The sequence below is a fragment of the Lytechinus variegatus genome, chromosome 2, assembly GCF_018143015.1.
Source record: "Lytechinus variegatus isolate NC3 chromosome 2, Lvar_3.0, whole genome shotgun sequence".
NCBI lineage: Eukaryota > Metazoa > Echinodermata > Echinoidea > Temnopleuroida > Toxopneustidae > Lytechinus > Lytechinus variegatus.
Window position 1 is genome coordinate 6,363,435 of NC_054741.1, and position 144,179 is coordinate 6,507,613.

Sequence of the window (144,179 nt, forward strand, 5' to 3'; positions counted from 1 at the left end):
GTATGAAAACTGGTTGTGCAATAACTAAATTGCATATTCTGCATGAAAGAAAATTAATATTTTATTTTGGGTAAAATATTCTTGAAAAGATATAAATTTACATGCTTTTTATTATATAGTTGAGGTAGACTCAGTAGTCAGCACTCAGCATTTACTAATTGGGAGTGCACTGCCTACTTAGATCTGTAAGTGTTTTGATATATTATATAATCTTTTGTCATTCGCTTGAAATCCATTCAAAACAGTGAGTTATCTTGTCAATCCTAATCAACAAACATTGGCTCTTCGGCTCTTGCAACAATCATATAAAGTATCAAAAGGTTATGTATCTTATAATCTTGCTCAAATTTTATATACTCCAAATAGATTTTCAAAAGAAACAGAATGCGTGTAAACGGTGTATATAAAAAGAATATAAGATACTAAAGATAAATATACTGTACAAAATATACTTTATTGTCAGTGTCTTTATGAATATGAAAACAATGCTCTTAAGTTCGCATCATTTTGGACGATAAGTTCTTATCTCTCTCTTTCATACAATACTAGTGAAACATGAATTCCAAGGTCCCATGTATCTTGTATACATCAACTATTTCAAGATGTAACAATAAATGTAAATTATGATAGCAATGCAGTTTAGGCCTGAGTAAATCCACGTAATAGTTTCAGTGGAATTCGTTTAAAAGAAATAAAACGTGATTTCCCACTGTAGGTTGGAAACGAAAAGGTGTCGTATCAACTGTATATAGCTGTCTTTTACGCATTACTACATGAAACAAAAATATAGGAACGATATAAACCATAGAGTTATTTCAGTTATTTGAGTATTTGACGATTCGTCAAAAAATAAAAAAACGCATCCGAAACTTTTACCATTAAAATAAAAGTTTCATTTATTCTTTTACATATTGCACACTAAGAAATAAAGGTTCAAAATTGAACCCCGAAAGGTTCATGCAAAATCAGCACCCTGTAACCACCCTGCGGTTGGGTTCATTTTTGCACCCTGCGGATTCAAAACTGCACCCCTAAATTTCAAATTGTATCCCTAGGGGTGCAAAAATGAACCCCAACCGCAGGGTTCGGTTTTTTAACCCAAATCAGGGGTTCAATTTTTTAACCCATAGGGTGCTGATTTTGCATCAACCTTTCGGGGTACAATTCTGAACATTTATTTCTTAATGTGTGCAAGTAAACTTCAAGATTTCTGTAAATAATATCTATCAATATATCCATCAGTGTTGTAGTCAAGGCTAAAACCTCCAAAGCCAAGGCTTTAATACCGAAGACCAAGGCTTCAATCCCCAAGGCTAAGGCCTAAAAACCTCAAGGCCAAGGCATTTCAAACTTTCAATATATGGAACAATGAGCCAACAACAAGGCGGCAGTTCGAATATCAGTTCGGCGCCCCTAAAATGTAGGTGGATCATCAATTTGCCCCCCCCCCCCGTTCGAACATCAATTCGGCCCCCAGTTCGAACATCATGTTGGCATCCCTTCGAACTCAATTTGCCGTCCTTAGTTCGAATATCATTTCGCCCCCCCCCCTAGCTCGAGTATCAATTTTGCGCCCCTAGTTTGAACATCAATTCGGCGCCCCCTAGTTTGGGTATCAATTTGGCGCCCCCTACCTCGAACATCGATTCGGCCCCCTCTCCCTAGTTCGAGTATCAATTTGGCGCCCCCACTTCGAACATCATTTCGGCGCCCTCCTAGTTCGAATATCAGTTCGGCGCCCCATACATGTAGGTCGATCATCAATTTGCCCCCCCCCGGTCGAACATCAATTCGGCCCCCAGTTCGAACATCATTTTGGCATTCCTTCGAACTCAATGTGCCTTCCCTAGTTCGAATATCATTTCGCCCCCCTAGCTCGAGTATCAATTTTGCGCCCCCTAGTTCGAATATCAATTCGGTGCCCCTACATGTAGGTCCAACATCAATTTGGCGCCCCTAGTTCGAATATCAATTCGGCGCCCCTACATGTAGTTCGATCATCATTTGCCCCCCCCCCCCCCGTTCGAACTTCAATTCGGCCCCCAGTTCGAACATCATTTTGGCATCCCTTCGAACATCATTTCGGCGCCCTCCTAGTTCGAATATCGATTCAGCGCCCCTACATGTTGGTCCAACATCAATTTGGCGCCCCTAGTTCGAATACCATTTCGCCCCCCCCCCTAGCTCCAGTATCCATTTGGCACCACCTAGTTCCAACATCAATTTGGCGCCCCTACGTTGAACATCGATTCGGCCCCCCTCCCTAGTTCGAGTATCAATTTGGCGCCCCCACTTCGAACATCATTTCGGCGCCCTCCTAGTTCGAATATCAGTTCGGCGCCCCTACATGTTGGTCGATCATCAATTTGCCTCCCCCCCGTTCGAATATCAGTTCGGCCCCCAGTTCGAACATCAATTTGGCATTCCTTCGAACTCAATGTGCCTTCCCTAGTTCGAATATCATTTCGCACCCCTAGCTCGAGTATCAATTTTGCGCCCCCTAGTTTGAACATCAATTCGGCGTCCCCTAGTTGAGTATCAATTTGGCGCCCCCCTACCTCGAACATCGATTCGGCCCCCCTCCCTAGTTCGAGTATCAATTTGGCGCCCCCACTTCGAACATCATTTCGGCGCCCTCCTAGTTCGAATATCAATTCGGCGCCCCTACATGTAGGTCCAACATCAATTTGACGCCCATAGTTGAATATTAATTTGGCGCCCCTACATGTAGGTCGATCATCAATTCGCCCCCCCCCCCGTTCGAACATAAATTCGCCCCCCCCCCCCCAGTTCGAACATCATTTTGGCATCCCTTCGAACTCGATTTGCCTTCCCTATTTCGAATATCATCCCCCCTAGCTCGAGTTCCAATTTTGCGCCCCCCTAGTTCGAATATCGATTCGGCGCCCCTACATGTAGGGCCAACATCAATTTGGCGCCCCTAGTTCGAATATCAATTCGGCGCCCCTACATGTAGGTCGATCATCATTTCGCCCCCCGTTCTAACTTCAGTTCGGCCCCCAGTTCGAACATCATTTTGGCATCCCTTCGAACTCAATTTGCCTTCCCTAGTTCGAAAATAATCCCCCTCCTTTTCCCCTCTTCCTCTCTCTTTTCACCCTCTTTCTCTTTTTTTTCTCCCTCCCCTCCCTTTTCTTCTCTTCCTTCCCTCTCTTCCTCTTTTTTCTCTTTCTTTCCCCTCTTCTTTTCCCCTTTTTTCTTCTTTTCTTTCCCCTCTTCTTTTTCTTTTTTTTCTTTCCCCTCTCCTTTTTTTCTTTCCTCCCTCTTCCTCTCTTTCCTTTTCTTTCCCCTCTCCCTCTTTCCCCCCTCTTCCCCTCCCTTTTCTTCTCTTCCTTTCCCCTTTTCTTCTCTTCCTTTCCCCTTTTCTTCCCCCTTCTCTCTCCTTTTTCCTCTTCTTTCTTCCCTCTTCCTCTCTTTCCTTTTTTCTCCTTTTCCTCTCTCTTCCCCCCTCTTCCTCTTTTTCTTCTCCCGCCCCTCCCTTTTTCTTCTCTTCCTTCCCCCTCTTCCTATTTTTTCTTTTTCTTTCCCCTCTTTTTTTTCTTTTTTCTTTCCCTTCTTCTTTTCTTTCCCCTCTCTTTTTTCTTCTCTTCTTTCCTCCCTCTCCCTTTCTTTTCTTCTCTTCCTCCTTTTCTTTCCTCTTTTTCCTCTCTCTTTTTCTTCTCTTCCTTTCCCTCTCTCTCTCTCTTTTTTTTAGCCGAAGGGGGGGGGCCAAGGCCCCCTCGGCCCCCCTATGGATCCGCGCCTGCGTCAGGGATCAGTTGGCGATCGGCCCCTAACATTTAAGTTGATAACCCATTTTTTTTTTTACTTATCATTTTTTTCCCTGTGTCCATCAGAAAATTTCAGGTGGGCCCCAAATTTTTTGGCTTCCGCCGCCAATGGTGACTAGTCAGGAGGGCAGTCTGCCCCCCCCGTAGGTATACGCTAATGCTTGTGGGCATATTCTTTAATCTCTGTGGAAGCGGGACAATACTCGGCCAGTACCTCATAAGTAATTTGTTTCTGAGGACATTGTTCAAATAAATAACTTTAAACTATAGCAATATATCGTTTTTTATGTTCCATACCTTTACAATTTAAACATTTTAGGAGACTATTAAAAGCATTAATTAACATATAATTTTGAAATTATATGTGTGAGATTTTATACAGAATTTTCATGCTGCGCATCATCTTTGAATATTTTTTTTTTAATTATTATTCAAATTCTTTCCTTTCTAACTCTTCTAATCATTGTCATGTATCTCCACCAGGAAGTATTACTCAGGGTTAACAAGAATGGCGGTATTTTTTTCTCTCATTTTGGGGTTTTCCTTTTCCGTGTTTTGAAGTTTCATATTGTACTATGCAAGTGCATGGTCGTGTCCTATATAGTCTTTATTCCTGATAATCAAAAATCCCTGGTCATACAACCATCTGCTTTCTTCATTCTCATGATTGATATGACTATACTACGATGAAAAATCAACGGTGTTATCCTTACGTGCTCGATCTGTTAATAAATATGTATTTCTTTTTAATATTCTTTTGAAGTTCTATGGGAAAGTTGTGACTAGTAGTTTCGGTCGCTTAATAATTGTATGCAAATGAGTTGACTGCATGCACCCATGCACTCACTCCACTCACTAATTTTTACATGATATATGATTTATTTTCTCCTCATTGTCATGTGGAATAAAAATAAGAAGAAGAAAACTTGGTGGTGGGAGAAAAAAAATACTCTAAGGAAATTAAAGGAAGACATATTCAATCAATAGCTGGCAAGGAATTGAGAATAACATGCATGTAGACTATACATGTAACTTAAAACTTTTAGAAAAGTAGTGATGCTAGATGCATTTTAGAAATGTAGTGATGATAGATGCATTATAGGCGATGGAAGCCCCACACCTCAAATCTAGGGGGGGGACGGGACCCCCGCCCCCCCTAGATTTGAGGTGTGGGGATCGATGGCCGGTCCCCCTAAGTTTTTTGTTGATAACCTTTTTTTTGGCTTGTCACATTTTTCCAGTGTCCATCCAAAAATTTTAGGTGGACCCCCCCCCCCATTCCGCCGCCAATGATTTATACCTTTATCCTGGCCTTCATGCGCTTTACACAGAGCCCGTATGGCCATGGACCGTGACCGTATCATAAACGGCGCGCTGGCGATCTTTGCATTCGTTATACCGGTAATTGATTGCGGTCGCTATGTGTATTGTGCATGTGCGCGTTTCGTTTCTAGGATGGCTGTGAAATATTACGTCGAATTGCCAAAGGCCGTAGACAATTAAGGATTATTTTCACAATTCACCGAGTATTCTCATGCAGGCTGAGCCTCCCGGTTGGCGTCCTTAGTTAAGCTGGTATGTCTCTACATGTTACCCGATGAAGAAGTTAAATGTTTGGTTTTATGATCGTTTTTATTTGGAGTGAAACTAATTAATGTTCTTCTCTATTTAACGTTGAACACAGTCATGACAGTGGTGCATGACATCACATTTAAGGTGGACATTTCCCATTACCAGTGCGTGCGATTTCTTCTGCACGCAAGTAAATGGTTCATTGCCCTGTGTGTGTTTGTATTGTAATTTGGTTTTGGGGCATATTTGCACCAGTCAAATTAAACTTAAGTGGATTTCACTTTAATTTCACAAAAGATTTAAGTAGGCCTAGAGCTTAACATGGCCAAGGTGTGACATGTTAAGGTTTTAACTGCAATATTTTTTGTTCTAAAATCTAAAATTTCTTTTTACAAAATGAATATTACGGTACGGTAGCCAATTAAATTGTCTTGTCTTGTCTTGGGTTATTTCGGCATATGCAGACTTGCTGTACTCCGCCAACTTTACTGATGTGTGTGAGATCACCAAGTAAGCAGGTCACTTGCTAGACAGGAATAACCGTTGTTGTTGTTTCTGGGGATTTATTCAACAATTTCTACATTTTACTGTAGGGCCTAATCCCCATTCACCGACGGTAAAGTGTCTGTGTGGGCTCGCATTTTTTATAACACCCACACTTTTGTCAATTCAGAGTCCAACTTTGGTGTAATATACTAATATTACACATCGAAGTTACACTCTAAGGATATATCGTATAAACTACAAACTGAAAATATTTAATTATTCAAAATTAAAATATTTAGGGGGCCTAATTATTCAAAATTAACGATATAGATGAAAATGCATGGAAATTATACTTTACCGATGTTTAATTGGGTAGAACACAGCAAAAACGATCCAAATGGCAGCCAAACTATGAAATATTCACAAACGAACGGAGAGGGCTTCAACAATTTACGAATGTGATATCGATATTGCAATTCACCAGCACACCTACAAGGCAATATATGAATACAATAATATGATACGATACACTACACGAAGACAAACGATACTAGTTATAATCGCAATATATCGAGACATTTATTAAGTTAATAACGATAATGACGTCATTCAAGATGGCAACTTGCAAGAAAAACCGTCAGGTCAGGTGAAAATGTCTTAAATGACAGGTTTCTCAATCATCCAGTGGATTTTTTTTCAATAACTCCGGTCCAAGGTATGCAATTACTTAAGTTATTTATATTTCCCTGATGATGGAAACCATGAAACTGTAAATTTCGCTCAAAAAAACAGTTTTAAATCGCGATCTATAAAACGCTAGTTCACTATACGTTGTCTGTAGCCACGGGCCCCTAAGCTCTTCAGTCTATGTATGGTGAGTGGAGCCAATGTAGTTCAGCAGAACAACCAAAATACAGAGACTGAAGCTTTTGGTCTAGTTACTCGGTTTTTGAGTGAGTTTGGATTTGAAAGAGTCCAATGAGGATGAGGTTATCAATGTTGTGTTGAGAAAAATGTCATGAAAAGACGAAAGAGACTTGCCCGACGTTTATGCCGCCATCTTGTTTTCTATTGTTCTTCACCCACGATACGGACACTATCAGAATTTTTATGACAAACATACAGGATCAGGTTCTCCTATCATTCGCCGTCATGTTTGTATGGTACGAACGTGATTGGCTGGTGCATTCGTATGCTCAAAATGGGGGCGATCGATCGAAAAAGAACAGAGCTACTAGGTCTCACGCATTATGCATGAGACTCAAGCATTTTTTATTCTTGTTCATCCCCTCAAATTTCTATCTCACGCAACTTGTTCATCCCCTCAAATCTCTGTCTCATGCAATCTTGAGTCCAATGAGGTTATCAATGTTGTGTCGATGTTTAACTCGTTCCAATCTTTGGTAGTTCGAGGGAAGAAGCTGTATTTATGAGCGTCCCTTTTGACTAGCTGATGCTGGAACTTGATACTATTTCCTCTAGTCTGCCGGGTAGTTTGCTGGATGAAGTTTTTGGGGTTGATGGCAACAAGACCTTTGATTATTTGGAACCTTAGGCTCAGTCTACTGTATTTCCGTCTGTCTTCCAATGAGTCCCATTCTAAGGCCCGTAACATGGTAGTGACACTTCTGGTTCATCTGTAGTTCCCCGTACAGAAACGAGCTGCCTTTCTCTGAATTGCTTCTATCTTCTGGGTATCCTTCTTGTAATGGGGATCCCATGCAGGGGAGGCGTATTCCAGGATTGGTCTCACCAACGTTTGGTAGGAAAGTTGTTTTATTTCCTTGGGAGCAGACCAAAAATTCCTTCTCAGGAAACCGAGTACTCTGGAAGCTTTGGAGCAGACTTTGTTGATCTGGGCGTCCCAGCGCATCCTGTTATCCATTTCAACACCAAGGTAAGAGCATGTAGACACTTGTAGTTTTTGGCCACAGAAGGTGTAATCTCTTTCTGTAGGAATCTGTACTGCCTTGGATGGTATTTTCATGATGACACATTTGGCTGGATTGAAGGACATGGCCCATTTATTCTGCCACTCTTCTAGTTTTGACAGATCGTCTTGGAGGATTTGAAAGTCATTATAATTTGTGCCAGAAGTGTAAATGACACAATCATCGGCAAACAGCCTTGTCGTTGACAGGAGGCCATCAGGTAGATCATTGATGTACATAAGAAATCTAGTGGGCCGGTTACTGTGCCCTGGGGCAATCCTGAGAGCACTGACAACTCCTCGGAGGGAGATCCAATGACCAAGACTGTTTGGGAGCGTCCTGTGAGGAATTGTCTTTCCCACTTTAGGAGCGATCCAATCATGCCATATGATTGGAGTTTTCTCAGTAGTCGTTCGTGTGGGACCTTATCGAACACTTTGGCAAAATCTAGGAAAGCTACATGTACAGACTTTCCTTTCTCGAGAGCATTTGTTATGTCATGGATAGTAAGTACTAATTGGGTGGTAGCAGAACGTTGGCAATCTTTGTTAAATATATTTGTCTATTCTTAATTGCATTGTTCATTTCCAAATTCCATCTCATTAATTCATAAAATCTTGAAATGTATCCCATGTAAATAGATGTTTCACGGCCGAGATCCACGAGATTAGACCACCCCTGCCCTAGCCAGGAGGCTTCTAGATAGTAAAAATCATTTATTAACGTAAGGTTACTCTCAACGAAGCCAAGTCTTCCTCTCTATTCATTTGTGTTTACCACCAAAAAACCTGAAACTTTCGCCCCCAAGATTTCTACAACTTCATTTCCGACATTTCTACATTGTGCCTATGGATTTTATTTTATAAACAAGAATTCAAAAAAAAAATGAGAAAAATGTCATGAAAAGACGGAAGAGACTTGCCCGATGTTTATGCCGCCATCTTGTTTTCTATTGTTCTTCACCCACGATACGGACATTATCAGAATTTTTATGACAAACATACAGGATCAAGTTCTCCTATCATTCGCCGTCATGTTTGTATGGTACGAACGTGATTGGCTGGTGCATTCGTACGCTCAAAATGGGGGCGATCAATCAAAAAAGAACAGAGCTACTAAGTCTCACGCATTATGCATGAGACTCAAGCATTTTGGATTCTTGTTCATCCCCTCAAATCTCTCTCACACGCAACTTGTTCATCCCCTCAAATCTCTGTCTCATGCAATCTTGAAATGATTCAACACAGGTACGCTTGCTATGTTTGTCACGACTACCGAACTACAAGCAGCATTTCTGCTATGCTTCGACAACTACAGTGGCAAACCCTTCAAGAGCGTAGGGCCCAAGCCAAGACTCTACTAATGTATCGCATCATTAATAATCTTGTAGATGTCCAGCAACAACTGAAACACTCATCATTTAAATCCCGAGGTCATTCTCAAAAACTCATGATTCCATTTGCAAATACGGAATGTTACAAAAATTCCTACTTTCCTGCCACTGCCAGGTTATGGAATTCCCTACCTCAGAACGTCGTAGACAGCACCTCAGCAAATTTATTCAAGAGGTGCAACATGTCAGACTATGTTAGTCTGCATTTGTATGTAAATATGTAAATATTATATATATATGTTTGCTTTTTTACCACAACTTCAACGGTGGATTCTCAGCAGTCAGCATTCAAATCAACAATACAGTACGACAATACACCACAGGTGGTACAGTATGTACTTATATAGGAAGAAGAACTATCACAGCCTATCCCCATATACATTGTACACAATGTCTGTGATCTCACTCAGATTCATAGAAAATTTCACGCATAGCTGGTCTTTGAACTTGGCATCTCTGGAAGAACCTGATCCTGAATGTACCTTTACACATTCTATGACTAATTAGAATAGGCCTACTTGCTCATACATGTACTTTTGGAGGATATATTAAAACTGTTTCAAAAAGATTAAGTGAAGAAAACATTTTTTTTAATCCAATGTGGGGTGGGAAGTGAGGCATGCTTGCACTGTTGAGAAAATCAAGGTCTATGGCCTTGGGGAAGTTATCCAGCTCAAAATGAGGGATCAACTGCTGCCAAAGAATCATAGACTATAATTTGAAGGGGGTTCACAACAGAAATTAAGCATATTCTCATAAAACGGTACGCATCACATACATGAACTCTTTGATAAGCAGCTCCCTCATCCCTGTTTTTTTTTCTCTCTGATAGCTGACATCTGTAGTTCCCTAAAACCTGTATTTTACACAATGTAGCCAATTCTTTATACCCCCATTTCGAGGTGAGGTACACCACACCCCCACCCTACCCACTGCTGGCATATATGAGATCTATGAAAAGTCCTGCCTTTAGCAAATGACAGCCCATTTTTTTTTCTAGTTACATTGTAGACCTATATGATGTTATATTTCTTATTATATAACTCCATTGCAGCTAAAACAATTACATGATAAAGGTGAGAATATCAACCCAGCAGTGAGCAGCCTTTGAGCATCTTTACACCACCATGGGTTGTGGATCCTCCCAGAGCCTGCCCCTGGCACAGAACTACGAGGTCTCCTCTGTCTGGGATGCTGTATCAAGGACAGTGGAAGCCAAACGTTCCGGAGCTGACAAACTCATCGTCAGGCGATCGGGATGGAAGACAATACGCATCTTTGTTTCCTCGACCTTCAGGGACTTTCATGCAGAGAGAGAACTCTTCATCAAAGAGGTATAGTGTGTAGAAAAACATATATGTCATTGAGATATTGTATGTGTACCCCCCCCCCTTTGTTGGTGGTGTAAACCTATTGAGTGTGTCTTAAATACAAGTATATGTCCTGCCTTTAATAGAGTCATCCTTGTACATGTATTGTAGTTGCATATAGAAATTTTTTTCAATTTTTTCTTCAAAAGTTACATGCGCAAATCTGGTGATCTGTAAATGAAAAATTCAGTCATGTCGTACAATCACTACTTCCTTGGTATTCATTAAAATATCAAAAGAATTATAGAATACTGGAACTTTTGTCAGTATGTCAGTGGTGGAAGTAGGAAACATGTGAACATACATGTATCACTAATAAGCTCATAATCTCCTTTTTAACATCTAGATAATTCAAAGGATGAAATTACCTTTTTAGATGCATAAATGGGCCATAAACAATTTAGATAGTGTACTGCTTTGCACATGTTTGGTAAAAGTTGAATCCGCAAAAACCTCTTAATTTATTTAAAATATGTATAAAAAAACACTCTTTTTGATTTTTTTTTTGTAATCACAGGTATTTCCTGAGCTGAGGATATGGTGTGAGAAGAGAAGGCTCTACCTTGTAGATTGTGATTTGAGATGGGTATGTATGGTACTCTTAAAAAAAAGGTTTTCTTAAGTGTCAAATGATTTTCAAATTAATTAGTTTTTTTTCATTTTTATCTTTTTTTAATATTTGTGTGCACTTTGCTTTATTTCAATTCATTCCTTAAAGATAAATGTCAGTTGTGGTAATGGGATTCAAAATGAGTTTTTGAAGAGTCCAATAAAATAACCACCCAAGTATCTGTATGCACAAGTAAAGAAAAATGCCCAAGGATTATGTAATATATGGAGTATTTATTGAGAAAATAGCCAAATAAGCATGGCATTTGAGGCTGATGTTCGGTCTTCTTTTCAATAAATAATAGTTCAGTATCCCACAGTATGCTATATTTTTTGGAAATTTCCAGTGTGATTGTTTTAATTCAATAAGTTTTTTACATAAGTTTTATGTCAAGATTTCACAGAGTTCAGTTTATGTACATGTAACTGTACCATATTCAGATTTTTGATGATATACAAACCATTATTTATTTCAAAAACTCTCATGAAGTCATTATTTGTTGCAAGTAGCTTAAAGGTCCTGTCACCTACCTACGTATGAATCCTTGATGCTTTATGATGACAATTTTCTTTCTCTCTCTCCCTTTCCATAGGGTGTCCCTAAAGATACCACATCAGAAGAAACTCTACGGACCTGCCTTAGTGAAATCGACCGCTGCTACCAAGATAACATCATGCCTTTCTTTCTTAATCTCACAAGGTATTTGTTATGTTGCTTACTTTTCGTCACACCTTGTACAAGTTTGTTAGCTAGATTCCATGTAGATGTGTGGTGTTATAATGTTTTTATGAAGCATATCTTTGTGTGTAGTTCTGTACGTGTCTTTAACTTTCTTATAATAAATATAGTTTGGTTCTTGATTTTTTCATAAGAAGATAAGTACTCCATTACTCTCTTTCGAAATTTTATTGTAATCTTTTCAAATGTATTTAGTATTCTCCTTTTCTTCTGAATAAAAATAGGATGATGTAACAAATGATAAAAATTTCAGTGTTTCACAAAATATTTTATAGCACATTATCCACATTACATAATTTAACATGTAAGGAAGGATATTTTTCATGATAGTGCTTTATGTACATGTACAGAGTCAATGATAGTCAATGAAAACTTTAAAATAAAGTCTACTCTGACATCAAATTTACATGTAATCTGTTTAAACAGAAAAAAAGGAGGGGCTTCATTCATTATCACCACAATTTCAGTTTGGTTTTCATGAATAGACAACTGAAATATTAACTTGAACTGAGATTTATCCAGTCAGTCTCTTTCATTGCCTTCATTGATGTGTATATGTACATGTACATATGTAGGTCTACTTTCTAATTTACTCCTTTACAATGACAGTGTGTGTTTTGTATTTTCTTTTGTCTTTTTGTCTCTTCCTCTGTCTTCTCTCTTCTCTCTTCTTATTCGATTTTTCAGTCCTGAACAGTTAACGAAGCTGATCCCCTACTTATCTCAGATTCCTGATGATTCTGGGTACGAATTCACTTCTAAATCATTGCGTTACTTCATCTTTAAGCAATAAAGTTATAGCACTATGTAACTTTTGGGCAATTGCATAAAATAGGCGACAATATACCCTATACATGTATGTCTAACCCCTATTTTTTCTCCATTTTGATTTCACTTCATGAAGTGCTCTGGCCGTGATAATTTGAGAGCATTTTAACCTATTATAACCAGAAAATTTGGGAAAATTATTTTAGGAAGGTCACCCATGTATGGGGTTAGGCGTATATGCTTTTTATGGAATTGCCCATCTTTTCATTTATGCATGCACCCTCTTTAGTCCTTTTCATCTGCATCACTCATCATTGTTTCGATTCATATTTCTCAACTATATGTTTTAATATAAAGTGGAAATAAATGCATAAGCATGCGTTTGATTCCATTTCTTTTTTCAAAAATAGAAAATGCATGCAATATTGATTAGTTTGTTTAAAGGCCAAGTCCACCCCAGAAAAATTTTGATTTGAATCAATAGAGAAAAATCAGACAAGCACAATGCTGAAAATTTCATCAAAATCGGATGTAAGATAAGAAAGTTATGACATTTCAAAGTTTCGCTTATTTTCAACAAAATAGTCATATGACCGAGCCAGTTACATCCAAATGAGAGAGTCGATGATGTCACTCACTCACTATTTCTTTTGTTTTTTATTGTTTGAATTATACAATATTTCAATTTTTACGAATTTGACGATTAGGACCTCCTTGCCTGAAGCACAAAATGTTAAAATAATGGAATTCCATGTGTTCAGGGAGGAATGAAACTTCATTTCACATGACAATGATGAGAAAATAAAAATATTTCATATTTCATATAATAAATTACAAAAGAAATAGTGAGTGAGTGATTTCATCAACTCTCTCATGTGGATGTAACTGGCTCGTTCATATAACTATTTTGTTGAAAATAAGCGAAACTTTAAAATGCCATAACTTTCTTATTTTACATCCGATTTTGATGAAATTTTCAGTGTTATGCTTGTTGAATTTTTCTCTTTTTATTCAAATCAAGTTTTTGTTGGGGTGGACTTGTCCTTTAACAATAAGGATGTGTTGTTACCCTGTATTGACCTAATTTGGTCTGTATCTATAGACCTCCATGCATCATATTGAATTCATTGTTTAGAAGAGTCATTGGTTGCATTTTTGTGATTATCAGTAATTAGTCAAGGCCTACCCCATGTTCAAATTTTTATGGTCACCAATCTTCACCAGAATCTGCTCAGAGTGACTGTTTCTTTTCCCTAAAAATCAAGCCAGTCATCAAGTTGGTCATTCTTACGCTGACTAGGTTAGTAGGAGTTTAAACACAAAAAAATAAATTGGCATTCTAGAAGAATACTTACTACATTGCAATTACTTTCTGAAGGCAAGATTAAGAAAAGTGTTTAAGCACAAGCATAGGGTTATGACCATTATGTATAGGAAATACACCAATGGCTAAGGCCTGATCTTTTGCTTTGCTAGCGATTAATTGCAAGCTACTGTATATGCATCTGACCTATTGTGTGGGTAGTGCTGTTAAACCTTAATCAATCATTCAATATATTTTGATTTTCATCAGTAATAATTAATGTAAAAAACATCCTTTCAAAAACTTGGTTTAAAACAAACAAGCTCTGCAAGACCAACTCTACCCAAGTTTGGTGTAAATGGGTTCATTAGTAGTCTATGAAAGTTGTGATTAAACCTGGTTGTAGATTTTTACCCTATTGATAAGTTTTAAATCTTATTTGTTTTATGCTCTGATATATCAGAATGCTTATCAGAGCATCATGTAAATGCATACTGCTGCTGCTACTGTGTACTTGACTGTATTCATAGGCTATTCCATGTATTACAGACATTTACACACTTTTGCTCTTGAAAAGGCCACCCTGTTTTTATTTGGATCTCATATGATTCATTCAGTCATGCACCATTACACCTTTGATTATAAATCATGAAAGGTTCAGTCCATTTCAATACAGCATGTGGTATGTATGGAACATTATGTTTTATTATGGACATTACTTACATGTCAAATTAGTGTCATATATGGATCCATGTCAACGTCATCAGGGGTGGTGGGGGGGTCCAAGAAAACTACCCCCATTGTGTATTTAATCTGACGGCAATGAAACATAAAAATAGATAAGCTTTAGCTTTGTCAAACATTGCAGGCCTTTATACCATTGAATTAAAAAAAAAAGCATTTGACATTGGTACAGTGTATTTCTTGTCCAAAGCTCCCATTTAATGTGAGTATGCATGATCTTATGATACTTCGGACCAGAGCTACATGTAGTAGAGCAGGCTTGTAAATAGTTATTGTACATAGATCTATATGTATTTATACCCAGTGTTATTGGTTGAATTGGTTGCAGTCTGTCAAAGCTATAGGGTTGAAGGGTTTCTCAAATTGCAAAATTAATTGTGAGTCTGCTACATAACATATAGTAACATAATGGTATGCCAGCTTAAAATACCTTAACCAAGAGTATGCCAACATGTTAATATATGTTGTATAGATCATCTTCTGCTTTTTCCTAACATTGCCATGGCAGCTCGAGCTAAAGGGCTCCACGTAATAATAATTACAACGTGCCTCGGAATAGAATATTTCTAGATAGATAGCACTGTATAAATGCCTATTATTATTATTATGGTTCTAAAAGATGACTTATTTTCAGGCCATGATTTACATGTATATGTGTGTAGAATAGTAAATACAGGAAATTTCCAAAAAAATGGTTATTGGTAAAAGATAAAGTTTAAAGACACTGAAAAGAAACCAAATAATGGTTGCTGAGACTAGCTTGCATACATGTACATCTCTACTCAAACCTACTCCTTCTGCCTGACATCCACTGCAGGTTTGGGTGGGTCTCAGATTTTATTTCCTCACTTAATCCTCCTCAGTCAATGATCATGGATTACTTCAACTTGATTCAAATGATTTGTTTTTTTCAGAAAGAGAAAAGAAAGGTTATTATTCATTGGAAAATGTAGAACAATATATAAAAAAGTAACTATACAACTCTGTATACTCGGGACATTTTTTTTAAGCACCTTGTAAATTTTGGGCTGCTTTTTTTCTCAACGTAATCTCACTTGCATACTTTTATTGCAAATATTTCCATTTATCAAAGACAAAAGTGATGTAGAATGCAGCATAGCACCTTGAGAGCTTCATTCCTGAATTAAGCAGTTTTGGATCTTTCTTCTAAGATTTACATCCGAATTCCAATTTTCTGCATGAAAACAATTGATTAGACCAATTTCTAGATTACTTTGTGGGGGATGTATTGTGCAGAGTTTCAGTGCGCTGACAAGGATAACAACCAAGATGGGGGGGGGGGGGGGGGTGGGGGGACTATATAGGATTAACCAACTAAGATCAATTTTCTGAACCTGATTTATATTTATTATTGAATGCTTGCCTGCCTGCATGAGATGATTAGAAACAGTAACATATAGTCTTAAGCCCCTTTCACAACTGATGGTGTGACTGCCTACAACCATTGCGATTCTGTGCAACATATATTGTGACCAAATGATAGCAAACCATCACATAAGCATTTGTGAAAGCCCTATAGGGAGAACGATTGTATTTCTTTATACATATACAATACAATAAAAGCGGCCACCTGTCTATAGTGAAAACTTGTATGTTGTGGCCACCAAGCATGTCTCCCATTTCAAATGATTATGTGTTTAATATACAACCTATAAAGGCTACCCGTCTGTAGTGGGCATTTTTACCTTTTCTCTTTGATGGCCTCAATAGGCAGGTTTGACTGTTTATCATTTATCCTTTTTTACAGACTTGATAGTGATTCTTTGTCTTGGAAAATATTGAATCTCACATGTCATGTCATTTTTTACTGGGATATACATATCATGCATGTTTGCCGTCCTACCCTATTCTTTATGATCGATGATGAATAAGCTGCAAAAATCAGTGCGATGTGAAATGTGGTGGCTAGACAGAGTTATTCTCTGTCATTCTACTTTCAAATTTATTGACGCAAACTGGTTCAATTTATTTTTGGTTGTTTCCCAAATACCTGTAGCATGTAGGGGAGTAGATGTTGAAATAGGATATGACATCACATTTGTGGTGAAAGTATTCAATCAGTGGGCTAACCAATTGTATTGAACCATTAGGTTTTGTGGTAAGGACTTATTAATATTGTTGTGTATAACTGTAACATATTGTAGAAATCATGTGATCACAATTTTAGTCTTACATTTTGCATCATTTGTTATGATTATACAAACCGAACATAGATATTTTTATGCAAAACATATATATTCTAATATTTGGCATGCATAGCATAGCATGTTTCCTGCATATAATTTTTCAGTTTGTAATTAGTCATCTAGAGCACAATAAACGTTACAATCTATCCAGATATCTAGTTTTTTTTCTAAGCAACAATATTACACTGTTACAGGTGTGCTTATCTTTATTGGTGATTTTCAGTGTAATTACTATGTAAGTATTTCAACTTAATTTTTCATAATATCACAAATTCAGGTTTATGTGAATGTACCAGGCCTACATGTAGTCCATTCATGAATTAAAGTAACCTTGATTTCAAAAGACCTTTTCTCATGAAATTTTTTGCTACAAATATGCACATGACTTCACTTAATAATAAACTTTGAATTGATGTATCTTGTTGTAGTGAGCGATGTGGGTGGATCCCAAATCAGATGGAGGTACCGGAGTCAGTGATGCAGGAATACAGATGGATTATGGGATTGTCAGTCACTGAGATGGAGATAATGCATGCAGCCTATAGGAAAACAAATCCTAACTGTGAGTAACACCTGGCAGACTGATAAGCACAAATTATCTAGTGTGGTTTAGAATCTGTTGTCTGAAAACAATAGGAATGTTACCAGGAACTTAAAATAATTGCAAATCTATTTACAATCCCTTAATCAATTATTATATTGCAATTACTTGCAAATTTCAATGATTTTTTATCTGCTTCTTGTAACAGGGTGGGTTAACTGATTTACTACGGATAAAATTGATCTGACAAATGTAAAATTGCAACAGAAACTTGCAATCAATACCCAATATTTTCATGCAGCATCCCCTGCGGTTTATACAGATCTTCTTGCATTAATTACATTTTATTATTTAGGGTGTACATTACTATAAGGAAGTGTCTAATAATGTATCACTGTGTGCTATTTTCTGTGGTTATAGCATTTATAACCTCATCATTTTGAGTAATTATTTAATTAATATGTTAATTAATAAGCCCACTGTTTATGTTGAATTATGAAATTTTCTTCTTTTCCAGAATACAAAATTTGATTATTCTTTTTACATTTTGCAGAGGAAACTGACAAATCAAAAATATTTTGTGTTTTCTCGAATGGATGAAAATTTATAGCTCTGTAAATGTTTTGGTTGTCTTGTTTATATTGGCAAAGTCTGCCATGTAAATCAAAACTGTTTCATTCAATCTGAATGCAGCTACAGATAGCAAGCTGTGATAACTAAGTGGCAGATAAAACATGGCCAAAATATTTCTAAAGCTGTAGTTTAAAACATTCTTTTATGTTCGCTTTTTCTTTTCCGACAGCCATATTCTTCATCAGAGAATCTTCATTTTTGGAATCACTCCCAGAGAAATTCAAGAAAGACTTTGTTGATGTCAACCCAATTGCTCCTGAGAAACTGAATATGCTTAAACAGATGCTGAGAGAGAGATTTGGGGTAAGAGTTGACCAGGTTCTTCACCAAAGATGAATTTGATTTGAATGGAAAAAGTACTATGACAGGGCCTTCAAATATAGAGATTAAAGCATATGTAACCATCACCATGTGTATTGTCAAGAAATAGCAAAGAATTACCATTTTATACTTAAATTTTTGGGGTTGATCATCATGTTTATTTGCGTATCAAATTCTTTAGGAGGCACATTTCAATCTACTTCATCTCCAGGATCAACTGGTTTTGTCGAAGAAAACCAAAATTCTGACAAAGTAAAACCTTCCTGTATTACATTCAAGCAAAATCTGCAGAAAATGTCAAATTTACAGTATTTGGAATTTTAAATTCAAAATAGTGATGGAACTGTATACAAACTGCTCGTTTTCATTTTTTGAAATGAAATCTATTATTCTGCAGTCTGTCAGGTGTAGACAGGGAGTTCCATCTGGGATACCTTCATTGTCTTGAAATTCGAAAGAAGACGGGTATCCGACCTATTAATTGAAATAAAAAAAGGTCCTCATCAGATGGGAAAGAATTTTTGTGACCATGCAGCCTTTATGACAATAATCAAATCATGATAGAATTGTGATGTAGTCGGCATTGGATAAGAAATCATAGGGCCATAGGGGTTTAACAAAATAAGGGCTTTGATGAATAAAGATGCTATTTGTTACTGCAAGAGGTCATATTATGATAGTGATATTAGTCTAATTATTTTAACGTTTAATGTTAATGTAAATTTGTTTTGTTTTTATAGACAAATCAGGTGCACTTCTATGAATGTCAGTATAATGGTATCGGTGATGATGGACAGGTTGAGCTTTGTGGAATGGAATCACTTAGAGATAAGGTGAGTAAGAGAAATTAGAATAGAATTTAATTAAATTCATTATTTGTCAGTGCAGATAAACAGATATTTGTAGTAATTGGTTCATCAGCATTTATAGTATAAAATCTACATCATACAGGTATATAAATCATCTGTTGTAAATCCAAATCTCATGGCATATCTTCAGACATGTCTCTTGTGTACATATGGTTGAATTTTTTTCCCCCTTTTTTATTTTTCAATGGAAATTATTACACACCATTGGACAACTAAATTTAACCCAAAATTAATCAAGCAAACCAGTTAGAATGAAAAATAACCACCCATTTGTGAATTTCATCTCCCATTGACTTTTTACACAAAGTATAAAAATGAGCCGTTTTCGGCATAATAGTGTCTCTAAAACGTCACATGGTGTCACGATGCTAAACATTTTTGTCACTGATTTAGTTTTAAAAGTTACTTGTGGGAGACTTTAAATCAAGAGTCATAAAATTTTGCAGCGTTATCTCTTCGTGCATTTCAAAAAGAGGGAAAGCATGGGGGGTATCATGGCCCCCATTCCTTTTAGGGTTACATTCCGACTGCGCAGTCGAAGGTCCATCCAGTTTCTTCATGTTTTAGTGGCGTCTAACTAAATATCCATCAGAAAATCCTCTAACAAATCTACTTGAACAATGTTGTGGCTGCCATAGGTGAATGAGGCATATTTTTATTATGCATACTTTGTGGCAGGTGTTTGAGTTCTTCACCGAGCGCATTTCTGAGCAGTATCCGCTGGACGATCGTCCATTGGACCCTTACCAGCAGGCCAAGGAGGCCCACGAGTCCTTCATGAAGAACAGGTGCGGTTGTGTTCTCGGAAGGACAGCCATTCTGGAGCAGATCAAGGACTATGTGGTGACAACGTCATCCAATGCACCCCTGCTTCTCCTCGGCGGCCCGGGTACCGGGAAGTCCTCTATCATGGCCAAGGTTGCTGAGGTGTCGGTGACCAAAGCAGCAACCAGAGAGATCCCAGGGTAGGCATCATGCAGGAGAAGTAGTGCTATCAATTCTTTTTTTTTGTCCTTGTGTAGGGACTGCTGATGCAATAATGACTGCTCTGTTCAAGCTGTTACAAGCTGTTAAAATATTTACCTGTATTGACTGATGGCAAAATTTGAAGCCTATACCCTGTTATCATCGTCATTCTGTAGCTTATTCAGTTATGTATCATGTCATTCTATAAGAATAAATAGTTGTAAGTAATGTAATATTTCATTATTTTATTATGTGTCTGTAATTATTCTCATGTAATTTTCTTTTTCATTTTGTATTTGTATGCGCTTTGAAACTTTTTGTAAAAAGTGCTATATATCAATTTGTTCTAATTGCCGTTTGGTGTACACTTGGCCTGATACCTACTGTATGTTGGCAAATTCTCATTTCGTCTAATGCCCATGTGGTCTAATTGTCATTCTACTAATTATTTTTACTTTGTTAAGCATTTGGTTCATAAACATTTAACCGTATAGACTAAGTGGTGTTAGACCAATTTGATATTAGATGAAATGTGCTTAGCCCAAAATATGAATAAAATGAAATGTTAAATAGACTTAGTGACATACAGACAAAAAGATTATTAGACCTATGTGTAGGAAAGTGGGATATGACCATCGTGGATGTGGGCCATATGGGCAGTGGTTGGGGCCCAAACATTATTTTAACCTTTTTGATTTTTTTTTCTTCTCAGGTCTCCAGATATTGGATGGCATGTGTTCTATCACTTTGTTGGAGCTGTCCCTGGATCACCCAACCTGGAAATGGCTCTCAAGAGATTACTAAGAGAGATAGGAGCAGTAAAGGTAAGGCTCATATTCTCAAAATAGGTTCCTTTCGTACCATGGTACAAAAACATGGACAATGCAGATTTCTCATATTATCACACTTCCATTAGGCGACCTTTGCCAAAAGCACCCACTTATAATTGGACTTTTCTAAGTGTACGCGATGAAATAAGTGCAGCATATTTTTAGATAATGGTATTGTACCATGGTACGATTGAAACCTCTCAAGAGTGCCTGCGGCACTATATGCGATCTGACTAAAACACTATGTGATCCGACTGCAACCCTTATTTTCAATAAACTGTACTTTGCTTTCCTCATGATAGTTAAAAGAATTGTCTTATTTTGGATTTCATGATAATAATCATATACTAAACTTGAAATTTTGATTCTCTGCAAGCCTTTTAGTTGATGTAAAGTCCAGATCAGCTTCAATCATAGCTAATGCTAAGATCGATATGACAGCACTACAAGTTTGAATTGATTTTGCTGTTATTCTTACAAGGATGCTGATAATTGTTTGGAATTTCAATATCATTCATATCACTATTTAGAACTTTGATCTTAATGGTTTTACAGGTTGGAATGTTCATATCAGTGTAATAGTACGATTTAAAAAAAAATGGCTTTCAAATGGGTTGCAAATGGATCGCATAGTGTTTGCCATTCATGATAAATTTCTGATCTCACAATGGCAGAATAATGAATTGAAAATGTACATTGCCAAAAGTTCATCTTATTCGTTTATACTTTCAGTTGATGTAAAGTAAAGGATGTACATCTTTAGTTGGGGTTATTCACCTTTCTCTGCAGGCATATAGAGATCCTGTTGATATTGTTGCACCTTGAGTTCATTGAGTGAACGTGATAGTAAATGTCTTGTAAACCCCCAAATTTTTATGACAAACTTGGATATAATGATTAACAAATATAAAAAATCAGATATTATTTAGAATTTAATGGGTCAAGGTCAAATGTCATTGATACTTTGTTTATTAGTTTGAAAATGCTTTATCACATTAGATAAAGCTTTTGAGATGATTTATATCACAAATAATATGACATGAATAACAATTTTCTCAGTCAAGGAGGTCATCAAACTCCGTATTTCATGATCAGTTGAATGTTTTTCCCCTCATTAGTGAAAATTTTTGTCATCTTAGTTTTAAAAACCAGCACTGCTACTGTATTGAATCGTGTAATGCAGGCGAGACTGCCGAGGCATTTCACTTGTTACAAAAAACGCCAATGAATTCCCTTTGAAGTTAGTTCTTTTTCTCTCTATATGATCCAGGAGAGTCAGATGCCCAAGGATTTAGAAGAGACTTGTCAGGTTACCTATGCAGCTTTATCTAATCCTAATACCAGACCTGTCATCATCATCATTGATGCCCTTAATCAGGTATGTTACATCATTCTTAAAGGACCAATCATGCTTGTATATCTTTTAGGTCCACTTGGGTCAAATGGGGGGAAATCACACTATGAATTAAAAAAAGAACTTTCCTGTATTTTTTTTCTGACAACTATTAAGATATATCAAAGGGGGCACTCTGATGCAAGTGGGATTGCTGGGGGCATTCCACTTGATTCTGAGTTATCCCTCTTTTGTGTAGTTCTGTAGTATGGGGAGGGGAGGGGGTGTTTTATCACTTTGTTCCAAGTTATCCCCCCTTTTACATGTATGTGGTTCTGTAGCATGGGGTGGGGGGGCATATCACTTGATTCTGAATTATCCCTCTTGTATTTGGTTCCTTAGCATAATGGGGAGATATTCCGCTTGGTTCTAAGTTATCCCTCTTTTTTTATGCTGTTGATGTAAGGGGAGGGGGGCAGTCAACTGAATTCTGCATTATCCCTCTTTTATGTTTTTTGTAGCATGGGGTGGGGGCTTCCATTTGTCTCTGAGTTGTACTCCTTTTCATGTTATGTAGCATTAAGGCGAAGGGGCAATCAACTTATTTCTCCATTATCCATCTTTTATGTGTATCTTTATCATTAGGTGGAGAGGGTCATTTCACTTGGTTCTGAGTTATCCGTCTTTATATGTGGCATGAGGGAGGGGGCTTTCCTCTAGTCTCTGAGTTCTCATTCTTTTCATGGTTCTTGCGCAGAGGGGAATTCTGTTTTTTTTTTCTGATTTATCCCTCTTTTTATGGTTCTGTATCATGTTTTTCTGTTTGTTCAGTTTGATGAGAGCAAGGAATCTACTGTCCTGACATGGCTTCCAAACAAGCTAGCACCTCAGATCCGTTGTATCTTCTCTATGATTGACCAGACGCCTCAGCATCAAACGTTAGAACTCAGATCCAATGCACCCCTATCCATCTTTGTCACACCACTTGATATGGAATCTAGAGAGGTGAGTCAAAACACATCTTGATTTGTTTTTTTACTTTACCCTCTTGGATTTCCCTTTTTTTTAACTGAATATGAAAACTGTAATTAAGTGCACCATTCAGTCTTATACAAAGATGTTATTGAATGATCATGAAATGGGATAATGATGGTGAAAATGGGATGATGATGATGATGATGACGATGATGATGATGGTGGTGGTGATGATGTTGATGTTGTTGATGATATGTATAAAGAATATCAATTTTTATCCCTTTAAAAGGCCATTGTGAGGGAGACACTCGGAAACTACAACAAGAAACTTGACGAGGAACAGATGGCTGACCTTTTGGGCAAGGAGTCTTCCCAGAATCCTCTGTGGTTGTCCGTAGCCTGTGAAGAACTGAGAGTCTTTGGGCTCTTCTCCAAAGTTACAGACAAGATCAACAAGCTGGCAGATGGTCTTCTCAAGTAAGTCATCATTATAATCAATGGGATGAAGTTTTTTCTTGGCTTTGAGAGTTGTAGAATCCAGGTCAGAATCATCTCTCACGTTTATAAAGGGATTTTCATCTATGAGTGTGTTCTAAGTCATATCAGAGCTGCCAAGCAGTACGGATTTTCCGTATATAGTATTGAAAAATGAGAAGAATACTGGTGGTTTCATGCAAAATACTGATTTCTCAAGTTTCATTTTTATGTGTTGTCTTTGAAAATACTGATTTCCTCGCCAATATACTGATTTTCAGCTTTAAAAATACTGAAAGGTTCTTGTTTAGGTTGGCAGCTCTGTCATATGTATATCTGGATTCATCACTAATGCTGCTGATGTCTGTTCAGAACTCAATATATATGACTTTATGGGCATTTACTCTTACGTTCACATGTATGTCTCACAAATTGTTACTTATTTTGTTTATAGTACATGTATAATCAATTTGTTGTTCATCATTTTTGTAGCTCACCCAATTGTAAATTTTCATTACTTTTGATTTGAAAATGTCTTATGTGGATTTTAAATATATATTAAAGGTCAAGTCCACCTCAGAAAAATGTTGATTTGAATCAATAGAGAAAAATCAGACAAGCACAATGCTGAAAATTTCATCAAAATCGGATGTAAAATAAGAAAGTTATGACATTTCAAAGTTTCGCTTAATTTTCAACAAAATAGTTATATGAACGAGCCAGTTACATCCAAATGAGAGAGTCGATGATGTCACTCACTATTTCTTTTGTTTTTCATTGTTTGAATTATACAATATTTCAATTTTTACGAATTTGATGAATAGGACCTCCATGCCTGAAGCACAAAATGATAAAATAATGGAATTTCACGTGTTCAGGGAGGAATGAAACTTCATTTCACATGACAATGACGAGAAAATAACAATATTTCATATTTCATATAATAAAATACAAAAGAAATAGTGAGTGAGTGATGTCATCAGTTCCCTCATTTGCATACCGACCGACATGTGCATATCACTGTTTTGTGAAATGAAGCGAAACTTTAAAATGCCATAACTTTCTTATTTTACATCCGATTTTGATGAAATTTTCAGTGTTATGCTTGTTGAATTTTTCTCTTTTTATTCAAATCAAGTTTTTGTTGGGGTGGACTTGTCCTTTAAAGGATATTTCTGTATTGTTACAATTAGAGATTAATGTTTGGTAAATTATGTGTATTCTAGTGTTCCTGTATATTGTTTATCATAGATGTGTCTTAAGCCTTATATATGCACATGAATGCCAAGGAGCATTGACTCATTGTGTAATGCTATGGACCCACCTTAGGATTGAAAAATTAAGTGTAATTACATGAGGAGAAGTAGGCGACCACATTAAAATTTGCTAAGCTAATTTGGTTCATAGCTTGAAGAAAACGCTAGAAACAGTTGCCCTAAAATATTGTATTTATTTTTGTCATTAGCCTTCTGGCCCAGGTTTTTGACCGTTTTGAAGAAGAGAACGGAGGTGAACTGCTGGTTGCTACCTTGTGCTTATTGGAGTGTTCTAACACTGGACTACTAGAAACAGAACTCTTGACCATCCTTGGTGATGAAGACAATCTGATGCCCAAGTCAAGCTGGTTTGATTCTGGAGCGGGAGGAGAGAAGAAAGGTGAATATGAATGATTATAACCCTGACAATGATGACCATGATGATATCGATGATGACCACTAGGACTGTAATGATGACCAAATTGACATGATTCAGAATTGGCTATTTTGTGATAATTTGTGAACCGTTTGAAGGGTCAACTTCAATTCGGTCCAAGTGTGTATGTAGGATTTGACAGTGATTTGAGTAATTTTTGGAGTAAAAACGTTCAAGGTCTTAGAGGTCATTCTATATCTGAAAATATATCTTTCCGCAATAACCAAAGAACCTTTTATCGACCAACTTCAAACTTGGCTCATATGTGCGACAATGATCTAATTTTAGAAGTTTTTAGTTATCAGTGAAGTAATCATTTAAAGGTTTGTGATCCCCTGATTCAGAGAGTGCTGTTGGACATACGTATGTGCTGCGGACTGTATCAGCTGCCACTTACACCAATGCTATACAACGCGTACATGCAGATGCCATGTTTCGAAAGCCCAAGCTCTGGGGATTCCCAGTTCATGCACTCTTAAGCTGCTCTTTGAAGACCTTTGCAGTTTGGCTCTCCCTTCTTGTGCTGTGTGAACTAACATCAGCATATATTTTGGCCAATATTGATGTAGCCACAAGTAGGGTAGTATACGTTCTTAGCTTAAATATACTTTGATTAATCTTCTCTGACTTTTGTCTTCATTTCTTTTCAAATAGATTCTAGAGAAAAGAAAGAGAAGGACATTGGTCCTTTGTCAGCTCACAAGTGGGCCAGAGTCTTCCGTGCTCTCAAACCTTTCCTCAGGCCTTTTGGAGAGAGCGGTGAGGGGCGTCTTGACTTCTATCATCGATCACTCAGCAAAGCTGTTAGGAAAAAGTAAGGCTCTTGATCAAGTATTGATTTGGTGTGACTTGGGGCCTGTAACTCGAAGCTTAGCATTGATTGTACAGCATTTTTCTATGATTGATTGCATTGACTACAATGTACAATCGTGAAAATCAAGCGTAAGATTAATCACTAACCTTTGAGTTATGGGACACGGGAAGCTAAACACAAAGCCTAGTGATTGATCGTACTGTTGATTTATACCTGCGATTGCACACAGTGATCAGTGTAATCAATTATAAAGACCCATCCTACAATTAAGTGTTAGTGCTGTGTGTTTTGGAGCACAGGGTCCCGTCACATAATGCATCAGTCTGATTTCAACTTATAATCAAGGACAATCATAGAAAACATCCCTGTTATAAATCACTAAGCTCTCTGTTACAGGAGCCCTATCCATGGTAACATGCCAAATTCATCTTTAATTTTTATCAAATCTTGTGATATCTTTGGTCTATCTACTATAGTAGTGTGTTTGGGAGCACAGGTTCCTGTCACATAATGCTTTAGTGATCGAGCATGGGGCTGGTTTGGACATATGATCATGGATTATAATCAAGGCAATCAATGATAGAAAGCCTCCCTGTTATCGCTAAACGCTCTATTACAGAGCCCTTGTCCATTATAAGATGCCAAATTCATCTTTAGATTTAATAGAATTATGTGATATGTATTTGGACTACCTACATTTACATGTAGTTTAGTAGCATACCATGAGTTGGACTTATGTTACAGCAGAGTCAGCTGTTTCTAGTTTGGACCTATATGATCACAACTAACTGTACATGCATTGTATGGATAGATTGTGGTATAGATACAATTGGGGTAATTTATGTGATGGTGGTTTTGGAGATCACAAGCCAATGTCAAAGGTTATTTGAGGTCATTAGTTTACCTGCAAGAGTCTTTCTTTGATAAATTTTTCCAGTTGCTTGGATAACATCAAACTTGAGTAGCACATTCATGTTATGGTGCCTTCCGCAGTCATATTCCTAAGTTTTAGATCTGATTTGTCCCTTTAGCTTAGTATGCCCAGGTATGTTACATCTTCTGTGTAGTTATTGCAATCATGGAATTTTGTTTGTTTGTTTAGATACTTGAAGCTTGGAAACGGGGAAGATGATCAGAAGAAATACACCTGGTGGCACACAAAACTGGCTAATTTCTTTGAGAGAGTTACATCTGTGGAGAGGAAATGTGAGGTATGGAATCTGTTGTGTATTGAATGCTTAAAATGGATATATCAGAATTGTCAATAATACATATTCCTCCGCTGGAACGAAAAGTATAATCTTTCTTATCTAGTGTATAGTTGGGAATATCTGCAAGATTTGCATGGAACTCTATCCCTAACTATATTGATTATCTAAAAATTTGACGGAGGAATACATTTCTGTTGTGTATAGTCGAGAATCTATTTTTTCCCTAGTTTATCCCATCCTTTTTATACCCCTTTATCTGATTTGAATCTTGTTTATAGGAATATCCTTTCCATCTGAGTGTGATTAAAGATGAGAGACGTCTCGCAACATTCTTGTCTGAATGGCAAGTCTTTGATGAGTTCTTCATAAGTGAGTTCAGTACAGATCTCTTGGCATACTGGAGGAAGGTAGGTTGAATATAATAGATGAGACTTGTCATATCAATGCAACTATAAATGTAAACTTCTGGTTGGATTATATTTTGAAATAGAAGTGATGACATATATGCTTTTGATATTGCAAAGATTGGTACACTAATATCAATTTCATATTTGTAATGTTATTTTTAAATGTCAGTCGTGATGGATGAAATAGTTATGATTTCGTGAAGAACATAAATTCTGTAATTATGATGAATAGATAATTAAACAAGATGGGTCTTGTAAATACTGCGAACCCTACCAATTTGCTTATTCATGCCACATTAATATGTTATTGTATGGGTAAGTGTATAAGCACTGAAAATATTTCATCCTTTCTTTGGTTTTTTTCATTTTTTTTCCATACATTGTTCTGAAACTTGTAGGCTGGTGGCCCAGAGAAAATGGAGGAATGTTACAGGAAAGCACTGGAAGACCTCAACAACAACCCAGACATGGACAGGGAAGAAGTTGCTATTCGTTATGAGAAGGTTGCAAGGGTCCTGTAAGTAACTTTGGTCTTCGGTATCATCAGGGGAGCGTTTCATGAAAGGACTTGTCGGACGTTTTACCGACAAGTCCTGTTTTATCCGATAGTTACTATAGTAACAGTGCTTCTCAACCAATCAGGGGCCCGTTGCAGAAACAGTTGCAATCAATCGCAACTCTAAAATTCATGCGCAACTTGATTTTCAACAGCGCGCATTTGGGACTTGTGATTGATTTTTTTACTTGCGTTTAAACGCAACTCTTTCTGCAACGGACCCCTGAATCCAGGAAAGTTGTCAGATCTAACAACATGTCGGGCAAAAATATTGATGAAACACCCCCAGGACTCTATTGGTTAAAAGTTACAATCATGGTAGCTTCCATGGTAACACTGCTCAACAGCCAGCCATAATCAAGGATTCCATGGGAGTTACCATTTGATCTCAAAGTTACCATAATGGTTATGTTTATGCAGTGGGGTCCTGCACATTAATCTAGTGGAAATTTTAAACAGGGGGCATCTTTTTCAAAAGGAGCTCTTAATGAAGTTCTTATACCAACAACCATTGTTAGTTATTGAAATGTTACTATCTAATTTGTTGAACACAACTTTGGAAGTAATATCCTTACAATACATGAAACACCACTAGGTTTGATTTACTTTGAGACCCATTCTGCTATGGTAGTAGACATGGTCACTGTGTTGAGTCTCCTGGTTCCATGACATTTGCTCCGCTGCAAATTCCACAAGTCAATGGAATGACCAAATGAATCCCTGGATTTAACACTATACCCTATCCTAAACCTAAGTAACCCTAATCCTAATATGAAACCCTTTTGCAACTCCAACTCTAATTGTATACTGTAGACAAAATAAAACCAGGAGTGATTGTCTCCAGAGCAAATGTTGTGTCACCAGTCTCCATAACCCCTGCTGTAAGAGGGGAGGGGGACAAGGGCAGAAGGGGACAGGTGTTTTCGCAAGCCCAATTTTTTTTATACTGAAATGGAAAACTTTCAGACGGTCCAAATCTTTGCAAAATTAGGAAATAATGATGATACCAACATGCTTATATAGTGCATATCTCTGCCAAATCTGTGCCTATGTGCATTCATAATGTAGATTTTGGTCAGCCAAAACATACATGTATTTTCTTTTTGTATATTTTGTTAGTTTGTTTATGCATTCCACATCATAAAAATGACAGTGTATGACAGAAAAAATGCATGAATATATTGTTTTATATATATAGATAGATATTGTATATATATATGTATTAAAATTTTTCTTTCAAATGCATGAAAATAACTCCTGTTTTATAAGAACCATTGACATAAATTCCATCATCATTGCTTGTTCCTTGATTCATTCATGAACACATTTCTTTGTTTTATGTTTGAATAACAGAATGCAGGCCAGTCAGCTGAAGACGGGTTACTCAATCTTGGAGACAGCCATGCAGATGGAAATGGATGAACTTGGGGCCAGGGAGGAGAGAATGCTGGTTCTCTATGATCTGGTTGCCAGCTGGAACAATGAGGTAAACACTGGTCGTCTTTTTTATTTGATTATATTGCAAGATGACTTTAAAGTGAATGTGAGCTAACCAACACTGTTTAAGGTCTCTCTTTGACTGTTTGTTTTAAATAGGTACTGTTCAGAATACTGCATTATGGGTTAGGAAGCGAGTCAAATTCAGTATAATGTACATGTATTTGAAGACTTGTTTTTCAAGGCTTCAGTATTCCCTATTAGCATAAATTCATAGGATTTATTGCAATCAAATGAAAATAACCAAGGATAGACAATTCCAAGACTGACAGTTTTTAGGGCATGTTATGACTTTCTTTTTGATTCCTTACAACTTTGGAATTTTTATGCATCTACCAAACTTATTTTTTGTTAACATCATGTTTTCCCCATCGTCCTTGTGCTCTTCCTATTTTCCTAATATTCAAATTCCTTTCCGTTAAAACCCTGTTATTACATCTTCATTCAATGTCTAATTATCATTTCATTTTAAACAGTTATTCTCTTTCTCAATTTTGACCGACTAATATAATTTGATTATTTTGTTTCTCGTTTCTTTGAACAGCTACTAACACTGCACGACTTCATTACAACAAAAATGTTTCCCAACCTCCGTCCATCGATCTCTTACCGGCGCAAGTCCCTTGCTATCAGTAAGAAGTTTGTTGACAGGGATGAGTCCTTTAAGGTAAGGAAACTTTACAAGATGATGCCAAATTGCAGACACTGAACTGAATTCAGACTCTTGCAATTTTTTTTTGTTCTGTAGCGTGATTTGTCTGGCCTTCCAGAGGTAAAGGCAAGACTAAGACCGCCAGTTGGCATATCGTCAATGGGTTGTTAAAACCTTGCACCTCAAAATCAAATTTTTCGGCCAAGTCTACCCGAGAAAATGTTAAATTAAAGGACAAGTCCACCCCAACAAAAACTTGATTTGAATAAAAAGAGAAAAATTCAACAAGCATAACACTGAAAATTTCATTAAAATCGGATGTAAAATAAGAAAGTTATGACATTTTAAATTTTCGCTTCATTTCACAAAACAGTTATATGCACATCTCGGTCGGTATGCAAATGAGGGAAGTGATGACATCACTCACTCACTATTTCTTTTGTATTTTTATATTTTATTATATGAAATATGAAATAATTTGATTTTCTCATCATTGTCATGTAAAATTAAGTTTCATTCCTCCCTGAACATGAGGAATTCCATTATTTTAACATTTTGTGCTTCAGGCAAGGAGGTCCTAATCATCAAATTCGTAAAAATTGAAATATTGTATAATTCAAACAATAAAAAACAAAAGAAATAGTGAGTGAGTGACATCGACTCTCTCATTTGGATGTAACTGGCTCGTTCATATAACTATTTTGTTAAAAATAAGCGAAACTTTGAAATGTCATAACTTTCTTATTTTACATCCGATTTTGATGAAATTTTCAGCATAGTGCTTGTCTGATTTTTCTCTATTCTTTCAAATCAACACTTTTCTGAGGTGGACTTGACCTTTAAATGCATCAATAGAGAAAAGTCAAACAAGCATGACGCTTAAGTTTCATCAAAATTGGATGTGAAATTAGAAAGATATGACATTTAAACTTTTCACTTATTATTCACAAAACAGTTTTATACACAACTCAGTGACATTCAAATGAAAGCCAATGATGTCCCTCACGCAATACTTCAATTGTGTTTTGTTGTTTGAATTATACAATATTTCAATTTCTAAAGATTTAGCAATAAGTATCAACTTGACTGAACCAGAAGAGAAAATTGAATAATTTATTTTTCTTAAGCCAGGCTGACACTTGCACGACTTTTGGCCACGATTTTGTCGTGGCAAGTCATGCCATTTTGGGGCACGAACTTGGAGGCTCCCGCACTGTTTACGACTTGTTCACGCATAGTTCAGGACAAGTTCACGACGAGTTCACGAATGCGTGCCCGTCAGTGTCCACATTGACACGAACTGGCACGACTAGTTCACGCATAGTTTACGCACTTCCCGCATTTGCACGACGAGTAGCGCAATCCGGAAGGTGTCGTGCTGAACTATTCGTGAACACGACGTGAGCTGTTCGTGAACTATTAGTGACAGTCGTGGCATGGCGCGCACTGCCACGAACTGGCACGCATCCTCCCAACGAGTTCACAATGAGTTCACGAACAGATTGCGCATAGTTCACGACCCAGTCGCTAAATTTTGTCGTGACCAAAGTTTTGAGCATTTCAAAATTCTCATCCCAACATGTCACGCAGTCACGACGTGTTTACGCACACTTCACGCCAGTTCACGACTAATTTGCGCACTGGCACGACTGGAGTCGTGCCAATGCGTGACACTAAATCTTGCAAGTGTCAGGCTGGCTATATAATGAAATACAAAAGAAATAGTGAGTTGGTGATATCATCAGTCCCTAAATTTGCATACAGACCAAGATGTACCTATAATTCAACATGACATAACTTTCTCATTTTACATCCAATTTTCATGAAATTTTAAGTATTTTTCCTGTGATGTTTGTGGAAAATTCTCACTTTTTATTCTTTTAGGGGTTGAACTTGTCCTTTAAAAAATTAGGACGGCTCAGAAAAGATCAAGTTTAGCGTGACATAAGTAGCATACGTCTATTTCCAGAAAGATTTCTCCACAGGAATTAGGAGATTGTTTTCAGATGATATAAGGTTGCCACCATCAAAATATCTCTAAAAATACAGATTTATTTAGTTTCCATCAAACTATTAACACCCCAGTGAATATATGACTGCCATCCATCAAAAAATGTAAAATATTATAGTTGTGGGACAATGAGCAAGTATGGGTTATTCATGAATTGGGTTAGCATTGGGTGCGAAGGTGGTATGGGAAATTGCATGTGAGGGTCCAAGGTTATTTGATGCCAAAAGTCTATCAGCCAAATTTTCTTGTGACTAATAACTCTTTAACAATGGTCGTAGATGTTGTAGGAATACCTTTATGTCATGATGATGCTTGAGATCATATGCCAATGTCAAAGGTCATAGGAGATCATATATTTAATTTATGTGTATTGGCATGAGACTTTAAATGTACACTGATTTTGAAATTTGAATGAATGAAATACCTATCCCAAATCTAGATATAGTATAAATCATGACATTTAATATTTCTGCCCCTACAAAAAAAATGTACCCTCCTGATTTTTGTTTACAGTTCAAACGTGCATTCTCACTGATGAAACTGGCATTTAACCTGAAGACATGGTATGTGTTGAGAGGAGACAATGAAATGTCTGCTACTGAAGCTATGGACCTGGGCTTTGCAAGTCTTAAGGAAGCCAAACAGCTTTTCACGGAGGTAGGTGTGGATGTAAAAGATGGATTATTATTGAGATGAAAGATGATGGTGATTGGTTGATGAGAGGTAGTAATCTAACCATATGTTTTATGTTGATGATTTTCACAGAGCTGTCAGTTCATAGAATTTTTTGCTATTCAGTAAGATTTTTAAAGGGAAAGTGACACTATAGTGACACTAAATAGGACTTCTGCTTGAAAATAGGATAAAGAGCAATAAAGACTAGAATTTTTTCTCCTCTAAAGTTTTCAGATCTGTTATCATGATAGATTGATGATGATGTTGATGTTGAATTTGATGATCATGACGATGATCGAGATAATGATGTTGACGGTGGTATTGATGGTGATGATGATAGTGATGATGATATTATTGTTGGTGATTTTGATGATGGTTAGACACTACCATGATGGCCATGAAAAAAATCCATTGCAATAACTGATATCTTGGTGAAAGTGTCAGTAGTAGTAGTGGAAGTGATGGTAGTGGTGGAAGTGGTGGTGGTGGTGGTGGTGTTGGTGAAGATGTGCATATACACCTAAATTGGAATACGGTAAAGGGTGTATCAATAGTTGCAATATCATTGGAAACTTTCAATGTGTATGGCCCAATTGATTTTATACTAACTTGGTGTCTTACATGCACCTGAGATAATCAGATATACCGCCATACACATGTTATGGCTGTTGTTGCTACATTGGTCAAAGCAAAGCAAAATTAAATTAAGCACCATGATCAAATATTTTTTTGTTATAGATAATCATGTATGTAACGTGCAGAGAAAACAAACTTTTTATGCATGCCTAAATAAATTTGCAAGCTTCCAGTCCCTCTAAGTATCTCTCTAATACTATTTATGATAATTTCTGAATTGAAAACATTGTATTATTGTGGTTTATTTTGTAGCTGAATGACAAGGGACATTTGGCTGAATGTTTGATGAATGAATCCCTTCTGGTTGGTGAAACAAAGCAAGTGGATGCATTAGAGGTAAATCAATGCTTTTATCAGAAAAAGGTCTTTGATCTTTAAAAAAAAAAGACTTTCATCAAACCCTATAACCAGTTATTATACATATTGAATCCTTTGTTTAACACTATGTGACCTGTGCTATTATTCAAATTAAATTGCTCTTTTATTTAGCTCACTTGGGCTATTTTTTAATTGTATTGCCCAGCAGGGAGTGGCCCATGCAGTATCCCATTAGGAACTCATTTCTTGATGAGTGAATTATTTCTTCGAAGAATCAGCAACCTATTTTTAAATTGTGAACACTGTTGAATTCAATCGGTAAAAGCAAAGATGATCACTAATACTTGAAAAATTTCAGCAGAAAACACAATTCATGTCGAAATTTTAGGTGAAATAACATTTTTTAGTGATTTTTGGTTCGATGTGCAGGTGCATTACTTTTTCTAACTTTTAAACGACATACCCACAAGTTGCAAATTTGTTCAAAGATGCATAAGAGTCCTAAGGAAAATGTCAACATTGTGGCAAGAGCTCATTGTGTTACAAATTGATTTGCCATTTACCCCCCCCCCCCCCCCCCCCTTAATAAGTCTGCAGGCACAGGCAGAGGACACCTGAAGAAAACTTTGAACGTAACGTGGGTCTTGTCACAAGCAAGACTAGCACAAATACAACTGGCTATTTCAATTTGTGTGCAAGTCACTGCAGGGGGTAAGACTGCATATTCAGACCACTTTCATCAAGTGAAGGGTTTGCAAAGCACAGTATATCTTTGTAGGTATTAGGTTTGAATAATTATAGAATGTGATTCCTTCATAATGTCATTTTCAAGAAGGCTGAGGAGTAGTGAATTTGTTGACACAAGATGCAAAAGACTCATAAAAAATAAGTAAATCTGACATGGTGAGCTCTCCGTGCATTTGGTCTTGAATAATAAGGGAACGTCATTCCTTGATATTGCCAGATTTTCAAGAAGGCTGAGGAGTTGTGCCTTGAGGCTTATGGAGAGATGAGCGTCCTATCAAGTCGACTCTTCACCAACATGGCAATCCTACTTGAAGAGATGGGTCTCAAGGATGAAGCATATGATTACTTCGTCAGGAGCAGGGAAATCAAAATAGCTGTAAGTTCTTATTTAAAAAAAATAAGAATATCTGGGAGAGCAATTCATGAAACATTACGGTAGTAATTTTCACTGACTGTTGTTATAAGCTGCTGCAAATCCTTGCATGTGATTGACTGAGAGGGAAAAAATCACTTGACAAAATTTTTCATGTAATGCTCCCCACAGTGCTTGATAACTGTGTTAGCTTATGAGCATGGTTTGGATTTGTGGTGAATTAGAGACATTTAAACATTAATATTTATTGACCAATAATATCCGACCTACCTCCACTTATGCTAAAGATACGTATGGTTGCTATCTGCGTCTTGATGGGGGGGGGCACTGTGCCTAGCTAATCCAAAGAAATGTAATGGAAATAGTGAGTGTGTGACATCATCAGTTCCTTTTGGGATGTGTTGTGAAAATAAGCAAGGTTTGGCAATTTCCTGGAAAATTAGGTATTACCCATCCAGGTGGGAAATACTGGGATAAACTTTTAAATTCTGGGAAGTACTGAAGATGGACAGGGCGTAATGTTTGGGCTCTGAAGGAAAACCCGGCTTGAACCCGGACTGGAAAGTTTAGCATAATTATTTTCTGGGTCCTGGATCAGCTCAGAACTCGGAGCCATCGCACAATTGCACACTGCTCCTGTGCCTAGCATTAGTAATTCAGCGAAGTCTGGCCTCACTCGATGCATGCTAGCTATACTGTCTATATCTACCCTGCGATCTCTGGTGCTAGTGCATTTTCACATCTGGTGATATTAAACTAATTTTGCCTTAGTCTGAATTAACCAATCCTTAGAGCCTTATTGAGCACCAGAAGTGACTTTATTTTGGCTTCGTTCTTGACGTCATTTTTAGAATTGACAGTCAGACGCCTTTACTCAGCTCCACCATAGATATGGGCTGAAGTTATTGACTTAGAGTACTGCCAGCCTGCTACCATTATTTTGGTCGCTTACTTAGTCCATATTTATATTATTATGGTAAAGGTGAATTCTGAGAATTCAAATAACGCCGTTGAGACCAAAGCCAAATACAGCTGTTTTGGATGTTGGATGTAGCTGAAATCCAGGTTAAGGATCAATTATGTTTGATATTTCAGAATGAATCTGAGCTAAATAAATAAAATAAATCTGAGGCTTTGCCCCTGGGGAAATCCCCACAACTCACCAGTCTCTAAGTTCCAGCCCGGCCCAACTCCCAACATTAACAGGAAGGTACAGAAAAATGCTAGAATATGCTTGAGAACACTTTGGCAATACCTAATAATATTTAAGAAGTATGTTATGTAGTGTTTCCCTGTACTTCCAACGTAGGCAGTATTTACGGGTATTTACCACAAATATTTTCCAATCCTGCCAACCCTGAAAATACAACAAAACTGTCTTTCTCATACTACATCAGATTTTAATGAAATTTTCAGTGCTATGCTTGTGTCACTTTTCTCCATTTAATCAACTCAAGTATTTGTTGGGTTGGATTTGATCTTGACTTTGATTCCTTGTTGTGTTTATCATTAGGTGTTTGGTGCTGAGCATCCTCAGACTCAGCGACTGGATAGAGTACTGGCAGAGGACGATTATGCTGCTATTGCAAGACGCAGACAGACCATAGACGAGAACTATTAGATATACCAGTGAGGTCATTCTCAGTCCTTACAGTTCGTGACTCAACTCTCTATCGACCATTAGCCTTACACCCATGCAAGAATGATCACAGATAGATAGAGGTACACCTTGCATCTGCATTCAATAGCGCCCGATTGAAATATAGTCAGTTTCAAGGGGAAAGTTCACCCGATGATAAGTTGATTTTGATACAGAAATACGATGGTGAAGATTTTTCTGAAAATCTGTCAAAGAATAACAGAGTTTGATTTTGTGACGCTACAGTCGATTGCTTCTCCATGTTTCATGTGATATGAATTCTCCAAAATACAATTTTCTCAATAAATTGAATGTAGTTTTCTTTGTCCAGTGGATGTATCATCAAACACAACTATTTTCCCTTCTATAAGAAAGATATTTTTATTGATAGGTTAAAGGATTGGAATTCATCAAATTTATGATATATGATATAATGGGGAACTTCTTGCATATTCAAAACTTCAAAAATCCATGATTCTCTACTTCAAAAATCCATGATTCTCTCATTCTCTGATGGATATTCATCAATCCTTGACCAAATAATTTCCTATATTTCTGTTTTTATTGAAACCAACAGCATCATCTGCTTGAAATCCCCATTTAGCCATCCATGTATTTCATTGTCTTGACAATATGTAAAAGACACAGTGCAAGATTCCAAGGCTACATGCAGGTCAAAAGATAGATGGCATAATTGATTTTAATATTTTATATTCAAACGATTGACCGAGCAGTACATCAAACATCATTTGAGCTTTTCACTCATGTTGGGTATTGTTAGTGGAAAGAGGTGTTATTACTGCTGCACAATTTACAGGAGACGCATTGATTATCTTGGATGGGAGGGAATCGGATTAGGGTATTAACAATTATGACCTTCTTAATTTTATCAGGGATAATGTAAAGATTGAATGGATGCACTATCCAGACACCTGTGATGTTTGAAATATTGTGTTAATATCAGAATTCTATGTCGTTGAATTGAAGTTTGATGTTTTTCATTATATACTGGATGTCTTAAGCGTAAGTGGAGACTAAATGTGAAAGAATTGATTTTGTTCTGATTTTGTCCATTCTGTAGATTCAGTTCAAAGTAACAATGTTAGGTTTGAATTGATCTTTTAATTTGTGGAACAAATCCATTAAAAAATTGCAATGTGTTAAACTCTTATTGGTAATTTAGCAATCTTTCAGCGGTCTTTCGATAAACTTTCAAAGGTCTTCGTAGTCTTTCAATGATCTTTTGGCAGTCTCTCAAGATTTTTGCGGAGATCACTGCAAGACTCATGAGAGATCGTTGAAAGATCACTGAAAGACCAGGCAAAGTCCATGGAAAGAATTCTGAAAGATCACTGTTGCATAAAAGATCTCTGAAAGACCATTGCTATAGGACTAGTCTAAGACCAGTAAGACAAGAAATATCCATCAGTCTTTCAGAGTTCTTTGAGGGGTCTTTCTGAGCCATTCCACAGAGATGACAGATTTCAGTGATTTTGAAGACCGCTGTAAGACCTCACCAATTTTCTTAAGTCTTTCAGTGGTCTTTCAATGGTCTCCGTTCTGTGGAATGGGGGCCTTATGAAATTCTCTCAACATATACCTTATTGAGCTACCTATTATCCAGCCCTTTTTTCATTGTGGGATTTTTTTTATTAAGTTATTCAAAGTCATTTGATTAGGCAATAAAGCCATATAGAATATTTCTAATTTTAGTCAAATTGAATTGGTATAACCTGCTCATACACAGATAATGACTAGTACTTGTTTTCTTTTCCTATGCATGCCGTAGCTCTTTCATAAACATGCATGTAAATAACAATAGATTTTTATGAGACTAACACTTTATAGACCATGTTCTGTGTTTTTGTATGTCCAAGAGTGCAAGTATTTTAATATTTCTTATGATTTAAGTATGATTGTGATTTTTTTTTAATAATTTCTGTAACTTTGTGTGAACATAATTTATAAATTTTAATGACATCTTTTTTTCTGTATTATTCACTTCTGTAGAAATGTCACAGTAATCATATCATTGTATATTTTTTGTAGAAAATCTATTTATGTTTTGTAATCAGCATAAAGTTTAGAAACATCTTTTCACTGTCATTTAATCCTAACAGGAGGGGGTGAATCATGCAACAATAACTGCATTTTGACAATGAAGAAAATAGAATGGCAGATATATATATATATATATGCATACATTGTATTTTGTAAAGGAAGAATATCTTGATATACTACAGGGGTGTGAGTGGTCAGTTGGTCACAAATAAAATAATCTGAAAAAGAGCTGGAGTATTGAAATAAAATCTGAAATAGAAACAGCTCTCATACTTTTTGTAAAGAGAAAAGCCAAAAATAAGCTTAAATTAAGGTGAAAATCAAAACAAAAAAAGCAAAAATCTGAACTCTCACACCCCTGATACTAGTAAACACATTCGACTTCGATGATATATGTACATACTTTATTTTCAATATTGTTGGGACTGTATATTTGTGTTTGTGTAACTAGTAAAAAAAAAGATCCAAAGAAAGCAAGTTCATCGCAATACAGCCTGATAAAAAGAAAACCTTGATTTGTATATAAGTCAAAGGGATTGTGCATATACAAGAGAGACACAGGTTGAAAGATTTTGTATAAGGATCAAAGCATTAGAAAGATGATTGGCTGTAATACATGCACATGTACAGTTCATGTACGAAAGTATTTTGTATCCAGTTACATCAAACAAGTAAAAATGTAGACTACAAAATAAACATGTATTTTTCATTGGACTAATCAGGCTTCTGGAAAATGCACATGCATATACTCAATAAATTTATAGTACAAAGGAAATACATGTAATATATGTGTGTTCTTTGTTTCTTCAGACTGTGCAAGAGTAATGCATACTACTATGGTTTAAGCCCAGCGGACGCTACACAACTTGACACTTTTTTTTTTTAAACAAATCACATTTAGCGATCTATATGAAAGTTCCAAGAAGTGAGATTGTTTTATTTGAAATTCAGCATAATGCTAGGATTACTAAAATCAGAATTTTGCTTTGCTGCAAGCCTTTTGGTTGCAGTAAGGTATAAATCTGCAGAGTGGCTGCCGATGACATCATTTCGATTTGGAATTTAATTTGCTTTTATTCCTACAGGGAAGCTTAAGAACATGAAGATGCGTTGTGCTTATAAGTATAATGATTCCACAGTTTTGTACACAGAAAATCTCGATGATCCTTTTTTATTGATTTTTTTTTTTAATTTGCAGAAGAAAATTGCCCTGATGGTTATTCAGTGCTCAAATGGATGGAAACCTTCAACTCTTCACTATATTTTTTGTGATTTCCTTTCTGACATAGGAATTACCCACACATAAGGAAATTGACATTAAAATACAAAATATACAACAAATATCACTGATGTTAGAAACCTACAAATACAAAAATATTTGGAAAATTCTCACAATTCATGAATCAAAACTATCATTCTTTTGCAATTATCCAGTACTCTTTTGAACAGTAAATCATCTGGATGTGTACACTGCTGGACCAATTGGTATGAATGCAGCGGGTGAGAGAGGGTGCGGTGATATCTAGTCATGGGTGCCATGAATTATTAATTATAGGGGATAAATTTTTTCCTAAGGAAAATGAAAGAATACAAAGAAAGTCATTAATTGCATTTCAAATCAGAGTGATACAGCATTGATGTATCTAGCCTTTGATTTTAATAGTCAAATTTTCGGACTTATTTTCTTCATTTTTTCTCACTGATTTATGCAATATTACCAACTGTACTTTGAGCACTATATAAAGTATTCCCTCATTTGTGAGTTGTTTAACTGATTTTTTTTATTCTCTTAGAACTACATGGTTTACAAAACAAAAAGAATTTAGAAATTGTGTCCACATTAATTTCACAAATTTCTTTTATTTCAAATCACATTTTCATAGAAAAAGTTATATATACATGTACACAGAGTTTACATATTTCATTTACAAACAGTACTGTTGTTTAAACAAGCTTGAGTGTGAGTGAAGTATAAGCTGGCATAACTGTAAATAATTAAACTCATGAGAAAGTATGACGTCTTTGCCTGAAAAAAAAAATCATTTTTTTTACATTAATACGTAGGAAAAGTGATCTTATTGATAGTCTTGAATACCTGAATTATTGACTTAAGATATTCATGTAATCAAAATCACAATCAAATGCTCTCGGCAGTCTTAAGCCCTTTAACATGAAGCTTCATGATTGATCATGATCCTGTTTCTTACAATTGATCATACACAATAATAAATGCAATCAATCATAGAAATCAGCCCTATAATCAATGTCTAAGCTTTATGTTGCAAGGTCTTATGATATAATGCATGTCAGATTTTACTAGGCATTTTTCCTGGTATTTCTGTTTCCATGGTTATAATATCATGTTTTCAGGGAGAAAACTGTTGAAATAAAATGGAGTTATTCAAAGTGATAGAATAGAAATGTCTAACATTATAAGTATTAAATAGCTAAAGCCTGTACGTAGCTTTGGTAATATCCCAAAATGGGTCTACCATTACTAGGCCAGGGGTTCCGTTGCAGAAAGAGTTGCGTTAAAACGCAAGTCAAAAAATCAATCGCAAGTCCAAAATGCGCGCTGTTGATTGGTTGAAAATCAAGTTGCGCATGATATATAGAGTTGCAATTAAACGCAACTCTAAATATCATATCAGGAGACATTGTGGTGAAATCTTTTCACAAGACTTATCACGCAAAGTGACAAGCTAGGGTCTGGGAGAGCCCCCACCACCTGCCTAGTTGGGTTTAAATCAATAGATCTAAACACATTACTTCAAATTTTGATTTTTTTTTTGTTATAAAAAATATATCACACCTGAGTAATAGATTACAAAAGCTGAGTCTTTGAGGAAATCTTGGTTAGGAACAATTTACATAAATACTATTATAAGAAAATATGTAGACTATATGAAAAACACTGCGATAAAACCTATCCATTAGCTGAAATATAAAGAATTGTTAATGTTATTCTAATTTAATGGAAAATAGAGGGATACATGGGTATGATCTAGCAAGATTTAAGACAACTTTGATAATATACTGATTAAGATCAAATGATAATGAAATTTGTAAAAAGGAAGCAAAAGGTCATTTTGTATTCAGGTGTAAATTAGCTGAATGAAAACCTTCCTGATGGTGGATCAAAGAACATTTCCCTACTAACATGAATGCTACTGCCTCCTGCCATGCTGGTTTTCATGACATCATTATTCAGGCCAAATAATGTTGTTTCTATAAACAGTGCATCAATAAAAAATCAAAAGTGAATCTGGCAACAGGGAATGGCATGGTTGTATAAACATTACAAGAGTTAGCTGGAAAATGCATGATTGACAATTCTTAAATGAGAATTTCATCTGATTATTTATGTGACAATACGACATATGTACATGTGATGCCAGGCATCATTCAGAGAATTATAATATATACATTAAATTCATGATTGCACAATTTTGTTATTACAGTAGATTAGCTCACCAAATAAAATCACTCCACAACTGGAAAATTACTGTAAAATGGCACTTATTCAATGGCAATTTTTCATGGGCATTTCCATCTTTTGATCTAGGCCTTTTAATAATACAAAAATATCTGATATTCATTTTCCTCTTTATGTCAGAATGATGAAATTCTCCTTTTATATAGTGCTTAGCACATTGGAGCAATGTCTCTTAGCAATTCATAGATATATCATCACCTTTGGTCAGGGGATACCGGCTTGCCCGAATAAAGGTCAATATAATTGGCCTGAATCCTAACATTTAGAACCAGGAAAACAATGCATCTGGGGTAAATTCCTGAATAGTTACCAAATTTCACCAAATTTACAAAATTTTAGCTGTGGATATGTTTCATCATACTTCTCTAAGACATCAAATGAAAAATAACATGATAAAACGCAAAATGGGTGATTTCATGTTCAGTGTTGACCTTTTGGTGTTGGTGTTAGGTCAATTTTGACACGATTATAACACCAAATACAAAATGAAGATGGTCCCGAAAAGTCACTAGTTGTTGAGGTGTCAATGTGATCTGGGCTACGTAACACAAAGGTTTGCGATGAATCGCAAATATGAAAGAACCGCACTGATTGGTCCCTGGTCAGTATTTAAACCTAATGCGCCTTTAACAATGATATTGATTGGTCAGTTCATTTAGCGATTGATCGCTAATCTTTGTGTTACGGAGCCCTGGATTAGTTTTAAAAACTCTGAATAAGTTTTGGAGCTAGGGGAAGCTACCAGTGTGTATTTTCATGACATCGCACCAGGGGAGTATAAAGAATATTGTTTGAAACCAGCTAACATGGAGATGAATCCTTGCGATATCACATATCTGTAACCTATATACCAAGTCTACTTATAAAGGTTGGTTATTCAGGAACTGCGTGATCATATGGTATGCCTCAGCAGGCTTCCACATCGGGACCAAGTGACCTGACCCCTTCACCGTGGCAACCGTCACATTCAAGAACTCATGGGCGAATCCAGCCACCTGCGTGCCAACCTTCCAGGGACGTCTGGACGTCTTTTCGGCTTGGTGGAGGTCCTTCACGAACCACTGCGCACCGAGGAAGTTGCAGACGATATCCGCATCGCCGTTGTAAAAGAGTCCCCTGTACTTGGTGAGCATTGATTCAATCAGCGGCTTGACAGACTGATATTGCATTGTGTAGTTACCACCGACAGCATCACTGTGGGGGATATAACCAAATAATACACATCATTGGAGGCATTAGTAAGAATTATTCACAGTTACTCGGTGAGTGTAATTATTCTAATGCCTTGACATTATATACCCACATAACGTGCCATATCTTGAAAAAGGTTTGCTTTTACATGTTTTGGGGGACAGGTATGATATTTACTTTTTAATAGAAGTGGCCCCCTGGAATTATATTTTTATGTGGATCCAAGTGATTTGATAAAGCATTTTCATCTCAAAACCAATGAAAGGGCAATAGAACTAGTCATTATTATAATTAGTCAGTAGGTAGACTGAATAATAATAATAAATACTACAGGGTATTTGTATAGCGTTCTTGTTAGGTTCTCAAGGCACTCCTTTATTACCTTGGCTAGGCTAGTCTACTGATTCCAGCGCTCACAGCTTTTTTATGAAATACTTTCTGCCGGTATCCATCTACCTCACCTAGGTTGAGTGCAGCACAATGTGGATTAATTTCTTGTTGAAGAAAATTCCGCCATGGCCATGATTCAAACCCATGACCCTCTGATTCAAAGTCTGGAGATTGATCCACTGGACCAAAACGCTCCACACACCACACATGAATGCCTGATCTCATGACAGATTTTAGCAAAACATTTTTTTAAGGATACATATTTATACCATTTTATATCAATGATAATGGCCATGTATTGAGAAATAAATTTGAAGTTTAACCCTATCTAGGCCGGGGTAGTTTTGGAGTTCATATGGCCGAGAGGGGGGGGGAACTCTGTATCATGAAACGCCCCCCCATCCTGTTCATCATCAAGATAATCCTCTTCATGACTTACCTACAGACCTCCCAGGGCTGTACAGACGCAGGTATATGGAGAGCTAGCCTGACATCAGCCCGACCAAGATAAGTTGTAACAGCAGTAGTATCACTGCATTCAGGATCTCCTACTTTAGATGTCATGAAACCATGAGATGCATAGAGCGTTGACCTCAAAGAGGAATTGGTCTGTGGCTGCATCAATACACAAGCAAACCATGAAAGAAAGATTTCAGTAACAGTAATGATAACAAAATGAATTCAAACTTACTCAAACGTGAAGACAACCAGATGTTTGAGAGTATGTCTACATGTAAAAGCTATTGTACAGACTGAAGGCAGAAGCACTTTTATAGCACAGACAAAAGTTTTACTGAAAGGGAGCGGTGCTGAAATATCCTGGCATAGTTAAAGATTATTTGTTGAGTTGCATGCAAACTGGGCTTTGCCCATGCTTCTTATTGACCCATCGTGTAATGCTGTCATGAAATTGGGCCAGAGTGCTCCTGTTTGGAAAGATTTATTTAATGCTAATACAAACCAGCACCCACCTCAGGCCTTAAAACTACTAGTACCCAAATCTGGCCAGGTTACCCATAATGCAACATTCTGAATAGTGTATTCTTCACATGTAGGTCCACTGGAATAACAACACTTTCTTCACTATCAAATAAATAACTCATACCACAATTATTATATTGCTAAGTATGAAAACAAGTATTTAATTCTCTTCATTATTTATTGTTTTAAGACTAGATATATTTTACATGTATAACACACAGTCAATGGGAACCACAGTCAATGCTGGTCAGTTCGCTCTTGCTTTAAAAGTTCCTTGCACAAGAAGCACTGTTTCCTGTTAATCAATGAAAGCTAATTTTATTGTTTGATGTGGGCTATTTCATTTAAGGGGTATTGATCTCTCAGATATATAACAACAAAAAAATGTACAAAAAAAAATACCTTGTGAGAACTACTCACTTTTTCAAAATGCTTTGGATGTGGAGTCTTGTAATGGATTCCCAGTGAAGACCAAAGATCAAATTGATATCTTTTGGTTTGAGTAGGGATCCCTCCAGTACAGTCCTGATATATGTTGTAGGTGTTGATACCGCTTCTATATATGAATGATTCTGCTATATCACACTGAATTCAAAACATAGTAAGAGAAGCATAAAATAATGAATGAAAACTCCCTGAAGGTTGTTTTGCAATTATTATTTTACTGCATTATTAAAAAAGCAATACTCAACTATACCTAAAAATACCGAATTAGGTTACATTTTTTTAATAGAATATACACCCCATTTTTGGTTAATAGTCACAAAACAATAAATCATTGCATTTCAATAATCAATTCTGATTTGAGAAAACAATTTCCTATGATTACAAATACTAAAGATGCACAGGCTTGATAATTGAAACAAGTGGAATGCCTCTGGCAGTCTCATCTGCATTACACTATTCAACGTGGCAGCAGTGCTGACATTGAAAACAACTACATGTACAATGAATGATTTTTTTTTTGAAAGAGAGAACAGACACACATTTGATTTGTTCACCTCAGATGGCCTTTCACAAATTCCTAGTGGCCCGAAATTACATTTGTCCATTTGCTGTTACCTGATAGCCATAATATGAAACTCTGTGGAATAGAGAATTACAAATGAATCTGACTTCAGATATATTGCATCTTATGGCAGCGATAACAGAGGGTGCTTCCAACGAAGAATAAAAACACTTCCAAAGGCTTATGCAATGAGCCAGGTGCTTTGCTATGTCAATCAAGATATTACCTTTTTGTTAGGTATACTTGAGCCCCCAGTTAGAAATTACCATAAAAAACAGCATCCAAACTGATTTGGTCTATACTTGCAAAATAACCTTGAAAGTTCATTGATCCTAATGACCTTTGACCTTGATGGTGATGACGACGACGATGATGATGATTGATGAAGACAATGATGACGGTAATGATAATAAGGACAATAAATAAATAGTTTTCAAACTCAGTTTATACTTACAGCATCTTTGCATTGCTGGTCCGTAGGCTGGAAGAACTGACAAACGCCATTCTTACAGCAATATGTCTGAAGATCATTCCAAACGCTAAAACAAACACACATAAAAGTCATTTTTGAAATGTTTAAACACGTAACAATGGAATGCAAATATAACTACTTAAATATAGCCAAAAAAGGTTAATAAGAGTTGTATCCAGCAAAGTCGTGACCTAACAACAATCAAGCAATTCAATTTAAACAATATATTTGATATTTTTAGCAAATATGTGAAGATTGATAAAAACATATTGTTCATGTCTAAGAATATGAATCTATACATGTATAAGGTTTTAAGGATTATGTGATTATCTCATCATCTATGATACCATCATTTGCATCATCATTATCATTACTATTATTATCACCATCACCAACATTATCATCAGTCCCACAACCACCACTCCAACCACTATCATCATCAATCATCATCATTATTACCCCCTCATCATTTTTATACTTTCATAACTTACTCCTGATCAAATAGTGCATGATAGTAGCCAAAGTAGATGGCAGAATCATAATTGCTTGTTACGTTTAGTAGACCATTCCCAATGGCAAAACCCTGAAATACAAACAAAATAAAAAAATATACATCTGTCTCCATTAAGAAATACAACATATAAGGGTCATGGATCTGGAGGAGACTGTCGCCGTCAGAAAAGCAACGCCCCTACTCTCACTCTCCTATGCAGGTGACACACAAAAAAACAAGATCTAGATCTCAAATTTAATTGATGCGTTTCCTTTTATAATCTTCATAGCCAGAGTTGGGACATAGATACTTCCATGGCCCTCCCCTCCCCCTTTCTCCTCCTCCCTTCTCAGATGAAGAAATTCCCTATTCTGAACTAACCTCCAATTTAATTGATGTGTTTCCTTTCATAATCTTCAAAGCTAGAGTTGGGATGTAAATACCTCCATAGCTCTCGCCCGTAAGGTAAAAGGTGTTATTGAGGTATTCTGGAAACTTGACAAAAAAATTCTGAAGAGCTTGGAAGTTGTCTTCTGCCACCTAAATACACAAAAGTCATGAATATGATAAAAATCGGTTAAAAAAAATAAATGTAAAATCTCAAAGGGATTATGTGTGACTATGATAGTATCTACCAGTTATTCAACTATGAATTCACATTTCTGACCTCTGGTCAGTGTTGAAATGCAAATAAATTTCAATAAAGGAGTGGAACAGTCTCAAAACTCTTATGAAATCATTGCAATGATAACCGAATGAAATGAGGCATCTTAAATGAGAGCCTAGCAGACCCTTACGCACAGTCTTTACATAATACTAAATGAAACAAAAATATTGAGCTTTTTATCAGCTCTTTATGTTCTCATCTTCATAAGGGCCTCAAGACATTTCGAGATTTCTTATTGATGACCTTTCATAACTATCTGCCTCCTGTGACGTCACTGTAACGTTGTAATCAATTCCGGAATCATGACGTAAGATTGGGTCCTTTCTAGCTAATTACAAGAATCTACCTTGGTTTTACAGTATTTCATTTTAATTTGTTTCTACATACCATTTCCTGTCAATCTATCCCAAATTAAGCCAAAATTATCTTCAATGTGTATCGACTTTAACTAAGCCATTGCTATATAGCGAAAACAGGTGGCATTCTCATACAGTTAAAAAATAGATAGCATCCACACTTTAACTATTTTTTTATCCACACTACAGAATTGTAGGTTTTCCCCTCTTATTATTAATTATTCATGACAAAGAATCTTTTTTTAAATCCATGGGACATACATAAATTATACTGTTTTTTTTTTTTGCAAAATCGTTTTTCTAAATTTTTAAATGCAGAATCAAAGTATGTATAAACACATTGAATAGGTAGGCTATGTCTAAGTCTTGTTGTCAATAAGTATCTTCTTTCAAAATTTTAATTGTCTACGTTTATAGGATATTAACCCCCATTATGCTAAAGCAGGAAAAATTTGGGATATCTCACTTACTAGTAACACAAGATCTGGTCACATTCGTACATATGGACAGTTATCACCATGACATATGATATTAAAAGGTTGTCTATTGAAAAGACCAATAAGTGGAATAGGCTTTATAAACAGGTGGTCTGCGTGACCAGGTTCTTGCCTTGATATTCTACAAAGGAGACAATGGCCCGAATTCACAAAGGTGGTTTCGTTTGAAACCATGGTTTTTAGAAACCGTGGGTTTTAGAAACCATGGTTTTTGAAAAACCATGGTTTCTAAAATTTGGTATTCACAAACGATGGTTTCTAAAACCCACGGTTTCAACAGTGGTCTCAAATGAAACCATGGTTTCAACAGTGGACTCAAATGAAACCATGGTTTAAACCATGGGTTTTACCTAAAAACCAGGGATTTCCCCTTTTTAGCGCGTACTGAGCATGCTCAGTTTCATTGAAAACTTACATTCTACAGCTAGCACTGGCATAAGTGGCAATACGGTCTGATTCTTCAATTACTCCAACTTGTTTTCGTTGAAATATAAAAAATGAAAAAGGTGTAATTTTATGGCGCTTCTAACTACTAGTATCTTGTGATTCCCAGTATTGGCTGCATGCTGTACTGTATTTGGTGATCGACTCGGCCCCGGGACCCCGCTCAAGCCTCAACAACTGACTTAATTTTGTGATCATAATTTATTTTCTTCACTTTTGTCGCAGAAGATAGACTCTCTTGTATTCCCTTCACTCAATTTCTTCATAGAAAGAGTAAAACTTAGTGTAGATGCCTGATTTGTTGAGGTTTGTCAACTTTCTCTCTGATCGTGAGTAGTGAAAAACGGATTAAAGATTCGGTGCTTTTCATCGCAATATTAGTAGCTCGGCCCCCGTAGCTGCCGGGCGCTTCAGACCCGAAGATATCCCCAATGAAAGTGTGCATGTACAGTCAAAGGGCCGAGCTTGGCTGAGTTTAGTTTACTCCAACGATGTTGTAGGACTAAGCCTGTTAATTCATCAATCAAAGAAGAATGTCTATTGTTGCTCTCCTTCAGACAAAATTAGATGAAGCTTTACATCGTAGGATCTGCCCTTCTACTTTTTTAAAATAAATATATTTATTTTCCATGGTGTGTAGCTTGGTTCTAAGTGGTCATAGGCTTCAATTTCTTGACTTGTAGATGTTCGATTCATCATTCAGGCTAAAATTGCATGTATAGTACACATGCACAGGTGCTGCAGGGGGGGGGGGTGTCGGGCGTTTTCTGCCCCGGCCCCAAAAATGTATTAAGGGAAAATATACATGGGGGGCCAGCTGGGGAGGATATAATCCCGGCCCCAAAATGTTCAAAAGCATGGCTCTACGCAGCAGTTGCCCCCCCCCCCCCACTGGAATTTTTGACAATTTAATTTTACTGAAAACTTTTATATCCACTGAAAATGTGCATGAAACTTTCAGTTTCTCTTTCAAAAATGCAAATTTGGTTAAGTATACAGTGTTTACTATGTAATTATTCAACTTCATATGGCAAATAATAAAACCCACTTCACAGAGGGATATTATATTTCAAAACAAGTATTTTTACTGTTGAATTCTATCTTGTGTATATGCATTTCCCTGAGATGAATGGAGATATGAGAAAAATGGAGATGTTGAGAGGGATGGAAATGAGAGGAATAGAGTTGATGAGGGTGATGGAGATAATGGGAGGAATGAAGGTGATGAGGGTGATGGAGATGAGGGATGGAGGGAAACTGAGGATGGAGATGAAAGGATAGAGTGATGGAGATGGTGAGACGAGGGATGGAGATGATAAGGGAGATGATTAGAGGAGAGATGTAGATGAGAGGGATAGATATAAATAAGAGGAGTGATGAAGATGAAAGGGGGATGATCATTACTATCATCAACATTACCATCATCAAAACTAACATCACCATTGCCATCATCTTTATTGTCATCAACCTCATTATCATCACCACCAACATCATCACCACCATTACATGTATAACGACCACCACACTTGTCACCATCAGCAGCACCATCATCATCCTCATCACCACCAAAGTCATCTTGATCATCTTCATGATTATTTCGTCCAAATCAGAAAAAAGGCAAAAGACTACTCTTTTATCATTTCTGTATATCTTTAATTTGCATGAAACCATCTTGCACCTTGGAAAATCACACCAGGAAATTACATAAAAATATAACACGCTGAAAATCTAATAATCAATTGGCATTATAAAAGCATTGCAAAATTAGAAACATTTGTGAAATAATAAGGTCTAAATTTTGATATATTGCCACATCATTCTTGTATTACAATACAATAATGGCCCAAATGAATAATTATTATTGTTAATTATTAGCTGGTATTTTTCTGGTTGCCTGAGTCGAGCTCTACTTGTTTGGCTACCTGGTTTCCCAAACTAGGCCATCAGGTTATCCTTTGGGGTCAATGGAAATTATATTTTTTTTCCAAGAAAATGCATTAATTGCCCTTTTAATTTGTTTCATTCATGCTCCCTAAATGTGCATGTGCCAGGCCAAGCTAGTGTTTTCCTGTTTGCCAGAGTTGAGCTCTACTCATAAGGCTACCTGGTTGCCCTAGCTAGGCTGTTGCCCTGGGGATACTTGAAAAGAATACATTTCAACAAAAAACAAGGTGAACCACCAGTCTCGCCTGATATCACAATCAAACTGAAGTGTATGCTATATGATCTTTTGACCTTATTTATCCTCTTGGACATGCATATGGTATTTAATCCCCAATGGTTATCTGTACAAAGTGTAAACACAACTGATGCAAAAACAAAGAGCAATTAGAATCGATGACCCCCATGGACACATACGCGTATTTTGGGGCATGCAATAAACTTTCTGTGAGCTATCAAAGTTTTAATCTTAAGCATTTGAAATAGACAATTTAAATTATGTGAGAATATTTCACATGAAAAAGTAAATGAGGAATTTGCATTTGATGCGTCCTGATTAAATAGCGTTTTTTTTTAATGAAAAAATAATTGAAGATACATGTAGTCTGAAAGAAACTAAATCTGATAAAAGTTCATTTCAAATACTTGTATTCATGTGAAATTCTTAGTAATAATGTGCTCTTTTAACCCTACATGTAAAACCCCGGGGGGGGGGGGGGGGCATAGAACTAGGGTGGGGGTAGGGTGAATTAACCCCCTCCCTCAACATATTCCACAACTATTCCACTGTGCGAAATTTTACGACCATTCTACTCGCCGACTTTTTACTTTGAAGTCATGCACATCTTTTGAGATCAAATTTACGATGCATGGGCATGCTGTTGGAAAATTACTCAACTTTACATAAGTGCATGTCAGACCCAAAATTGCTCCAAAACGTGATTTTGTGTACAAAGTCAATGTTGAATTTTCTCATCTTCTTCATATGGACATGATTATTTTTACTTTCACAGGTGAAATTACTTGATTTCAGCATAATTATGCTTCAAAAAACTTTCCTGCCATAATTTTGGCAAAAATTATATAAAAAATAATGCTTGATTTTTTTACAGAATTCACAATTATGAGAAAACTCTTCATCGAATTGAGTATAGGTTGCCACAATGGCTTTTTACAAAAGTTTCAGGGAGAAATCAAACCATATCTCACCTGTACTTTATACACATTATGAGGGGAAAAAATCATGATACTAGTATATTACAAAAAGAAACACTGAGTGGAGAACGTCACTTTGTCACTCATTTGCATACTGACCAGGATGTCTGTTTTGTGAAAATAAGCGAAACTTCAAAATGTCAACACTTTCTCATTTTACATCAAATTTTGATGAAATGTTTAGTGTTATGCTCATTGGACTTTTCTGTATTATATCAAAGAAACTTTTTGTTGGGGTGGACTTGCCCTTCAGGAAAGTACAAGGCTTGTTTCCCTCCAGGAATTCTTGTATAGACATGGGTCCCATCGATCACTCACACAGTTGTTGTTGGGTAGTCTCAATCTCATCTCTGGTTGTTGAAGTTCTCACAAAACCTCTTTTTTCTTGCTATGGCTTGCGAAACATCTTTGATCACTCACAAACAGATAATTGCAACACTGATGCCTCATCACCACGTATTCCCTGAAATTATCCTGTAAATGAAGATATATTGCCAGAAGTTGCATCTTACTCTGCGTTTTTATTTTTATTTTTTTAAGATGACAAAGAGAAAACAAAATGTAACTATTCTATTGTCTTTACATTGTAAGATTTGAAAAAAAAGACTGGTTCCCATATGGAATCCTTTAAAAATTACTTTACTGGTCTAAAGGCTAAACCTATCCGTATCCCATAAACATTTGTGTGACAAACATACATTGAGCATAGCCGATGCAATACTTTTTTCAAATAACCAAGATCATGATGCAACCTCTCATATTTTTTTCTTTAATGTAAATTAGGGATTTTGGAAGAATCTGTCCACAATGGATGACAAAACATATAATTCTAATTTACATTTCTGATTGTATTATCATATGCACAGTTCATTGTAAATTAAAAACAGGCAGTTGCCAAAATTTATTATCACTTTTTACATTGAGTCTTCCTTCTTACAAGAATATCACTAATACTTGCATACACTAGGCTTGTCTTGAGATGTTATTGTCATATAACTTTCTTATTAAAAAAAATACTTACACCATACAAAAGCAGAATTGTCAATACTTGCAGAAAGGTAGTCTATCACTAGGCCCTTTGTCCCTCTTCAGGCTCAGATCATCTTCAAGCATGTTGATGAGGTAGTGTGTGGTCTCTTTTAAAAAGTTTCCTCCTGTCAACGACTCCTCATTGCAGTTCTTGTTGGCATATTCCTATTGAGTTAGAGTGAGAAGCAAAAGAAAATATTTAAACATTGAAAAAAAAAATGTATTCTTAACTACCTTTACTGCGTACTGTCAAAATTAATAGGCCTACCTTTTAAATCTGCATATATTTGGTCAAATTACTTTTTTTTGCCCACAACCTAATCAGATTGCCATTCTCATAAAGTTAAATTTAAATTGATCAACTGGATCTACAAATATTTGACATTTAGGCATTATACTCTATGACCATGTGACACGGAATTTAGATCAATTCAGTCACTGTCAGATGTGTACATCAACCAAGATTGAAATTGATCAAAATAAGTGGTTCTTTATCATGACAACAAATTTTATGATAAAAAAGTTTTAGACGGTGACAAAGAAAAAAATTAGAAAATAGACAAAAGTCCACATAGAAACGACAACAAAAATGAACATACCTCTCTTACAATCCTCCTTTAATAGTCTCTCAGGACAGCCTGTGCATGTTGTAAGATGTTTTCATCCATTCAAAAATTTACTGCGGAAATAAACAAAGTACAGATAGATCTACATTAAATTAAGCTTTAAATCTAATGGACATGAAACATAATTCAACATCTCTTCAAACCTGCCAGATTTCCAACCAAAATGTAAATTCTTATTATCATTTGGGGTGATTTGTTAAAATAATCCATTCAATTAATTGTTCTACAGAACGGTGCTTCATAACGTAGCTCATCGTATTGTAGCTACATCATGTAAACAAAGCGAGTCAAGCCTATTGTATTACGCAGTGCGCAGCAAGGGATGGGAAGATTTTGTAAAAAAAATGGCCACCAGATCGATCTGATTATTTAGGCCCTATAAGAATATTTATTCCTTTTATTATATAAGGTGTAAAAAAGGTATAAAACTTAAATTTAGTGTATTTAACCAATTTGCAGTGATGTGGATATTGAAGGGGATTCCATCAATTGTTTACCAGCTTCGACACACACTGACATAGCCCTAGGGCCTACCCAAGGCTAACCCAGGGAGCGCCGGCCCGCGTAGCGGTCCGGCGCCCAGGAGCTCATGTACATGTATTGACCCATACTCACAGGACAAGGGTAGATTATGGTCAAAATATCTAGCAAGATAAATTATGAAAACAGAAATTATGCACTTACCACGATTATATGGATGAAGGTCTAACGAGTGGCAGTTTTCCTGACATCTGGGCACAGACTGGAACCTCAAAAAACGAAAAGTTCTCTCCTTCTACCCCCGTTTCGATCGGCCATTTTGTTACAATTCATAACAAAAATGGCCGAACGAGACGGGGGTGGTAGGAGAAAACTTTTCGTTTTTTGAGGTTCCAGTCTGTGCCCAGATGTCGGAAAAACTGCCACTTGTTAGACCATCATCCATATAATCATGGTAAGTGCATAATTTCTGTTTTCATAATTTATCTTGCTAGATATTTTGACCATAATCTACCCTTGTCCCGTGAGTATGGTCAATTACACGGTAAGTTCCCTGGGTTAACCCAAGGCCTAGACTAGCGTGTCTCACTTGGGCTACGGCTTCATGACAAAAAAATTAAAACAAATATCAGTCCTCGAGCGCGAGGCTAGATCTAGGCCTACTACATTTCTCAAGTTCTCAGGATCTGAATAAGTGAATGTTGAAAAATAATTTTTGTGATCACTGGACTACTTGGAGACAGGATCTAAGGTAGACAGTGTTTTCCCATTCACTAAAGTTAACTGACCCAAAATATTTTTTATGCTGCTAGTTTAGTTATTATATTTTCTGCAATTTTGTGCAGTTACTTTAATTAGACTACTAAGATAAGGTACAAATTAATTAAGAACAAAATTTTCTTGAATTTTGCACATTTGTGGTTGAAAGTCTGACTACTTTGGCGGCCGGCTTTGTCATGTTATCGCTATGCAGCAAGATAATATAACAATGCCTTCTCCTGAGCTGAGCGAGTCGGTGGGACAGCTCTTCGTTATATTTTGACAGGACACAAAACTTCACGCGTGGGACTGGAAAATAACTTGCGTGCGATAATGCTTTTTCCATCCCAAGAACACCGTTCCGCTCTTAACTTTGCATGCATTTACAGCATTAATTATAATATTTCTTCACAAAAAAATACATGCAGACATAGAAAAAAATATTCATTGTCACTATAAAATGGTAAATTACTTACGATGTTCTCACAGCTCGGCAAATACCGATATTAAGCGCTTCGCTCCTCTTCATTTCGTGCAAAGTTAGTGAGTGAGTTATTGTCGTCTATGCACTTGCTCAGCAATGTACCGAAATACTGATCTGTGATTGGTCAATGTGCCTAAAAACCATGGTTTTCCTAAAACCCACGGTTTGAAACCACCTAAAACAGTTGACTCAAAATCATGCCGAAAACCCACGGTTGAAACCACGGTTTCATCTGAAACCACCTTTGTGAATACCAAAATCAGCAAAACCCATGGTTGAAACCATGGTTTCTGCAGAAACCACCTTTGTGAATTCGGGCCAAAAAGGTTAAGGTCTTTATGGCCACATTACCCTGTCTTACAAAGAGTTGTGATTGATTCAAAGTGTCATAAAAATATATGAATCATAAATGATCGCAATTTGAGATGAAATTGATTTGAATTTGAGTTAAGGTTTCTATTCTTTCTGCAATGGGTCCCCCACTGTTTTTTATAGGACAGATACATGTAGCTGCTAAGAGTATTTACCTGATCATCATCCGTCTTGATGTCTCCTGAAGGTGAATAAGAGAAACCAACACCAGCTGGACTCTCCAAGAAGATCACATTGGCCTGTTTGTTCCAGCTGTAATCATTGAGGTACAGAGTAGCTCCATCGCTGTTCACCTGCAATATAAGTAGAAAATCCTTGCATGTGATTGGCTGAGAGAGCAATATTTTTCAACGAAAACCAATGAGGTTTTTTATTTTGTAAAGCCAAATAGGGGTTGCTATTATTTTTTTCTTAACAATTTTTTTATTTGGACTATAAATAATGAAATAAAATCTAAATTTTAGTACTGAACATAAACAACAAAAATTATAGGCGCTAACACAAAGATTAGCTCAAGATATCATGAGGAAAATGTATTTGACAAAACTTATGTTAAGTTTACACAGAGACAAGTAACACCTTTATAGAGACAATGAAGGAAATATATGTTTTTTTATACAAAACTTTTTGGGAGATGTATTACTAAACCTGCAATTTTGAAGAATTAATTGGATCATTAAACAAAAGTAAATTTAGAGTTTTTACAGTATCGTAACATTTTCATTTGAAACCGAGCATAATGGGTCTTTTTCTAAATTGCTTCTCTCTGTCTTCTATGTGCATTAAAATGGATTTCCTCAGGGTTTTGTTCTCCTTTAATAGAGAATATTACAGACGTTACTTACATGAAACGGACCCAATTCTGAAAGATAGCCATCCAAGGAGCTACAGCCTGGTCCACCATTCAACCAAAGCACAACAGGATCCACAGATGGACTGCTCTGGGATTCAACAAACCTGAAGAAAAAAAAAATCATTCAATAAATAATAAAATAACTTGATTCAAGCAGAGGTAATGCATCAAGTGTTACAATATTTTTTTCTACATAAACTCTTTTCTAACAACCAATTATCAAATTAAATGTTACAATTTCCAAATAAAGAAAAACGAAAAGAAAAAAAATAAAAGAAAACAAAAAATACGGAAGAAATAAAAACATTAAAAAAAATAATGTGAAGAAAGAAAGAGGGGAAAAATATAAAAAAGAAAAAAAGAAAATAGAAACAGGAGAGAAAGGGGAAACAACAAAAAAAAAGCAAAAATAAGTCACAGAAAGAAAAAAAATGAAAATGGAAATAAAAGGGAAGATGAAGAATGAAAGAAAGATAAAAGATGAAAGAATAAAGAAAAAGATGTTTAAAAAGAAGAAAGGAAGAAAGACAGACAGAAAGGAAGAAAGACAGACAGAAAGGAAGAAAAGAAGGAAAAAAGAAAGAAAGAAGGGAAAAAGAAAGAAAGAAAGAAAGAAAGAAAAAGAAAATGGAAGGAAAAGAGATAGGCCTAGACAAATAAAGGGAGAATAAAAAAAGATAGAATACCGATTACCATGGCATGAAGCATCATTGTTACTACCAGACAACCAGTGGCCGTCAATTTTGAGCAAGGAGCGCGGCCATCATGTGATGACCCTCTAGCCATGCTAGCTATTGTAAATATTATTATCCTAAAATACATGAAAGATAAAACTAAAACTAAAGAAAATAATGTTTCCACTATTTCAAAATTACCATGCACTTATCTCATTCAAGACAAGAATATTTATATTAATTTTGGCACACGTACCGGTATGCACTTATGATAATTCACGTGCTCAGCATAACAGTCTAGGTTGTAAGGTCTGAAAAGTTAAGTCTTGACTTAAGAAAAAGATTTAGAACGTTTTCAGAATACCGCGACAGCTCGACAGCTAAGGCAAGGCGAGGCCGCCGGCCGGTGGGAACGGCGGCCAAGAGCAGAGCGGTAAGGCCCGCTCGCGATGACATGTTAATTCTATACTATACTTGCCAATAATGAAACAGTTTGTCACCCGTCGCATTCAGATATCCAGAATATTGCTTGAAAGGTGGGGCTTCAGAAGGAATTCCAGGTAAATTTGTGACTTCATCTGGAGCATACGCTGCAAAGCATGAAGCTGCCAGGAGGAAACTGATTAAAATTCGATAAAGCATTTTGGCAGATTCACTGGATCTCTACTATCAAGTCTTGGTCTTGTCACGTGAGAGTAGCGGTATTGGTCACATGATCCGTACCGTACAGCAGCGCTCACTGCATCATGATCATAGAGTTATATAAACTTATTAACTCTATGATCATGATGGAGTTTCCATGATTAAATTTAAATATTCTTTAAAATATTTTTGTAACTCGGCAAGATAACAGCTCGCTAAAATTATCTCAATCGGTATTCTGAATGTTTTACCTCTGGCTGGTATGATCTCCGACACTTAACGCATATACGCATCATTACAGCTCCAACATCATACAGGCTCAGTGAAAGTTCAAGAACTAATTTCAGAATATGTATTTTATCGTAACTCAAAAGATACAAGAAAATTTCTCATTAGACAATTTTCAGAATACAGCCCAAGATGAAATTTGAAAAAATAATTGCTATTAGTAGCCTCTGTTAAAATTTCATTCCATATTTATTATTTTATCTTTCATTTTCTCCAGTGTTGTTTCTGATCGGTCACGGTTCTCATTCTGTTCCTTAAATCTTCCTTCAATTTTTCATTCCCTCATTTTTCGTTGCTTTCTTCTCACCTTCCTTTGTTTAATTCCCCCTCCGAGTCTACAATCTAGCAACCCAGTGGCGTACATGGCATATCTTGTGGGGGGGGGGGGGAAGAAGCACCAGGGAGATGGCTCCCGGAATGGGTTTTGTTGCTTCACCCCCCCCCCCCCCCCCGAGTCGCATCTTTGGAGAGTGGGTGTCTGTCCTTACTCTTCCCTTCATCTCGTTTTGTTTTTATCATTAAATGTCCATTCACAGGAAAATAAAGACAGAGCTTGAAAAGGTTTTAGTTCCCATTATTGTATTATCAAAGCATTTCTAAATGAAATTTTAAGGCCCCCCCCAAAAAAAAAATATATATATATACACACACACACATATGTATATAAACCATCCACCAGTCATACTTTGTTAGGCAGTGAAACAAACTTGCCAAATTTACAAAAGAAATATTTGATCAATACTCTAGCCAATATTTCTATAGTATTTTATCATGAGTAGTTAATAATTTTTTTTTTCTCAAATTTTTTAATACAAGCAATGACCAAAATATTCTGAAAGGCCAAATGATAGCATGTTTTTTTTTATTATGATTATTTTGTCTTTTTTTGTAACTAACTTGTGTTTATGTGATTTGCAATCACCTAATAATCATTTGTAATTTTTTTAATTTAAATTTGATATAATAAAAACAGAATTTAAAAAACAAAAAACCTGGACTGCAGCCACCCCCCCCCCCCCTCCACACACATACAAGTTTACAATTATCTACCTACCATATCACTCACATAATTCAAACTCAAATGACCACTAAGAAATACAAGCTTTCGTCAATTTTAAGGAGAGCACTGCCTGAGCGGTCTTTATCATAATAATCAATCCAAAGGGAGAAAAATAAAACAATGACAATCCCTCTGAAGAAGTGGACACATAGTTAATGTACATAAAAATAGAATCAACATTGCATAAAATATCCATCACAAAGTACATCCAAAACCTCTTCTGATCAATCACATTCCATTATCAATACAGATATTCCACAAGATTTTATTACTCAAATTGATAAGAAAATTCAATGGGAAAAAAAATCCAAAAAGGCGTTGAACGACTACATTATTACTACCATAAGGGGTAATGATATTATTGAAACAAAGACATAATCTCCACATTGTTTTTCTTAGAAAAATTGAAGACACATGCGAATGTCAATACATACGTTACATGAAGTATATTAGTTCTCTTTATTTTACAATGTTTTGGCAAGGGGCTACATCACATCTCTGCCACATTTGATATAAAACTAAACAAACAGTCGTCACCTCACTGCAAAAGTGCATTAAAATATACCTATAATCTATCAGAAGTATTTGATGCTGCAGGTATTTTGTAAATAAGTATCAATGTATGTTCAAAGGTGTATGATAAAAATAAAGAAAGAGAGATACTGAAGAGGGAAGTGTATCTATTCTACCCTTTCTACCAGCAATTTCAAATCTGCACTTGTGTTAGGCTTAGCTTTGATAAATATTTGTAAGGCCATAAATCACTTGGGTATATAAGACTGAAAGGGGGAATCTTAAGGATTTTTACAAAAGAAAGACGGCCAATTACAACATTTTTTACTATTAAAAAGCAAACCAAAATCTGGAGTTAAAATATGTTTCATTTGTGACTAGAATGAAAATTCATCTTTAAATAATACAGTACACAATACACAGTCTCTTGTAACATTACCCTACATTTTGCAGTGAGGTAATAAGTACAAATTCAGTAATAATATAAGAAACTTTACAGTAACTGACCATATAAAATGAAATCTCACTCACTCACAACCCTGATGTCAAATACAATGCATTCAGTCATGTATGGGGGGTTTTATATTTCATCCTTTTGATAATGGATCATGTGGTGATGAATTAAAGCTTCTGACATTCAACATACAATTCACAAAGCACTATGGTTGAGACCTACACATTCAATACTACTATAAAGAGTGCATACTAATATGAACTACAACATCAAAATACTGATTCTACATGCCTCATGTGCATGTTCCAAGCACAAAGGGCATTGAAGCAAGACAGAATCTTCATGCTGTCTCACTACAATCAAATGACCACTTTTCTGTATAAAAATATCATTCTTAACAATATTATTGAATGGCAGTCAGCATGTTATTCTTACACTCTAGGGATAAAAACATGAGAGAATTACATCAAATTGGCTGCCACATTTCTCATACTCATTTCAAGATCGCCCTACATTTCAGTTTACTTCACACTTGTTAAATTTCTTTTGATACATCATGGCGATTTTCTTTTGTTTGCCTTTCGTTATTCTTTTCTTATCGATATGGGTAAAATCAGACTGGAGACAGAATGGGTGATGTCAAATTCGGTGGTAACCTTTGGTGTTGTTGTCTATTTGTAAATCCTGACCAAAAAGGGTCAAACTGCATTTTTGCTCCACCCAAGCCCCCCCCCCATAGAGACAAAATTGAAATCAAGTAGTTCATGGGATTAACCTCAGAATCTATTAATAACATAATTTGGATATAATAAACTCACAGCAGGTGTCGGTCAAAGCTAGAGATGGAAATCTGAATTGTGCTTTTAACACCAACACCGAATTTGAAATCATCCAATTTACGCACCAAGGAGGATTCCCTGAAACTTTTGGTCTTATACTCGTACACTTACAACCTGATGGAGGCTGACACACTAAAACACAAACAAGAGATAAAAATGCCCATGGCTTACTACTACGTAGAGCAATACAAATCCAAATTAATTGAAAATAATATATATTCAAACAAAAAAGCTTTGAAAAAATCATGAGCATGAATTAAACCATTAATGAATTAATTTTTCATAAAATAAAAGAATTATGCTTTAAAAAAGGTTAAGACTAGGCAACATAAAAATATTCTTCAGCAACATAAAGCACAAAAGTAATATCACTAAATAAAATGAAGTCATAACTAATCATAATGATTCACTATTCCTTCTCTAACATGAACTTTTTGTAAAGCCACACTGATTGTAAACACATAAATAAATATTACAAAATCATGAAAATATGAAATCATAAAAATCTCTTTTGATAAGGCAGGATATTTTTCAATGAATACTCTTCTCCGGCACGACAATTCAGTTTCAATGATGCTACAGTTTACATAATATAATCTCAATTTTTTCACCGATTCCTTCATACCAGAGTTGACTTGTTCCTTTCTAAGGCTGCATGATATTGCGTACATGATATTACAAGCTGTAAAATCATACTACTAAGATATAAATATATCATCCTGATGAATGATTGTCAATGTTTATTCAGCTATGGCCAACATATATGTTAAAGGTGCAATAGGTGGGATTCACAATATTAAGGCTTCTTATCAATCTTTAGATTCTTGTGAATAGTTTAAGGTAGGTTTCTTGTCAGGAAACAATAAAATAAGTTTCTTTGTGAAATATTGAGAGGTGACATATCGAGGACCCAATGATTATCATCTATTCATTTAAATTCAAATGGCACAATATTACAATATCACTGTCATATCAGACAGCTACACAATTTACTTTACTACATACAAAATACAGCAATGTAGTATTTTGAGGAAATAGCCCATCTGTGTGGGCAAATATTAATATTACCATTTCTGCATTATCTTATGTTGTTTTGCACTTTTGGGGATAAATATTTCCATTACAACCAGTCATACATTCACCATGGGGGGGGGGGCAAAAATCTACAAAATGGTGCGGGAATTCATTAACTTCAGTAAATTTGAAAGACTTTTTGAAGAGGCATGACTTGTGCATGAATTGCAGTAAAGAATTCTCTACCAGGTCTTATGCTAAGCCTCCAGTTTTAGTCAAAGAAATAAGTTTTAAATTCATAGTAAACTGGTCTACTTAAATCAATATTTATATCTTGGTTTTCACATTTAACTTTAAAAGGCTGAAGAGAGTTAAATATGCAAAGCTTTCCAAATTAAAAATACATTGAGTTTGTTGTAATTTTGAGTTGGTTGGATGTGAAAAGCTTGGTTACTCTTCATGCAGTTCCTACTGGCCATATCAATACTGTGTTTTATCAACGAAAATGAACAGAGATGTCCACCAAAAGAACTTTCACCTAACACTCTTCCCTGATCAAACACAATGAGCAGAATTTATTTCTCTGCACATCTCTATCTCAGTACTACGGTGGAATGCTACCCTTTTCTCCTCACACACAAATAAATAGTAAATCAGATTCCGCATAAATGTTCAATGAAATGGGAGTTCATGGTCCAATATTCCAGTCAATTTGGTAACTCTATTTCAGGAGCATGATTGAATAGATCTACGGTGTATAATTATTTTCTAAGATGACTATCTCCCTGATAGTGACACATGCAGAAAGGACTTTTAAGTCATATGTAAAATCTCTACTTAATGCATGGCTAATATTGAATCAACCCTATTACAAGAGCCTTGATGTGTCAGTCTCAAGCCTATTTAAAAAAAAGAAATTTGTAAGCAGGTTAATTATTAGGATTAGAAGCCCTACAGCTACTTGGAACACACACCAAGAGCACTACCAGATGTTCAGACTTGATATCTGGAGGTGTTCTTACATGCCCTCTCTAAAGCTGTGGGCCTACCAATATTCACTGTCTTTCATACAGAGCCTGAGAGCTGATAACCTAATGGGGCATTGCAAGAAACTCATGATCAAATAATATCTATTTAGGATCCCCAAATCAATGTTTTGGAATCAATTGAAAATTTGCAATCGATTGCTGAGCTTCCTCTTGGACCAAGGAGTGTGAACTGATTTGCTACAGCTCAAGTTGAACTATTGATTGTACAATTTCAACAAAAAAATTGCAACTGATTGTAAATATTTTCATGCAACATCCACAAACGGGGTGTTGCAAGAAACTTGCGATCAATTGCAAGTCTATTTTCGTGCCCGAAATCTAGCATATGCCGTGCAATTAATTATAAATTTGCGATTGATTGCTAATCTGCTCCAAGAAACAAGGAGTGTAATCTGATTTGCTGTAGCTAAAAGTGATCAATCAATTGCAAAAGAATATTTGCGATTGATTGCAAATATTTTCTTGCAACACCCACTATGAGTTTTTCACCTGTCAAATTTCACACAGGATCAATGATGGTTGCAGGCATTCACAGTTGAAAAATCGATCCATAGGCAAGGCCCCATCTTGCTGTTATAGAATGTGACAGATTCAAACCCATGTCTTAATTATGGAAAGCCAACAACATCTTGATTTGTCAATATCACATCCTAACCTGTGGTGCTCCTAATGAGGGCATATGCTTAAGCATATGATTTATCATCATGTTCCTGTGTTTAAGACATGGACTCTGGACTAGTCATCTACTAGATTATTACACTGCCAGCTGTCCATACTAGAAGCCCATTGCAGAAGGAGTCGTGTGTAATCAAAACTAAAAAAAAAATCAAACACTCCTCCTTAATTCACACATTTCATTGGTTAAAAGATAAGTTGCATTTGATTTTCTTGGTTGCGTTCCATTGCAAAATCTTTCTGCAAAGGGCTCCAGAGTGCATAATATTCCCTTCATCTCTCACCACAAAAATACTGACATAGGATACTTGCCGAACGTGCTGTCATTAAAATCATTAGACCGAAGAAAGAGTTATACTATAGCTCCAATCAGGTCAACATTATTTGCTAATTGTCACATTGACATCATATCATCACAGTGAAATAAACCACACACAAAAAAAAATCCCTCGAAAATGACTCTGCTAAAAAACATCATGATCAACTTACACAATGTGGTACTGACAGTATTCACCAAGCATTGCTTAATAATTGCGAATCACTTGCCTAACCACAAACTGAACATGTGACAATAAAACATACCTTCGAAAGCCCTTACTTGACAAGTCCAATGTGAAACATTTACCTTAATATCACAGGTTATTTTCTGTAGGATTTGATAGAGTGTCATGTGCATGTGAAATGATACAAATTAATTGCTAATATATTATTTCATGACCATATACATATACTTACTGAAGCAGCTAATGAGCAAAGCAGTCCAGGATAAGATTTTGAACAGAGCAAAACAATACAACACTCACACTTCAACTATGTGGTGGCAGTTGAAGCTTTGTGAATACTGTCAGTACAAGATCCTTAATATTAAATATACAAAGAGAAATAAAAGTTAAAAACTAGGATTAAAATACAAAGTCTGCTCCAGCCATATCGATGGCCCATCGGAATTTGTCTCGTTGAGTTCTGTTGTACACTTTCTCAATAGGCACATCCCATTTCTTGGTCCTAGTAAGTGATAGAAAGAGGAAAATAAAAAGGCAAGAATGATTGCATGTCTACCAATATTCAACTTTCACACAGCACTAAATGTATGTTGGCAATGCCTCGAGGTGGTTTCAGATACCCATCTAAATGGATTAGACAAAGCATTGACAAAACTGAGGAGGATCCCCTTATGCATAGACCTTTGGCTGAAAAATTGTGGAAAATATCAGATTTCAAACTTTTGTCTGAGAAAGTAGCATCAGTTACCAACACTCCCCTTGGGAACAACAAAACCAAGTGGCATGATTATAATGACACAAAATGACATTGAGGAAAGCAGTTTTTTCAGACTATTGATATGGAATTAAAGCTGAATGTGCAAACCCTACACCACAATGGTTCATTCCAAGTTTGGTGTTGGTATTGTGGTTGATGTCGAAAGCACAAATCAGGCTGCCTTCCCAATTTCCAAAACACCAAATGTAAGATTCAGCAAAGCACTAGCATCATATTTAAGGTAGGTGTTTGGTGCTTGTCTGATGTAACAATCGGCCCAACACGAACATCAAAGGGTCAACACTAAACCTGATATCCCCCAATGAATCATTTACATAACACTGCACTTACCATGCCACTGATATCCTTGGATCTAAGTAGTTGAGTTTGGAGGTTCCCAAGGCAATCTCCTTGTTCTCCTCCTTGTCTGTAGCTTTCATCTCCAGTTTAGCAAGCTGATCCTCTAGACGTTCAACTTGCTTCTGTTTTTTCTCCAAGGCTCTGAACAAAATAAAGACAGAATTTATCAATAATTGTATCCATTATCTACATTAGAGATGTAGGAATACTGTGATAAGCAAAGTTCCCAAACATAATGATTGAGGGTTCAATTCCAGCTGAAGAAATGATGACCTTGCACACTTTGAATTTCTAGATTCATTCTTCAACAGGGCAGATTTCTACATTACAGTTTGTCATGTAATTAATAATCTGGGATTTGTGGCTTTCTCCTAATCCTCTTTTCCTTCAGAGTCATAATAAAATATAACATATCAAATTTTTGTCATATATTGTCTTGAAAGAAGGATATCATTCTGAATAAAATTTTGGGATGAAATTATCACTTAGTAATGTTGTGAATTGAAGCAAATGAAAAAGTTGTCCCTACCCAACATCACAATGACATTTTGTACGAGGCCAATTTAACCCTATCTAGGCCGGGGTATTTTTGGAGTTCATATGGCCGGTCATGCCGAAAATTGGCACAGGTGTTGCCTGGGACATAATCTACAAGATTGTATAGTAACTTATTTCATGCGAAACACTATTAAGTGATTATGCTAATTTATGCGTAATTAGTATGCGAAATCATACTTTTTCCTCTAACTCCCTAAATAGGCTCCATATGTACTGATTTTTGGTATAGAAACTCTTTGTGGTGTTCTTAGCAAGTGTACATGAAAAAAATTGTGATATCGAATCATTTTCTTATGTATTATATTGTTTTTTGCAATTTCTTATGTATTTCGTTGTTTTTTCGACCTTTTGTTTTTCATTGTTTTTTCAATGAAATTTGTTGGGGACTCTTCTATGATCATAAAAAGCATAAAATAAATACATTTAGACCAGCATAACTAAAAATAATCATACATTTATGAATTTTGGTTGAAAACACAATTTGCATTGACTTTGTACACGAATTCACGTTTTTGAGCAATTTTCGGTCTGACATGCACTTACATAATGTTGCATAATTTCAGAACCACATACCCGAGTGACGCGAAATTGGTCTCAAAAGTTGCGCAAGACTTGAAAGTAAAAAGTCAGCGAGCGGCGCGGTCAAAAAAATTTCGCGCGGCGAAAATATCGCGGGATTCGTTGAGGGGGGGGGGGGCCTTGGAGGCCCCCCTGGCCTAGATAGGGTTAAAGTCCCCACAGGTATAGAGCTACAATATTTGCACCCTTAGTTAAATCTAGATTCACTTACAATTTCAATTTCTCATTACGGCTATTCTTATACTCGCTCTTGATGGCTTTCAGCCCCTTGCGAGCTTCCTTGATGTCCTGTTGCTTTTTGGTGATCTTTTCCTGGAGGTTCTCCATCTGCTTGTCAAAGGTTTTGGGTGCAGCGCGCTGATGGTTACACAGCACTGCCACGGCACGGTTGGCTCGATTGTAAGACAGCATTTTAGCAGTGACTGTGTCATCAGCTGAAATAAAAGAAAGAGGAAATTACGTATCAACAGTTTTGGGTGCAGTGCCCTGATGGTTACACAGTACTGCCATGGCACTGATGGCATGATCATAAGACAGCATCTTAGCAGTGACCATGTCATCAGCTGAAATAAAAGAAATGGAGAAATTGCTTGTCAAACATATTGGGTTCTGAATTTGAAAAGGTGACAGGACATTTGCTCCGGGCTTTATTTTGTCTAAGATATAGGTTTACAGTTGCAAAAGGGTTTTACGTTAGGTTTAGGAAAGGGTGTAGTGTTAAATCCAGGGTTGAAGTTGTCATTCCATTAACATGTGGAATTGCAGCGGAACAATTGTCGCCAGAGAAAATTCATGGAACCTTGAAGAAAAAACAAAACAAACCTGAAGACAAGATCATTTAAGGATGCTCCACAGTTAAAGTGAAATCCATGTCATTTTCACCAAACTTTGCACATAGATACTTTAGAACCCCTTAATATTCAAAATATGCAAAAATTAACATAGGTCCACGTGCCTGATTTTTTGCTGTAGAGCTTCAAAGCTTACCCAAACTGATGTTCTTAAGAATTGCGCATTCAAAAGAATTTGGCATTTCTATACCGCCCAAGATTACTACATTGAGTTTAAACCTCTTATTTCTCAGTCAACATACATGATAAAGTCATCAAATTTTGCAAGAGAATTAATAATTGTATCGTTAAAAAGGAGAATCTATTTACAGTGCTATTTGTTTGCAATTTTAAATTCAACAGCACTATCAGTTCTTAAAAATGGCGTAAAAGATAACAAAATGTAAAATTTCAGTAACTACTTAAGTACAATAAATGCTGCACTTTATTTAAAATCCATGTCATTTCACCAAAATTTGCAGAGTAGTAGAGGAAGGTATTCCTAAGAGGTACAAACATTAAAAAATAGGGGTTAATGTGCTTGTTTTCAAACTATCAGCATTTTTATTTTAGAGCAAGTGTGCTTTTTAAAACACCATATATGTGCCAAATGCTTTGTATCTATGTGAAGAAAAAATCAAAACCACTCTACCATATTCATAATATTCGTGATTCTTGGCAGCACTGCAGAGTAAAGTATTTTGAAATTGTAGAGATTTTTTTTTTAATGGTCCATGGAATAATTCCATTTTTTAGCTTAATGAAATAACACATCGGATCTGCACTTAAAGTGCAGAAGATTTGAAAAGTCAGCTCATACCCGCAGCTAATTAATCACCTGTTCATCCATTGTGACGTCAGCGCGCAGTGTGTAAAGTATGCGCAGATCATAATGCGCACAAACATAACTGTGGAACGTCCTTGAAGCAGCGCTTCTCAAACGGTGGGCCGCGGCCCACTGGTGGGCCACGAAGCTCTCTCAGGTGGGGCGCGAGAAGCTCCAGAGGAAGAAAAAAATAGGGGAAAAACTATAGTATATTTCAAAGACCTGGACCTGTCCGAAAGTCCAAATATGTTATATTTTATTGGTCTACGTGGGTCAAACTAAGATCAACTAAAGCATGATTAGGTATCATTCATGTTCTTGTTGCAATAGCCTATGAATACACATTAATTATATGATTGTTTCAATCTAACTTTAACGAGAACCTCATCATGTATATTGTGTAGAATGTATTTAATTGTCGTCCATTTACAGGACCTTTGCGAATGCAGTTAGTTCTTGAACTGTTGTTTCGAACATGCGTTGTCAGAGCTTTGTGTTCGAATTTCACGAAACATACTTTCATCAAAATGGACCCTTTTTTAAAGTGATTTAAAAGGGTGAGGAAAGAAACAAATCTACTATTGAAGAGTCTCAGAAGGTGACTGTAAGGAAATATGACCCTGAATACATTAAATTTGGATTCATCATGACTGGCAGTGATGCAAAACCAAAAGCAATGTGTGTCGAATGTTGAAGGTATTCAGCATTTTATTAAGTTGTTATGTTGTCCTGGTTGTACAATGTTTGGGGCCGGGTTCAAAGGCCGGGCTACTGAAAGTTACGCGCTAATATGCTCAATAATCATTGCATATCTTTCAGTTGAGACAAGTAGTCGTATGGCTTTATTAAAATTTTGGTAGGTGGGCCTCGAAAAAAATTTTAGAGTCAAAGTAAAAAAAGGTTGAGAAGCGATTTAAAGTATGTGTAATGTTTCTCATTAGTCTTAAATATTGTCTGATTCAAATAGGGTTCAGTGGTCGCAAGAGATTTTATCTTGATAAAGTAATCTGCAGAAGCTTGAACAAATGTTTCAATTTTGAAAGACATTCTAGTCCTTTATAGTGATTGACAAATTCTGAAAGCATAAAATGGATCAATTATTGAAGACCTTTCAACCATTCAAAATCAGCAGCATCTCTGTATGAGTTTTATAAGACATGATGGAAGTACTAGGCAATTGGCCATTTACTGCATGTGCCTACGACTGTGGATGGCCTATGCTCTTGTGAGAAGCTATTAACATTAGACCTCAACTGAAGACTTACATATTTAAGACATCTAGTTATTGTTTTATGGGATTTTTTTGTCTTTCAGAGTAATTAGATAATGGGACACTATAAATGTACAGACATTAGATTGGACATGAAAGGCTGGAAACACTTAAGATTCCCATCATATATTCATACCATCCGTAAGCTCATGAAGTTGATTCTGCAGGGTGAAGGAAGCATTGAAAGTCCTGAAAACCTTGGCAGTAAGGCCCTCCATCAGCTCCTGAAGGTACTTGTTGAGGATACCAGTGTTGAGTCGATCAAATAGGTTGTCCTCTCCCTTCTTGTTCTCCATGAACAGCTTCAAATTCTTGAAGACCTATCAAAGATGATACAAAGATAATAAGAAAAAAAGGATAAGAAAAAAATTCTTCTTCACCATTCAGAAAGTTTCATGCTTTGTTTAACTTTATTTTGCAAAGCTTTGGCATCCTTCGTAATAATCAGTACGAGAGTGTTCTGTGAGTCTCCCGGTTACAAAAGCTGGAATAATCAAATGGAGTTTGATGAGTGAGCTAATTCAACTGTTTTATAGTACTGCATCTGCAATCATACCAATAATTATGTCAATTACACCCACAAAAGCATGAAGTATTACAAAAAGAGCTTAGTTAATAATGGTTACTTTCATTGCAAAATAAAGAACATTTTGCCATGATTGATCATCTATCAAGTGAATCTATTCAGTGATTTAAGTAATGCGATTGTGTTGTACAGAATGCTATAATTCAACAAAAGTTCAATTGTTAGCAAGAAATTAACAAGAAATCTTTGTTTGAACTTGGTCTATACAATTTTGAAATTAAAATAGCTTTCTACAGACAGGAGTTCATACAAAAACTTAAAATAATGAGAACATTGTCATACTGTAAGTGTAATTTTAATAAAACATAATTCACTTCTTCCATTTTTTTCACTTATCCAGATTGATGTCACGAATCATACTACTAAGACGATCTGGGGCCTATTTGAGACAGTACTCATGATTATATTATAGTAATGTTGTCATTGCGGTAACTAGCCATGAATTTGTTCCGATGGCCGTAACTACAATAGCAAAATTACCATTATCATGGATTCTTTATGAAAGAACAACTCTGATCCCAAAGCAAACATTCTCCCATGCCCTTCACAATAAAAAGAAAAAAGGGAAGAGTAAAAAAAAAAAAAAGACAGGAATACACTCACCCTCTTCTCCACGGGTACAGAGTTCTCGTATCTGATGGAATCTTTACCCAAAAAATCAAACTTAACCACAAACTCCTGGCCGTCGAGCTCCTCAAAGAGTTCAATGTGCTCTACCCTTAGGGAGCAACAACCAACAGTATCTGCTGTCTCACCTTCTTCCTTCTCATTACCAGCTCTCAATGCAAGCTAATGTAATAAATGGAGGCAATTAAGAGAGAGAAAAGACCCATGGTATATAGATTATTCATTGTATGTGTTTACTCTGACATGCAAAGAGAAATGTCCAGTCCAGGGGAAAATTTTGTTATACAAATTTGAATAGCATTTTTGGTCAGAAGAGAAAAGCTCTCAACTAAGAAATGTACAGTCCTTTGTAAAAATATAATGTACAAAAGATGTGATGCATAGCAGTCTTTCAAATATGTGGAGCAAATTGCGATGTGATACCAGGAAAATTATTCCCTGAAGTCTCCTGCAGAGTTTAACTCTAAAGGAGTAACATTCTTTGCAAAACTCATGGAACACATGAGCTACTTTACGCTCATTCCACATTTCATTAAAACAAGTGGAATGCCTCTGGCCGTCTCACCTGCATCATGCGATTCAACATAGCAGCATTGCTGACTTTGAAAACTACTATAACTCACACAAGATGTTCAGTGATACTTGGTTACTCTTATTTCTACGTTTTATGAATTAGACCAATACACTTACAGAGATAGGATGGTAATTCAACAAATACCCCCAATGCGGCCAAAGTTCATTGATCTAACATGACCTTGATCATGTGACCTGAAACTTGCACAGGATATTCAGTGATACTCGATTACTCTTATGTCCAAGTTTCAAAAGTCCGATCAATAAACTTGCACAGTTATGATGGTAATTCTACAGATACCCCCATTATGGCCAAAGTTCATTGACCTTTGACCTTGGTCATGTGACCTAAAATGCGCACAGGATGTTCAGTGATACTTGATTACTCTTATGTCCAAGTTTTATGAACTAGACCAACATACTTTCAAAGTTATGATGGTAATTTAACAAATACCCCCAATTCGGCCAAAGGTCATTGACCCTAAATGAACTTTGACCTAGGTCATGTGACATGAAACTCATGCAGGATGTTTGGTGATACTTGATTACTATTATGTCCAAGTTTCATGGTTCAGATCCAAAAACTTTTAAAGTTTTGATTGTAAACAAACAGATACCCCCATACCCCCAAATCGGCCAAAGGTCATTGACCCTAAATGAACTTTGACCTAGGTCATGTGACATGAAACTCATGCAGGATGTTTGGTGATACTTGATTAACCTTATGTCCAAGTTAAATTAACTAGGTCCACATATTTTCTAAGTTATGATGACATTTCAAAAACTTAACCTCAGGTTAAGATTTTGATGTTGATTCCCCCAACATGGTCTAAGTTCATTGACCCTAAATGACCTTTGTCATGTGACATGAAACTCTCATAGGATGTTCAGTAATACTTGATTAACCTTATGGCCAAGTTTCATGAACTAAGTCCATATACTTTCTAAATTATAATGTCATTTCAAAAACTTAACCTTAGGTTAAGATTTGATGTTGAAGCTGCCGTTGCCGGCGCCTGTAGTCTCACTCTGCTATGCAGGTGAGACAAAAATATGAAAAGTGAATAAATACATGCTAAACTAGGATAACTACTATCTGGTTTGGAGTTAATTTTGTTATTATTGTGAGTTGTGGCAAATTAAAACTCTTCTTAACTCTTTTTTTTTGTCTGTATTATTTTTAAAATACAGAATTACAAAACTCTGAGAATCATGAAGCTACATAATTAACAAATATCATTGTTATTGCTCTGTATAAATTTTCTTACACAGAATAATACAATGCACCACCAATCCCCAAAACGGCATTTCGAAGTTACATTACCTTGTCTATGAAATATAAGGCAACAGCACGTTGTCTGACTCTCATTTCTTTACTCTTCCAGTCTTCACGGTACTCATTTCTAATCCTGTCTACAGATTCCTTCAGCTTCCTAGCTACTTCATACTTTGCCCAATCCTTCTCTCCCTTGATTCAAAAAGAAAAAAGAAAAATTTCTCATCAAAGTCAGTAATATATATGACAAGGAATTACCAAGTGGTCATATCATACTGAAATTAATTTCAGCATATAAATCTTGACCAATAAAATGGCAACTGCTCTGTCAACAAATACTCTATGAGATTAAAAGTTTATTCAGGTTACATTTTCAATATTTTACTGAAAAAAGGTAAAATTTCATTTTCTACAATAAAAGTACAAATGACAGGGCTTAAATTTCTTATTTTCAAGAAGTGTCATGAAAATTATGCTTGTGAAATAAATGGCATGCATATTACATTGGCTAAAGACAAAATTAATAAGACATAAGATATTCAGTGTGCAGATTTTATCCAAAATTCAGGGTTGGGTAAATTCCTTGGACACATTTTGGCCCAAATTTAAAGTCATGAACTAAATTTAAGTAATTTCTACACAACATAGAATTGAGGAATCAAAATTTTAAGGAATTATTACATTTTCATAATTAATATACTTTTCTGGAACAAACAAATAGACGAAATGAGACGAGGAGTGCTTACCTTTATTCTAGAGCTGGGGTTCAACATAACATACTTGATAGCACCTTGAATGTTTTCAGTCCATGAAGCTAACCAAGTCACAGAGTTATCATGCATAACCTTCTTCCATTTATGACCCTCTGGGGGAACTGGCCATTGAGAATCCCTGAGAAAAAAGAAAGGTTATAGCTAATATTTTCTTTTCACTCAAATACGGATAACATGCAAGAAGATATAAGACATTTTCCAACATAGTTCTAAGGTATGTGAGGAAAAATGTTTTAACTTACATTCCTCATTACAACTTAACTATCTCTTGTAAAATACAATGCTGCTATTCTTGCAACTTGCCTGAAATGTGTGCAGACGGAATGATACTGAGAAACAGAAATGTGGGAATATTCTCAGGCCAATTCCATGAAATAATCAACCATTTTGAACGTAGAAACCTTATTTTCTCCTTTCTTACAGTGCTTCACAAAATGTCAAGCCACAGTCATGTGGAAAGACAGGGCGCGACAAACCCGCTTGCCCGGGGCAAGTGAAAATGACGTGCGGGCAAGCACTTCTCAAAGTCAATTGCCCGATCGGGCAAGTGGTTGTTGCGTCTTTTTTTCTGTACCGTACCTCGTCTTTCCATAAATCATCCAAAATCCACACTCAAAATCATGAACAAGCCTTAAAAAATAGCGAGTAGCGGAGTTTCAAATTCCGAAATTGCGTTATTTTTTCTGTACCACGTATTTCCATACACATGGTACCAGGTATGAAAAAAATCAACGCAATGGCCGGGAAACAGTTGAATGTAGTATAGGGGTCCATTATGACTACCACCATGTGCAATTTCTAATGCACATTTTCCCCCTTCCGATATCACAATTCTGTGATAAAAGAATTAGAATTACACAGGAAATAAATCACAGAGTCGATTAACCTCGCATTGGTGAGTTGTCATGTCATTCGGCTTTGCTTTTCAAAACGGCCTATTAACATCCAAAATAACTTGCCGTATTTGTTAATTATAACTTAAAATTCATTTGTTTCCCTTTTTGAGGGGATTAGGTAAATATCAGACGATAAATCATCAAACAAAGCTCCATCTATTTTACAAGGCCGGCGGAAGGCTCATGCACGTGCGCATACTAGCTAGCCAGTCTAAGCTCTGTCTCTCTGCCAGAGCTCTGGGGGACAATTCGCTCAGTAAAGGCCTCAAATATGGTGATTTTTTGTTTCAGACAGAGTTTACATTTCGGGTATATTATTCAAAACTTCCAATAAAGTTTGATGATTTCTTCATTGTCATGTATATTTAAGTTATTAATGAATACATTCTCACCGAATTTAGACTCCCCCATAGAGAAATGCAATTTTTGTAGAAGTCTGCGTTTTCAAAGAACTTCAGGAAAAGTTAGGGTATGTGGGCCTTCATTACATGGCCGAGTACAGGTTATTGTACTGGAATAGGCGAAGTAGAAATTAGATATTGAATTATTTATATCAAAGTTCAACTCACAGTCACACCCACACAAACACACGCACACACACACCCACGCACACACACACCCACACACACACCCAAGATTCTAAGCATATAGTGAAAAAAATTACTTAAAAATCATACAATATTAAACAATGTTAGTAATAATTCATTAATAAGTGAACAGGTATTCCTCAAAATAGAAAAAAAGTAGCATGTGAAAACATGTAGATAAAAATTATTGACCGAGTGCAACATCATAAAATGATGAAGTAAAGACTTGATGGTTTCCAACTAATTAAGAGCATAACAATAAAGAGCTGAACATTTTTCACTGGCTTTCTTTATAGTTTCCAACTACGGTAATGAAAGCAATTCTAAGGAAATATGGTAAGCAGGTAGCCGTTTCGTGGATTTAAAGATGCAAAATATGAAATATTAGCAACTTTTGTTGAAGGGTTTTTTAAAACCTTAAATGCCCATAAAACATCGATTTTTTTTTCTCCAAAATAAACGTTAAGACTCAGGCCTACGTTGCTGAAAATATCCTTTTCAATGTGTGTTCTTTTATACTGGACATGATTCTCAATTGTAATTTTGTATACCTTAATAAAAATAAGAGTAGTGCCGTCATAATGAAAAAATTATTTAAAAAATTGGGCAAGCAGTTTTTTCTATCGGGCAAGCAAATTTTTTCATCACTTGCCCAACAGGGCAAGTGACGAAAAAAATTTTTGTAGAGGCCTGTGAAAGAATTTCAATTCTTATATGAAAAAGAAAAACAGAGATACATGAATATCATTTCATGAATGTCTCAAAATACACACACATTGGATTGGACCTAGATTGGGCTTAATTACAAGCTAATTGAATGACTGTAATTGAAATTTTGAAAGGGAAAACAATTGTAATTGAAAAAAAATGTAATTGACTTCGATTACTTTTAATTACATTCAATTACTTTACAATAAACTTACTGAATTTATGATTTGATTAAATGACATTTTTCATGTCAACTGATTCAGCATCAAGGAGAGTAACAGGCAGAATCCATGCTTTTTAACCTAAACCTTCATCCTGTCAGTATCTCTGTAACTTAGAATTATGTTGAAATAGGTGGTACTATGTACAGAATACAAATTGATTTTAATTATGACTTTTCTAGTAATTGAAATTGCAATCGTAACTGAGAAAAGTAATTGGTAATTGTAATTGGAAATATGTAATTCAATTGAAAAGTAATTGAAATTGAACATTTCTTCAATTACGTAATTGTAATTGAAGAAAGTAATTGAGCCCAACCCTCGGTTTACATATTTTATGAAAATGCCCTTAAGCAGACCATGGGTCAGAGGTGCATGTCACTGACAATACGACACTGCTTGTCCCTCCAATTTTGGTATTTTATGAACACTCAGCTGCAAGTACAGACACATTGTCAAGAACACTCACTTGCTACAGTTGATGATGACATCTTCTGGCACTATTCTCTTCTTCAGCTTGCCCTGCTTCGGGTGTTCACCACGACCTCGGAACAAACTGGGAGGCTCCACCCTGAAGTTGCCGATCTTCTCTTTGTGACCATCGAAAGAGCAGAAGCCATACTCCTTTTGGATCTCTTCATTCTTTTTCTTGATTTCCTATATCATGTTACATCAATAATTGGATACTTGATAACTTCCTGCTGAAATGAAAACTGAACCTAATCCAGACTATAGAGTGTGTGCTAGGTGTAAGACTAAGATGGAGGATTTTATTTCATGTCGAAAACAGAATTTAAAAAAAATAAAAAATTGAGGGGGGATGGGGAATCTATATACAGATAGGCCGTTTCACAAAGGTTCCATTCGATAGACGGTCCTATCAAAACAAGTTATCACCTCGTCATACGAGGATCCATCTCAAGCCTTAAAGGAGAATGAAACCTTTGAAACAAGATAGCTTGTGCGAAAACAGAAAAATCAAAGAAACAGATCAACGAAAGTTTGAGAAAAATCAGACAAATAAAGAGAAAGTTATGAGCATTTGAATATTGCGATCACTAATGCTATGGAGATCCTCAATTTGACAATGCGACAAAGATGTGTGATGTCACTTGTGAACAACTCTCCCCAGTATATATTTCTCTTAAATTGCCTCTTATCACATCTATCAGTAGATGATTGTGTTCTTTCTAGAGGAGGGCATGCAATACAGATTTTTAAAGGATACATCATGGATAAAAAGTTTCTATCACAATAAGAAAAAGCAAAAAGATATATTTTGAGGGTATTTTATAGTCTTTCAAAGGGGAAGTTGTTCACATGTGACATCACACATCCTTGTCTCATTGCCAATGGGAGGATCTCCGTAGCATTAGTGATTGCAATATTCAAATGCTCCTAACTTTCTCATTATTTGTCCGATTTATCTCAAATTTTCTTTGTTCTTATTCTTTGATTTTTCTGTTTTGACACACACATACTTGTTCCAAAGGTTTCATTCCCCTTTAAATTTCATTATTTCTGGGCAAGGCCACTCTTCAAAAGGGCTTTTTTGAATATACATGAAATGCAGCACAGCAAATTGGAAAACTTAAAAGGGCACATAAATATCCACAACGAGTGAAAGGGGGCATTAGAATAAACATCCAAGACCATGGCCTTAAGGCCCTTTCATTGTTAGTGTACAGTTTGAATTGTATTATGAATAAAGAACTATGAACTGTTTTGCAGTTCTGGGGATCATTTCATGAAATTTGTCTGCAATAACAAATAGTCATTCATTATCATTATTTACCTTCTTACGAATGAAAACCCCTAAAGGCATGGTCACACTGCCCGAGCATTGTTGGAGCGGTCGTGGAACGGTAAGGAGAGGGGGTTGAATTTCGCTCACAAAATTGGGGAAAAAATCGAAAACAAAACTAAAAAACAATCAAAGTCGAAAATGGTGAACGGTAGCGAGCGGTGATGATTTTTTTCTCTCCGCTCCAACAACACTCGGGCAGTGTGACCAGGCCTTTATGGTTTATTATTTACTACACTTATAACAGTATGCCAAGTAAAGAATGACAGCTTACTTGTTTCTCTTCTTTGCTCATAGCTTTCCTTTCTTCTGATTTCCTCTGATAATAGGCATGTATTTGTTTGAAGTTGCACTTTTTCAGATCCTTGATAATAGCCACCTCTTCCGCATTCATCACCTGAGGGTACAATGAAAGAAATGAAATGATGAAACTTGTTATCATAACCAACAGCAAAGAGCAGCAACAGACCATGGTTTTCATAAACAAGTTTTTACAAACCCTTATTCGGATTCATATCAAATGAACATCAGATAATACTTAACAAAAGCTTTCCCTATTCATTTTGTTTTTTAAATTTCGTATATATTTCTTTGTTTTACAACTTTTTTTATGTCTTACTGTTTTTTCACAGAAAATTGTCAGTGAAACTTTTCTGATCATATGCATACCATTAATTGATTTTCATCAGTACAGATTTACCAAAATGCTAATATACCTTTTTCCAGTCCTTAAAGAAGTTTTTATTGAAGACATCTTTGGTGGTGTAATCATGTTCAATCATACGGGCATAGAATCCAGCCACTTCCTCTGCCTCTTCACTAAGCTTCATCTCCTTTCCTATGATAAGAAACAAAAAGATCCTTTTGTAAAATATCAGTAGAATGAACAAGTTAAGTCATCAGTAAATTTACAAACCGCTTTTTGAAAAACCACCAAGGATCATATCATAAAACTTCATGAAAATTTATGCATAACTTCGCGAAATGACTGGAACATGAATTGCATGATTGTGACCTGAAATATTTTCCCAACATTGGAACAAATGATATTTCTTCTGAAAATATCAATGAAAGGTTGTCAATTCTAGTGGAATCCAAAATTGGGTATACTATGATTATCTTTTCATCAAAAAATGTGAAGTTGTAATCACTATGCATATAGTGAGATAACAGTTGTCAATGTGGCAAAAGATTTCAATACCTTCTATATTCACTTCAAAACACAAAATGACTCAACTTTTGATCGTTCAAATAAGAATCTATTTTCTGTTTTTAAAGGATATGAAACAATAGGCTATATTATATTTCATTTCCACCCTAAAAATATTACCATTTTCCCATTAAATCACAAGGTGAAATTTGGATGAATATCAAATTGATTGATCTACAGCAGTAATGATATTGTTCTTTTATTCCTTCATTGGTGCACTGCTCACTTTTGGATAAATGCTGTTGGGGCCTGGTTTGGAAATACATGTAGTGACCTTTGTGACCCATGTCCTCACCCCGATTTGAATTTTCATTACATTCTTTATCAAGAACAGTGCTTCTTTATATTCTCCTCCTCCTCTTCTCATCATCCACCTAATCCTCCTTCTCCTATCATCCACCTCATCCTCCTCCTATCATCATCATCATCATGATCATCATATTAAGTATCTATTTACCATCATAGAAGAATTTGACAGAGCTAGGCAGAGGTTCATAGGGTGGAGCAAACAGAGGTCCTTTGTGCTCCAGGAACATCCATTTGACTCCTTCTGGATGTGGGGTCTCCTTCCACCTGTAAGGATAGAACATGGCTGGGTCACTTAAATGAATGAATGTTTTTGTTCTTATATCCAGTAGGGCATCAGCTTTCAGGAGGGATGGATTTTTATTTACTGGCCCCAGAATTTGTAAAAATTGGAAAAACTTGTAAAAGAGACATCTTTTGGGGGAAAATAAACGAATAAATAAGTGTTCCAGCAAGAAATCTTTGACCAAGCCTCATTAACCTCGGCAAGTGTCAGGTTAGGGAAAGTGTGATAATAACATTACCACGAGGGATTTTCCATTCTACACTACTTCTACTAATCAATAGTCATAAATCTTTACCATGATTGCAACATGTTGATTCCAATATTGCAAACAGGCTTATGTCACTGGGTCATGAGCTTTGACCTTTTATCCTTTGGACCGAAAAATTGAAAAGTGAAACTGTCAAAATAGCCCAAAGCCATGGAAACAACCGATGGAGATAAGACAGGTTGGGCTTACTTGAATCCTTACCTTTCATACAAGAGTTTTGCATCTGAAGATTAGGAGGGATTAGACTGATTTGTAGCATAAAATATAGTAACATGGTGACTTTACCATCAAATAAGGTAACGTCCATGGGATCCTTGATATTTACAAGCTATTGCGAATTGTTAGAATGGTAGTTACTAAAAGATGGCAATTTTACTATAGCATTATCTTTATTAAGTGCCCCTCAATACACCAATTCCAAACCATAATGTTCAACCTGTAAAATCATGCAGATCATTTCACTTACCATTCCCAAACCTCTTGTTGCTCTTCCTCTTTCTTTTTCCTTCCTCCTTTCTTCTCCTTCACTTCTTCTTTAGCTCCTTTTCCCTTCTTATCTTTCTTATCCTTTTTGGCTGGCTTGGTGTCTTTCGTTTTTGTCTTAGATTTGGATTTTTCTTGTTTCTTTTGCTTGGCCTGTCAGAAATTAATTTGTTTTTTAAATGAATATATAGAACAAGTACTATATCAATAGTCTTGAAGGATAAGGATGAATTTTTTTCTTCCAGGAGAAATTCAATACCATGTAGGTAACTATCAATGATTCAGCTCTTGGGCATCTCAAGCTTATCTTTTAAATGATATTAGTATAACAAGTGGAATGCCTCTGGCCGTCTCACCTGCATCGCGCGGTTCAATATAGCAGCAGTGCTGACTATGAAAACTACTCTAACTCGCACAAGATGTTCAGTGATACATGGTTACTCTTATGTCCACTTTTTATGAACTAGACCAATAAACTTACAGAGATATGATGGTTATTCAACAAAAAACCCCAACATGGCCAAAGTTCATTGACCTTACATGACCTTTGACCTTGATCATGTGACCTGAAACTCGCACAGGACGTTCAGTGATACTTGATTACTCTTATGTCCAAGTTTCATGAATCAGATCCATAAACTTTCAAAGTTATGATGGTAATTCAACAGATACAACCAATTCGGCCAAAGTTCATTGACCTTTGACCTTGGTCATGTGACCTGAAATGCGCACAGGATGTTCAGTGATACTTGATTACTATAATGTCCAAGTTTAACGAACTAGACCAATAAACTTTCAAAGTTATGATGGTAATTCAACAGATACCCCTAATTCGGCCAAAGTTCATTGACCCTAAATGACCTTTGACCTTAATCATGAGACCTGAAACTTGCACAAAATGTTCAGTGATGCTTGATTACTATTATGTCCAAGTTTAACGAACTAGACCAATAAACTTTCAAAGTTATGATGGTAATTCAACAGATACCCCCAATTCGGCCAAAGTTCATTGACCCTAAATGACCTTTGACCTTGGTCATGTGACATAAAACTCATGCAGGATGTTCAGTGATACTTGATTAACCTTATGTCCAAGTTTCATGAACTAGGTCCATATACTTTCTAAGTTATGATGACATTTCAAAAACTTAACCTCAGGTTAAGATTTTGATGTTGATTCCCCCAACATGGTCTAAGTTCATTGACCCTAAATGACCTTTGACCTTGGTCATGTGACATGAAACTCTCATAGGATGTTCAGTAATACTTGATTAACCTTATGGCCAAGTTTCATGAACTAGGTCCATATACTTTCTAAGTTATGATGTCATTTCAAAAACTTAACCTCAGGTTAAGATTTGATGTTGACGCCGTCGCCGTCGGAAAAGCGGCGCCTATAGTCTCACTCTGCTATGCAGGTGAGACAAAAATTGTGTATGAATTTTCAATAATTTCACAATTATTTATTCCACATTGTTACATATACTCTGTATGCAGCGTCTAGTACTATCTCACCTCTGAAAAAAAATTGCTTGTGTAATTATTCTGAAAATATCAACAACAAAAAAATGTGCCACATTGAAAGAGACAATTTTCTTTCTATATTGGGTCCTTTTCACAAAGACAAACAACTTTATTGTCTTGATTGTGATTGGTTGCAGAGCTGTGCTACCATGGGACTTGCAATAGTGGCAACATTACCATAGCTTTGACTCTTTATGAATCAGGCCCAAGGATAGTTCAAAAGAGAGTAAGACATTCAAGAAAAACTTTTATGAAATTCCTACATACCAAAGGTTTGTAATCATCCTCATCATCTTCCCCTGCACTATACTCCTCCTCACTCTCTTCATACTTCCTTTTCTTGCTGGAACTTTTCTTGACAGGCTCTTCATGCTTTACCTTCTTTGCAGACCCTTTCCTGCAGATTAACATAAAAATCATTTTGACAAATTATGCTGCTGCCGCCGTCGGAAAAGTGGCACCAACATTCTCGCTCTGCTATGCATGTGAGACAAAAACGCTTAATTCATGAATAATTATACTTTTATACTATACGTAGAAATATCTTGAGGTCAAGTCCACAACAGAAAAAAAAATGATTTTAATCGTACGAATAAAATCAAACAAGCAAAACCCAGAAATTTTCATCAAAAGCAGATGTAAAATAAAAAAGTTCTGACATTTTAAATTTTCATTTTTTTTCATAGAATAATTATATGAACAACTCAGTGATATATACGGATGACAGAGTTGATGACATTATTTTTTTTATTATTTGAATTATACAATATTTCATTTTTTACATATTTGACAATGTGGACATTCCACATGTTCAGGAAGGAATTACATTTTGTTCCATATGACACTCCGTAGAAAATAATACTTCAAAAAAAAAAAAAAAAACAACTCTCAATTGCATTTGCAATTATGCATATAATTGATTTGTGAAAAATAAGCGAACTTTAAAATATCATGACTTTCTTTTATTTTACATCAAATTTTGATGAATGGCTATTCATATTAAAAGTGATCAAATAGAATAGAGGAACACAGTACTAAAAGATTTTTCAGTGATCACATACAAGAATTACTTTCCTCTAGATTATTAAGAAAACAAAATACTGAATAAGAAATATGAAACAAGTGATATACACCTGCCAGTCTTGCCTGCATTGAACATAGCAGAAGTGCCTACTTTGACAACAACTTAGATGAATAATATTCACAAAATATCATTCATATGATAATAAAATACTAAGTTTATTAACCCTAAATGACCTTTTACTTTGATCATGTGATCTGAAATTAGTTGCAAAATGATCAGTGTGATACAATGCCCTACATGTATGTCAAGTTTCATGCAATAGTTATGATAACACTTCACCAAAATCCTCAGTTAAGATTTCAATGTTGATACCAAAACCTGGTCAAAGTGCATTGACCCTACATGTAAACGACCTTTGTACTCAATCATGTGACCCGAAAAACTGCACAAAGTGATCAGTGATACTTGAACGTTATGTTCCAAGTATCATGGACTAAGTCCACATACTTTCAAACTTATGACATTTAAAAAAACTTAGCCTAATATTGACGAAATTGTTGCCGTCAGAAAAGATGCACCTCTAGTCTTGTTATACATACAGGCAAAAATCCCACCAATCAAACTGATTTGAACAACAATCTATCTACAATCTAGAAGGTAATCAAGGACCAGCTTACCTTTCTGACAGGGGGACATCATCGTCCTCCTCATCTTCATCCTCATCATCTTCAGCATAATGTGGCCTCTTACTTGATCTCCTAGACTCTGAGCGTTCTGATTTGATGCTATCATCAAATCGCTGGTTCTATAAAAAGGAAAAGGCAAAGGCTAAATGTATTTGTAATCGAGAGTGAAATGTCCTAGCAACTAACATCTTGGTTCAGTTAATCAGTTTAACTACACTTATATACATTTTGTAAAGTTTCATTAACATAACTCAAATATATTTCAAATAAGCAAATAGAGAAAATAAGTCCTCAAAATTTCCAGCTTTTAACAAAAATTTCTTGCCTACAATTAAAGAAAACCCCAGAATATATAGACTAAACTTGTTGACATTAGACTAGCCAATAAGACAGCCATTAAATTTGCACAGGTGATACAAAAATGATATATTTTTAACATCAAAGGAACATTCCACAACAATATCATCAGTAGAGAAGTACATTGGCCTACATTACATGTATCTCTTGTTAGAGTCAACTTGAACTTTGATCTGGGCTGTACATGTAGGAATGCTACTGCTACTTTGCATCATTTCAAGTTCACATGAACTCCATCGATTGTTGAATGTCATCATAAGTTCATATTAAAAATTATATCATTCTATGCTGAAACATATTTGCAGATTGGTATGAATCAATTATGAACGAATGAAAAGTATATCAAAGTAAATAAATGAAATGGAAAAGTCCATCCTAAGATCAAATTTATTCAAAATGCTGAGAAATTAAGAAATTGAAAAATGATACATGTATGTCCACATTGGTCAACCTGTCATAAGCCCAATCATTCCTTGTACATGTGTATTGTAAGATTGTTCATGAGTTTTTAAAAAGGGCCATTTTTAAAGTAAAAGCAGCAGCTGAGTAATCTGTTTCATATTACCTCATAAAACATTTTTTAATTGAGACAGATAGCAAAGTCAAATCCAAAGATATTCCAAACTTACCAAAGGTACATCTTCATCTTCATCCCCATCTTCTTCACTCAAAGATTCTTTTTTCACAGACTTCACAGGGCTAATGAAATGAAGATTTAAGAGATATTTTGCAGTTCATTCACAAATGGCAAAACTGTTACAATTTCATTAAGTATTCAATTCGCTTGAATGCATATCATGCTTAAAATTATCGATAGTATCCAATGCTCACAAGTAATTTTAACTTCTTGAAATATAATGCCTTAAACCTAGAGAAATCCATAGGCATTAGGGCTACAAAACCTGCTTAAATCCAAACCTCTTCATCCGTTATACCGGACAAAAGTCTAAAAGTCCCATGTCAACATAGCATTTATTCAAGAATTTGATTCTTTATAAAACTAATTCATGATTCAAAATGAAAAATAAACTAGTCAATTCTACCTTGTTTCCTTCTTGATGTATTTCTCAGGACTCTTAATTTCTTCTTTAATTCTAGGTGGACTGGCAACTTCTTCTTTTATCTCAGGCTTCTCCCTCTTGATCTCGACCTTCGGCTTGGGTGAAGAAGAATGTTTGGAATTGTGCTTTGAAGAAGAAAGATCTTTATGCTTTGAGTTGATGTCTTTGGATGAGGCCAATTTCTCTTTTGGGCGCATACTGGAGCTACTCGGCTTGGGTGCCTCTTTAGGCCTTCCGTCTTCTTTTGACTTGCTAATGCTATCATTGTGCGATGGCTTCTGCGGTGGTTTATCTGGTCTGGATGAATTTGATGTCGGTTTGGGTGGTGGGGATCCAGAATTCGGCCGGCTGGAATGTGAACTATTATTCTGCTTTGGGGCTGAGGATGAGGTCGGAGGCTTCATCTTAAACTTGCGGCCATCAGGCATAACCTTGATCTTGCTCCCGTCTGGCATTGTTTTAATCTTGGTGCCATCACTGAGCAATATGACCTTGACAGCCCCTTCTTTTGACTTGGAACTGGGCTTGGCATTAGGGTCTTTATGCTTCGAACTGGAAGTGTTATGACTATTTGATAATGGTTTCTTGGCCGGGCTGCTGCTAGAATGGTTGTCTAATTGGGAAAAAAAGACAAAATATAAATTCAATGTTGAATGGGTCAGTGAAAGCAGTTTCTGATTTGAATGATTCAGTCTGCTTCTTAACTACACATTGTCAAAGTCAGCTTCAGAATCTAATTGTTTTTTTGTTGTTGCTTTGTTACACAATAAAAATGGCTATGTGTCTTGAACTTGCCCCACAAAAAGGTGGTGTTGTTATGCTTTTTCAATTTTCATTCATTTTAACATACATTGTACAGTGTACGATATCTCAGTTGAACAAAAAGATATTGTCATGAAATTGGTATTTTGAATTCAATAGATAAAATTGTCTTATTTCATAAGTTATATGTTAATATACTTTTTTTTACTTACCAGACTTTATTTTGTCCACTTTCTGTAACAAGAAAATAAAAACAAAGGAAAAAAAACAAAAATATCAAATATGTATGGAATTAGAAAAAATATATACAAAAATTAAATGAATGCAGGCCCGAAAAAATTCAGGTTAAGGTTTTCTGAAAATTAATCGTGAGTCATGTTGATTGCTGACTAACAAAAGGTTATAATATAAGATTATAATTAAAATTTATGAATTCTTATTCTATCAAACAGTTTTAACAAAGATAAAAAAAAAATAAACCCCAAATCATAAACACTTGATAGGGTAACCATAATTTGTGCACATTTTAAAAATTACCATGAAGTTGATTTTCCATCAAAAATTTCTCAGTCCACACAAAATTAATCAAAATCATAAATACCAACAGAACAGAAGAAAAGATCCCAAAGTCAAATTTGCAAAACTTTAGAAAAGAAATCAAGCGAATCAAGTGGACAAAGGTAAGATTTTGTACCAGATAGAAGTTAAAATGCCACAAATTTGGTTGGTATCACATTTAACCTCCTTATTTGGAGACCTCTGCTGGCAAACTGGCAATTTCTTGATGCTTGTCAAGTAGTTCAGATTTTTCTCAAAGCGGACACAAAAGGTAACAATATTTTCTGATGTTTTGCCAATATCATCACAAATTACAATGTAATACCTTACACTGTACCTTCAAGGAAATTACCATACTGAATAATTTCAGGGACGGTTGGCTGATTTAAATCAAATTGATTTTAATCATGATTTACATGTAAAATTGTAAATCTCTACTTTTATTTCATTTTTTTTCAAATCATGATTTCCATTGTAATGTGTAAATATTATTGACAATTTTTTTATTTGTGGCAGTTTTTTTATTTTTTTTTACTCAATACTCAAAATAGCCAGATTTTATAAACTTTATATATCATTAAAATATGAATAATCTTTCATATCTACATGTACTTTTTGAAATCAAGTCAATAAAATAAAGTTAATCTTACAATGTAGCCTATAAGTAGTTAACACTTAGCCCCCTACTCTACTTTTAAAAGTGGACTTACATAAATTTTCCTGTGCAATTCTTTGATAGAATTTTTTAATTCTTTATATCAGTGTTTTTGAGAAGTGTTTTTGAGAGAGCATTTTTTAAAGAAAATATAAGCATAAGTAAATGATTGTGGGCTATTCCACGGTTACTCACGTTACATTTGGAGACACCATGACTCATACTTGGAGCTGTAACTCCATTATTATTGATAGGAACTAAACATCTCCGTATCACAACAAAGTACACAGTCTGACTATCCTTTGTATAAAAACAAAACTTGGGAAATTCTATTATGCTTCTGGCAAATCTTTGGAATGTGTCGGTTACTCACGTTACATGATTTGTCCCAACCTGTGGAATTGCCCTTGTTGGCAGTTCTTCTATTTTGATCATTCACATGAACTACTTTTTGCCATGTAAAATGAAAGATGAATATTTTCAATTTGCAAACTGATAACAAAAATAGAAATTACGTAAGTACTGTAGCAATCAGTATTAATTATAACATAATCTTTTTCGGATAGAAAAAAATAAAGCTGGGCTGTGGTTTTTATTCTTTGACTGAAAAGTAATCAAACACAATGTATCATACATTTTTGAAATAAACTATTGTTTAATTTGAAAAAATTCATAACTGTACTCCCTAAATTATGTCTCTTGTATTAAAAGCAGTGCATGACACTGGCACTGGCCGACAGTCCCAGACTGGTTAAAATTGCTGCTGAGCTAGTATAGTAACTTTTCAAAAAAAGCCAGATTTAATACAAAATATTTTCTTCTCTGTTGTAAATTAAAACAAGTTGAATGCCTCTGGCGGTCTCACCTGCATCACGCGATTCATGAATTATGTTGTGTGTACTGTTTTTTTTTGGGGGGGGGGGGGGCTAACAATAAGCAATAAAAAACAGCAAAATAAACTCAAGTCTTTCTATTTTTCTTTATTTTAGGGGACCAGTAAATATTAGGTTCGTTCCAGTAAAAAATTAAAAATTGAAAAAATTTGTAAGTACTGGTCCGACATGATCAGGTCGGACCAGTAGAAAAAAGGGTTAGTGTGGAGTCCTGGTACATGTATATTGCTCTCCAACACAAACAATTTGTTGCTCTATGGTACTCCAGAAAACAATATGTAAAAAAACGAATAAATCTAAAGAATAAACCCTGAAATTATACTATTATAGGCCTGAATTCCAACAGAGAATTTAGCCAAAAGGGGTTTGAACTAAGGCCTTTGACCTTTTGACCTCAAAATCAATAGGCTTCCTGGGATCCATGCTAGAAATCATACGCACCAAATTATTATGTATGAGCCTAGGTTTATTGTGAAAGAAAACATTCAAATATACTTGCAACTTTTTTCCCAGTAAGTCAAAGCTTTAAACAGTCAGAGCCCCAACCATGGCTTAAATAACAAAACAAAAAGAAATGCAGTTTTCTTTACACATGATTTTCAGTCCTTGGCTTGGAAATAAAGAATTTTTCTCTTTGGAGAATGTGAGCCTCTGAGTCATGGAAGTCTTCCAAAGAAATTGATGCTCATTTCATGTTAAAGAGTTTTGAATAGGAACACTAATTTTTCAGTATTAGCTGTACAAAGACGGTTCCTCACTTGGACCAAACCAGTCAGTAGGAGCTAAATAATCTACACGAGATGATGCAGAAAACAGCATCTTCATGACTTACATATTCTATTCTATTTTGACTGGATTTAATTTGAAGAATAATTTTAGTAGTGAAATGTATGATTTTAAAAATGTCAGTGTATTTTTATATCTTCGGTGTTTGCACTTTTTGTTAAAAAAATGTTTTAAAAAATCTGCATTAGATCATATAAATCTGATTTTTTTTTAATAAAAAAAATTGCCAACCCTGATTTTTTCTGTTGTTGATTGAAATTGACAAGACAGATCTAGAATAGATCTACATGTATTTGAGAAACTTACAATCAAACTCAGTTTGTTCACTCATTTGATGAACAAGGTTATGATATCAAACAGTACAAACACTCAATATAATTCATGAGCCATTTTTTGAGACGCCAGTCATTTTATAATTTACAACTCATTCAATGAACATCAACAATTCTAATCTTAGTTCATTACCAGTCCAAATTCTAACTTTAATAGTCTAAAAAAAGACTAAATTTGGACTGTTTAACTCTTACAAAGGAAATAAAATCTTTAAATTCTTTAAATTTCCTAATTTTTATTTGAGGACTTTCTTTTTAAAAAAGCCAAGTTTCTTACTCTTACTGTCAATAGTGAACATGGTATGAGTTCACAATTCATATTTGAACTTCGAAGACCACAATCAGCAGCACTCAAAAATATTATTCACATTAGAATTTATCAAATTAAAATCTTCAAGTAAGACATGAATGTCACTTTAAATTTACGTCACACACCAATCCACTGTACTCAGTGAAGTACAGAAAGCATGTGAAAAGCGGAACATCTCAAATGACGTATAGGCCAAACACCGGGCATGCAGATTAAAGCGGTCACGTTGATCTAGCCGCCTACTTCGTGCACACACTACACCATACACACGCATGCCATTCATGTACAAAGCATATGGAGCAAGCCAAAAAATTTCTAAGTACGGTACGGAGAGCATATCGCCCTAGCCCTGTGTGCAATGGTATAGGGCGACCGCAAAAATAACTAAGTCCGAAGCACAACTGTGTGCATTTCAATGGCGAAGCGTTTCTTTCGACCTCGAACAAAAACTAACACATGTGTGATGTAGAGGCGGCAGCCGAATTAACACACTGATTCCACATGAAAACCATCTCAATCCACATAAACTAACATTCCAATTCACGCTATGACAGTAACACCACAAAATTGAGTAAATTGTGAGAACTTACCGAACTCATTTTGGTGATTCTTTGTCTAACCAATTTCCACGTTATGGCGGATGAGGATCGCAGAAAAATGGCAAAGTATCGAACTTTTTACAGAGCGCATGCGCGTGGTCTCAAAAACGCCCGGATGATCCGGCCAAGTCTGGAAACGACTCGTTTCAACTTGCTTTGTTCATGTTTTCTTTTCAAAATAGGCAAGCGTACAGTTGAGATTAAGCGGAAGGGGGATAGGGTTTTGAAAAAAAATCACGACCATGCAAGAAAAAAAAAGAGAGTATATATGGTGAAATATTTTCTGACTTAGGACCTATGTCAAAGTCAATCATAAAAGCCGATTTTTGTAATAAAAATATCGAAATTTGCGATAGTTCACTTGCAAATTTTCATTTTGCCCGGCGATACGCCATATCTGATGACCCCCTCAATCCTTTCAATTACAGCTGTCAGCCCCGCTACCCCCCCGAGGGAAAATAACGTAATCAGTATAGGCCTACAATCATCGTTATTATCCCTCACACACATTTATTTAGATAGAAACAAAAATTATTTTGTAAATGCGGTCAAACTCGGTTTAATTTGTTAAATTTTGCATTATAAATACCTGAGAGCTTAAATTATTTAAGGAATGGAATTGTAGCCCAAAACCCGATATGCAGTTTCATGTACATTTTACCTACCATTTTGTTCAAATACACTTTGGATCCAAACATTGTTTTCTTTTTTAGCACCTATATCTTTGTCGTAATTCGTTACAATTTATATATCATTTTTTATATTTTATAATTCAATTTGCTTCATAAAAAGTACATGAAACACATGTGTTATGTATTCTCATACTTTAATGTAAATTATACCAATTTTTTTATTCTTATTACATATCAGTGTTCAACTTATGAATATGTTTTATTATCCTGAGTTTTACCGATTTTGATATACAGTGTGTCCCCCCAAAAAACTATAAACTTTTGAATTGGCTGCCAAATGAAAAAATGTAGCACTTTTGGGGGAAAGACTTATAGATATGGAAAGCCAATAAAGTCAACTTTCAAATGACACCAAAAGGTTGGAAAATTATTCATGCTTGAGTGAGCACTGCCCACTGAAACAAATGGTATGCAAATTAGGGTGGGCTGGAATTAGCCTTCTAATTTCTTTCAGATTTTTTGTGTGGTTCTTGCAAAGTTGAAGGTTGTTTGGTGAATTAAAGATCAGATGTGATCAGTTTGTTATTTGTGAAAATTTCATACGCCTATTGAAATTTAATGATCATGAATTGCAATTTTTAGTGCAGCTTATCATGTGGATCATGTGGATCTCAACAATGTGTTCATGGCAGTCAGGAGAAGAGGGGGTAATTTGTAGCCTTTTCAAAACTTAACTGCCAAGTGACCGGTGGCTGATGGTCAGGAATGATTACCAAAAAATTTAATGATTATGATTAATGAAATAATTTATTGGAAAAAATGAATGTTTGATTGATCACATTGCACACTGAATGAGTTGATTTACTGATAAATTGTTGATTAAATGATTGATAGGAAAAAGTTGATGCCCTAATTCACAATTAATCATTAAACCAACATTCTGCTCTGGACTTCACGCGTACATAAAAATAGCCATCAGTCTCTCAACCAGAGGGGAGCCCGGGAAAGAGGGAGGGGCGTGGGCTGAGTCTGTTGACCCTTATTTCATCAACCTACTTCTCCCACTTAGCCCTATCTCACCCCCTATTCTGCCGACTGGCCGACACCCATGAACACATTGCTGAGATCCCCATGATAAAGTTTAAATGCTGCCCCAAAAGAGATCCAAATGATAAAGTTGAAATGCTGCCCCACTTTTGTGTTCACTCATGCATTAAAGTTCAATTGAATAACTTGTAAAATTTGGTTAAGCTATAAAAACTGATCACGGTTGATCATTAATTACAACGCCCTTAACTTTGCAAGTTCGAAAGGATTTGCCTCTCAACAACTGAAATAAATTGGAAGGCAATTCCAGCCCACCCTAATTTTCATACCCTTTGTTTCAGTGGGCAGTGCTCGCTCAAGCATGAATAGTTTTCCAACTTTTTGGTGTCATTTGAAAGTTGACTTCATTGGCTTTCCATACTATGTGAGTCTTCTTCCCAAAAGTGCTAGATTTTTTATTTGGCGGCCATTTCAAAAGTGTATAGTTTTTTTGGGACGCGCTGTAACCAAAAGTAATTCATGTACATTTCGTCCATGAATCGTGTACTTTTTTGGTTGTTAAATACTTAAATTTAATCACATTTACTTTATTTCTTTGTATAACAAATTATTGTAAATGTTCTTGTATTGCATTGTATCACTTTAAACACAATCTTTTAGATATTACTTTGATTTTTATCTCATCTATAATATATTATTGATTTACATGTATTTATGTTTTTAATGCCAGGACCATGATGTAAAATAGTGATCTTGTCATCCTGAATAAATATATTTGGATAAATAAATAAATAAAACTTCCTCGATCCGCTCCAGCTCTCATACAATCTTAGAAATAATTTGGCCATGCAAGCCTCCCTCTACAGCTTTAGGCCTATGGCAAAGATTATATCCGCTGTATCATGATAGTATGGTTATAATTTTGTATTGCATGTGATTTTATCCCGGGGATCGACTCATGACTTTTTAATATGCTTATAACTTTGACCATAACCCCAACACCCCACTGGCGTGAATGAAACCTGGGAACGAGCATCAAAATGAGGGTGGGGTTTCATATATCTTGGCATGTGGAAGCGGGGATATTTTATTGTACAAAAATATAGGTCTAGCTATTCGATACCGTCAATCCAAGGTCAAACATTTCACACATATCTTAACAGTTACAGTTCATTGGCAGATCATACACTGTGAAAAATGAAGTGCTATTTTTTAGCACTTAAAGTGCTTATAGTGACTGCACTACTGACGAGTGCCGATTTTTAGTTCAAATTTAAACTAGAGAATCAGTACTCGTGCAGTCACTAAACACACACTTTAGTGCTAAATTAGCACATCATTTTTACAAAGGCAGAGTAATTCGCACGGTTTATCTTGATTTATTTGAATCTGAATTTATAAAAGTCCTAAAATCCCGGGGGCCACGTACCTAGTGGATACCATGCGCGACCAAAAAGCACTTAAAAAGGATGTCTTTTTTAAGACCTACGCAGGCCTACGTACGTAACGTGATAAGGGTGTCAAAAACACAAAAATAATGAAAAAAGGGTATCTATTTCGCTAAGAAAGCTACGTGTTTGCGGGGATGATAAAACAAAATTAAAATGTTTTATAAAGGACGTCCTTTTTGCCCCAACACTATCTTGTTTAGAGTCCGCATTGCGCGAGGTGAAAGGTGGTGCCGTACTCAAACCAAATGATGTGTAAAGGTAAAACCGACATAACAATAAAATATCTCTGTACTTGTTTAGGGGTTAATTCATTTCAGGGAATACTTGCCAAGAGTATCGTTTTGTTTCCAATACATGTTGTGTGTAGGGTTTCAGGGGCGGATCCAGCCTTCGCCAATAGGGGGGCCCGGAATTTTTTTTTCAGCCATATTTTCCCCGATCGGCCACTCGAATATATCTGCCGGGATTTTGGGTTTCTATAAAGGGGTAGTCCTATTAGTCACTTCTTTGCTTTTTTCTTATGAATAAACATAAATATATAATACCATAATCATTATTTATATAATGCGAGCGCGAATCCCGAGCTATTTTTTTTTTAATCTTATGTACTTTTTTCTTAAAGTTTTGAACATTCTGGGCAATCCTGAAAAACGATAAGTATGCAAGTGAATAATTATTACGAACGTGAAGCGCGAGCAGAAATGAACTGATGGAAAAGGTACTGTTAAGGACTTGCTTGCAGTTAGCCATGAAGATGTTACATATTTTTAAAAATCAAATAATGCGAGCGCGAAGCGCGAGCTGAAATTTTTTGACATGTTTACCTAAGGAATGGAAATTCTAAGCACTTTTGTAACTTAACATAACAGGTATATAACTAAACGATTGGTGCGAGCGCGAAGCGTGAGCAAAAAATTTCGTGATTTAGACCTACTGAACGAGACATTCTATTCAAGTTTTGTAAATCATGAAAAGGATGAGGAAGTGGGGATCTTCCTTACATTAATAATGCGAGCGCAGAGCGCGAGCGGAAAATTTTTATATACGTTTTGAGCTGATCGAAAACGTATTTTTTATGGACTGCTTGAACTTAGCCATGAAGACGTTACATTTTATTTCAACATTCAAATATTGCGAGCGCGAAGCGTGAGCTGAAAATTTTGACATTTCTACCTGAATAATGGAAATTTTAAGCACTTTTTGTAATCAAAGGATAAGACAAAAACTGAACATTATTGATGCGAGCGCGAAGCGCGAGCGGAAAAATTCTGGACACTCTATTCATGTTTTGTAAATCATGAAAAGGTTAAGCTATTGGAAATTTTCACACATTAATAATGCGAGCACAAAGCGCGAGCGGACAATTTGTTTATATTGTTATCTGAAACTGGATAATTATTTGAATGGAGAACAAGCTGCGTATCTGAATAAACGTGTGTTTGAGATATTCGACCTTGAATTTGGGTACTCTAAATACCTTTTTTTACCACGACAATCAATAAAGCGAGCGCAAAGCGCGAGCTAAAAATATAAGATATTCAGATCTGAAAAGGGGTCACTTTAAGCTCTGTATTGCAAGCACTTTGTGGAAAAATTGTGAGGTGAAAAAGGATAACAGTTAAAACAGAGCTGATATTTTCAATTATTGTTACTTTGAGTTTCGACATGACCGGGATATTCTATAAGGACATTATGTCATCATAAGAAAATGATGACTATCTTCCTATTTCTCTTCCGAAGCATGAGAGCGCAAAATCTATTAATATTATGGCCTGAAAACTGGACATTCGAAGCACTTTTGCAATTATGCATAAGATTCATGAGTTTAAAATCTATCAATGCGAGCGCAAATCGCGAGCAGAAATTTATGATTGTCATCAAATGGTGGTTTTAAGTAGTTTGTTTTAGAATTAATATTGAGATATACATAACTCACTCATCAAAATGCAAGCGTGCAGCGCTAGCTGATACGTTTTGACAATCTGACCTAAATAGGGATATTTTGAGAACTTCATGGAATACAGGAAAGTAATAGGTAACTGACAAATAAAATTTTGTGAGCGCGCAGCGCAAGCAGAAATTGGTAATGTTCAGACCATAAAACAGAAATTTTTACACTTTTAAAAATCAATTTGTAAATAAAACAAAATAGTGAAAGTTCAATTTCCCTGCTGAAATATGTTTTGTATATTGACTTCAGAATTTGATATTTTAAGGTCCATATTGAGCAAGATATCACCTAAAAGGCAATGCGAGCGCAAAGCGCGAGCGAAAATTTTATATCCCGACATGAAAGATTAATAAAAAAATAATTTCCAAGTCTTCCCCTTATCTTATTTTATTCACTCATCTTCCTCCTCTTATGCTTGCCTTCCTTCTTTTCTCCTCTCTTTTCCCTTTTTCTTTTTTCCTTTCTTTTCCCATTTTTTCTTTTTTTGCTCCGCCAATAGGGGGGGCCCGGGCCCCTCGGCCCCCCCCCCTGGATCCGCCTATGGGGTTTCACACGCCACCGGGGGGGGGGGGGGGTGGCGGGGCACTTCCATTCACGAGTGGATACCATGCGCGACCATGGGGTCTCAAAAAGCATGCACCCTAAACACGTAATTTCCATAAAATGCACCCCTTAACAAGTATTGGCGTGTGAAACCCTACCCTTAACAATTATTGGAAACAAAACGATACTCTTGGCAAATATTCCGTGAAATGAACCCCTAAACAAGTACAGGAATGTTTTATTGTTACGGGTCCTTTAGTCGTCGGCTTTACCTTATTTGGTTTAGTTTGACCCCACCTTCTACACCTCGCGCAAATCGGACTAAACACGAAGTGTTGGGGCAAAAAAGACATCCTTTATAAAACATTTTAAGTTTGCTTTATCATCCCCGCAAATTCGACCCTAAACACGTAATTTTCCGAGCGAGATAGGCCTTTTTTCATTATTGGCGGATCCAGGATTTTCCAAAAGGGAAGGGGCACATTTTCCCCGAGGAAAAATTTGACGAGCAAAAAAAAGGGGGGTACATGTCTGTTTTAATGGCATTTTTAAATTACAAATTTTATTTATTTTTTCTTCTCAAAGAGGGGAGGGGGCACATACCCCCTGGATCCGCAAGTGTACCAACATATTGATATCCTGACCTAAAACTTGGACATTCTAAGCACTTTTGGTAATCATGAAGAGGGTGTGTATCTATCTAAACAATTACTGATGCAAGCGCGAGCTAAAAAAATGATGCTCCGACCCAAAGTTTGATATTCTAAGCACTTTTTTAAACCATGAACAGGATGTGTATCTATCTAAACAATTATTATTGAAGAACTTGTGGTTGTCATGAAAAGGATGGTTATCTATGAAGCGCGAGCAAAATTTTCATTTTTATAATGACCCAATTTTTTTTCCATTTTCCAATTATTCACCTTCCCTTATTTCATTCACATATCTTTTTATTCTTATCTTGCTGTAACTTTTCTCTTCTTCGTAGTGCGAAACCCGCGGGGGGGGGGGGGGAGTTGGGGTAGGGTCCAGGGAGCCCTCAGAATTTTGATATTTCTAGAAGGCATTTTGTAAAAAAAAAAAACCTATTCATATGAAATCAACATACTGAAATTGTCAAGTTGATCTCATTAGAATATTTTTGTTCAAAGATATAAGACCAAGCAACAACCAATAAGTGCTATTTTTGTGTGTGTGTTTTTTTAGATATAGAAAAAAATGGGGAAAAATATTCATCACTGAACCAGGGGAGGGTTTCATCAACATCTTTGTCCCACAAGTTGTCAGACCTGACATTTTTCCTTGATTTTGATTGGCTGAAAAGCAGTTACTATGGTAACTGTCGGATAAAATGGAACGCTCTCAAGTAGTGCAATATTTAACCATACTCTTAATAATTTAATCACATTTTGTTAATTCATTAGTATATATTAATAAATTTCATGTATTTTTCTATTTTCTGTGAACTTTGTGTCAGTCTCCGGAAGTTTAACAATGTATTCAATGCAAATGCAATAAAGCAAATTGAATTTGGGAAATGAGGGGTTCTAGTAGGGAAAATGAGAAAATGTGAGCAATCACAGAGAGTGATCTTGAAAAGTTGTGCGCATATTCAAATTGAAATCTATTTCTTTCAATATTTTTGCTTTGATATAATTTTTGTTTTTGACATGATAAACTGCTTGTTAAGGATAATCTGAGAATAAAAGATCATTGTTTAGGATCTATTTTTAAAGTATGAGCATGGTGTCAACTTTGTACAACAGTGTCCAGTGACGTACCTAGGATTTTCCACGGGGGGGGCATCCGCCCAAAAATTTGGCAAGCAAAAAAAAAAGGTCTTCAACCACAAATATAGGATTTCATACCAGAAAAAAAATTGACAGGCAGACTGCCCCACCCCATAGGTACGCTTGTGACAGTCTCCTTCCCTCCTCCTCCCCAGCAAAACTTCAAGCATTTTTTTTTTCAAATGTACTTATTGTTCTTGAGAGATTATATTAGGCATGTAAGGTGTGCAGAGTGCATGTGGATTCAAAGTTTTGTTGTTCATAATGTACAGTAGCTTGCACAGCTTGCATGAAATAGAATCACTTTGTAAACCATATTCTACATATCATGCTGGAAAAGTCATGGGTTATGTCTCATATGTGTGCAGCCACATTACAAAAATTGGGTCTGAGGCTAATATCTGATTGCTCTTCTTGCATTTATATAGATTCAAGAAGACCAGTAAGTTTCTTAGAATGTTTGTAGGGACTGATCCCTAACTTGCCTTGCCGTCCTGGACTAGCTAAAGCATCACACCCATAGACCCTTCAGCTGTATTGATCGGGATGGAGTGTCACAAAGAGTTAAGTGTGACAGTTGCACTAATAAATTCCCAGTTGCATGGGGTATAAGACGCAACACAGCACTGGTCACGCCTTGACAAGAGGACGCACTGCATATCAATCAACAAGATTGCATGTTATAAATGTATAATTATGTGTGAGTGTCGGCATTTAAGCATGACTATAACTTTGTTATACTTAACTCTTCGCGAAACACCCTCAAGGTCAATTTTTCTGTATCGATTATGGAATGACAAATAAGGTCAGTCCACAGTAATGTAAACATTTCCAAGTGTGCTCAAATCTTTGCAGCAAGATCTTACTTTCTGGTAACATTCAAGAATAAATATTATTTAGAAGATCCATGATTATTCACATTATGACAGCACTGTCATTATCTGTAATAATGACAGCACACCAAGTTTAATCATCATTACATATTTAGAGACACAACATTCTAGATAATGTTACAAGTATTTCTGTTACAATAGTTTGTAATAAATAAATAAACAAGGGCTTTATTTATTCATAGTTTTGTAGAATATCACAAATTGAGCTTAGAATCAGTGAAATATTGATCATCTAAAACAAGATGTTTGACATTCTCTTTCCTTTTATAGTTTGTAAGGTACCAGGGAAAAATTATTTTACATCCTTTTTGAAGATAGTACTGGGGATAAATGCCTGGAAGGTCACACAATATTTACTGAAAGCCAGGGAATTTTTCATCAACCAAAATTGATATTCAAATTGATTTTAACAGATAAACATTTATTCAAGAAACAAATTGTGTCTTGATGTCTTCAAATCTTGGACAAAGATTTGAAAGATAATACATGAACTTGGCAAAACTGATGATCCATTTTATTCAGAGGCGTTTCATTGTACAAAATTTGATTCTAAAATCAATGACGTTAGACATAATCAAATTCACCACTCTTCTACAAATTTAGTTATTGCACATCCTTCTTTTTGTTTTCCTGTTGTTGAGGAACCCTCTTCAACAACATTTGTTTAAAAATCTAAATCTAGATATAACTTCTGGGTTTTCTTCCATTTTTATGATCGAACTACTCGGTGACAGTGTGGATAAATTGCACGGGCACTGACATTCGCAGTAGGTTTTGCAATTTGCATGCAAGTGGAGCTTGATGTAGGAGAGCCAATCACGTCTCTTGTACCTTCATACCTGTCATCAAATTCGAGTCAATTCAGAGACCGACGCAGGGCATATTTCGGAGAGGCATTTTAGCGCTTTTTAATTGGTGATTTCCACCTTATGTATTTATTTTCGTTATTTTCAAATGACCAAATTATAATCCCAACATCATTACCTTTCCATTGATATATAATAAGGCCATGTTTGAATAAATATATTTCACCTTTAAAAAAAAGTTTCAACACTGTGTCAAAGTAAAACAGTTCCACTGGATACACAAATTATGGCAAGCCATTTGTTAAACTCTCCTGATACGGTAGGAAAAGCAATAACAACCCACATACATATGTTATCTTCAATGGTGATGGACAATGCTATCAATAACCAGTGGTGATATATCACATGACATGACTGAATCACATGACATGACTGAGTCATGTCATTTTTGCTATGTGTGATCTATCACCAGTCAAGAACACATCTGTGTTATTTATGCAAAGCAAGTCTTGATGACATCTGATTCTGAAGCTTACAGATTTATACCACTGGTTAAAACTGGGCAGAGCTCAGGTTGTACATCATACAGATTTGCATTGTGACGCTTCATAAATGAAAATGCTGCTGCTGAAAATATTATTATCTATTACAAGTGATGACAACATCCGAATGATGCATTACCGATCACCCGATTCAAGCTATTGCATCGGGTGATAACATGTGAATGGAGCGTTACTGATCGCCTGTTGCAATCTATTGCAAGTGACAATAACATTTGAATAACCTGTTAATGGTCACCACTGGAGAATGACAGAGTTATCTATTACAAGTGAAACCATTCTTAACAGTGTCATCTATTCCCCAATTCTTCACTTGAGTCCCAAAGTGGTGCATTATCTCCTCCTTCCAATGACTGTTCCTGGTCACTAGAGGGCGCTTTGTAGATTGTGACTTTTCTCTGGGGGCTTGTGATCTCCAAGTCTATTCTCTGAACTGTCCAGCTTAGAAAACAAAGGAATAAATAGATATTCCACAATTATGGTTCTTGCATAAAAACACTAAATTGTAGTATGGAAATATATTTCAACATTTTTTCTGTGTAATTTGAGACACATTTATTCATAATTTTGAAGAAATGATCACAACTATTTTATTTGATAGTACAATCATTTCTTTGGAAAGATGATTTGATGATATATAATATACCTGGTATTACCATTCCTTTGTAAAAAAATTGTTCATAACATCCACTAAAAAGAAAAAAGGATTTGACAATAGCCAAAATTATAGTCAACAAGCCAAAAGTGGACAAACACCAAATGATTTCAAAATTTGAACGACATATTATTTTAGTCAACCTGTTCAATGCTTTCTTTTGAGGATTTAAAAACCATGGGATGCTATGTCGGAACAACTGACGCAACATATCCATTTGCAAATACTTGTGTTCATCCTAATGAAAGATAGTAAAGGTAATTTGAGAAATTTATCTCTACAATGACATTGGAAAGATTTTTTGTCAAGGTCATCTGAATATAACACATTTCCTCTGACCTAAGGGGGATTCCAAACAATTGAAATGGTTGCAAAGCGTATAGAATTTAATATAAATGATTTAGCACCAAGATATTTACAAGACTCATGAGCTCATAGCCCGAGATCATCAAAGTAGCATCACGAAATACCCCCTTAACATGGGTAACCTAAAATGAATGGGCTTCTTCCATGGAATAATTTACCACTAAAGCTGGGAAATACATTGTCATTACAGACCTCCAAATCTAAATTAAATTCCTAACTTTTCTTGGCACTGACCCTTATCCAAACTCTCTAATGCTTCTCTAGATAGGCAATGATATATCAATGATTATTATTACTATTCACATGCCAGGTCACAATTGCAAAATGATTTACAAGGTAAATACTTACTCATCCATCATGGTTTGTCTTGAAGACCATGTGTACATTACTCCAGGTCTTATTGAGCCCCTCAGTGGTATAGCAAGCTAAAATCAACATACAAAAAATAATGTAATAGCTTTAGCTTTAGAATAATCGTGTATTACGTGTGACACTTCACAATCGTATATCATTAAATCTAGTTGGTTATAAATAAATGTCCCCAATCTGTGGCATAAGAATCCACCAGGTGGTGGTGATTCACAAAGAGTTAATACTTTGTGCACAAACACACATGATATGTAACAATTACCCCCAATCTCATTGATTAATGCTGGGGGAAAAAATTACAGGAAGGAACAGGGCAATCAAAGGGCCCTGGAAATTCCCATAAGGTCCTATGCCAGACTCCACACAAACTTTTTTTCTTGGTGGCCCGATCAGTCCACCTAAATCATCAATTACAAATTTTTGGTAGCCCGAAAAACAACTTCGGTTGCCCTAAAACAATAGAAAACATAACAATTTATCAAAACTTTGGTACCCTAACCAGGCCAGAATTTTGGTGGCTCAACTATCTAATGTCAAGCCCTGTCCTATTTAAAATGTAATGCAAATAAATCACATATTTTTGCTGCTGAGCTCATAAAGGTACTTAAGAAATTTGTAATTAATTTTTATCTTGATTATACACAAAAGTGCATGCCCTCTGAGTTGACAAGTGTTGCTATATGATACTGCCTGGAAAGGAATTCAACTTACCATAAGTGGGAATATAATCACACTTAAATCTTTGTGAAAGAACCCACCCCCCCCCCATTGATTTGAAGTAAAAAAAAATTGACCATGATACATGTATTGAGCAAGGAGCACAGATTGAAGTCTACACAATAGGCTTGGTTTATCTTTAACAAAATTGAAAACAAATTTAGTGATAAGAAAATCTGAGACACTGAGTCACAAGATTTTTATAAATCGTGTGTTCCAGTGACTCAAAAAGAACATGGAATTAACAAAAAACATCTTCCATGGACTGAGACAGGAGTCTCGACCCAAAACTGAGACCAAACCTGCCAAGTTTTTTATCTTGAGACAGGCCTCATCTCCAGACATATGCGGCATAATATTTCAGGAAATAAATATTTTCATGTTCTACACATTCATGATTTGTTTTATTCAATCAAATGTTCATCAAAAGCTACAGGTTGAATTATATATTTGGTGATAATGAGCTCACAAAAACCCAAAATAATATCACTAAATTTCATTTCATGTAATTAGTTCATCTAATGTGAGTAAATCCATTTTTAGCGCATTTTAATTCAATCATGAAAATTAGAAACACAGTACCCCCCTTTTATACCTCTGCTCAACAGTAAAAATAAAAACAATACATTATCCCCTTTCCTCTCTATTTCACTTACATTAGCCTGTAAAGCAGATACAGCATTAAACTGATTCCCAAGATTAACAAACTTTGTCTTTATAGGCAAGCCAAGGACATCAGTAGCACCTTTATGGTTACAGAGAATCTCTACCGACTTGGAGTAGTATGATCCTTTAGCTACATTATCTGCAAATAAAATGGATATAAACATAAATTCCATCGTTAAAATTACTTGAAGGTATAACGCTACGGGCAAAATGAGCAAGACATAATGGAGCATTGTGGCATTGTGGATTAGTCCCTTTGAAACAGAGGGTCGTGGGTTCATATCCCAGCCATGGTGCAATTTCCTTTGGCAAAAAAAATTTATCAACATTGTGCTGCACTTGAGCAACTAAAATATCTTTTTTTGTCAATGATAAACTTTAAGCAGGTAGTGATTTGAAAACCTGATTAACAAAAAATTATTACGGGTGAATTAAAGGTGATAATATTGTGTGTCATATGGGGCTCAGAAATGTCTTGTATGACACACAACATTTTAATCCCAAATTCACCCATGGAAAATACATTTTGTTGGTCATCATTTCTTTACATGACTACCCAGTAGACCTACATTACCACAAAACAAATTGAAGTTCTTCATTTGTTTGGACAGCAGCTGGAAAAGTGTTGTGAAAATGGCTGATTTAATTTTTCTAGCATGAAATTGCTGTAATTTAAAATACAAAAGAAAAAGTGGAGTGATCAGCGAAGGCCTCTTCAACTTGTTCATCACATTTTCATAATAAGACTTTTTCAGCAATCTAATGCAAGATTATTAAAATTCTATCATTTTTTTTATTCAGTTTTGATGAAATCTTCAGTGTTCTGTAACATTTTCTTTCTAGATTTTACTCTCTCTATCTCTATATACATGTATGTATAGATTATTCCAATATATTTTTCAGCCAGGGGTAACAAGTTGATCCCCATCTTCTCATAAACATAATGTCAATAAATATGTACCTTGTATACCCTTGTAGAAATATCCTGCTCCTCCAAGAGAAATAATTCCTCCAATTGCAGCTATCTGCTTCAGGGTTGAAGTACTCACCGGCATCACGTGAACAAGGCTGATCTGAGATGCCGAACTGTCAATCTGCAAATGTCACATTATTTTGATAATTAGTAAAATATCTGGAATCAATGATTTTTCCTTTTGGACTTACCACTCTATGGTTCTAGCACTCTCTTTCCCAAATATACAGTGACATACACAGTGACAAATGGAAAGGAAAAAAATCCACTGCCAAATGCAGTACTCAGATTAGTATTAGTTACTTACCTTGCACGCCCATGGGTGAATTACATGTTGCCATGCACAGGAAAATCGCAGACACAGCGCATGCAACACTTGCATGGTATTGCGCGAATTTAAGAATAGATTTTAACTACAATAACACTATTCTACAGAACTTTTTTTTTTGCAGGAGTTTCTGCATTTTATTCAGAAATCAATGATAAATTAACATGTTCACATAATTGAATGAATACAAATTAAATGTGACAATTTAAAAGATACAATGTAAATAATACAAACAAGACTGATAATTAAATCATACCTAAGTATGTGATATAGTTCGGTAAAATACAGGGGCCAGCTATTATAAGCACAGAGGTGCTTGAAGCAATAGCAGCCAGGAGAGGGGGCTACATGAAAACCATCATAAATTATATTTGATAAATTGATCATCACGAAATATAAGATTTAGATATATATTGGTAGAAAAAAATTGGTAAAAAGAAGTGCAAGTGTGTGCATGTGGGTGAGTGCAGGTGAATTAAATTAGGTATACTTAGAAATAAGAATTTTTTTCAAAGAAGCTTTGAACGAACAGAGAGATGTACATTGTTTAATATCATGTGGCAATGCATTCAAAATGTCTGGGCCACGGTGGTGTATCGTCTTATGAGCGAGTAATATTCTTGGGTTGGTTAAGTGAAGATTTGTTGAATGCCGTGTTGGATAATTGTGAATGTCTTTGTTGTAAACAAAAAAATTGCGAAATGGAATCAGGATAGTATTGGATGAAAATTTAAACATAAATATGGCCGTTTGATAAATGTTAATATTTTCAATTTTCAATGTTTTTAAGTTGTGAAATATTGGATCAGTATGTGGCTGTGCAATGAAATGTGAATGAGTACATATGCGGAGTGCTTTCTTTTGGAGACGGAAAATCGTTTCTATTTTTACCTTACTACCATACCCCCATACTAAGTTGCAGTAAGATAAGTGGGATAAAACGAACGAATTATAAAGCATAAATAATGATTTTTTGGAGAGATAATATTTTAATCTAAACAAAATTCCTATTCCTCTGGATGCCATCACGCAAATATTGTGAACGTGACTGTTCCAGGTTAAATTTGAGTCAATCCATACACCTAAAAATTTGGTTTCTTGTTTTCCAATGATAGGGATGTCATCTATGTATATATTAAGGAACATATGTTTAGTTTGAATGTGTTTAAAATACATAAAATTTGTTTTGCTTATATTTAGGGAGAGTTTATTAGCTTTAAACCATTTTGATAATTTCTTTAATTCTAAATTAAGTGTCGGGAAGAGTATACTTAAGTCTTTGTGGGAATAGAAGACCTTTGTATCGTCTGCAAATAAAACATATGATAATTCTCGAGATGCATTTACAATATCATTCATATAAATCAAAAATAGCAAGGGACCTAAAATTGATCCTTGTGGTACTCCACATTTCATAGTACAAATATTGGATGTTTTTGATTTGAAAGAAACATAATGGCGTCGATTACTTTAGTAATCTTTGAACCAAGTGAAAACAACCCCCCTGATTCCATATTTACAAAGTAAAATGCAGTGATCAATAGTATCGAATGCTTTTGATAAGTCCATAAAAACCCCAACATTGTGTTCTTTTTTAGAGAATAAGATATTTTGTCGAATAATTGTAAAATTGCATAATTGGTTGAGTGATTCTCTCTGAAACCATATTGATTTGGAAATAATATATTGTTATTGTTCAAAAAGGAATACAATCGCTTGTAAACTACTTTTTCAAGAATTTTAGAGATACTCGGTAATAAAGATATTGGTCGGTAGTTGGAAGTGAGACATGGGTCATCTTTCTTATATATTGGTATTTTTTTGCAATCTTAAGTGGATCGGGAACAATGCCATGATACAGAGACAGGTTAAAAATATGCATGAGCGGTGAAGCTATAAAGTGAATTATTTGTTTTAATAAACAGACACTTATTCCATCATGCCCTGAAGATTTAGTTGGTTTCAAAGACCTAACAATTTCTAAGATCTCATGAGTATTAGTCGGATTAAAAAATGAATGTTCTGGAAAGTCATTTAAGTATTCAGAAAAGTCATTATCATTAGATACTATTTTTGAAGCTATATTTGGACCGATATTATTGAAGAAGTTATTAAAGGCATTAGCAACATCACTTGGGTTTCGTAAGTGTTGACCATTTTCTACGAAATTGATGTTAATTTTATCATAGTTTTCTTTTTTCTTACCTAATATCTCATTTACAGAATTCCATAATGAATTTTTATTATCTTTGTTATTTTCAATTTCATCAGAAAAGTAAGATTTGCGAGCTAGGCGAATAACTAAAGTTAATTTGTTGCAGATTTTTTTGTATTTATTTATGTTTTGAATTGTAGGCGATTTAATGGATATTTTATAAAGTCTATTCCGAGTGAATATGGATTTAATTATACCTTGTGTGACCCACGGTTGTTTGTTCTTCTTTTTACTCGATTTAACTCTTAGTAATGGCACGTTTTTATCATAATAATAAAGAAGTTTATTTAAGAATATTACATAAGAGTCATTTGCATTTTGTTCTAGGTAAATATCATGCCAATCTTCTTCAGCCAAATCTACCTTAAGGGATTCTATATTACGTTGGGTTTCATTCCGTCTGGTTATGTTTTCTTTGTCCCTAGGTTGGTGAGGGCGTTTGTCATTTGGATACATTGCAAAAATAGGCAGATGGTCTGAAATATCATAGTATATTATTCCATTATCACTTTTATCAAGTGCATTAGAAAAAATATTATCAAGTATTGTATTTGATATGTTAGAAATTCTAGTTGGTTTATTAACGAGATGTTGTAATCCAAATGATGATAATAAATTATCAAAATGTTGACCTATTGTAGTATAGGGAAATGACAAATCAATGTTAAAGTCGCCCATGATATAGATTTTTTTGTTTTCTCGAGAAACTGATTCAAGACTAGATTCCAATTCATTTAAAAATATGTCAGCATTATTGGTTGGGGGGTCTATAGATTACACCGATTATTTTATTCTTATTTTTAGCGTTAGAAATTTCAATGAATAAGGATTCCATATTTTGAAGTTCAATATCATGTCTTACTTTGTAATTAAGATCTTTATGTACATAGAGAGCGACACCTCCTCCCTTACCAACTTTTCGATCTATATGGAGGAAGTTGTAATTATCAATGTTGTAAATTGGAGGAGACATTGGATGCAACCATGTCTCCGTGAGACCAATAATAGAAAATGGAAATGTGTTTAATGTGGATAAAAATTCGCAGAAAGTATCAAAAAATTTTTGTAAGCTTCTTATATTTAAATGCATTAAACTAAAGTAGTCGGGAATATCACTTTGAGCTAATTTATGAAAAGCCTTATTAAATTCACTGGCTGTATAATATTTGCACTGGGGTGAAAAGGTTTCCCCGTTTAATACATCTGCTCTATTGAAAGAGAATAGATAAGATTTTGTTTGCAATCGTTGAAGAAGTAACCGAGGTGCGTGGTGCATGTGAGTGCAAGTAAGGGTGTATGCCAGAAGCATTGAAGAAAGTGTTATACATGTTCACTTATGTGTGACGATCTGACAGACTCGGCCTGGTGCTTACATCATTGTCATTAAAACAAGTTATATGCTGGATCTTTGAACATATTGATATATCTTTATATACAGTTGGGGCCAGAAGTTTACATACACCTGGTGAAAAAGATATTTTTCTCATTTTTTCATCATTTTTTGTCCCTCAACCAGTTGTATTGCCAATTAGATTAGAAGAATTATCCATATACTTTATGCCCAAGGTGTATATTTCATATAAAATGCTCAGATATTTTTAACATGGTTTATAATATCTATATTTCTGAAAAATCAATGGGTCAAAAGTTTACATACAGTTCACTGTTGAAGTGATAAAATGCGTTTAAAAAGAGGTGCCATGGCTTTCAAGTGGACTTGGTTTCCTTTTAATGACTTGAGGAATGTGATAATGCTATAATGTCAATTGAATAATGACTGCAGAATTATGCATACCTCTTCCTTGGACATTTGAAGCATGATTCACATTCCATCTTTGTCAAGCAAAGCTAGAATATGACCGATGAATAGGTTTTTGACTTTTGAATAGACTAATGGTAAAAAATGTTGACCAGAAGTTCCTGCAGTGATTCAGTGTTGGTATCTATAAATGTTGCCACCAATACCGTGTTGATCAGCACTGCAACATTAGCACCATAGAGAAGTCAAAGCAATATACCGAAGACCTTAGGCAGCATGTTGTTGATTTACACAAGTCTGGTTCCTCTTTAGGAGTCATATCAAAGACTCTAATCATGCCTTGTGGTTCAGTGCAAACCATAATACGCAAGCATAACACTCTCGGCACAGTGCAGACTCTACCAAGATCAGGGAGAAAGCGAAAACTCAACCAGACAGCAGTACACAGGCTTGTCCGTACAGTTCAGCTTAACCCATGGATGACAAAAAAGAGATTTGCCAGGATCTGGAGGCTTCAGGAAGCAAGGTATTCCTCTCTACCATAAAGCGAGTCCTCCATGATCATGGACTGAGAGGCTGCAGGGCGGGGAAGAAGCCTTAACTCCAGGACCAACACCGTAAAGCCAGACTGAAGTATGCTAATGAACACCTGGGCAGTGGCGGTGGCAGCATCATGTTGTGGGGGTGCTTTGCAGCAAGTGGTACTGGCTCACTCCTGAAGATTGATGGCACCATGAACCTGAAAATTCTTCAGCTAAACCTGAAAAGGTCCGCTAAGAACCTCAATCTTAGTCAAAATTGGGTTCCAACATGACAATTGACCCGAAACACTAGAGTCCAGACCTGAACCCTATTGAGAACCTATGGACAGAACTCAAAAAGCATGTTCGGTCAAGGAAACCAAGGAATGTGACTCAAGTCAATGCCATCTGCCAAGAGGAGTGGTAGAAAATCACATTGGAGGTCTGCAAGAAGCTAGTGTCGAATTGTCCACGTCTACTGAGAGATGTGAAGACGAATGGAGGCAGTGCTACCAAGTATTAGGGCTGATGTATGTAAACTTTTGACCCTCCAATAAACTGGAAATATATCTATTATGAACCATATATATGTCTCCAAGTGTTTTTTATTTGAAGTATATGCCAGATATATTTAGAAAAGACCACACTTGTCTGCATCCATGAAATCATATGTTGGCAGGAATGAGTGAAAGTGTAAAAATTTGAGGATCACTGTTTGTCTACTAGGTGTATGTAAACTTTTGGCCCCAACTGTAATTGTAAAATATTTGGTAAAAATAAGTTTTAAAGATAATATGAAATTGAAATGACTTTTTAAAACGTTTAATACAATCAACAGCTGGTAATAAAGATTTTTTCTTTCCAGACGGTATGGCGATTTCATTACATCATAGTGCCTTAAATGATTAATGTGCTTTACATTATCCTATTCTTCAATTACAGCAGGTCTATATCTTCTGCATAGGCATATCTATATGTATATACAGTAAATGGGGGATAGTCCATCTATAGAGTCATTAGCTCCAACAAATACAATAATCAAGAGCAAAATGTGATTGTTAATGAATAAACAGGCGTCTTCAATTTGAATAGAAAGTTTATTGCCTCTCAGAGATAGAAAGAAACAAGTGGAATGCCTCTGGCCGTCTCACCTGCATCACGCGGTTCAATGTAGCAGCAGTGCTCACTTTGAATACTACTCTAACTCGCACAAGATGTTCAGTGATACATGGTTACTCTTATTTCCCTTTTTAATAAACTAGATCAATAAACTTACAGAGATATGATGGTTATTCAACAAAAAACCCCAACATGGCCAAAGTTCATTGACCTTACATGACCTTTGACCTTGATCATGTGACCTGAAACTCGAACAGGATGTTCAGTGATACTTGATTACTCTTATGTACAAGTTTCATGAATCAGATCCATAAACTTTCAAAGTTATGATGGTAATTCAACGGATACACCCAATTCGGCCAAAGTTCATTGACCTTTGACCTTGGTCATGTGACCTGAAACGCGCACAGGATGTTCAGTGATACTTGATTACTCTAATGTCCAAGTTTAATGAACTAGACCAATAAACTTTCAAAGTTATGTTGGTAATTCAACAGATACCCCCGATTCGGCCAAAGTTCATTGACCCTAAATGATCTTTGACCTTAATCATGAGACCTGAAACTTGCACAAAATTTTCAGTGATGCTTGATTACTATTATGTCCAAGTTTCATGAATCAGATCCATAAACTTTCAAAGTTATGATGGGAATTCAACAGTTATCCCCAATTCGGCCAAAGTTCATTGACCCTAAATGACCTTTGACCTTGGTCATGTGACGTGAAACTCATGCAGGATGTTCAGTGATACTTGATAAACCTTATGTCCAAGTTTCATGAACTAGGTCCATATATTTTCTAAGTTATGATGACATTTCAAAAACTTAACCTCAGGTTAAGATTTCGATGTTGATTCCTCCAACATGGTCTAAGTTCATTGACCCTAAATGACCTTTGACCTTAATCATGTGACATGAAACTCTAATAGGATGTTCAGTAATACTTGATTAACCTTATGGCCAAGTTTTATTAACTAGGTCCATATACTTTCTAAGTTATGACGTCATTTCAAAAACTTAACCTCAGGTTAAGATTTGATGTTGACGCCGCCGCCGCCGTCGGAAAAGCGGCGCCTATAGTCTCACTTTGCTTCGCAGGTGAGACAAAAAATAGGAAATTGCCATCGAACTGTGAATGGGATTGGAATGCACATAGAAAAGCATTTACTTCTGTGTCAGCAAGCCATGAATGATTGAGAATGTATATTAGGGCAATACAGGCATTGCTGTGATTAAAAAAAGTACGAGATCAAATATATACATAACAACATCTCAATTGTTTTACAAATAGTGATTCTTTTTTTTAAGTCGTTGAAAGAGCAAAAAGATCCTCATTTACATGGGATTCCGACACACCTATATACGTATACTGTAAAACCAATTCAATTCTATTCAATTCTAATTGATCAATGAATGCAATATAACTACAAAAACGTATTTATGTCAGACCACATTGAAACACTCTAAATGTTTGCTCTGGAATGATGATAGATACAAAAGATTGCATTTATAGTGCATGGTAAACAAAGTAGACAATATGTAATGTGTCGGAAACGTGATTACCAAAACGATATGAATCAAATTTCAGCTAATATTCCTAAAATACTACATTTAATTTAAGCAAACATTATTCCTGTTAAGAAGCAATGTTAAGTGACTACCAATACTAAAAAATTCATTGTGAAATTATGTTCATAGTGTGAGGTAACTGGTAGTAAAGCATACTAACCTCCCAATACATGAGGGTGAAAGTCGCACTTGTGTGAGTGATCATACTAGATTTAATTCACTAACTTAGCGTTGCAGCCACACAGGTGTTATTTTTAAGAAAAAAAAATTAAAAGAGAAACAAGTGGAACGCCTCTGGCTGTCTCACCTGCTTCACGCGAGTACTGACTTTGAGAACAGCTTTTGAATAATTATTAAAAAAAAATAATACTTATATGATAATAAAATACTATATCCATTGACCCAACATGACCTTTGACTATGATCATGCAACCTAAGACGTGTGCAAAACAATCATTCATATTTGATTACCCTTATATCTAAGCTTCATGAACTACATGTACTATGTAGATCCATAAACCTTTTAAGTTCTGATTCCAATGCAACAAATACCCTCAACACCGACAAAGTTCATTGACCTTACATGACCTTTGATCTTGGTCCTGTGACCTGAAACATGCACAGCATATTCAGGCATACATGGTTACTCTTATGTCCAAGTTTCATGAACGAAATGTATAAACTTTTACAGTTAAGACGACAATTCCACAAATACCCCAATGTATCAAAGTGACCTTTGACCTTTGTCATGTGACCTGAAACTCGCACAGGATGTTCAGGTATACTTAATTACTCTTATATCTAAGTTTCATGAACTAGATCCATAAAAATATAAAAGTTATGATGCTAATTCCACAAATACCCCCGACCTGGTCAAAGTTTGTTGACTCTCAGGCTAAGTGACCTTTGACCTTGGTTATGTGACCTGAAATTCAGGCAGGATCTTCAGTGATACGATATGTCCATGTTTCATGAACTAGGTCCAAATACTTTCTAAGTTATGATAATGACATTTAAAAAAACTTAACCTTGGTTAAGATTTCGATATTGATTCCCCCAACATGGTCTCAGTTCATTGACCCTAAATGACCTTTGTCATGTGTTCTGAAACTAAGGTAGGATATTCAGTAATATGTGATTACCCTTATATCTAAGTTTCATGAACTAGGTCCATATAGTTTCTTAGTTATGAGGACATTCCAAAACCTAACCTTGATTAAGATTTCAATGTTTACACCATACCATTTCTTTATCATTTAAGTTACATGTATATTATCACATACTATATACTACTATATTATCACATACTACTTTCATGCATAACTAACTAGGCCTGAGCACTGATTCAATGAACAAGGTTATGATATAACCTTTTCTCACTTACATCTCTATCTATGTGTGGCAAAATAAGGTTAACAATGTTTGGATTATTTTCTCTTTTTCTATATTGGACAAATGCTTGATTTTTGTACACTGTCAGTTTCCATTACAGCTTTTCATTAGATAGACAGGAATAACCGTCGTTTCTGGGGATTTATTCTACAATTTCTGACATTTTACTATCATCCCCATTCACCGACGGTAGAGTGTTAGTGTGAGCTCGCATGTGTTATCACGTCCTCCCTTTTGTCGATTGACTGTCCAGATTTCGATGTGCTTTTTTTACATCGAATTTACACTCTAAGGATTTATCAACTACAAGATATCAATTTATAATTTCTAATCAATGAAAAAATGTCAAAGATATATATTAAAAGGTATGAAAATGGTACTTTACCGATGTTTTCTTGCAACTTGGACGCCCGAATCACTCCCAAAATAGCAGCCAAAATTACAAACGAACGGAGAGTGCATCGACGATTTACGAATGTGATATCGATATTGCTTTTGATATTAATTATAATGCGATCTGCTCAACATGAAAGCTAAACCACTACGATCACAGGTAGAAGACAACATTCGATATATCGAGACATAACGATAATGACGACATTCAAGATGGCAACTTGCTAGAAAAACCTTCAGCTTAGGTGAAAATGTCTTAGATGAAAGGTTTCTGGATCATCCGGAGGAATTTTATCAATAACTCCGGTCCAAGGTACGCAATTACAACTACGCAATTTCCCTGATAATGGAAACCATGAAACTGTAAATTTCGCTTAAAAAAAAGTTTTAAATCGCGACCTATAAAACGATAGTTCACTTATACGTTGGCTGTACGTACGGGCCTCCAACCTCTTCAGTCTATGTATTGGTGAGTGGAGCCAACGTAATTCAGCGGAACAACCAAAATATAGAGACTGAAGCTTTGGGTCTACTAGATAGATTTCATTTCATGATTTCATAAGATAACTTGGCTCTTGAGTAAATTTGATTGTTAAAATTTTTTTTTCTTAATTAAAAATAGAAATTGAAAAACTACAATTGTCTTGCCATAATACTTTCCACCAATAGAGGGTGTACACAAAAATATGCCCAAAATTCAAGTTTTCGAGAGCTCTGGTGAATACAAAAATTACCCCCAACTCAAGTTACTAACTAGACCAAAAGCTTCAGTCTCTGTATTTTGGTTGTTCCGCTGAACTACGTTGGCTCCACTCACCATACATAGACTGAAGAGTTAGGGGCCCGTGGGCTACAGACAACGTATAGTGAACTAGCGTTATAGATCGCGATTTAAAACTGTTTTTTGGGGCGAAATTTTTAGTTTCATTATCAGGAAAATATAAATAACTTAAGTAATTGCATACCTTGGACTGGAGTTATTGAAAAAAAATCCACTGGATGATTGAGAAATCTGTCATCTAAGACATTTTCTCCTGACCTGACGGTTTTTCTTGCAAGTTGCCATCTTGAATGACGTCATTATCGTTAATGTCTCGATATATCGCGATTATAACTAGTATCGTTTGTCTTCGTGTAGTGTATCGTATCGTATTATTGCCTTGTAGGTGTGCTGGTGGAATGCAATATCGATATCACATTCGTAAATTGTTGACGCCCTCTCCGTTCGTTTGTAAATATTTCATAGTTTGGCTGCCATAATTTGGATCGATTTCGCTGTGCTTTTCCCAACTAAACATCGGTAAAGTATAATTTTCATGCATTTTCATCTATATCGTTTAAACTACTCTTATGTTAAATAGTTCTATATTTTTAATTTGTAGTTTATATATCCTTAGATTGTAACCTCGATGTGTTAATATAGCCCCAAACTTTGGACTCTGGTTTGACAAAAGTGCTGGTGTTATAACAAATGGGAGCCCACACGGACACTTTACCGTCGGTAAATGGGGATTACAGTAAAATGTCAGAAATTGTTGAATAAATCCCCAGAAACGACGGTTATGCCTGTCTAGTTACTAACTAGACCAAAAGCTTCGGTCTCTGTTTTGTTGGTTGTTCAGCTGAACTCCGTTGGCTTCACTCACCAAATACAGAGACCGAAGTTCTAGCGCGATCTGTACAGGGGACTCAATGGCCATATGTTTATGTACTTAAGATCTGATAAAACGGGGAAGTGAATTTGCGCGACAGCCGAGGTAAGTCACTGTTTTTGTTCCTTTTAACTTCATTTTTCTCTGTTTTTGGGCAATTAATGCCAAGAGGGAATATAAATTTGCATTTTGGTCGTGTTAATTTTCAAAATTTTTATTCATTAAAGTCAAAAATTGAAGAGCCCCGACGGGGGGATTTTGCATTGCAGGTCCCCTAATGGTGGCTGCACGATAGCGAGCCGTCTGTGTACGAGAATTTAAAAAAAAAATGTTTAAAAACTCCTCGAAACAGACGGCTGCCAGCTGTCTAGTTATTAACATGATAAATTGCAACTGTTCGTTTTATTATTAGTCTGTACCACTTGTTCACTGCTACCACCCTGCCTGTGGGGAATCTACAGGTAGGACTATGGTATGCCAATGTTGTACAGAGCACACACTTTAAAACATCATTAAAATATCACTTTTGTGACCCGAATTACTAATTTCCATACAGTTGCAATTTATTTTTCATTAGTAACTTGGGAATAATTTTTGTATTCACCAGAGCGCTCAAAAACATGAATTTTGGGCATTTTTTTGTACGCCCTCTTATTGGTGGGAAGTAATATGGCAAGAAAATTTTCATTTTTTGATCTCTATTTTTAATTAAGAAAAATATAATTTAAAGAATCAAATTTAAATAAGAGTCAAGTTGTATGAATAATAGGTGTAATGGAAACTTTCAGAGTAAAAAAATCAAGCATTTGCTCCAAAGAAAAAGAGAAAATAAGCCAAACATTGCCACCCTTATTTTGCCACACATGGAGATATAAGTGAGAACAAGGTTATATCATAACCTTGTTCATTGAATGAGCGGTCTGTTTCATGTACACTCACTACTGTACAGAAGTCAGTAGTATTTTTGTTTTCATTTTTTTGTGTGTAAAGCATTGGCATACCATAGTCCTACCTGTAGATTCCCCACAGGCAGGATGGTAATGAACCCTTGAAGATTTTTTTTTTTTAACTTTCAAATTTCAATTTCACACAGTGATTCACACACATTTTTATCACTAAGTGGGGCCACTCATTCAATGAACAAGGTTATAAGTGGGGCAATGGTCTACTACACAAAAATTAACGATTTTAAAATTGTTAAAGCAACTAACTTATAATGCAGATATCACAAATTTGTACTAATAAATACTTGGATGTTGAATAAATAACAGTATCATCATATGAAACTAGGAAAACGGATATATTTACATTCAATTCGAGAACTTTCCGGTGTCTTCCAATTCCAGATTCTTTGTATGTAGCGGACTTCGGTTTCTCAATATTGAACGTAGCTGGCGTGGATCAGGGAGCGTTTCATGAAAGGACTTGTCATACGTTTTATCTGTTTTATCCGACAGTTGCTATAGTAACAGTGCTTCTCAACCAATCAGAATCCAGGAAAGTTGTCAGATCTGACAACTTGTCGGACGAAAATATTGATGAGCGTCTGGGAGCGTCGAGCTTGCTGGTGTCACGCGCGTAAAACATTCCCCAAGACTTGTGTGTTAAAATGGATCTTTTGAAAAATTCATTAAAAAATAAATGTGAAATTAGAGGGTGGAATGTTTACTACCATTGGATAGGATATATATCTGACATTCCATATTTGACCAGGAAAGGGTACCACAGCCAGCTCATTTTAAAAATAAATCGTCATTTATGAAGATAACTATGAATGGATCAAATTCATCAACCAGTCAAAAAAATAGTTCCAAGTCACTTATTTATCTTCCCAATTCGGGCGAAGGAAGGTTAGTAGTTACAATTTCTAGAATCAGTGTTAGATTTTGAATCATATTCATACATTTTTGTCAATCAGCAACATCAAATTGAATAAAATTCGAATGGGTTGTGGGTCGAACGAATATCTTTGGCCCACCTGAGTAATTAGGCTCGTGGCTCCTGCTAGCTGCCATAAAATTATGCATGTATGCTAGTCACATAGATACCCACGGAAATAAATAATATCAATTTTACCATCTAAAGACGTAATGAGCCAACAATCTTGAGGGGGTCGATAATATGAGGCGTATCGTGTGAAATTTTGACAAAATTACGCTGGTGTATATGACCGGAATAATTTCACTACTGTGGATTCTAAAAGAAAAATCCGAGCATAATAATTCGGGCCTATGATTACATGTATTATGGTCTACTTTGTGTCTATTTATTAAAAAAAAATAAGAGAGTCAAAAGGGGCTAAGCTTTCGATCCTAGCAGAATCTTCTTCGGAGGCAAAATGATATAAGGTGGAACAACCATAATATAGACCCCAGACATACAACAGCAACACTAGAACAAGGAGACAAAAGGGGCATTAGTGAGAAGAGATGACGAATCAGGTTAATGAAGGGGATGAAAGAAAAGGAGTAGGCAGACACAAAGGGAAGTTAGTGTGAGAAAGCTAGGCCAAAGAAAGACCTCAAGCCAAGAGGGATTATGATAATGAGGCAGGCAACATCAAACAGGATCTGGAACAAAACAGTGATAGAGGGTATGAGGAAGAGAATTAGTGAGACATTGTGAGAGGTGGGTCAAACAGGTAACAAAGAAAGGCATTATTGTGCATAAGAGTGGGAAAAAGGGAAAGAGAAGGGAACAACTGATAATGTGCAAAAGAGATAGAGCATTAAACAAACTAAGAGAAGAAAGTAAGTGTAAAAATGAATCTGTAAGTATAAAAGTATATAAATCATCAAAAATGAAAAAATGATATATATACAAATGGTGTAACTGATATTGTAATCCGCTTTGTATATATATATTTTTTTTTTTCATTTTTGATGATTTTTGATGATTGCTATTTAAAAAAAATGTTGGCTCCAAGAGTGCTGCAGTGGCCGCACCCGCCATCCCACCCTCATTGGCGCACAAATGAAAGATATAACGGAAGAAAAAGATTTTTTTAAACGAAGGATAGGAGAAAAACAAAGTCAAGATCGATAAAACAAAAGATAAGTGGAGGAAGAATAGGGAAGGAAATTAAAAGGCCGGAATAATTTATCAGACATTTTCAGCTCGCGATTCTCGCTCACATTATATTCATTACCTATGAATTCTTGCAACACAGTCCTAATTGTCCCTCTTTACTTTTCACGTTTCATGTCAGTGTGTTGAAAAATTCGTAACCCGAGCTTCAGTCTCGCATTTATTGTTTCTTCTTCATCATCGTGATTTCAAATTAAAAGAGCTTAGAATTTTCTTTTTTTTCAGGTTTAAATACATATGAAAACGTAATGTACACTTTAGCCATACCTCTGATTTCCACTCAGATTTTGCTTTTAAAAAAAACGTGCAAAAACCCGTTGTTTTCGCACCTCAACTCGTTGTCGTTTTTTTTTAACTTGGGTCAATATCAAAAAGCGAAGCAGATCTAGAAAGTTAAGATTTTCAGCTTTATTATCATGTTAATCATATCAAATATGTAGAATTTAAGATTTAATTTTTAAACCTACATTCCCCCAATTTTGTGTGAGAGAGGGCTACAAATCAAGGACTTCACACATCTTTTGCTCTGATAACTTCGTGCCAAATCAAGCTAAGTAAGAAAGTGAAACATCATCTGAAAGTTCAGATATAACAATGATATAGCATCCATTTTGATTAGTTAAAAAAAAGTACCGTACGTCATTTTTTAATCCAATCTCTTTGTTCGTTTAAAAATGTTGACATTTTACCCGGTCAGAGTAAACCCGTACCCGTGGTTGCTAAGGACAACCCATGCATAATAACCTATGTGTGTGTGTGTGTGTGTAATACCATGGTCACATTTGCTACGGCCGCCGTAGATTCTAAAATTTCTACGGCGAGTAGCAATTCTACGGTCGCCTCAGAATTTCCACGGCCACTTACTCTAGCGGTCACATATGTTACGGTCGCCGCACGGCGTATTTTTTAATTTATGGAGAAAAGAAATCTGCGGCTGACGTATGTCCTTGAAATCATGACGTACGGTCGCCCTAGGGCGACCCTGCGCTGGCCGTAGGTTTTTGACAAATACTACGGCAGGCGCAAGGTGGCCGCAAGGCGCCCTCACGGCGGCCGCAGGGGGACTATACAGTGAGAAATACCATCATGATATTTTACATTAGACATTTCATTTCAGAAAGTTTTCAAAGTGTCGCACCATGCCCATGCGCGTATTCTGGGCGGGAGGGAGGTGGGGTTCGGGCCCGGGCCTCGGGTAGGCGAAAAGGGGGCGCCATAAAGAGGGAGGAAAGAAAGGGAAAGAAAAGGGAGACAAAAAGGAGGGGGAAATAAGAGAAAGAGAAAAGGGAGAAAAGAAAGAGAGAAGGAAACAAGAAGGGAAAAGGAGAGAAGAGAAAAGGGGAAAGGGGGAGGAGTAATAAAAGTGCTGGGGCGCCAAATTGATGTTCGACTTAGGAAGGGGGGTCGCCAAATTAATGTTTGATACTGATCTGAATATTATACGATCAGTAATGTTCGACCTAGGAAGGGGGGGGGGGGCAATTCGACCTTTGTAGTGATTCGCGCTTCGCGCTCGCATCGAATGATTAGTTAGATGACATCCTGTTAATGATTACCTAATGATTACCTCAATTGCGTATAATGTCTAGTTTTGGAACGGAATATAATCGAATAATTTTTAAGTGCCCATCCTGATCATGATTACCTATAATGCTTAGAATGTCCAAACTTTGGGTCATTTTGGAATATAGACAATCATCAGCTCGCCCTGACAGATAGATAGATACCCATCCTGCTCATGCTTACAAAACTTCTCAGAATATTCTATTTTCAGGTCTATACACAAGCTATCAAAAATCGCGTTCGCATTATTTATTTGGACTTATGAAATAAATCTCCCTATAACCATGTTAACTTGTTTGTATGAATAAAGTTAAGATGTTAATAAACACGTTAGTCTTAAGTAAGAACTACACCCTAGGAAACAACAACAAAAATCAGCATTTAACTCCCCATGATAGTAATAATAATAATGATAATGATAATAACATCATATTTTACCCAAGTTAGCCGTTAGTGAAAGGGCAATATCTGTGCTTCCTGGTCACATTTGTTTTTTTTAAGTGGTATTACAGTATATCATATTCATGGATAGTTTGCTTTTTATTAAGTCATAATTAAAAAAGTTGTCTGCAGTTGTCCTTTTCATGTGATTATGAAATAAGATAATTCAACATGCATTTAAGGCACCTGTTTGCCTGACGAGGAGGGGTCACCATTTTTTTCCGAAAAGTACACATGCATATGGGCCAAAATTATAGGGCGGGCCCCCGAGGTGCAAAATTCTGAATACGCGCCTAGTGGCTTCCGAGCAGATAACACAATAGGAGAAGGGGAAAGGAGGGAAGAAAAACACGAGGGCAGCCGCACGGCCACCGTACGCTCAACGTACGGCCGCCGTAGACCGTTCTACGCCATGCCTACGGCTAGTCTAATTTCTACGGCGAGCGTAGAAAAGAAAAAATGTTATAACTCCGAGTTAAAATTCTACGGCCACCCCTACGGCCTGTAAAAAGTAGGAATCCGCCGTACGTCGACCCTGCGGCCACCGCAGATTTTCTGCGGCCGCCGCAGAAATCTCTCGAATTCATGTATCTACGGCCGCCGTACGGCCGCCGTAGAGCATATGTGACCAAGGTATAACAGCTAGTTGCAGCTCGGTGATCGAACCTTATGCTGCAGCCCGAGCTTTGGGGAGCTTTATCGAATTTTATTGGTGAGTTGCATTGTTTTTTTCAGAGGGACTAAATTAAATATTTTACCATCTTAACATGAGTATAGCATATCTTGCATACTACACAGAGAATCATTTTGACTAATTCCAAATAGAAATTAAGTTTTATCGAAAAATTTGTAGGCATGGCCGGGCGCGTACGCAGGATTTTTGAAAGGGGGGGGGGTTTCGAGCTGATTTTTTTTAAAATCTCCCGCCCAGTCTCTAAAAAGTGATGAGCGGGGGGGGGGGGGGGTGATGATTTTTTTTTCTTTTTTTTCAGCGCTGCAAATAAGACAATAACATTTAAGTGGGGATGGGTATGTAACAGTGCGGTCATGACCCGCGAGCGAGCAGAAATGTTCTCGTTTTTGCGTTGAAAACATAACCTTTTTGTCAATAGTTTGTTGGTATCATAGTCGATGCTACATGTCCTTCGGATCGTATAGCACTCATGATGTGGCCAACCGCGGTGCCAGGATTTTATTTTGGAGGGGGCGGTAAATGCACGCGAAGCGTGCCAACACTTACAGAGCCCGCGAAGCGCGCTCCCTAGGGGGTGGGTGCAGGGAGGGGGAGTTTCATAGTGTTTCATAAATTAAAATGAAAAGGAGCCGTTTCTCTAGTATCTCCAATTCGGTTGACTATATTGCGATTTTGAACCTTGTTTTCAAAAGTGATTGTAAACGCACAAAAGAGGTATACAATGGAGGAAATTAAAATAATAACTCCGCGCGAAGCGCGGAAGCTAAAGTGATTTATCAATTTTTCTTGCCATAAAAAGGGTCCCGAGAAAAGGGTATTCTCAAAGATATATTGAAACTTTCTTTGGAAAGATCAGATTTGATTACAAACAATTTAGCATCAGTGCATATTTTTAACTCGCAAAACAGAGGAGAAGATTGGTAGAGGAAGATATTCCTCCCCGCGATGAGCAATGAAACTCTGAAATTTCAAAGGGCGGACGTTTCATCAAATGTAGATATCTCTAATACCCAATCGTCTCTAATTCAATTGATTTTCTAAGATTATTGAACTTCATTACAAGGAAAATAGTGCGCATAAAGTTGAAACTTCTGTGATTTATTGAAATTATCTATCTATATAATAAAGGATGATTAATTTTTTTGACTTATCCTGAAGCGCTTCATTTTGAATATAAAGAAACTTAAGTGTCATTCAAAATTTCAAACTGAGGGCGCAAAACAGGACAGGAGATGAATGTATACAGGGAAATGACATGAAGTTTAATATAATTTGATAAAAAAAAATATTGTACTTTTTTATTTAATACGACACGAATTCCATACCTTCCTCTTTTTAAATTAGGAACCTGTTTGCCCCCAAATTATGGTTGTTTATAGTAATGAGCTGAAAAGCGGGAGAAGCTGACTTTATGGAGGTGACGGCAGAAACTGATATAAAGATTTTACCCGCTCGGAGCCGACCAGACCAGAAGTTGCGCGACTTCATACATTTACTTCGGCCTAACCTTACTCAAATTCATGCCCTAATGTATACAATTTTAACTTTAACTGGCAAGAAGCACATAGCTGAGGTGGAAAAACAGGGTTAGAGAAAAGGTGGGGGAACAATGGAGAACTTCAATATTGTCATTTAACCGCGCGCAGCGCGGAAGCAAAATTCATATATGAATTTAAAGCAAGAAGAGTGAAGGAGTTTCTCTTTTGAGAAAAAATAAAGAATAAATAGAAAAAACACAAAGCTACCTTTCTTCCCTTTTCCTTTTCTCCTCTCCTTTTTTCCCTTCTTTTTTTTTCTTTTTGGGGACGTTTTTTTTGGGGGGCGACCGCCCCCCCGGCTACGCGCCTGGATATGGCCTTGATCAGAACACTAGAAACTTGAGAAATGTCATGAATAATTACGAGCGAGCGGAGCAAGCGAGCCGAAATGTTTGCGTTTTTCCGTCAAAACATACAATTCTTCTCAATAGCTTGTTGGTAATGATTACATATTAGTTGATGATACATGTCCTTCTGCTCGTAAGTCTCATGATATGGCCTTGATCAAGAGACTAGAAACTTAAGAAATTTCATAAATGATTACGAGCGAGCCGAAATTTTCGCGTTTTCCCGTCAAAACATACATTTCTTGTCAATAGTTTGTTAGTAAATCAAGTATTAGTCGATGCTACATGTCCTTCTATTCGTATCACTCATAATACGGCCTTGAACAGGAGACTAGATACTTATGGAATTTCATAAATTATTACGAGCGAGCGGAGCGAGCGGAGCGAGCTAACCGACATTTTAGCGTTTTCCGTCATTTTGGTTTTCATATTGGTAAACATATTTTGTAAGAAAACGTATGTCTTTGTCTTGGTTCACTTGTATTCATAAGTATACATCATGATAATCATGTATGGCCTTGTTAATGGCGATACCGTGATCATGTCGGCGACATGCGGAAATAAAAGATATAATAAAATGGAGCGAGCGAAGCGAGCGGAAATTTTTTCTGTGTTTTTCGTCGGAAACATGAGATTCTGTTCATTATTGCTGTCATATACATTATTGGGTAGGGGAACTGTCCGTAACCAGACCAAGGAGTTATCAGGCTCTTGCCCGATAACTCCTTGACCAGACCGACCTCTGGGGAGACAAGCAAAAAAAAAAAAAAAAAAAGGAAACGAAAGGGGGGGGGGGGTTGAACCCCCGAACCCCCCCTTGCGTACGCGCCTAGGCATGGCTAATCGCTCCCTGTGTCAAATTCTACACGAAGACGTTGTGTCAGTGCTTCCACTTTTCAAAACGAAACTTCCTGGAATTTACTCTGAAAGTTCTTGAAATTTTACAAAATATCCTGGAATTTTCTGAAAGGTTCTCCAGTCTTCCATAAGTTATGATTCTCTTCTATACACACACAAAACATGAAATATAGGGCCCAGTGCCGTAATTGAGCCAATGATTTTGAGGGGGCAAAACCTGACCTAACGGGAAAGTTTATAAAGAGCAGCGAGCGAGCAAAAATTTTAATTAAAATGATCCAATTTTGTGACAGATTTTGACATAATATTCAGAAACAATGATATCATTCTCTAAAATGATATATGGTCAGTTTCCCCATGTCTGCGCGGTCTCCCAAGTCTGCGCACGCGCGTATCTGCGCGATTCTATAGTAAAAGATACGCAACGAACACGAACTTTACACATGAAATACATAGACAGGTATTCATTAAAAAATCCGACTCAAAATGGTGGAAAAATAATGAATTCAGGGCATTTCGTGTGACAGCATCAAAACGCAGCCTTTCTCATCAAAATCCCCGAATCGTGTGCAAAGTGAATGAGTGCGCAGACATCGGGTACCATTTTTTTTATCAATTTGAAAATGACTGCCCAAGGTTTTTTCCAAGAAAATCATATATTTCTTTCACATTTTTATGAGATATTTGGCACACTAACTCATTATGATGTAAGGAACATTATCAACTGAAAGATTTTGTGAAATAAGAAGAAATTCGATCATATCTTAACTCAAATTGTTAGGTGCGCACAGTGGCGTACCGTGGGTCACGGCATTGGGGGGGCACCAGCAAAAATTTTGAGTCACTTAGGGAGCGCGCGAAGCGCGCTCAGTTGTCAGGTATACTGACCTAATAGAGATATTTTATGGACATGCAGTGCCATTAAACGGATATGTATCTCACTGATTGAATAATGCGAGCGCGAAGCGCGAGCTGAAAATTTTTGATATTCAGAGCTAAAAAGGGACATTATAAGTAATTATGTTTTAATCATGATATGTAACTGTCTCGCTAAACAAAAAATGCGAGCGCGAAGCGCGAGCTAAAAAAATTGTATATATTGACCCTAAACTAAATTTTAAGGACTATATTTCAGAATCCATTAGGAGTATAAATATCTCACCATAGTCATCCAATGCTAGTGCCATCCTTTGCTGATTTTGTCAGAATTACATCTAAACACAGTCATGAAGCACCTTTAGTAGTCATTGTAATCATGATTATCAAACGCATCTTACTAATCAAATACTGCAAGCGCGAAGCGCTAGCTGAAAATTTAGGAAATTCAGACATGAAGAGAGGTATTCTAAGGCGTGTTTGTAGGAATTCCCTAAGACCGTGCATATTTCACTAACCAAATGATGCGAGCGCGAAGCGCGAGCTAAATTTTTTGTATATATTGACCCCAAACATGGATATTTTAAGGACTATGTTTTTTAGGAATTCATTAAGGGTATACATAATTATCTCACCATAGTCATCTAATGCAAGTGCCAAGCGCTTGCTGATTTTGTTAGAATTACATCTAAACACATGAAGTACTTTTTGAAGTAATTGTAATCATGATTATCATATGCATCTCACTAATCAAATACTGCGAGCGCGAAGCGCGAGCTGAAAATTATGTAGGAAATTCAGACCTGAAGAGGGGCATTCTAAGGCTTGTTTGTAGAAATTCACTAAGACCCTACGTATTTCACTAACCAAGTGATGCGAGCGCGAAGCGCGAGCTGAACATTTTTGATATTCAGATCCGAAAAATTGACGTTTTAAGGACTGATTTAAGTTAATGAAGAGCAGAAATCTCACCAATCTACTTATGCGAACGTTAGCACGGACAGGAAATGTTTTATATCAAGACCTTAAAATAGGGCAATCACTTTAAGTAGTCATGAAAACGAAGAATATGTCACTACATAAAACAATAATAACTCGAATTGTGAGGAAATATATTTGTTGTATATTGACTTGAAAACGGAGGTTTTAGTACAACGGGATTATATATATAGTTAAACAGTCTATGCGAACACCAGGAACAACATGAACAATGAAGACACAATGAAGCAAATAATGTTTTATAAAGCTATGAAAAAATGCTTCTTATTTAACATAACATATTACATAAACATAATATAACATTATAATGAACAATTATTTCTTCTTTCCCCACTACGTTTCTCTTCCCTTTTCCCTCTTTTTCTCCTTTTCCCCGTTTTTTTTTTTGGCCAGCCGATTGGGGGGGGGGGGGCACGTGCCCCCCATGCCCCCCGTAGTTACGCCACTGGGTGCGCATGCTTGGGGCCCACCATCATACTTCCTGGAAAACTTTCTGGAATTCCTCACTTCCTGGAAAACTTCCTGGAATTTCTCATTTATTTCTCACACTTTCTCATTTCTCTCGATATTCTATAAATATTGACTTCCTCAAACTATCGCTATATCATAAATATCAGTAAGCAAGATTTATACTCCAAGAACATTGTTACTATTAACATTAAATACATAAGTTCGATTCTGTTTGGACTGTATTAATTGTTTAACATGGAAGGGTCTAGGCATGGAAACTATCATATGCTAGTCACGTGACATTGTACACCAAAATAATGACATTTTCTGCTTGCTCGATCTCGAGTTCAAGAGAAAAATAAGATGTAGCTACTAGACCTGCCACATCCTATTATACTACTATTTAACTATATACCGAAGTCACACTTTTTCCGTATTTTGCCAATTTATGGGAAAATATGTCAATTTGGAGTCCCTGAAGAGGGAAGGGTCGATGCGTTGATAGACTAAACCTACTCATCTTTAAGTTTCAAATAATAAAAGTGATTTAACCATATAGCAGAAATGCCTTTTGCCTGAGTGGGGGGGGGGTCAAAAACTGCGATTTTGTTTTAATAAAGAGGAAAAATAAGCAAAAAGGTCGGAGAGACTTCGGGAACCCCTAAGGGAGGTAGGCTTTGCTGAGCCAGCACTTCTTTATTGTAGTGGTTACGAAACAATGAAAGAGGTTTGCTATAGAGCATAAACAACGTTTTGTCTCTATAGGGGCTCCAAATTGGCAGATTTTCCCCATAAATTATAAATAAAACAAGGAGGGGAAAATAGGCAAAAAGGGTGGGGAGACTTAGGGAACCCCTGAGGGAGTTGGCTTTGCTGAGCCAGCAATTCTTTATATGTAGCTGATAAAGAATTTTTTTTCTTCTCCAAGTCGTTACGAAACATTGAAAGTTGTCTGCTATAAATATATTTAAAAAAAAACATTTTTGCATCAATGAGGGCTCCGAATTGATAGATTTCTCCATAAACAGGCAAAATATCGAAAAGTAATGGGTGACTTCGGCAAACTGGGGCTCCAAAATTTAACAAGAAATTGGCAAAATACGCAAAAGGGGTGGGGTGATTTCAGCAGCCCCCTAAAGAATGCATGTGCCAGCCCCCTAAAGAATTGATGTGCCAGCACTTCTTTATACGTAGCACATAGAAGAAAGGCTACTCTTTTGTTTCCAAGTGGTTTTCAAACAATAGTGGCTACACTGTAGCAGAAACATCTTTTTGCCTCGATGAGGGCTCCGGATTTACAGATTTTTCCATAAATTGGCAAAACATGGAAAAGGGATGACTGACTTTACCAAACCCCGTAGGGGATAGACTTTGCTGTGCCAGCACTTTTTAAATTTAGCTGATAGAAGAAAATATATATTTTTTTCATCCCTAAGTGCTTACAAAACAATTAAATCGATTTACTGCAAAGGGGAAACGCTTATTGCCTCAATGGGGCTAAAAATTGTGCAAATTTCCAAGAATGAGCAAAATACAAAAAGGGGTTGGTGACTTCGGAAGACCCCTGAAAGGGAGGATTTGCTGTGCCATCACTTCTTTATATGTAACTCATGAAGAAAAGTCTGCTCTTTTGCCTCCAAGTGATTTCTAGACAATAACAGTGTTTTTCTTTGTAGCAAAACACCGCTTTGTCACATTGGGGGCTCCAAAAAGCACGATATTTTTAATAGTAACTTTGACAAGCTATTGCGGCACGCAGAGCAGTGCATCCTCTAACTTTTTCTAAGAGATTTCATTAACATAAAAATTACTTTCATAAATATGTAGAAAAGGCCATTTGCCCACATATCAATTTAAGTAATATACACCTTTGTATCGCTATACGCCTTTGTATGTATGCGTGTTAGTCACACCAACAAAGGCGAGGCCAGACCAATTTAATATATTGTACAATCTTCAAAGGCATCCCATGCAGCAATCGCGTTGTAGTCGATATAAAAGATTGACTGGGACACGGAGGTTGGTTTTTGGTGTCACTTTATCGCAATATCGCATAGTACATTCGAATGTAGATGTATTTGCCCTTATTCTAAGCAAGTTAAGACATTAATACTGTTATGAAGCATATCAATTTTTTCGTTGATATATCCCCTTTCTTGTCGAATGCTGATATTTTACATTAGTTGTTGATGTTAATGATAAAACAGAAAGATTTCAACGCACATGCAAATTTTTGACCGAAAACACGAAAATTTTGGCATAATTTCTCACATTTTTCGAAAAATATGAACTGGACAGTCCCGGAAACGATTGCAATCGATTTATGATACCTTAATCATAGTGAATTTCATATTCATTTCAAGATTTTTCCATTATCTGTACAAAAAATATTAAGGATAAGGCATATCAATTAATTTTGGCAGCCATCTTGGATTTATGCAAATTAGATGCCTTTCCCCTATTCGGAAAGTTTGGGACTTTTAGTATGTTGTACTAGGGACCTCACAGAAATGCATTGTGATAAAAAAAATTCTGTTGCAATTTGTTCCAAGTTTGGTCAAAATTTGGGCTAAAATGACTGGGCTAAATGGATCGCAGTCCGAGCCTTTTTTTTTATTCTGTGACGTGTCAGACCGCGCGTCGTGTCCTAAATCGCGTCAGTAGCTAGCGTTGGAAGCATAGAGATATGTACTAATGATATAATTAGTATACATCTCTATGCTCTGCAGACATAGCTACGAATTGTGTAGAGATTTTTTCATTTTATAAGCGTCTTCCGCTAGCTCATATTTTTTCTTATTTTATTCACTCGTCCTCTTATTTTCCCCTTCTTTTTTCCTCGTCTCTTTTTCCTTTTTCTTTCTTACCCTTTTTAATTTTTTTGCTCCGCCAATAGGGGGGAGGGCGGGCCCCTCGCCCCCCGGATCCGCCTATGCCATGCGCCTGCGCAATTTAGTTTTTTAGCTCCCTGACTTATTATTCATGTACCATAGTTTCTATGTACGGAAAATATGTTCACGGACCAAAACTACATCTTTGTAGCTACGTACGTGCTGAACTTATCGTTGATATTTTAAAAAAGAATGCCGGAGGTAAGTTGCAAATTAAGTTTGAGGGTTTTTCTTTGTGGCAATACTCTGATCGATGAGGTTGTATGGTAGGCTATCATCATTTTATTAGTCTCGGATATTATCCATTAGGCCATAGAGTTAGGTTTATATGACATAGGCCTACTAACTTTAGCTATCACATCTGGTTTGGCTTGGTTTAAGACATTCTCGTATCTGTCACCTGTTAAATTGGCGAGATCAATAACATAATTTCTACAATCACTCGAACTTTTTATAAAATAAAAAAGCCGACATGTCGGCTTTTTATATAAATCTCTATGGTGATTGTACTACGAGTGAGATCGTCTCTGTGAGTAGCGGACCGTGATCCGGAGGAGACAATTAAAGCAATGGGGGGGGGGGGCACTGCATTGTCTGCTAACAATGCCGTACCCCTAATGCTTTGTCTCCTCCGGGTCACGGTCCGCCACTCTCTCTGTATTGAATTATCATGGACCTCAAAGTACACGATGTAAGTTTTAAGTGTAATAATTTTGTATAGCACAATATTATTTTTCCGTGCATGCATTATTTTTCCGTGCATGCATGCACGGTCCGCTACTCACAGAAACGATCCCACTCGTAGTACAATCACCATAGAGATGTATATAACTCTATGACAATCACTGCAATCCCCGAAAAAGTTGCCATCTTGAAAATATCGAGTTTCGCGGGATTTGACCTCCGGGTTTTATTTTCTCTATCATCGCCATTCGATGAAGCATCAAATTTCTTTCTTTGCTAACATGATTTCGAGTTCGAAAAGTTGTTTTGATGCTGGAAATACTAAACGGGTAAGCAAAATTGTGTTTTTTGAAGTGATTTTTTTGTTTGCGTAACGAATATTTCAATTTTTGTTCGGCCTTTATTTATCTTTTATTTCTCAGGCGACGTTTTCTTGACGCCGATGTATGAACTAGCCGCCGTAGAGCAAATGTGACCAAGGTAGTGTGTAAACTAATTCACAATGAAAATGTGTAATTCCATTATCACATTTAAAATAACAGCAGAAAGGTTAATTACTAACCCTCTTATTTTCATCATGACCATGGCCTTAACAAACCAAATGCATGTAATAAATTGATCCAGTAAGACCAGTATGAGGACCAGTTCAATCAGTTCGAGGACCAGTAGAAAATACCCTGGAGAAAATACCAGTAAAGATCAGCTTGAATTGGATACCAAGACCAGTAAAAACCACCAGAAACAAGACCAGTATAAAATTCCAGTAATTCAAGACCAGTTTAGTTTTTGACTGACCAGCAACCAGTTAGAGTAAACCGATGTTCCAATTTCCAGAGTTACAGTTAAAATTCTAACTGGTCCAGTGAACTGGTTTTTTTTTCTTCTGGGCTATTTCGGGCGATGATTATTTTTCAACTTCACAAATAATTATATATCGCCCTCAAATCTAAAACGCAAGAGAATATCGGACTGAGAATGTGGTTGAATTAATAATGACTCTTGAAATGGTTGTTTGATATAAATAACAATTCGTAAAACGAACAACAAATGTCACATTGAACTTGTGCAGTGATGAGGTAAATTGAAATGAATGCCTGTGTGTCGCTATATAGCTAGTACATATGGGCATGCCAAAAGGACCAAAATTAACAATCTACAAATTAAGAAACTCTCGGAAATAAATGTATCCCATTCTTTCAGAAATAAATGCAGCCTCTGAGACTCTCTCAGAAATGAATTATTTTTGTTATAACATAATTATATCCCCGCAAAACTGTGATTGTGTTTATTTTCAAGAATTGTTTTAATTCCGTGTGAACTTATGATTCTGAAGTAGTCTTTATTTCTGTGGTTGCTTTACTTCTGTAGTTATCTTTACTTCTGCATTTTTCTTATTTTTGACATTGTTTTATTTGCGAGGTCGTCTTTATCTGAACGATGACATTCATTTGTAAAATATATTTCTATTTCAATTACGATATATTTTTTTTCTGAATGTGTCCTATATAATTCAGAAAAAAATCTTCATCTATGATTGACAAGATTTATTTCAGAGTTGTCTTTTATTTCTCAATTATATCAATTTCTGGTTAAATTCTTTTATTTCTGACTTATGTACTAGTCGTCCAAAGTAATGTATTCATTTCTGAATGTTATATTTCTGAGATACTACATTTATTTCCGAGAGTTTCTTTATTTTTGAGAATGTTAATTTTGGCCCTTTTGGCTGCCCATGAAGTACAGTGGTCACGGCGCGGGTTAAACACGAAGTCATGTGCAATCATCATAGTCCAGGATAGGCCCCATAGAAACTTGACCAAACCTTGTTTTTTTATATATACAATATTTTTTGAAGGTTTCTTGTCAATTCGAGGGTGCTGATTACGAATCTGGATGATGCCACTCGTGTAACCTTGAGCATTTTCCGCAAATTGGCAAAATCCAATATGGCCGCCAAAATGTGCAAATTACCCATGAAAATCCTAAAATTGTCCGCACATTGGCTATGAAATGCAAGAAATCGTGTGGCAGGAGTGAATTACTCTCTGAAAAAATATTTTTGACAAAATATGATCCTGATATTCAAAATGGCCACCATAGGCCATTGTATACTCTATTATGGGGAAAACTCATTTTCACAAAACTTAGCACTTAAGTGCAAAAAATCGCGATGTATGAACGAAGTAATATGTGCAAATCATCATTACTAACGAGATATATCATTTATGATGTCATATATGGGGATATTGCTGTATTTTGATATCTAAAATAGCCACCACTGGCCCAAAGGGTATGTACAATGGCAATGGCCGGGGCCAAAAAATGACAAGAGTGACCACTAAAATGTATATTATTAAGATAAACGAGTAAAAACATCATTGCCATCATTGCCATTAATATGCCATTTATGTGATAAATGCTGTATTTTGACATTCAAAATTGCCGCCAGCCATATGCCCTATTTATCATGTACAATGCGAATGGACAAACTAATTTTCACAAGAGTGAGAATCCTAAAATGCATAAAACTGTGATATACGAGTTACAAATATTGTCTTAAACACGATTTCTAACTAAATACATCACATAGGTCGTGGAGGTAATAAATTATTGGTCGTGGAGGTAATAAATGCTGTACTTTGAAATCCAAAATGGCTGCAATAGGTCCTAAAACTATGTGTACATTGTAACATGGGACATATAACTTTGACAGAATTTGGCTTTGCTTGACTCTAAATATTGCATATAATTGTGAATTGTGAAAGGGTGAAATCTAAAACCATGGTTTCTACCGAAATATATCATATCATGTGTAATTAAGTTGATAAATGCTGCAATTTTAAATTGAAAATGGTCACCATACGCCCTTATCGTATAATATACAATTTGAGTGGAGATAAACCATTTTAACAAAATGGGCATATACGGCAGGCATTTTGAATGTTGAAATACAGTTTTTATCACCTGAATTACTTAAGATATGATGTATTTTGTTATAAATCATGTTTTCAGACAATATTTCACTCATACATCACCAAGCAAAGCCAAAATTCTGTTGAAATAATTTGTTCCCATTCACATTGTGCATAATACCATAATGGCCTGTAGCTGCCATTTTGACTTTCCAATAACAGTATTTATCGCCTAACTGGCAGAATAAATGATGTATCTTAATAGAAATTATGCTTTCAGACAATATTTTACTCATTGATCACTATTACGTGCATTTATGGTGATCACTCCTGTGAATATTGGTTACCCACTTTGCATTGTACATGATACTGTTAATGTCTATGGCGGATTTTGAAAGTCAAAATACAGCATTTAACACAAACTTGAAACCTGAATTATATATTTCGTTAGAATATATATGTTTTTAGACTGTATCCCATTAATTTATCACATATATATGCATTTTAGTGCTCTCTCTTGTGATTTCTTTGCTCCTCTTTCTCATTGTGCATAATACTTTTTAGGGCCTTTGGCAGCCATTTTTAATATAAAAATAAAACATTCATCACATACATGGCATATTAATAATTCATTTCGTTAAAAATTATGTTTTTAGTCAGTATTCCACTCGTTTATTCTTAATAATCATGATAATATGCATTTTAGTGATCACTCTTGTGATTTTCTTTGGCCCCAATTGCCATTGTACGCAATACTGTTTAGGCCAGTGGAGGCAATTTTAGATATAAAAATACAGAAATGTTTCCATATATGACATAATAAATGATATATCTCGTTAGTATTGATGATTTGCATATATTACTTCGTTCATACATCGCGATTTTTTGCACTTTAGTGCTAATTTTTGTGAAAATTAGTTTTCCCTATTCGTAATGTACATAATAGAGTATACAAGGGCCTTTGGTGGCCATTTTGAATATCAGGGAAATAAATATTTTGTCAAAAGTTATTTTTTCAGAGTATTTCACTCCTGCCACACAATTTCATGCTTTTCATAGCCAATGTGTGAACAATATTAGGATTATCATGGGTAATTTGCATATTTTGGCGGCCATATTGGATTTTGCCAATTTGCAGAAAATGCTCAAGGTTACACGAGTGGCATCATTCAGATTCGGAATCAGCACCCTCGAATTGACAAGAAACCATCAAAAAATATTGTATATACAAAAAACAAGGTTATGCCTCTTCTATCCTGGACTAGTTATGACATCAAGTCTTTTGGTCATTTTTGTCAAACCTTCAATATGTTTCTCTATTTTGTCTACACAATCACATTTAGTGTCAAAGTAAACATCCCATTAAACACCATCTCTGTATAGGATTGTCTGATGCTGACTAGGCTTTTTTTTACTTTATCCCTTAAAATCAGGTGTTTAGTCTGTATTCATGTTGCTCATTAAAATGAGATTAATCCGTCATCAAGGTCCTCGGATATGGAATACTCTGAATGTGAATGTTACATCATGCAGCTATTTAAACTCTTTTAAACAAAAATGTAAATCAAGCTTGCTATCCACTTATAGTCACTAAATATGTATATATGTATTTTTTTTCTCTCTCTTTGTGGCTGGTCCACTTGAACCTTTTTTTTTCTTTTCATTTACAAATTTTTGAGCGACTTGTTCCAGGCGCAATTGTCTAGGCACACTTACCTCCCCCCCATACCTGTGTGATTGACTGTGTGGTGTGGATGTGTCTGTTTTTGTTTTTGCTTAGTTACTCTGTTTAAACTTTTTTTTATCATCTTCTTCGTGTACACAATCTACTAAATTTTTGTTCCAGGGGGGAACATTTAACCCACAACCTTCGCTTTTTAGTACCCCCTTTTTCCTCTTCTACAATATTATTGTACATGAAATGCATTTTTTTTCTGCTCTCTTTATGTATGTAAATATTTAATGACTAGTAATGCATTTATGTTATGTGTTGTAAATAAGAATTTGATTTTTACTGATATGGAAATAAAGACATTGAACTTGAGTGTCATTTTAATTGGGACAGCAAGACGTTTAACTAGGATATGTCAACTTGGGTCATTCAGTTATTGCACAACCTGCAGTAAATATGCAAATTTCTACAAGAAAATATGAAATTTAGTAAAAAGTATACTCTATTATGTACATTACGAATAGGGAAAACTAATTTTCACAAAAATTAGCACTAAAGTGCAAAAAATCGCGATGTATGAACGAAGTAATATATGCAAATCATCAATACTAACGAGATATATCATTTATTATGTCATATATGGAAACATTTCTGTATTTTTATATCTAAAATTGCCTCCACTGGCCTAAACAGTATTGCGTACAATGGCAATTGGGGCCAAAGAAAATCACAAGAGTGATCACTAAAATGCATATTATCATGATTATTAAGAATAAACGAGTGGAATACTGACTAAAAACATAATTTTTAACGAAATGAATTATTAATATGCCATGTATGTGATGAATGAATGTTTTATTTTTATATTAAAAATGGCTGCCAAAGGCCCTAAAAAGTATTATGCACAATGAGAGAGGAGCAAAGAAATCACAAGAGAGAGCACTAAAATGCATATATATGTGATAAATTAATGGGATACAGTCTAAAAACATATATATTCTAACGAAATATATAATTCAGGTTTCAAGTTTGTGTTAAATGCTGTATTTTGACTTTCAAAATCCGCCATAGACATTAACAGTATCATGTACAATGCAAAGTGGGTAACCAATATTCACAGGAGTGATCACCATAAATGCACGTAATAGTGATCAATGAGTAAAATATTGTCTGAAAGCATAATTTCTATTAAGATACATCATTTATTCTGCCAGTTAGGCGATAAATACTGTTATTGGAAAGTCAAAATGGCAGCTACAGGCCATTATGGTATTATGCACAATGTGAATGGGAACAAATTATTTCAACAGAATTTTGGCTTTGCTTGGTGATGTATGAGTGAAATATTGTCTGAAAACATGATTTATAACAAAATACATCATATCTTAAGTAATTCAGGTGATAAAAACTGTATTTCAACATTCAAAATGCCTGCCATATATGCCCATTTTGTGAAAATGGTTTATCTCCACTCAAATTGTATATTATACGATAAGGGCGTATGGTGACCATTTTCAATTTAAAATTGCAGCATTTATCAACTTAATTACACATGATATGATATATTTCGGTAGAAACCATGGTTTTAGATTTCACCCTTTCACAATTCACAATTATATGCAATATTTAGAGTCAAGCAAAGCCAAATTCTGTCAAAGTTATATGTCCCATGTTACAATGTACACAATAGTTTTAGGACCTATGGCAGCCATTTTGGATTTCAAAGTACAGCATTTATTACCTCCACGACCAATAATTTATTACCTCCACGACCTATGTGATGTATTTAGTTAGAAATCGTGTTTAAGACAATATTTGTAACTCGTATATCACAGTTTTATGCATTTTAGGATTCTCACTCTTGTGAAAATTAGTTTGTCCATTCGCATTGTACATGATAAATAGGGCATATGGCTGGCGGCCATTTTGAATGTGAAAATACAGCATTTATCACATAAATGGCATATTAATGGCAATGATGGCAATGATGTTTTTACTCAGCATTCCACTCGTTTATCTTAATAATATGCATTTTAGTGCTCACTCTTGTCATTTTTTGGCCCCGGCCATTGCCATTGTACATACCCTTTGGGCCAGTGGTGGCTATTTTAGATATCAAAATACAGCAATATCCCCATATATGACATCATAAATGATATATCTCGTTAGTAATGATGATTTGCACATATTACTTCGTTCATACATCGCGATTTTTTGCACTTAAGTGCTAAGTTTTGTGAAAATGAGTTTTCCCCATAATAGAGTATACAATGGCCTATGGCGGCCATTTTGAATATCAGGAAAATAAATATTTTGTCAAAAATATTTTTTCAGAGAGTAATTCACTCCTGCCACACGATTTCTTGCATTTCATAGCCGATGTGCGGACAATTTTAGGATTTTCATGGGTAATTTGCACATTTTGGCGGCCATATTGGATTTTGCCAATTTGCGGAAAATGCTCAAGGTTACACGAGTGGCATCATCCAGATTCGTAATCAGCACCCTCGAATTGACAAGAAACCTTCAAAAAATATTGTATATATAAAAAAACAAGGTTTGGTCAAGTTTCTATGGGGCCTATCCTGGACTACCTTGCTATCCCTTTAAAATTCAGAGGCCTGAAATTAAAAGCCCCTGACTTGTTTTTACCCCTGATATATCAGTTTAAACACAACTTCAACTTCTAATTTTGTGATAAGCATTTCACACAGTATTCTTATTGATTATTTTATCCTAGAAGATATATATATATATATATATATATATATATATATATATATATATATATATATATATACATTCTTGATTGCTCAATGGTTTTCGTTACTGAACTTAAAAATTTGCCTTTTTTGACCAAAGAAACCTAGGCATATTTTTTTAATCGTAAATTTTTATCTTAATGTTTACCAACAGCATGTGGACGATTTTACAAATATCGGTTATAGATCGGAGTAAAAAGAAGAAAAAAAAGAGATGCATGACATTATTTCGAAATCCGCCTTCCTGTTATCAATATCATATTTTAATGGAATAGATACAAGGAGAAGCGTGTAATGTCCATGGTCCTCTGTATTCTCCTCTAGAAAGAAATCATATGCATTATGTAATCACTGAATTGGTAACCATGCACTTAAGAGTGTGATCGGTTGGTGTCGGGGACGGACATTTGGGATAAAGTTATCATGGGGATACTTTCGCTGAAGGTGTTGACTGTTGAGTTATCCAAACATTATGTATAGGCTTACTAATCACTTTTTTTAAAACTGTCCGTCCGTGACATTGGCTGATCACGCTATCTAAAATGTTGGCATTTTTTATCGTTCGATTACCTATAGACTCCTTACAATTACCCTTAATACTGAATGAAGATCAGATGTATACATCTATGCGTTGATTCTCATACAAATTGTTTAACATATCAAGACCAATAATAGAGATAATAAGCACATTCATCTATTGCTTGTCAAAGAAATTGGATTACATCGATTAAAAATAATTGAGAAGGTGATCAATGAAGATGCAATTCATGTTATTTCGTTGTTCATCCATGGTATGTCATTGATCACCTTCTCAACTATTTTAAACGATGTAATCCAATTTCTTTGACAAGCAATAGATAAAGGTTCATTATCTCTATTATTGGTCTTGATACCAGCTATGTTAAACGATTTGTAATTCAATTGTATAACAATCAATGAATTCTTGTAGTTTATTCCATTGTTCATGCATGGTATGACATTAACACCAGTCGCGTGCTTGCATGTACTTACACTGTTTGATCATAGGGGGCGTGGCTATCCAATATTGAACATGAAGATACACCTAGCTACCATGCCTACGTGTGTCTCAGATTCGCTTTATGATTGAAAACACGCATGCGACCTTGCCAGAGAAGGTGTGGCTATACATGCATGAACAAACGTCCATCTATTATGTTCGCTATTATATGCATGGGTTAATTTCAATCTACCCTACCAATAACATTGGCTTGTTAAATATGTTAATTTTAACTTGTGTGTCTCCCGACACCCTTGCACATGCGTTGTTTGATCAGAGAAAGCGGGCTATTTTATGCCCCGGTTTTATGCATGATTAATGCACACCTATTTTTGCTTTTAAATCACTAAAACGCCCAACGGGTCAGGTATTTAAATACTGATTGATGTGGGCGTTACACCCGGCTTTAATACATTTCATCACATGTTTTTTTTTTCCAAAACAGCCCGACATTCATGTTTCTTATTAACTCGCGCATGTTCAACCCCGTGTCTGATCAGAGAAGGCGTGGCAACTCCGTCACGCATGGCTATCAAAATACTCACCAGAACAGGATTAAAGTGACTGTTCAATAAACCTACACAGCATGGGCATGAATCTGCTACTTAAAATTGATTGATACAATCTGATTTTTTTAATCGTTCGCTAGACTTGTACCTAACTTTTATATTAAACATCCCCCACATCATCTTAAGGCATATTTCTGGGTATACTCTTAATTCATTTTCATCTGGCCGTTTATTTTATTTTTTTAAGGTGTAATGATTTCAAATCTTATATGTACTTGGGTGGTTGAGCTCTGCTCTACTGCTTCCAATGATATGTTCTTGCTGACCAAGATGGGTCTTGTTCTTTTTGTACATGTAATTTATATCGATATTGACTGCACATTTGCACCACAGACACATGAACACCCGTTCAATCACTAGCAAACGCACCTACACCACAAGCACCCTTGCAGTTGACCCCTTTCTTAGTTTATGGTACTTTACATTTTATCAATTTTGATGGAGTCCCTCTCTTTTATTCTTGATAATTACATAGACAATTCACATGACAGCAAATACTATACACCTCAAGAATTTAATAATATGTTTGATAGTAATTCCGATCATATTTCCCTTTTACATGCAAAGTTAAGTCTCAATAGAAACTTCGAATATTTTGAAAATCTCTTACACTCATTAAATAATTTCAAATTTTCTGTTATAGGTATTAGCGAGACATGGTTGCATGATAATTCCCCAAATTTGTTTAATTTACCAAATTATAAGTTGATAAGGGCAGACCGCAAAGGAAAAAGAGGCGGAGGCGTGGCCTTCTATATTATTGATAAACTGAAAGTTTAAGATCCGTGCCGATGTGAAACTCTTGCATGCAGAGTCTTTGTTCATTGAAATTGAAAACACAGGATTTAAAAATATCATCATAGGCAGTGGCGGACCGTGACCCGGAGGAGACAAAGCATTGGGGGGGCACAGCATTGTTCACAGACAATGCAGTGCCCCTCCCCAATGCTTTGTCTCGTCCGGGTCACGGTCCGCTACTGATCATAGGTTTGATTTATAGACCACAAGGCTCTAATCTTGATTTGTTTTGTGAGGAGCTAGAGCAATATTTATATGCAATAGGTAATGAAAATAAACATACTTTTATTTTTGGTGATTTTAATATCAATTTCCTACCCTCGGTCGACAACAATCACTCAATCAATTTTATGAAACTAATGTACTCATTCGGCTTCCGTTCATTCATCAATAAATCCACTAGAATCAACCCAAATTCATCTACTCAAATTGACAATATTTTTTCCAACGTACATAGCAACATGAATAATAAAATGATAGGAGGAATTCTATGCTCTGAAGTTTCAGACCACCTACCAATATTTTTAACTTGTGAAATGAAATTACCGTGCCCCAAATCAATTAACCAACGCTCATTTCGAAAAGAATCTAAACGTAATATTGAATTAATGAAGCAAGACTTATTACTTGAGGGGTGGGAGAATGTCTACAATGAAACTGACGCAAACACATCGTATAATCTCTTAAACAATAAATTACAACATTATTATGAAAAGAATATTCCCATAGGAAAAGTAAAAAATAATCGAAAAACACCCAAACAACCATGGATAACAAAAGGTTTATTAAAATCAATACAGACACGTAATTGCCTTTACAAGTCACATTTACGCAATCCTACTGAAGCCAATTTAAAAAAATACAAAGTATATCGCAACAAGTTAACAAAATTAATTCGTTTATCACGTAAAATGTATTATACTAATAGAATAAAAGATGCCAGTTCAAACACTTATACTACCTGGAAAATCATCAAAGAACTAATGGGAACAAGTGCAGATCCCCCACCTACTGATGACATGACTTTAAATGGTTCCAAAGTTAACTCTTCCCTTCATGCAAACTCATTCAATTCATTTTTCACAAATATCGGACCCGAACTTGCAAGCAAGATCAATAGCCAAAATGCGCATTTCACAGATTACCTCCCCGAACAGGGGCGTCGATCCATTTTTCAGATTGGGGGGGGCAAAATCATTACTGTTCCAAAGGCGCTCGATCGTACAAAACACCCACCCACACACACACACACCCATATATACACACATATATGTGTGTATATCTATATATATATATATATATATATATATGACTCATGAGACCCAGACACGTATCTCACAAACAAATTAATGCGAGCGCGAAGCGCGAGCTGATTTTTTTTTTAGTATATTGACAGGAAAAGTGTGCCTGTTTAGGACTGTTTGTAGTAACTCATGAGGAGGATACATATCTCACTACACAGATAATACGAGTGCCGAGAGTTAACTAAAATTTCCTTATATTCTGACCTGAAAACTTGATATTCTAAGCATTTTTGGTACCAATGATAAGATTTGTATCTAAAAGAACAATAGATGCGAGCGCGAAGCGCGAGCTGAAAATTTTGATATTTCGATCTGAAAAAATGACAGTTTAGTGGACGTTTTTGATGAAGAACAAGATATATATCCAAAAAAAGATGATTGCAAATCGAAGCAGGAGTTTTTGAGGCTAAGAACTGAAAGTGGGACATTTACATTCACCTATTTAATCATGAAAAGTATGGGTTTTTGCTACAGAAATGATGCGAGCGCGAAGCGCGAGCTGAAAATTTGTATATTCCAATCTGAAAAGCGGACATTTTGAGCACGATTTTAAATAAAGAACGAGTTGTGTATCACCATCTCGCTTGCTGAACATTACAATCTTGTTTTTTTTAATGCATATCCGGAATTATTGGGGGGGGGGGGGGCAAAATGATATGTTTGCCCCCCAATATTTTCATTGGTGGGGCGATCGCCCCCCCTGCCCCCCCAGGATCGACGCCTCTGTCCCCGAACCTAATCCACATTCATTTTTCCTGAACCCTACGAACCCCACAGAAATTCTCAACATTACACGGTCTCTTAATAGCTCCAAATCTCATGGGCATGATAAAAATAGTATGTCTCTTTTAAAAGAAATAATTCACCCGCTTGCAAACCCTCTTAGTCATGTATTTAATAAATCTTTATCACAAGGTATATTTCCTGACTTATTCAAAATCGCCAAAGTCAATCCAATTTTCAAAAAAGACAATCCTCATGAAATAAGCAATTATCGCCCTATATCTCTTCTCCCTAGTATATCCAAAATCCTCGAGAAAATAGTTTATAATAGACTTTATGAATTTATCAACAAACACAATTTATTAATTTCTAATCAATATGGCTTTAGAAAAAATCATTCAACAAACTTGGCTTTAATCCAAATTTGCGATAAAATAACAAACGCCATAGCCAACAAAGAGCATGCCATTGGTATATTTTGTGACCTCAGTAAGGCGTTCGATACACTTAATCATAATATTTTACTTTCAAAACTTAATTATTATGGTATTCGAGGTCAATCACTCCCTTGGTTTAAAAATTGTTTAATAAACCGAAAACAATATGTCACATATAATGGCAACGATTCTAGTTTACTTACAGTTCAATGTGGTGTCCCTCAAGGTTCCATTCTAGGCCCGCTTTTATTTTTATTATATGTCAATGATATTATTAATACATCTTCCATTTTATTATTTGTATTATTTGCTGACGACACAAATGTATTTTTTTCTCATAAAAATATAACTTCCTTAAACAACATCTTTAATTAAAGTTTCACAGTGGTTTAAAGCTAATGAACTATCCTTGAACTAAAAAAAGACCCACTTCATCCATTTTAAACATTCTCATATTACAGAATCTCCAATTCCTTTACAGATTGACGGCACACCATTAGAGCGGATGACTCAATCTAGATTCTTAGGCGTCATCATAGATCAAGCTTTGTCTTGGAATGAACATCTGCACCATAACGTATCTCGAGAAATATTGGAATAATTTCCAAGTTGAAATTTATTTTACCACACAAAACTTTATTTCTATTGTATAATTCGTTAATACTCCCATATATAACATATTGTAACGTTGTTTGGGTTAATTGTGGTTCCACAAAATTTACTTCTATTTCTAAATTACAAAAAAGAGCAATTCGCATGTGTACAGGATCACATTATTTGGCTCACACCGATCCTTTATTTTTTAAACTGAAGACATTAAAAATTGCCGACTTATATACTATTCAAATAACTATAATTATGTTTAAATATATTAACAATCTGCTCCCTTCGTCTTTTGATAACATGTTCAAATTTAATAGTTCTGTCCATACTTACCCAACGCGCATATCCGGAAACTTTCATCTCTCTAACCCCAGACTGTTAATTGCCTCTAAATCAATAACACCATGGTCCTGACATTTGGAATGGTCTTCCAAACAATATTAAAACGTGTTCAACCATATACTCATGAAAAGCCACTCTAAAGAAAACTATCATTCAATCTTATCAACCCCACCCTCCAAATTAAAAAATTCACTCAAATATTCACATTCGCTATTTAATATTCTGATTTTACTCAACTGCTATACACTGCACTTGCAATGCACCCACTTGGTCAGTAAATATCAATCTTAGTCATCTTTTATGAGGCCGCCATCAATTCCGCATACATTCGTAATTCCGAAGCTTCGTAATTCCGAAGGTTCGGTTATTCCGAAGGTTCGTATTTCCGAAGGTTCGTAATTCCGAAGGTTCATAATTCCAAAGGTTCGTCAATCCGAAAACGAAATAAGGTTCGTAATTCCGAAGGTTCGTTTATCCGAAAACGAAATAAGGTTCGTAATTCCGAAGGTTCGTTAATCCGAAAACAAAATAAGGTTCGTAATTCCGAAGGTTCGTTAATCCGAAAACGAAATAAGGTTCGTAATTCCGAAGGTTCGTTAATCCGAAAACGAAATAAGGTTCGTTAATCCGAAAACGAAATAAGGTTCGTTAATCCGAAAACGAAATAAGGTTCGTTAATCCGAAAATTAAATAAGGTTCGTATTTCCGAAAATGAAAATAATTCATTTTGGTAACAAAAACGATGTTGTCATTACAAGATTAAACGATATTATGCAATGATAGTAATAACGATCGATGATACATGCGTGTGTTGGGGCAAAAGCATGTATTTCATTAAGAATATAGGCGCCCTGATCAAGCATATAGGCTAATTTCGATTTTATCTGAGCAATTGCTGCCTAATCAAATGGTTTAATTAAAGATGCAGGGGATCAAGTGTGTTGGAAGCGTGCGAGCAACCTCTAGATAATAGGATTTGTATTGGAGGGGATATCATTTTTAATAACAGCTTCTGCTGGTAATAAAAATAATACGAGAAATGATCCTTGTGAGATGTTGAAAGCGCGAATCGCAAGCTCAAACTAGTAGACATTTCATGTAACAAGATGCGAAGTGAGCATTCGGAGCATTTTTTTTGTAATCCTGAGAAAGATGTGTATCTTTCTAAAAGAATTAATGCGAGGGCGAACTGTAATTTGTTTATATACTGACCTGGGACCCGTTGCATGAAACTTTTTACCTGAGAAAACTCAGGTTGTTTTTACAGGAGTTTTTGCCCTGTGCTAAAGTCAATGGCGAAAATCAGACTAACCTTAGTTTTCAGTTTTTACCAGAGTTTTCTCAGGTAAAAAGTTTTATGCAACAGGCTTCAGAAAGTAATCTTTTAAGGACTGCATTTAGTGACTCATGAATAGAATATATATCTCACGAACTAAATAATGAGAGCGCGAACCGCAGGCTAAAAAATTTGTGATATTCAAACCTGAAAACTGGACATTTCATACTTATTTTTTGTAACCAGGAATAGAATGAGTTCCTCAATAAACAATACTTGATGCGAGCGAGAAACGTGAGCCAAATTTTTCCGATTTTCCAACCTCAAAACTGGACATTCTAAGCGTTCTTGTGAAAAAATAATAATAGCTGGGAGAATAGTTTTCAGAACTGAAGTGGCTTTCCTGGGCAAATAATATTTATATCAATATTATCATTCTGGGCCCACATGAAATTTCCAAAAGTTTGAGCACGTGATTCGCTCGCAACATCTCACAAGGATGCCCTTTTAACAGTAATTGACCAAAAAGGTGAATTTTACATCTTCAGATTTGACTTTTTCCCCCAAACCGCTTGCTCTCTACGCTCGCAGAAATGAAACGTAAATATATAACTTTAGTGATCACTTAAAAAATTGTGCTCAATTTAGTTACTACAAGACAACCTCTTCACACAGATGATAATCTAATGGTGAAAATATCCGTTTGCACCAAATTGCCCCTATTGGCCCCTTTTTTTTGCTTTGCCCCCCCCCCCCAAAAAAAAAAAAGTTCCGCCGCCATTGGTTAAAACACGCATCGTCTTCATGGCTAACTGCAAAAAGTTCTTAAAATGTCCCCTTAGATCAGGTCAGAGCTTATATATTTAAAAATTCTGTTCGCGCTTCTTGCTAGCAGTTATTATCTAAATTTAGTTACATAGGCATCTCGCTTTGAAGATCACAAACACATTGCCCATCATATTAAAAAAATATATAGCTTGCGCTCGCATTATTTAAAAAGGGTTTATCATGTTATTACATATTTACTT

The 144,179-nt window shown here is 35.8% G+C and overlaps 4 protein-coding genes and 1 long non-coding RNA gene across 7 annotated transcripts; 1 reads left to right on the forward strand and 4 right to left on the reverse strand.

The window, feature by feature from the left end:
- Positions 1-5,201: 5,201 nt before the first annotated feature.
- Positions 5,202-37,497, forward strand: LOC121407166 (telomerase protein component 1-like). Of its 2 annotated transcripts, XM_041598113.1 has the most exons (24): positions 5,202-5,366; positions 10,228-10,507; positions 11,061-11,129; positions 11,746-11,852; positions 12,579-12,635; positions 17,342-17,475; positions 18,257-18,390; positions 19,149-19,241; positions 19,956-20,242; positions 20,956-21,067; positions 22,344-22,451; positions 23,238-23,411; positions 23,671-23,858; positions 25,321-25,511; positions 26,202-26,361; positions 27,464-27,572; positions 27,851-27,979; positions 28,378-28,496; positions 29,889-30,021; positions 30,577-30,699; positions 33,209-33,352; positions 34,259-34,342; positions 35,289-35,447; positions 36,958-37,497. In XM_041598113.1, the coding sequence occupies exons 2-24, from the start codon at positions 10,301-10,303 to the stop codon at positions 37,063-37,065; spliced, it is 3,129 nt and encodes a 1,042-aa protein (XP_041454047.1). In that variant the 5' UTR covers positions 5,202-5,366; positions 10,228-10,300; the 3' UTR covers positions 37,066-37,497. The 2 variants fall into 2 exon arrangements, with proteins under 2 accessions (XP_041454047.1, XP_041454048.1); XM_041598114.1 differs by lacking the exon at positions 12,579-12,635.
- A 3,970-nt stretch (positions 37,498-41,467) lies between these two features.
- LOC121407167 (lysosomal protective protein-like) lies at positions 41,468-58,285 on the reverse strand. Its single transcript, XM_041598116.1, has 9 exons — positions 58,052-58,285; positions 56,892-57,003; positions 56,202-56,339; positions 47,558-47,716; positions 47,175-47,266; positions 46,666-46,750; positions 45,623-45,787; positions 44,661-44,836; positions 41,468-43,834 (listed from the first exon to the last, which is right to left on the reverse strand). The coding sequence occupies exons 1-9, from the start codon at positions 58,213-58,215 to the stop codon at positions 43,501-43,503; spliced, it is 1,425 nt and encodes a 474-aa protein (XP_041454050.1). The 5' UTR covers positions 58,216-58,285; the 3' UTR covers positions 41,468-43,500.
- Positions 52,199-55,738, reverse strand: LOC121407168. Its single transcript, XR_005968873.1, has 4 exons — positions 55,667-55,738; positions 53,925-54,004; positions 53,318-53,490; positions 52,199-52,770 (listed from the first exon to the last, which is right to left on the reverse strand). It is a non-coding gene; the product is annotated as an uncharacterized LOC121407168 (long non-coding RNA).
- Positions 58,286-59,640: 1,355 nt separating the features above from the next.
- Positions 59,641-90,054, reverse strand: LOC121407169 (DNA topoisomerase I, mitochondrial-like). Its single transcript, XM_041598117.1, has 18 exons — positions 89,933-90,054; positions 86,021-86,042; positions 85,029-85,659; positions 84,615-84,684; positions 83,620-83,747; positions 82,186-82,315; positions 80,378-80,547; positions 79,509-79,624; positions 78,558-78,679; positions 78,116-78,238; positions 76,507-76,694; positions 73,599-73,743; positions 72,901-73,044; positions 70,980-71,165; positions 69,927-70,110; positions 67,076-67,298; positions 65,719-65,868; positions 59,641-65,112 (listed from the first exon to the last, which is right to left on the reverse strand). The coding sequence occupies exons 1-18, from the start codon at positions 89,939-89,941 to the stop codon at positions 65,010-65,012; spliced, it is 2,844 nt and encodes a 947-aa protein (XP_041454051.1). The 5' UTR covers positions 89,942-90,054; the 3' UTR covers positions 59,641-65,009.
- A 7,441-nt stretch (positions 90,055-97,495) lies between these two features.
- On the reverse strand, positions 97,496-115,677 carry LOC121407170. 2 transcript variants are annotated; one of them, XM_041598118.1, is made up of 5 exons: positions 115,616-115,677; positions 103,349-103,481; positions 102,378-102,526; positions 100,984-101,060; positions 97,496-100,055 (listed from the first exon to the last, which is right to left on the reverse strand). In XM_041598118.1, the coding sequence occupies exons 2-5, from the start codon at positions 103,440-103,442 to the stop codon at positions 99,905-99,907; spliced, it is 471 nt and encodes a 156-aa protein (XP_041454052.1). In that variant the 5' UTR covers positions 103,443-103,481; positions 115,616-115,677; the 3' UTR covers positions 97,496-99,904. The 2 variants fall into 2 exon arrangements, with proteins under 2 accessions (XP_041454052.1, XP_041454053.1); XM_041598119.1 differs by lacking the exon at positions 115,616-115,677 and adding an exon at positions 103,945-104,086.
- Positions 115,678-144,179: the final 28,502 nt, after the last annotated feature.

Bases quoted from the DNA above. Each gene is read 5' to 3' on its own strand.
- LOC121407167 (XM_041598116.1), bottom strand. From the start codon at position 58,215: ATGCTTTATCGAATTTTAATCAGTTTCCTCCTGGCAGCTTCATGCTTT. The intron at 57,004-58,051 runs GCAAGTATAGTA...TTTTTTCTTCAG, and splicing joins GACAAACTGTTTCATTATTG to GTTTGTTGAATCCCAGAGCA. The intron at 47,267-47,557 runs GTTAGTTCAGAA...TTTGTATTTCAG, and splicing joins ACACATCAATTAAATTGGAG to GGTTTTGCCATTGGGAATGG.
- LOC121407170 (XM_041598118.1), bottom strand. From the start codon at position 103,442: ATGCCGGTGAGTACTTCAACCCTGAAGCAGATAGCTGCAATTGGAGGA. The intron at 101,061-102,377 runs GTAAGTGAAATA...TGTTGATTTTAG, and splicing joins TATCTGCTTTACAGGCTAAT to CTTGCTATACCACTGAGGGG. The intron at 100,056-100,983 runs GTAAGTATTTAC...TTGTTTTCTAAG, and splicing joins AGACAAACCATGATGGATGA to CTGGACAGTTCAGAGAATAG.
- LOC121407166 (XM_041598113.1), top strand. From the start codon at position 10,301: ATGGGTTGTGGATCCTCCCAGAGCCTGCCCCTGGCACAGAACTACGAG. The intron at 30,700-33,208 runs GTAAGGAAACTT...TTTTGTTTACAG, and splicing joins ACAGGGATGAGTCCTTTAAG to TTCAAACGTGCATTCTCACT. The intron at 33,353-34,258 runs GTAGGTGTGGAT...TTTATTTTGTAG, and splicing joins CCAAACAGCTTTTCACGGAG to CTGAATGACAAGGGACATTT.
- LOC121407169 (XM_041598117.1), bottom strand. The intron at 73,045-73,598 runs GTAAGCACTCCT...TTTTGAATCAAG, and splicing joins ACCCCAGCTCTAGAATAAAG to GGAGAGAAGGATTGGGCAAA. The intron at 71,166-72,900 runs GTAATGTAACTT...TTATTACATTAG, and splicing joins CCTTATATTTCATAGACAAG to CTTGCATTGAGAGCTGGTAA.